Consider the following 142,079-nt stretch of genomic DNA (forward strand, 5'->3'; position numbering starts at 1 on the left):
AGCATTGGAAATTCCCTGGGCTTGATCCCCCAGCAAATACCCACACGCACTTAAAAAATCCCCCCACCCACCCTTAAAAACAAAACAAAACAATGACAGGGAGTGGGGGGAATAGTTAAAATATCTCAGGGAAGTAGTTATTAGGAATAGATTAAACCATAAAGCACGTTCACTTTTGCCACTTACTATTCCCACACACCGGTAATAACACGAGCAGAGATCATAAAACAAAACTTCGAACATCCAATACGGTTTCACAGAGCACTCAGCTGTTGTAGAACAGGAAAACATTAACAGGAAGCAGCGGTTGACGGTCTCGCTGGTTTTTCAACTCAAAAGGGACTCCTAGGGGTCTCGTGCGCGGGGTCTCTGGACCGCTCAGGGAAACTGTAAGTTGAGACACGTCCAGGGCAAGCCCAGGCTACCGCAGTGGGAGGGCAGGGAAGCGCTACGCCCTATAATCGCCGGCTCCACGTCAGTTTCTAGGCCTTCACGCCGTCAGTGCCTTCCGGTGTCTAGGTGAGTGAAGGCCCAGGGGTCGGAGCGGAGGAAAGCCCGGGCGGGAGCAGGACGGTACGTATCGGTGCTCCCCAGCTGCTCCTGCGCAGGGCCGCAGGCAAGTAGCGCGAGACCGCAGCACTCGGGGTCGGAGCACACCGGGTTTGCGCGTCAGTGCGCAGCCCGCCAGGGGGCTGCTGGCGGACTGCAGCTTCTGACACTCACCCCTGTAGGGGGCTCAGCAGAAGCCAGGAGCGGGGTGGGCCTTATGCAGGTGATTTAATTCTATGGACTCTTTCCGGTTTGCCCCTTGGGCACTGGCTGGGCGGAGCGCCCCCGCCTCCTCGGCCCCGCTCCCTCTACCCTGCGCTGAAGGTCGCCGGGGTCCCTGATGAGGTCGGGTTTCCTCCGACCGCCTGGACCCACTAAAGAGTGGGACTGCTGGGCCGTCGCAGACCACTCCATATCAGCCTCCAGAGGTGCAAACTGGCCTCAAGCTTTGGTGGCAAGTCCCCAGAGGCTGTAAACTTTGGTTACAATGATCTGGAGAGTTGCTTCTGGGGAGAACTGTCGAAAACATGCGCAGTTCTCCTTTTGAAACTTTGACAAAGGGGACTTTTCCTTTACTCAACCGGAAAGTCTGGCCCAGCGGGAAGTTTTAGTCTTTTTTGCAATAGCGAGGTAAAATGGGTCAGGGTTGTTTTCCAAAGCGGTTTAATGTATGTTTTGGCAACTTACAAGCTTGCCTTGGGAAAGTTGGGAGTGCTAGACTGATAAGAATTTCTTTAAGTCACCCTCCTCCCAAAAAGAAGCTCGTTTCTACCGCTTACTTCCAGACACCTTCAAAACGATAGAGAAATGTAACATCATTTCTAAAAGTTTTCACTTGACTGTGTCGAGATTTGGACGGAGGGCATATTCTTTTAATATTAACAACCCAAACTGGTAAAAACAAAGGCCATTGAAAAAGAGTAAATGATTCTAGGAAGCAGGAAGTGAATTCAAAGAGCTGACGCCCTCTAGATTAGTTGACTTTTGAAATTTGTTATTCCACAACAGAAGGTGGAACCAATAGGGGGTAACATACGTAAAGCATTTAGGACGTTGATAAACCGGAATAATCTAAAACTAAGAACAAGATCTGGCGGGATTGACCTGCTTTATGTAAGAGATTTCAGATAAAGAGGGACTGAAGTTTTGTGTCGTCCCCCCCCGCCCCCCCCCCCCGTTCAACTCCAGAATATAATTTTTTCAAGACTGTTGTTTGGAAGAGAACTTTGAATGTATTTATCATACAGGAATTCATATCCTCTCCCTCTCCTCCCTCTCCCTCTCCTCCCTCTCCCTCTCCTCCCTCTCCCTCTCCTCCCTCTCCCTCTCCTCCCTCTCCCTCTCTCTCTCCCACACTTGTTTTTCTGGTACCTTTTGGGTCGAATGTCCTGGTGAAATTGTTGTACATTCCGTCTCTAACTGGCCTTTACATTTTAACACCATTACTTGCTAACTTACACCCTTTTCCAAGGTGAATCCAGTTGCTGGTCTGCAGGGACACTTGGTGTCCCCCTTCCCTGGGAGTGTTGCGCAACAGGCATAGGAAGGTCGTGGGCAGTTTTTTGAGCGTTGGCCGGGGGCCCTCAAGGAAGCTGAAACGGATGTAGGTTTGGTCCCCAGGCTGTCCCTGGTTCCACCGCCGTTCCCAGTTGGGTGACATGGCGCCCCAGCAGCTCCCCTTCAGTCTTGGTGACCTTCGGGCATCAGGCAACTTCCCGGAGCTCGGTTTTCGCCCTTTGACCATACTCGGGGAATTTTACAATCTGGGGAGACGTGGGGGATTCCGCAGCCTACATTGGGCGGCGCCTCACATGGCAGGCAGCTTAGAGGAAACTCTCTGGGGCTCTGCGGGCAGTTCCCAAGAAGGCGGCCACTTCTTGATGCATGCAATGCTGGCGTGCAGTTTCTCGTCTGATCGGGAGCATTTCTTAATTTGGTTTTCCCGAGAGTGTCCGAAGATAGGCCTCTGTGTAGTGGGAAGAGCCGGTGGGTGCCCGGCGTGAGTAAACCAAGAACCCTACCACCCCCTACCGACCCTTTCCCTAGGCTGGAGGCGCTGTGGTCTACGGGGAAGTCAGGGCTCTGTCCCTGGACCCAGCAGAAAAGAATTGAGTCTCTTGCTTTCTACCCTTGATCCCTCCCTTGAGACTTCTTGGGGACTTACAGCACTGACTGATGTAGCCCTTTTAAATCCCAGGAGTGGACTCTAAGAATGGGGGCTTGTACAGCCTCAAGAGCTAATTAAACTCGTGCTATGGATGCAACTGCCTCTTTGCCTTTGATTCAGTATCATTCTACCAAAGTGTATGGAGCTCCTCTAGACCAGGCAGAATTCTAGATATCTAAATTTGTTTCTTGTCTCCATAACCTCACCAGGTGTTGGAGAGACCAAGTTACTTACGTAGACAATCTGGACAAGACCTACTACCATACAACAAAGGAGGAAACTTGTGGGTAGGTGATCAGACACTGAAGGCAATTGTGCTCAGGTGCATTCTTGTTTTACTTAGTATAAACCTGTGAGGCAAGAGGCACTGTTATTGTAATATCCTCTTTCTCCTTTGCATTTCACTCCTGTCTTGTTTGGAAGTCTTCACACCCTACCTTCATGAATGTCCTATGTTCTCCTTTCACAAGCTTGGTGGCTACCTTTGCACTTACCACAGCATTGCATTTAACACTTTGCATTGTAATACTTTAAAAACTTTTCAGTCAAATTGTGGTAGAATTACCTTGGTTAAATACCTGTAAAGTAACTAGACTAAGCCCCCCAGGAGTCCATTCCTACAGGTAAGTAGAGGTTGTACTTGAGTGTCTTTTTCAGAAACTTATACACTCAAATACAGTCTTTGAAGTGCTTAATGTGTGTGTGTGTGTGTGTATATATATATATATATATATATATATATATATATATACTTATATATATTCAAATATACATATATGGTACTTATATATTTATACAGTACTTATATACTTATATATATTCAGTATTTATTTATGTTATGTATATAAATAAATGTACATGTATATTATATAAAATATAATAATTATATATGTATAAGTACTTATAGATTTAAATATGCATATTCTATATATATATATATATATAAAATTTTTTGAAATCCCTTATTTTGTATGGTGCTGCTTCTCCAAACTGAATTTCCAAACTGGTGCCTGTTCTACTAATATTTCTGCTTTTTCCACATGTAAATTTCCTCCTTCTGTCATCAATGAAAGATTTCTTTTTCTAATTACTACTTTTCTTGGTTTTAAGAATGTGTGTATCTGCAATTCATGTTTGAATTCATTTGCCTGTTTAAATCCCCTGAATCATGGTTTTACTCCCTCTTCAATTCTTGGCTTAGGGGTATAGTTTCTTCTCTGACCATGCACATTTGAAAGAAAAATGACTTTATGCATGTATATACACATTACATGTATGTGTATAAATATGTATATGTGTTCTTAAATCTTCACAGATAAAATTGCTTCCTTTTCTACCCATTATACCTTGTCCTGTATTTATGTTCCTTCAATATCTCCATTTCTACCCATTTTGTCTTTATTTAGTCATTAAAATTTTGACTAAAATGAACAGCTTCTTCGTTATTTTCTTATTATTATTGATATTGGGTTGTCATCTTTGGTAATTCAGTACCTATTACAAGAGACCTAATTCCTACCAATTTATTACCATATTCATCTGAATATTCAAGATTGTGTCTTCTACAGTGAACTCTTCAATTGAATAAAGCAATTCATCATCATTTTAAAATTTTTCAATGTAATTGAAAACTGCTGTTGTACTTACTTGCTCCATGCTGTTTTCCAGGGTAATGATTTATTTTGATCATTTTACTTTACAAATGGGAACCATAGTTTCCTTATCTACTACTTGTGAAATTTTTGAGGTTTTGTTTTTATTTTGTTTTTCTTAAAACGTCCTTTAGCTCTTTTTTGGGCTTATATATCCATTTGTTTCTTTTTTAATTGAAGATTTCAAAGGTAACTTTTAAAGATAGACCTTTGCTTTAAAGAACAGGCACTTGACAGATCTTTTGCTTGAATACCATCTGGTGAGTAGACCAGATTCCTTGCAACAATGACCAAAACTTGACTTGAAGTTGAATAAAAAAAAAAAAAATCAATCTGTTCAGCAGTTACTGAGTATTTGCTAGTACTAGGGAATGGAAATACATAAATCTCCCTCTGTTGATTGCAACTCTTTTTCTAGTTGGCAAAGACAAGATGCATCAGCAAAAGTTATGCTGAAAACCGTGGCTGTGGAACAGCATTGAAGCTGAGTTTGACTTTACACTTGACTTGAGTTCTACTCTAATCCATGACTGTGTTATTTTAATTTGGCAGAAAAGTCTGTGTCCTAAGTGCCCTGGTGGACCTATTAGTGAAATGTAGTAGCACAGGGCGGTTATATATAGCACAAAGCTATACCTCCTGAGAATCAGAATTGAAGCCAGTTGCTATCTGCCTAGGCTTTCTGTAAACAGGTTGGCTATCATTCAGCCAGCTTGTAGAATGAATCTGTTCCTTTAACCTGTGTAATCACCAGAAATGTCAAGGAACTTAGAAGAAAAGATCAACTTAGGGATCAGAACCTAGGGAACAGGTTGTGTACCAGGGATGTACCAGGGATGATGGGATGATGAGACTGAAGCAACTGGAGAATTTTTCTTTTCCACTTGTCTCCATTTTTTTGAGCCATTTTTTATTCCTCAACACCTTGAGGAGGTACACATGGTTGCCTGTAATCCCAGTGACTGGGAAGGATGAGTCAAGAGGATCACAAATTCAAGGTCAGCCTGGGCAACTTAGCAAGATTATATCAAAATAAAAAGTAAAAAGGACTGAGGATGGAGCTCAGTGGTAGAGTCCCCCTGTTGCAATCTTCAGTACTGGAAAAAAAAAAAATCACCTAACAAAAAAACCTTGAGAAAGAACGTGGTTTCTGAGTGTGATCTCATGAGGATATATATCTAGCTCCTCTAAAGGTGACATCAGATGGTGTGGATACCTCAAAAGTGAAGCTTAGCCACAACCCTCCTTTGTACTACTTGGAACTCAGATCTGGTCTCTGACCCAGGCTTTACCAAAGCATTACAATTTGAAATCTTAAATAAACTCCGCCATCTTGGTCTATTGCTATTTTTTTTTTTTCTGCCAAGGAAAAGGAAAACTGGTAACGAATGGATAAATGTAGCAAATCACACATTGTCCTGTTTTTTTTTTCCCTCAATAAAGTGAGTGAATAGAACAACAGTTTATTAAAAATTAGATTTGTATTAAACTTATAACATCTGGGTGGGGCTGTAGTTCAGGACAGTGCTTGCCTATTATGCTGGAAGCCCCATGTTCAGTCCTGAGTACTGCAAAACTAGGTAAGTAAATAAATAAATGAAAAATTAAAATATTACCATCTCATATGAGATATTTTTGTTTGTTTGTTTTGGGTGCTGGGGATTGAACTCAAGACCTTGTGGAGGTATTAGTTTTGAGAATGTTAAAGGGCTGTCCTGTTAGAGGAAAATACTTTAAATTTTAGGAACTTTTGAATTTCTTATTGAACTGTCCTACACAGGGAACTGTGGTTGAAGATTGGACAGATGAAAACTGTGACACATAAATTTTTAATTTTAGAAATGACAGCTTATCAGGATTCAGTGAAAAGGATACATTTTTATGAAAACATACTGGAATTTAAACCTTTTGCTAAAAGGCCAGTGGATGTTAGGTGAGCTTGGCTGAAGACAGTATATTCTTCCTTTCCAGGCAAGGTCCTGCCAGCTCTTGGTAAGCCTGCATGGGGTCTTACTAGGTCAGATTCATTTTCTAAGTTCCTCTGAAACAACAGTATCATTGTATCATGTGGTTACAAAAGCTTCCTTTCAAAACTCTCTCTCTCTTTGTCTTGGATCTAAAAAGCAGGTTCCAAGTGTGATATCTTATTAGATTACCAGTTTCATCTTGCCTCACTCTAGGTTGCAAAGGGTTGATTGAACATTACATCTGTGTATACCTGCTGCAATAGTGCAATGATTACCGGCCTGTTCAAGGCCTGAGAAGGCTGATCTTGGCAGGCCTGGCCAGGGCCTACCCACAGCCAACTGAAGCAAGGAGCCTATCTACCCTTAAGCACCTCCATATGACAATACTCAACTGACTCTTGCATAGAATAAGATAAATGCCAGAAAAGACTACAAACAGTGCTACAAGCAGGAGATGACCTGATTTGGAGATCAAGTCAACTATGGAAGAGACACCTTGAAAGAGGAGATAGAATTTTAACATGCCGAGACTCAAAAATGGCAAGGGCCTTTCTGAGTGGAGGCAAATGCTTGAGAAAAGATGCTGGGATGGAAAAACACTGTCCAGGGAGCACTGAGATACTTACTCATTTGGAGTTTGATTGTGGGTTTTACAGAAACGGGGTGATACTCTTATGCTTGGGCTGTATGTGAGAAGTTTGCCCAGGTGAAAACTGAACTTTGGTTAAGATGGAGGAGGGTGACTACATCAACTGGATTTAGATTTGTTTCCCCTGTGACTCTGCTCATGTTCCTGGATCTAGTGAGATGCTTCACAATATCCTTTTAGTCTAGATTCTCATGCTGTGATTCATTCTTTCATCTTGTTGTGACTCATACACCTGTTATGAACCAGGGATGTTGTTGGAAGTAACATTAGATCCAAATTTGTAAGAACTTGCCTGAGAGTCATAGGAAGTCTGCTTTGTCTCAGCCCATTTGTGCTGCTATAAGAAAATGCCACAGACTGGGTAATTTGTAAAGAAGAGATATTTATTTCTCAAAATTCTGGAGGTTTAGTCTATTTCTAAGACCAAAGTGCTGGCACCTGTTGAGGGCAGCTCTTGGCTTCTTTGAATGCTGGATCCTCTGGAGAGAGGGGAACAACGTGTCCTCACATGGCAGAAAGCCATTTTGTAAGGGCACTAATCCCATTCACGTGGGAGAAGCCCTCATGGCCTGATCACCTCCTAACGGCCCCACTTCTTAATCCTTTCACATTGGCAACCACTGAATTTTAAAGGGTACATGTTTAAGCCATAGCAGCCACATCAAATAACTTTGAAAAAGTGCCTTCTAATTTTATGTCCTTTAGTGGTCTTCTAGGGGATGTTTGAGTTTGTAGCTGCAACACTGCAAAATCATGAACCACATGGTGATGTATTATTACACATCCTCAATTTAAGTATTTTGAGGGGGCTGTGAAATGGCATTTCAGACACTATCTTAGGTTTAAAATCCCTGCAGATGGAGGAGGAAAGATAGGTTTGTTATATCAGCTGCTCCAATTGCCACATGCACAGCCCACATCCACGGGTCCCACACATAAATGGAGGGGGTAGGTGGGTTCTGTAGTGTTAGAGATGAATGCATAGAACATCTGTGTATGCCACTCAGGATCATGCAACCCCCTCCTTCTTTGTTTTTTTAGAGTCTTCTGGGTGACTCTTTCAAGTACCTCGTGTTCATATCATGCTGGGGCTTTCCGACATCTGAAAGTTCCAGGTTTGCATGCTACTTTCTGCAGCTGTCAAGATGAGCTTTGCCCCATCGCCACCCAGGGTTGCCAGGTTGCTAAGACATTTTATTTGCTTTTGTGCTGTGGTTCAGCAAACAGGCCCTTGCTTTCATGCCACCCCATGACCTTGGTTCAGGTAGAGAACAGGATAAGGAATGGAATGTTAAGTATGTCTTTGGATAGATTAACCAGTCATGCTGGTCACTATGCTGCTGATTACAGGGAACATTTTGTGCTTTGGATACCAGATGGTTTGGAAGCAATTGACATTCTGTGAGAAGGGTTGAGAAGTCTGACCAAACTTAACCACATTTTACTGTCACCTATTAGGGCAAATGCTGGGTGCCAGAGGTTTGTGCTAAGTGTTTTACTTGAAGTTTATATGTAGTATGGAGGTGGTAAGAAGAAGTTACTGACAGAATCTGTGTGAGCTTTTCACAGGAAAGTTTATACAATAGAAGGAGATGCCTCATTTGGGTCTGAAAACCCAGAGGGGTTTTGCTAGGCAGATAAGGGGAATTGGGTAAAACAGGCAAAGACACATGGGAAAGGTCTTATTGAGTGGTCAAAGCTGAATGTCCTTTAGTGGTCTTCTAGGGGATGTTTGAGTTTGTAATTGCAACATTGCAGAAATCATGAACCACATGGTGATGTGTATATACAGTGGTGTGTATATACAGTGGAATATTAGTCACCCTTCAAAAGAATGTATATTAATGTATATTAATGAGGGATGAGAGCGACAATAGTCTGTGTGACATTAGATAGAGAGAAAATTGGAACTTGCAGTGGGAGATGAGGGATCACTGTAAGGTTCGAATCAAGAAAGTGAGTGGATCTAAGCAAAAACTTCAACTTCAGAAAGTTCATTCTAATAGAAGACAGATTTGGAAAGGGTGAGGTCAGAGGCAGGGAGAACAGAAAGGCCAGGGGACAAGTTAGGGTAAGAGATGGTTATCAGAGAACTCCAGCATTTAAAAAGGAGGTACAGGTTGGGGTTGGGGCTCAGCGGTAGAGCGCTTGCCTCCCACATGTGAGTCACTGGGTTCGATCCTTAGACCACATAAAAATAAAAGTAAATGAACAAAATAAAGATATTGAGTCCATGTATAACTAAAAAATATTTTTAAAAAATAAAAAGGAGATACAGAAAGAGGGTGCTGAGGACTGGGTTAGAGAAGGCCTCGGTAGAATATGGTGTGTGAGTTCAACCCAGGGAGAAGTATTTTAAGAAAGGAATACTTATCAGCAACCAGATAAAGAGGACTAATTTTTTATGTTTGTTTATTTATTTTAAAATAAAATTTGTATATATTTAAATGATGTAACATGATGTTATAAGATGCATATATAGTAAAATGGTTGTTATAGTGGAACATATTAACATGTCAATCTCATATAGTAACCATTCCATGAACCCCTGTCCCTCACTCCCTCTAGCAAGAGCAGCTATAGTCTATTAGCAAAAATTCTGAATACATTACACTATTATTAACTATAGTCCTCATGTTATACACCAGATTTTTTACTTGTTCTTCCTACATATTTCTACTTTATATCCTTTGATCTACATCTTCCCTCTTCTACCCCAGCCTCTGGTAACCTTTTATTCTCTATCTCTACATATTTGACATTTTTTTTTAGATTTTACATATAAGTGATATCATGCAATACAACACACTTTTCTTTGTGTTTGGTTTATTTCACTTAGCATGATGTCATCTAGTTCATCCATGTTGTGGCAAATAGCAGCAACTTCTCCCTTTTGAAGGGTGACTAATATTCCACTGTATATACACACCACAGTTTATTTGTGCAATAAACACTTAGTTTGTTTCCATAACTGGAAGCTGTTGTAAACCATACTGCAGCAAACATGGGCATGCAGATATCTTTACAAGGCAGTGCTTTCATTTATTTTGGTGTATATACCAGTAGAAGAATTGCTGGGTCTGAAAGACTTCTAAGTACCCTGGACATGGCAGCTAGGAGATCACCAAGGCCTTGACTAGAGTGGCATCCTCAGGGCTGGCCTGCTAGGGTAAAAGGAATCAGATACCTGCTTTCATATAACACTCCAGGGAGTGCTCGATAATTCAGTAATCAAGACAGATAATATTTTAATGCAACATTTTAAAATACCAACATAATTGTTAAAATGTATAATGAACCAATTATCAAAATTTTAAACAAAAAGAGTAAGAGCGTTACTGATGTTTCCTTTTACCTCAGATTCCAGTCTGGCTTGACAGTAAGGGTCACTGTGTAAGGAAAATGGTGGGTAAGGCCCAGGTGCAGGCCTGCTGAGTGAAATTGAAGCTGAAGCAATTAAAGCGCTGAGTATAGACTCTGTCCTCATGATGTCCCAGCTTCAGGTGAAAGGAAATAAAATGAAAGAATGGTCAGTCTAAGGGACCTCTGACTTAAGGGCTTTGGGGTTTACTTATTGTGTAAGATAGAAAAGACTTGAACATGGGGAGTAGGCCCTGCAGTGTCTGATGAAAGCACTGGTGTAAGGGCTCAGGGGAAACAGGAGGGGACAAATGGGATTGTCCTCCCTGGACAAGCTGAAGGACAGAAGGTGCCAATTGGGGCAGTGGAAAGGTGAGAGGTCGCAGGACTCGGGCCTTATAAATGACAAGGTCATGTATAAGGGAATGCCCCTGACAAAAAGCAGCAATAGATGGAGTTAGGATGGAAGAAAGCCATGCAGGAGGGAGTTGACCCAAGAGGTATAGAGCTGATAAAGGGTCTCGTAAAAGAAATGGCTGAGCAGCAGAAGGCGCCCAGCTGAGGCTGGAACTCACAGGGTGTGGAGTATCAGTTTCTGTGTTGAGTAATCTTTTCTCCCTCCCTTCTGAGCTACTTGTTGGTCTACGTGTATGAGTGCAGGAACTCAGAACCTGAGGCTGGGGTGCAGGGTGACCAACCATCCTAGTTAGGCCAAGACAGAAAGCCTTTCTGGGATCAGGACTTTTAGTGCTAAAACTGGAAGGTTCAGGACACACCAGGCCCATTCATTTATCTAAGGTGTTATAGGATTGGAAGTCAGGAGTCAAACAGGTAAGAGAACTGAGGGTGCTGGCTGGAGGGTTTGGAGCACATGTTCCAGATTGGGTCTGGAGGAAAGGAAGTGAGGCCATTTCCCTGTAGCCGTGTTCATTATTCATTTGTTTACTCATCACATACTAAGTGAGTGCCAACTGTGAGTCAGGCCCTGGGATCTGCACAGAGGATTGAAGGGCAAAGAAGAAATAAATGCCCTCTTAAAATATCCTTCTGTAGTGGCAAAGGTCTATTGGCGCTCAGGACCCATCTCTGTTTATTTACAGGATCTCTTCTGAGGGGTACTTCTCTCTAGAAAACTCCAAACTGTATTTTCCAGACTCCTCTAAAGCTAAGATGTGACTAAGTTAAGTGCATTTTTAGGGAAACTTTGCAAAGGAAGTGGGCAGAGACCAATACTTTGCTCCTCTTAGTTTTCTCTGCCGGTGAGGAGGGTGGTAGTGATATGGGGTTTGGGGAAGAGTGTTAGCATGTAGTCATCAGCTTTTTAGGTGTTGGAGGTATGTGTGGCTGTGTCAGGTCACCTCCTGATCCCTAGATGTCTGCTCTATGGCAATCTCCTGAATGCTCACTACCCCAGTCCAGAAATGTGGTTCTGGGAGCCCCAGGAGCCTTTGCTAGAAACTCAGCCTAGAGCCCCTTCCTCTAGCCCCATGCTCCTTTTGTGAGCCAGTAACAGCTGTTTTATGTAAGCTTTGCTCAGTGTTTTATGTAAGCTTTGTTTGGGACTTTAAACAATCATTGGCAATAGCCTCATGATTTCTAGCAGAGAAATGAAAACTGAAACTGGACTTAGGGGTTAGCTGGTCTGGTTGTGAAGGTTACAGACAGTTTGTACTAACCTGGAGACTTTGTGTGGGAGTGGAAAAGAAGGAGAAACAGTCACTGAATTTGAATGTGCCTGAAGAAAAGCTACACTTAAAAATTCTAGAAATCACCCAGGTGCCAGTTTTGTTTGGCAAGAGAAGGCTAAATGGTCTGAAACACTGGTAAAATGAAACAAATGGATATATTGACCATGCAGGATTGTGTATCTGAAAGCAGGGAAGAAAAAGAATTGGACTTGGACAGGTCCTTAACCTCTCCAGGCAGGATGGGGTTGGTAACTGATGGGTACAAGTCCTTGTATAGAGCTTTCTACACACTCCTTATCCTTGGAACCATGTTAAATAAAACCTGTCCTGTTGTTTTTGAAGATAACTTTGAGAAAACTGAAGGCTTTCTTGTTCTAAGGTACATTCACATCAAGGAAGCTCTAAGAGCTATTTAGATGCTATGAGATAGTTTCTGTATGACTTTTTTTTTCAAAACTGTATTCTTTTATATGATAATTATTAATCAAACTGGTAAAGGCTGAGTGCAGAAGAAACGGGAACTAATTTTTCAGTTTCTAAAACTATAAGATTTCCTTTTGACTTATTATTATACTGTGGTATGAGTTATATTAGTCCTTGCTTATCTGAGGTTTTTCTTTCTGTGTTTTCAGTTACCCACAGTAATCTAAGAATAATAAATGAAAAATTTCAGAAATAAGTTTTAAATTGTGAACCAATTGAGTAGTGCGGTGAAATCTTACAGCATCCTGCTTAGTCCTGCCTGAGGTGTAAATTATCCCTTTGTCCAGAGTTTTCACACTGTATGTAATACCCTCCCATTAGTCGAGTAGTAGCTGTCTTGTGTGTATGCTGAAGTAACACTTATTTTACTTAAAATGTCCCCAAAGCACAAAGTAGTGATGCTGGCAATTTTATTACAGTATATTATTTTAATTGGGCTATTTTATATTAGTTATCATTGTTAATCTCTTAAGGTATATACTATATAAATTAAAGTTTATCATAGTTATGTGTATTTAGGAAAAATCTTAGTACATGTATGGTTTGGTACTATCCATGATTTTGGGCATCCACTGGAGCTTATGAAATTTATCTCCTGCAGATAATGGGGGACTACTACATATTTATTTTAGTATCTGTATACCTGTCACACTAAACTTATGAAGAAAAATATTACAAATTTAGCCATTTCTCCTTTGTATTCTTTTCTAGTCACATTCCCTTCTTCACAAAATGGAAGTCACTTTACTGAATTCAGAATTTATTATTATAATGTAAATTTCAATATTTTCACTATATATATCCCTAAATAATATATGGTATTAGTGGTTTCTTGATATTTAGAATCTTATGTAAATTAATCATATCATATATATATTTTAGCATCTTCCATTTTGCCTCAACAAAAATTTTTGGGTCTTGTGAGATTCATATATTCCATAGTTCATTCATTTTCAGTGCTGCATAACATTTCATTAAAGAAATATAATATTTTTTTCAATCTCTCTCTCTCTCTCTCTTTTTTTTTTTTTTTTTTTTTTTGGTACTAGGGATTGAACCCAGGGTCACTTAACCACCCAGCCACTTTCCTAGTCCTTTTTTATGTTTTATTAGAGACAGGGTCTTTCTGGGTTGCTTAGGGCCTCCCCACGTTGTGGAGGCTGGCTTTGAACTCATGATCCTCGTGCCTTAGCCTCTTGAGTGACTAGGATTACAGACATTTGCCACTGTACCCAGCTTCATCTCTTCTTGATGGACTTTTGGGTGGTTTCCTTTTTTTTTTTTTTCTTTTTGCTGTAATATCCACTGCTACGAGAAACATTTTGGACATTTCTTGATATACCTGTCTGCAAGTTTTTAAAGGGTATTTATTTAGGAATGAAATTTTCATGTCATGGAGTAGTATGTGTTTTCAGTTTTACCAGATGATGCTAAATTGTTCTTCAAAGTAGCTGTATCAATTTTTAAAAAATTTATTTTACTTATTCTAATTTCTTATATATGACAGCAGAATTTAATTCAATTCATATTACACAAATAGAGAACAATTTTTCATGTCTCTGGTTGTACACAAAGTAGAGTCACACCATTGTGTTTTCATGCATGCACTTAGGGTACTAGTGTCCATCTCATTCCACTATCTTTCCTACCCCCATCCCCCTCCCTTCTCCTTCCTCTCCTTTACCCTATCTAAAGTTCGTCTATTCCTCACATGCTGTCCCCACATCCCTATTATGAATCAGCATCTTTACATCAGAGAAAACATTCAGCATTTGGTTTTTGGGGTTTGGCTTACTTCACTTAGTATTATATTCTCCAACTCCATCCATTTACCTGTAAATACCATGATTTTATTCTCTTTTAATACTGAGTAATATTCCATTGTGTATATATACCACGTTTTCTTTATCCATTAATCTACTGAAGGGTACCTAGGGTGGTTCCACAATTTAGCTATTGTGTATTGTGCTGCTAATTCCTCCAGTAATACATACAATTTCATATTTCTCTGACATTTAGCAGTAGATATTAACATTTGACTAATGTGAAATAATATCTCATTATAGTTTAAGTCTGCGCTTGTCTGACTACTATTGAGGTTTGAATTTTTTTAAGTGTTTTAGTTGCTTTTCTCTTTTCCTGTGTCATATAAACTTAAAATAAGCTTGCCAAGGTCCATGGAAAATTTGTTTTTGGCTTTTTGATTGGACTTATATTGAGTTTACAAATGTGTTTGAAATTCAGTATCTTTGTGATATTGAGCTTTCTGTCCATGATTAAGGTATAATGAAGATATTGATTTCTTCAGTTATCTCCATCTTCAATGAAGTCTTCAATAAAATAATTTGTTCTTTAAATGTCTTACTAACAAACATTAGATTTATTCTATGTGACTTATAGATGTTATTTTAAGTACTGTCTTTTTGAAATCTACCTCTTATTCCTATTTTTGCTAATTATTGAAATGTAACTGACTTTTATTTATTGATCATGTATCTCAAAAACTTCAATCTGTTATTAATTCTAACATTTTGCTTATTAATATACTTGAGTTTTCTGTGTAGAAAGTGAATAATGATAGTCATTTCTTCCATCCAAGTGCTGATATTCTATCTTTTCTTCTTTCTCATTTTATTGTGCTGGCTCTGTCCTTCAGTATGATATTGAATAAAAGGGATAATCATGCACATCTTTGTCTCAGTCCTGATTTTAAGGAAATGTTTCTAACGTGATGCCATTAAGTACCATATTTGCTGTGGGTTCTCCTTTTTTGTAATTACTCTTTAACTGTTTTTAGGCTGCTGTCTAATAAGATAAATTCCTTGCTTTTAATCCATACATCAGTTTTTTAGGGAACTTACATCTTTATTATATTGGATCTCTCTACTCATGAACAAAGTATGGCTCTCCATTTATCTAGTTCTTTATTTATGTCTTTTCAATAATATATAGGTTTTTCTCCATTGAGGTCTTGCCTATCTTTTGTTGGAATCATTTCTATGTTATGTTTGATGCTATTATATACAATATCACTGTAGTGTTCTTAGCTCTTTTTTCTGTTTGATTTCCTACAGTTTTACTTATTTTCTTAACATCTCAACAGTGTATTTGAGCAAATGTTTTTATGTCTTATCCCACATCGCTACATACATTATAGCCACAGGTTTTTTTTTTCTCCTAGATTATTTAGCACAAGATTTCTCAGCCTCAGTGCTGTGAGCTTTTTGCCTGGATAATTCCTTGTTGTGGGGGAATGCGTATAGTGGGATGTTTAATAGCATCCCTGGCCTCTGTACACCAGATCCTAGTAGCACCATCTGGAGATGGTGACCAGAAATGTCTCTAGACATCATCAAATTAACCCTGAGGTCCAAAACTGCCATGGATAAGAACCATTGATCTGGCACCTATAATATTGCAGAAATTTCCCTTATGTCTTTAAATTTATTTTAAGATAACTTATTTTAAATTCTTTCAGATGTAGTTTCCTAGGATGCGAATTCTGTTTGTTTTGTCTACTGTCATGGTGATTTTTATTTTTGTGCATAGTGGTTTTTAAACATGCATTTACCTTCTGCAAGAAGTTCTTCACCTGGAATCTCTCATGCTCTGGGTTGGGAAGGTGGTCCTATGAGTAGGTTTTGTGTTTGATTCTGAAGACACTAAGGGCTTCCCTAGTCTTAGAGTAATGTTTATGTTCATTTCTTGCCTATAGTTTAAAGAAACCCCAACCAAGTCATGATTACTTGGATCCTAGCCTGACCTCTCCCTTATATGGTTTTCTTTCTCAATCGTGACATCTCTAGCCACAGTTAACTGCCCCCATCATGGTCCCAGCATGCCTATACTGCATCTAGGTGGCCTGGTTCCATGTAGGGATCTGTATTTTTCTTTTGGTATTTTCTCTCAGTGTGCCAGATGCTACCACTGAGTAATTTGGATTTTGCTGCCAAACTATACCCTCGTTAGCACAGAGGGAAGATAGCATGCCAGGGCTCTTGTTGAGTGTGCGTGACTGGCAGAAAGCAGTCGTGGGTATAACTGTTGGAGAGGAACTGAGCGGATAATTTTTTAAAGAATTATCTAATTTTGTTAACTCTTGATGGCATCATTATATCACTGATAATGACGAATTATATAGAGGACTACTTTTAAAAATAGAGACTTAAACATTTCATTTCTGGTAATTCTGTTTGGTTCATTTTCAAATGTGTCTAGTGAACTTGGATAATATTTCTTACTCTTGTGTTTAATGACCTTGTATTTATTTTATTTTATTTTTCCCTCTTATTTTATTTCTTCTAGTGTATACAAATATTTTAGATAGTAGTTTATAATAACATCTACTCACGAGATTGTGGCTTTTAGTGAGTACAGTATAAAAAGAACTTGGTGTTTTTTTTTTCTTTTTAATATATTTTTAAGTTGTAGATGGACACAGCACCTTTATTTATTTATTTTTATGTGGTGCTGAGGATCGAACCCAGTGCCTCACACATGATAGGTGAGCGTTCCACCGCTGAGCCACAGCCCTAGTCCAAACTTGGTGTTCTTTTCATGGAAACTGGCATATTAGGTTAAAGTACTATTAGTCTGTGAGTGTAGATTTTACTCTTTCTGAAACACTAAAATTAGTGTTCAAATTTCAGACAAAAAAATAAAGTCATTTTGAGTACCAATTTTTGACTTTGAGTAGTCATTTTAGTAAATTTCATTTTTCCCTTTACTCACACACAACCATACTTCGATGAAGTTTGGCTGAATGGACACAGGATCCACACAGCCATTCCCAAACTAGACAAATATACTTGTACGCAGAGAGTCGGGATGTGTTTTCATTTATTTTTTGCTAAGATTGTCTTAACCTGAACACTGTCTTATAGGAATAGGTAAGGAACTTGCCCAGAACAAAAGAGCTGATTTAGCATAAATTAAAACTATGAAACTTAAAAGTAGAATAGATAGTGATCACCATTTGCAACTTAAAATTTGAAAAAAAAATGTTGAATTTTAATGGAAGAAGTTAAGAACACACCCCAAGAATGAACTTCCCAACTCCCACTCAGACCGCATCCCCAGGATGAGATCTTTCCCTGGGTCTCCTGCACCAATTCCTTGCTTCCACTGATGCCATCAGGGGTGGGCTAATTGCAATTGCAGTCACGTAGCAGTCTACTGAGAGTTTGGGGCATCTGGCATATCCATGGGGCTCAGGGTCTGAACGCCCGATCAAAACCTCGCAAGGTCTTTTCTCAGCCCAGTGCCAAGTCCCATGTGCATCCAGATGAAGTTGGGAAAGGGCTTGGGCTTTAGAGGCTGAGCTACAGGTGTGAGTGCAGGTTTTAAAGAGCAACTGAAGACAATGGGTGGGCAGGGACAGAAGGCTATTTCCCTCTTGTTCTTGGTACCCCACAGAGAGAGTAGGGCGTCTTACAAGACCTGCATTGGCCCAAGTCCACGTGGGTGGGGAATCACTGCATGTAGAAGCTAACCCCTGTGACACCAGTTTCTGTATTCAGTTCCTTAGTCATTGAGCTTTTTCCTCTTCCTCCCACTGAGGGCACTCGTGAACTTAGTCATTAATTCCCTACTTGTGATTTTCCCTTACCCTGCTTTACATTCTGATAAGTCTGACAAAGCATGTGGGATTTTTTGGAGAAAATTTTGTCTTAGGTTTCATTTCCTTTACCATGTAGATCTTTTTCTCTGGTTGTCTTGGGTTTTAGATTAGTCTTGGGTTTTGGCTTCGTCTACTGAGGATCTCTCTCTCTCTCTCTGTAGACTTAAAACATATGAATTCAATCTATCAGGTTAGGGAGACCAGCAAGAAAGGGAAAAACTATGAATCTAAACCATAAGTTACTTTGATAAAAGGATTTAAAAAATCTACTCTTACCACAGAACCTCTGCACTGGGAAGAACTCTGAAAGAAATGAAGAAAGCCCTCAGAAATGAAGTTGGTGACCTCGCGGCTCTCTGTTGAGCACTGTACTACTGTTCCTTAGGATGGCACTGTGCCAGACGTCTGCCGAGGTCATTCTTCAGGTGGAAGAGGCACTTGATGAAGAAGAAAAGGAGATGCTGTGCTTTTTGTGTCTGGATATTACTGCAGATGTAGTTCCACCTACAGTCAGGGACCTTCTGGATATTTTATGTGAGAGAGGGAAGCTGTCTGTGGTGCAGTTGGCAGAGCTGCTCTACAGAGTGAGGCGGTTTGACCTGCTCAAGCGAATTTTGAAGATGGACAGAACAGCCGTGGAGGCTCACCTGCGCAGCCATCCTCACCTTGTTTCGGACTATAGGTAAATCATCAGCTCCTCTGCAGGCTTGACCGGTGGGAGGGCGTGAGGTGGCCTAGGCTCTACTGAATGACAAAAATAAGGACAGTAACAAGAGCAGCCACATCACTTTCTTTTCCCTCTCATCCAAGTGCTACCTGATATCACTCCATTGCTTTGAACTCTTTGAATTCTTAAAATGCGCTTGCTTGAAGGAATTGGGTAGAAGAGCATAATGACAGTGGAAGGGACAGATGGTACATGTTTGCCTGAAGGACAGAATGACAAGAAAGGAAGAAAGATGGGAACCACTGAGAGCTAGTAATTCTTGCCAGCTCCTGGCAGTGTGAGAGCCGCAGTGGTGTTGCTAGCTGATTTTCTGTGATGTCATTTTTTTTGACAATTTCCGGAACTGAGAAAGGAAATAACAAGTCTATAATAATCTTCCTATCTTTGTGGAACTCCATGACACCCTGACTTTCTGTCAGTTGTTGCCCTGCAGAGGAAGTTTAGCGGGGTGAGTTTCCTTCTGGTGGTCCTGCCCTGGGAGACCCTGGGGAACTCTTCAGTTGACCGCCTCCTAAGCCCCCTTCAGGTCAAAAGGGAGAACAGCAGCTGAGGTCCTCTTAAGTTCAGGCGCCTCTTCCTCCTGCTCACAGGGTATGTCTTAAAGGTTCAAAAGGGGCACAGAAGTCATTGGAAAGAATGAGTTTTCTGGTGGGGGAGGAAGAGAACTTGTTCCTAAGCTGCTGTTTCTTCTTTCTCCAGGCCACCAGCCTTTTGTTCAATCGATAATGTTTATTTGGAAATGATATATATTATCAAGAACTGTACTAAAGAGAGCTGAAAGCAGTGTGGGCTTTGGAAAGTGTAACAGAGTTGAGGCTGCAAGGCCTGTTTCAAGTCTCACATCTACAATTATATGCCCTGCAGGGTGGCCAGTCACTAACCTGGGTTGAACCTTTGTTTCCTGGCTGTAAACTGAAGAAGAATAATATCCAACTTCAGAAGGCTATTGTGAGCACCAATTGATCATGTGCTTCTTTGTTTTTATTTATTTATTTAGATACTTGGGATTGAACCCAGGGGTGCTTTGCCACTGAACTAAATACCAAGCCCTTTTTATTTTTTATTTTGAGGCTGGCCTCAAACTTGCGATCCTCTTGTCTCAGCCTCCAAATCACCCTGATTACAGGAATGTGCCTCTGTGGCTTCAGCAAATTATTATTATTTTTAATTATGAAGCATTCTGCAGGAAGCAAAGGATTACTGTTGTTATTATTCTTGATCTTTTTCCATGTGTCCAACCATTATATAATGTCATGCACCTTCTTCACACTGGGAGGCTCTGACTGGGTTTCAGAGACTAGTAGTGTGCTCTCTCCGTTCTGCATCTCTTGGAGTGGAAATAGTGCATCAGGCTCTCTGGAAGAGAGGCTGGAGCTCTGGGTTCTTCATCCATCTGTTGAGCAGGCTTCAATGTGTAGCAGTGTGTGCCTGGTGTTTGTTGAGCTCTGGGGAAAAATGAATGAAGAATCTCCCATTCCTAAGAATCTGGGAGTCTAACTGGGAAAACGACCTTCTAAGCAGTGATGACAATATGCTGGCAGTCATGTTAACCACAAGACATCCTAGGAGCTCTAACTGGAGCAGAGGTGATTGTCAGCAGGACTTTGTAGACCAAGACATCTCAGGTCAGAATCCCCATGATGTAGACACCTTTTGCCTTTTGCATTCAAACATGGGCCAGGATATCCCAGGCATTTCTTTGCTTTAGAATCTTGTGATGATGGCCCCTGAATCAATACCACCTGGAAGCTTGTCAGGGGAAGAAGATGGCCAATTCAAATTCTATTTCTGCCTTACATGGTAGTCATTTGGGTTCTTAATTCATTTCACTGTAACTTGTGGGGAAGCTAGGGGATTCTTCAGGGAAGTTTTTATTCTCTGAGTTGTTTTCAGAATTGTTAGTTGAAAGGGAGGTACCGTGCCCTGTTGAAAATAGGAAAGGATGAGTTTCACCTTAAGATCTCTTTCTTGGGTGATCTAAGCTTTCTGTTTTATGGGGCCGGGGGGGGGGCATGTTCACATGGGGGCAAGAGTTAGTCTTTCAACCAGTTAGTTAGTCTTTCAACCAGCATGGGGGAGGCATGGGCTCTTGGAGTTTTCATGAGGACTCATTTGAGTTTACTAAAGCAACTTCTCTGGTTTATAGGGTGCTGATGGTGGAGATTGGTGAGAATTTGGATAAAAAAGATGTATCAGCATTGATTTTCCTCATGAGGGATTACACAGGCCGAGGCAAGGTCTCCAAGGACAAGGTGAGTTTTCTCTTTTTGGGTCATGTTCTCCAGAGCCTGTCAGCAGGGGAGACTGTACCTTGCAGTACAGAAGGGAGGGCAGCAGGCAGTCTGTCGCCACCGCGTTAGTGGGAGTCAGACACCTGATGTGACTTTCTCCTGACACCAATGGCAAAAGGATTGGTTTCTAAAATGAGAAGAAATAGAAGGATACTGACTTCTGATGTAGCTTTGGGTGTTTCATCCTTGATGAAAGATTCATCTGTAAACTTCACAGACCTGGCATGTATTATCAGTTTTCCTCCCTGATTTGACAGATTGTCTGGCAGGGTTAGGAAGTCCCATTTGCTTGTGCTGAGTAGAGCCAGGTGGGAAGGGCCAGTCTACTCCCATCTTGCTCCCCTGCTGCCGTCTATTTCTCTTCAGCTAGTTCAGGGTCAGTATGGGGTCATGAGGCTACATGTGGAGGCCATGAGGGGGCAGGTCCTTGTGCCTGATATTATCTGGGAAATGGCTAAAGGAGAGATTTAGGGTTGAAGCCAGATGGGGTGAAGATCTTAGTGATGTCATGATTGCTGGAAGAGTATTTAAATTCTAGCTGACCCCACTTGGCATTGCTGAGTTCAGGACAGGCCAATAAGTCTGCATTTCTAGTACATGACAATAGGTCCTCCACGTGGCCAGACTGCATCTAAGGACTCTGGTTAGTCATTACTTAAGAAATTTCTCATGTTTCTTAATGATCTTAGTTCTATTTCTGAAATCTGAAAAAAAACAGGATGACTGCATTTCTCTGTCAAATGCAAAATGAGAAGAAAAGTAAAAACAGAAGTTCTTTTTTTTTTATTTCCCCTAATCAACTTCTCCCTTGTCATTTACATATATTAAATTATGTTTACTATTTTTAAAAATAAAAATAGCACTTTGGTAAACAAATGATGAACACAAAAGGAATAAAATACAAAGCAGTTTCTTTTTCTGACAGTGTCTGTTGCTCAAGGCAAACCAACAGCAAAATAGCTAAACTTAGTTCTGATTTTACCTCTCCACAATACCCTGAGTCAGAATGAGTTGGAATGTCTGATTAAAATAATTTAAGAACTTTAAAGTTGTGTTACGAGGATTTTTTCTCCTAAAATCTTTCTCCCAGCTTCCCTCTTGTTCTCTCTTTTCAGAGAAGTCCTTAAAGTTTTCAGTATGACTCCAACCTGGCCTTCTGAAAGAGAAGGATCTCAGGAGGGTTTTATTTTTAGGCCTGCATTTTCATAATATACCCTGATGACACAAAATGGCCCATGTGTCTATCATCAACTTAGAGATACATTGGTGACTGAAGGACAAGTTACCACCTCTTTTTTTTTTAAATTTAAAATTCAAGAGGGTAATTTGCTTAGGACAGAGGTATCCAGATTAGAATCACTGAAGGTCACAGAGAGGGCTCATCTTTTCATGTTTTCTTGCTATTATAAATCACTTGAGCTGGGGTTTGCTTTGGGATCTTATCAATCAGCTCCACTGATGCTTGTTCCTTGTTGGTGGCTCTCTTAGAGTTTCTTGGATCTGGTGGTTGATTTGGAGAAACTGAATTTGATTGCTCCAGATCAATTGGATTTATTAGAAGAATGTCTAAAGAACATCCACAGAATAGACCTGAAGACAAAAATCCAGAAGTACAAGCAGTCTGGTAAGAAGAATTTTGGCCTCTTAGTCATCTAAAGCAAATATTCTGAGTCTAGTAGTTATGATTGGTAAAGACTGATTTGTCAGATGGGTAGATAGAATGGAACCTGAAAGTCCACAGCCAGCTCTAGCCTGTGGCTACAGATCGCATCCATTTCCATCCTCATATCCCGGATCTGTCAGCTCCATTGCCCATATTTACCACCACAGGGTCTCAGCCCTCTGTCAAATGTCACCAAGCAGTTCTTAACATTCTGGCCCTTAAGAAAGAGTCTGTACCCTAATTTTCACAGGCTGGTGAAGCTATGGACATTTAGGGATGCTACCCTACTGCTTGTCTCCAGTATTCAGCCTGATGACCACCATCCAAGTCTGGGTGTGTCACTGAGGTCCCAGAGCTGTCCTGGATATGTTCCAAGTTTCAGCCCTCCTCATGGAAAAGAGCAATTTCTTCCTTGATAAAGGGGGATCAGAGTCACATTGCCTTTCTCCCTCATACTCCCACCCCCATTGTCTTTTAGCATCAGCCTGAATGTGGGCTGCATTAGCAGTTGACTACCACCGTGGGGCTTGGCTGAGACCCACTGATCTATATAGTACTCTCCTACCCTCACATTTTCAAATGATGGACAGTCAAGAATAGGAGAAGCAGTTTTAATCCATCCTTACTGATGCTTGGTAGAAGAGTCATCTAAGATGATATTTTGAATTTAGTTATGTGGTTGAAAATTTAGGGTAGTTGAAAGATGAGGATTGACCTTGAGCTGAACCATTGTTGAAGATTCATTTGATATGATATATATAATAATAAAATTCATTTGATATAATATATATATATATAATAATAATTTATATATCTTAACTAGAACTCTCTTTTGTATTTATAGCTCAAGGAGCTATGAAAGGAGCAGGAACAAGTTGTGTGAATTCTCTCCACACCTCTCTCCCAAACTTGAGTCTCAAAGATCCTTCATATAGCATAAGGGTGAGTCTGGAGCAAATATATGGACTTCCAGCATGAAACAGTTACAGAGTTTTAATCAAAGTATACGTATTCTCCTAGTATATATTTAATATCTGAACAAATTGTTATAGAAATGTATATATGTTTTAAATTTATGTATAACTTTTTTATGATTACAAAGCTAAAAAGTGTTCATTGAGCTATCTGGAAAATAGAGAGAAACATACCAGGATGAAACTAAATCACCTACCTCCTACTACTCAAAGACAACTACTGTTATTATTTTGAAATATTTTCTTCTAGTCTATTTTTCATGGATGATAGCCTGTGTGTCTATATGTGTAGTTGAACTTGATTTTCATTATTCATTTGAAAATTTAATTTTTCAAATAAAAATAGATAGGATGTGCCTATGGACAAAAATTTCAAAGTATACTAAAATAAATTTTAAAAGTAAGTTTCCCTCCTCCCACATAATACTGACCCCCAGTTCTTTCCCTAGAAGCAGCTATTGTTAAATCAGTTTCTTCTGTAATCGTACAGAGGCTAGTACGTGCATATATATTCCATTTTTTCTTTTGTACAATTGGTATCATATCATGACCATTGTCCTGATCCAAAAATTCTTGAGCATTGTTCCATATGATCCAGGTGGGACCGCTTCTATTTAATCATTATTTTGAATGATTTTAATTTTCTAGGTGTATCATAATGTGTTTATTCCTTATGGATGTATATCAATATTGCTTATTGTTATTTATATTGTTTTCAATTGTTGTTACTATAACAATGCTGAAAAATAAATATCCCTATGGCTTACCTCTCTGTGCATTTGCTTTTTTACTGAGGTTGTTCTAATAATTTTTGCAAAAGTGTTTTGTTATTGAATAATAAAATAGAAGATTTTTTTTTTTTTTTGGTTCACAAACACAAGTATGACATAGTCACTTATGGTGGTTATTGTGTTAGTAGTAAGTTTTACAGGACTCATCAGAATTGTTTTTGGTTAATCTTTTATCTTGAGAAGAACATTGGTGTAATCTTTTTTGCGGGGGTGGTCCTGAGGATTGAACCCAGGGCCTCACACATGCAAGGCAAACACTCTACTACTGTGCTACAACCCCAGCCCAGCATTGGTGTAATCTTGTCTTTGTCCATATAAAGTTATATGGAATTTGTAATGAGGTCATAGGCCAGAATGCATTTTCATGATTAAATTATAAAGAATTTCATTAAAAAGTATATGATGAAAACATTAACTACTGTAATGTAAATAGTTTCTTGAAGAATATGAGCTGTCAGGATAACCACTGAGCAATAGAATTTCAGAGCTAAAGTGGATGTCCCAGTGCTCATCGAACAAAATAAGGAAACAGTGAGTGATTATTCACCTTTAACTGCTGGCAGGATGGGCCTGCTCCATGATCCTCCTACTACCTTGTGATATAGGTAATAAATTATAGGCATGCCATAGCTTAGATATAGTTTTCATTTTTGTCCTGAATTTCTCTGTTACCAAGTCGTGAGACGAAGCACACTTAGAATTCAGACCAGATTTTCTGAGCTTAGTCTTCTATTGTCTATCTAATCATTGTTAGTTAAAATCCTACCATGTTTTTACTGTTGTGTTTCTATTTTTCACTTGCAGGTAAGTATATTCATTGTATATGTAATCTGTTGGGAAGCCATATGCTTTCTGCTCCAATTTCTTCTTAAACTCGCTATATTTAATATGTGGCCCTGATGGTTTGTTCATTTAGTAAGCAGATACTATGACCTATGAACTTGGTAACTTTCTCACAAGATTTAGGAACTGAATACCTAGATGTTAGATTAGGTGACACTGTAAAAGTGCTTCAAAAAATTACAATGACATTAATTTACACAGGATGCCAAGATATTTTTTTTTACAATATCTTTATTTTATTTTTATATGGTGCTGAATATCGAACCCAGTGCCTCACGCATGCCAGGTGAGCGTGCTACCACTTGAGCCACATCCTGAGCCCCCAAGATATTATAGAATAAAAAAGTTGTATGACTTTACATTATAATACTTTTAAAGTATAGCTTTGATTTTGTTTTCTCTCTTTTATAGTATGTAAAAGTGAATGCACGTTCAAGTGGGGGACCAAATTCTATCTAATATGATCAGCCTTTGGCTAAGTCATGGATTCTTTCTGAAAAAAACAATTTACATGTTTTTTTAAAATTTGGATACACAGACTTAGTTATAGATACAGCTTAACAGATAGTGTACTTCTTTTTTTTGGCTAGGATACTTTCAGAGAATTATTGTTTGCGAGCTGAGCATATCACATGGTTGACAGTATGTGGTATGTACCTTACACAGGACCTGTCATCTGAAAAGAGAAAGGTTCAATCTTTCATTCTCTGATTAATCCCACTCTAGCCCTTAGAAGTGATTATCAAGAATTCTTTTTTTAAAAATATTTTTTTAATTTTTGATGGACCTTTATTTTATTTATTTGTATGTGGTGCTGAGAATCGAACCCAGTGCCTCACACATGCTAGGCAAGTGCTCTACCACTGAGCCACAACCCCAGTCCAAGAATTCTTGATAATTAAGAATCAGTCCCATAAATTAACAAAATAAAGGTATTGTATCCATCTACAACTTAAAAAATTAAAAATAAAAGAATCAGGCCCACATTTTTCTTATGTGTAGCTAACCAATTATAGAAAATCAATAATTGTGCATTTATGAAGTACTTTTGTGCACTTAACACTGTACTGAGTGCTTATGTCTTTTAATTGTGACCAAAAAAATCTATATTATTATTGTTATCCTCACTTTGCAGACATAGAATCATAGACCCAGTTAAATGACTTGTTCAATGTTACATAGCCATTAAGTGACAGAATCAGGATGTGTAGCCAGGTATGTCTGGCCTAGAACTTGTACTCTAAGCCAAGCTGTACTTTGACCCTATGTTAAAAGAATAGGCTAAATGCCAACCTTATGTTCCAGTAGCTTATTCTAACTTGGAGTTAGTATAACAACTATACTATACTATAACATGTGGTTTTGAAACATTCTAATATGCTAATTTAGCATATTTACAGTTTCATTGTATTTTTGTCTTTTGAAAGAGTTGCCTTGGTCGTTAGCAATATATAACATGGGATTTATGGAGTTAACAGTTCTTGCTATTCTTTAGATAACTGTGAAGGGGATATTTTTATTTTTTTCCTGGGAGGATCTTATTGAGATATTTATAGAGATGTAATATAGTGTGCCTCTGAAAAAACTAACAGAGTGACCTTATTCTTTATATTTGAAGCTCCAGAATGGGAGAAGTAAAGGACAAAGACATTGGCCACTCCTTCAAAGTAAGACCAACTTTTCTTTATATTAATTTTTTATAAATGCTTGATAATTCAAGTAAAATATTGCGTTTTTAGAGTTGACTTTTTATCTACTCCTTCTAATTAAGCTCTCAAAAGGAGTTAAATCCTTAAAATGTATTCACTGGCACTTACTTCTTGAATTAGTTCATTTAAATTTGAATACCATCTTACTCCATCGGGTGCATCATCTTGGTTATATTTTTAAGAGATGTGACATCAATCAACCTGAAATGAAGCTATGACCAGACCATATTAATATTAATAATCTAGCTATGATAATAAGCTATGTTAAACCAAATACCTAGCAGCAGGAAGAAGAAAGGTTGACAGGTTCTTGCTTTATAGACCATTTAATAAAATCTGGATGCCCTATAAAAGATATTCCCCTTTCCTAAGAGGAAAGAAAAAAAGTAAAGTTAAAAAATTGGTTATTTCAACCCATGCAGTCTTTCTTCTCTTAAGACATCAGCACTTGATCAAATGACATCATGCTAGGCAGAGTGTTCTACCACTGAGCAACATCCACAGTCCTTTTCTAAATTTTATTTTTTGAGACAGAGTTACTAAGCTGCTCAGGCTGGCATTGAATTTGCCATCCCCCTGCCTCAGTCTCCCAGGTAGCTGGAATTACAGACTGTGCCTGAGTCCACAACATAATTTTTAAAATGTTTCTTCTTTTGCTTGTCTAGAGGATTCCCTGAAGTGAGGGCTGAGACTCACTTTTACTCTGATAAAGCAGCCAGTTGTGCTAGAGGACATCAGGAATCAGGGACTGATGGGCAGTGATGGAGGGCTGCAGTTTTATGCAAGTAGCTTGGAATTTGTCCTCTGATTAGTAGGGGATCATGAACGTTTAAGTAGGGCCGTGGCCTGATGGGAGCCTTGTGTGGCAGGCCTCTTGCCAATGCCTTATGACCCAGCCTACTGCTGTCAGTGTGCACCTGGAAACTTAGAAGCATTTTGGCAAAATTAGCCAGATGGTGTGGTTCATGCCTATCACTCTCTACCTAGTATTCTGCTCTCCAGCAAAGGCTGGTGAAAAGCTAATTAATTCCTGAATCAACACCCTATTTCTTAAAACATTGGTGAGATGGTTCAAATTAGCTTTTTATTTTATGATCTCCTAGTGTCAATATGAACTCAATGTCAATATGAAAACACTGGCTCCCTGTTCTATGATTATCAAACACATGTAAGCATTCCCTTTTCTACACTTTCTAAGCTGTTTGCTTTAGGTTTTGTCCAGTTTAAGAACATATAGGAAAATACAATATTGTGTGATGAGAATACTGAATTCTCCTTATCAGGTTAAAACTTTCTGACCACCTGGTCTTCACCTGGAGATAGGTAAGGGAGAGGTTTCTTTCACTTGCCATTAAGTATTTTTTCTGCATAGCCATAGTATAGCATGGATGCTTTTTATTTTTTAAGCAACCAGTTTCTTCAGTACAAGATTGGAACCTCAGGGCTGAGTATAGGCAGAGAAAGGGAGAGGGTTGAAGAAAATAGGCAAAAAGAACAGTTGTGATATAAAGAAACTCAACCTGCATTGATGTGGACTTTTTTCTAATGCTTTGTAAAAATTATTTCTCTCTCATCCCCCAGGAGAACCAGTAAAGACATCCATTCAGGAATCAGGAGCTTTTTTCCTTCAGGTACAGAATAAATTATCTGATGTGGTATTGTATTGTATGCACAGTGTCTGCAGAGAACACTGACTTCTTTAAAAATAACTACCCATAAAAAATTCTCTGTGACATTGGGACACCCTGCATGTTATTCTCCTGAGAACTCATTTGCCAAGGAAACTTCAGTCTAACAAAGAGAAAAATACTAAAGTGGATTCTGTTAGTGAACTTTGGAATTCAGGGAGACTCCAAAGTGACACCTCTTGTTTCAGCTGAGTGATTACTGAATGCACAGGAAGGCAGGGACAACACACTGAACTTTGATGTGTTCTGGCTTTTTCTTGGGTTGATACCTCTTCTCTTAGGAAGAGGCAACAGTACAACCATTTGTACTGGTTTGGAAAACTATCATTTATTTCTACTTTAGGTTACTGTGGAGACATATGATCCATTTTTTTCTCCCTGTTTCAAATGATCTTTATTCTGTAAAGCTAAGACATGCAAAAAGACTATAATTTTCATTTAACTTAAGTAAAAACTGAAATAACTTGTTTGTCTTAAGCACTACACTAATAGAGAAAAATTTTGGTATTAACAGAAAATGTCAGCTATGATAACTTCAGGCTGTATCTGCTGAGTGATTCAGCCAACAAAGAGATGTTTAAGGAACTTCAAAAGAAGAGATGGAATATAAGTGTGACCTTTTGGAAACAGAACAGTATCTAGAATCTTTAACAATCTCTGTCTTTCTTTCCAGCACATCTCTGAAGAGATATACAAGATGCAGAGCAAGCCCCTTGGAATTTGCTTGATAATTGATTGCATCGGCAATGACACAGGTAGGTGTGGAAGCTGCAGATTGATTGATGCTTCCCAGTGTGATCATGGCACAGATGAGTTGTATTCAATAGGGTTATCAACATTAGCTTCTGTGACAAAACACCCTAGACTGTGACATTTGTTTTTCACTTATATCATAGTGTGGTGTGGATTGGAATGGGGGAGCTTTGCTCAGCGTGGCCACTCAGTGGCTCCATCACCTTCCAAGGCTGTGGAGTCTTCTTCAGGGTCCTCTCCATCTGGCTGGTAATTGAGAAAAGAGAGAATGTGTGGAGGATCTCATAACAGATTTAGAGACTGGATCTGAAAGTGATATGCATCATTTTCCCCCACATTCTCTTGGTTAGAACTCATTTGTGGGGCTCCAGCTAACTGGTGGACATGGATAAATTGGTCTAGCTATGTGTTGGGAGGAAAATGAAATGAATTTGGGGACCCCAAATGAAATGAATTTGGGGACCCCTAAAGCACCAATGAAGGCTGGTGCTTTGGTCTTGCCTTTCCATCCTGGATACTATGGCAGGGAGGAGTCCTGGGATTCAAGGAACATTTATAATGGAAGGCATTCTGGCTTCCAATATTATCAGATAATCTTCACTTTCCTTGGGGACATGAAATATATGATAAATGTGTGTGTTGTTTAGAGGACTTTGAATATTGTGTGAGCCATGAGTCACTTAGGTATGCATCCTTTACTTGGTTGTTGATGTACCTGGGTGTCACTGGCCTTTGGGTCTGAATAGATTCTTTTGCTTGGCTCTTGGACGTCTGCTGGCCTTTGGTCTGAACAGATTCTTTTGCTTGGCTGTTGGAGGTCTGACTCAAACTGAAACACTGATGATGCATCAAAAGAGAACGACAAGAGCCCAGATTCGTGGAAGAACATTCTGTTTAATTATTTATCTCTTCCTTGTGGGGATGATCATCATAGTTCCACATTTTCCAGCTTCTCAACATTCTCTTAGAATGAGTCAGAACTATCTTTTAGTTTTACTTAAAATGTTACCATGGGCAGTTTTATGAAAAGGAGTCTAAGAGAAGGTCAAATTAGCAGACACAAGACTGAATTTCCCAGGATTTCAGCTATGATCCTGCTTTCTCATGTCCTATTTTTGGTCAGATGTGAGAAATGCTGTCTCCTCTGCTATAGATAAATGTCCTTTCTTTTTTAGCTATTAGTGCCCATATAAGAACGAGGAAATAACTTTCCAGTGAGTCACTTTCTGTTTTAAAGGAGATTGTGTAATTGTCCTTTACTTGTAGTTGTTATCATTCTTGTTTGATTCACCAGCAGAAAACTTCCTAACTGGATGTGATTTTCTTTGTTTTATGAATATCTATTGTATTGAAAGAGTCATAGAGATAAAGCCATGTCCTGTTTTGAATTGAAAAACTCAGTTATTTGTGGCTAAAGTCCAAAGTCTGTGCTTGCTTTCCTTTCTGAGTTGTGGGTCTTTTGTGGACAGAGACTAAATGCATATTTGTGTTTTTCTGCATTGTAGGAGTGTGGTCAGAGCTGGGTCCTAGAATATAATTGGCATAAGCTTAAACTATGGATCTGTAGTGCCCTAGGTTGTGGCCTTGGGCAACTTTTCTAGTATCTTAAGGCTTAGTTTCTCTATTGTAAATTGGATTAATAATAGGACCTATCTCATAGAGTGGTTGGGCAGAGTGAGTTCATACTTATAAAAAGCTTGGAACAGTGAGCGGCATATTGTAACCATGTACTAATGCCAGCTAACACTATTTTCTCATTTTGTTTCATTTTAGTTACAAAATACTAACCAAACATTCACCATGGCTTTATGCTTGGCATATGAAATCTGATTTCAGACAAGTGAGGGATCAGGATACTGAGGACCTGAGCCCTGCACTGAGCTCAAGTGTTAGTGGGGCAAGTTCCCACAGGTGTGGCATCCTGAAATGCAGGCAGTTACCTGAGAGGGGGTGAATGCTTGAGGGAAAACCCAGGTGGAGCACTTCTGTCAGTCATCAGTCTCAATGGGCTTGGCAGAGAAAGAAAATCTAAGTATAAAAGCTAGAAAGTAGGGGAGCAGAGACTGAGAAGGGAGAAAGATGGAAAAGGAAGGTAGAATTGGAGGTAGAGCTTGAGGAATACCTTTGGCCTGAGATGTGAGCAGGTACTGGCTTCGGGTGCATTGAGATGTCCCTTTCCTGCTCCTTGGCTACTGATGAGTCTGTATGTGAACCTCAGGAGTCAAAATGGTAGCTCCAGGCAGCAAGTCCTTCCTGGTCAGTAGACTCCTTTCAAGTTCAATATCTCAATGGTAGAATTCTGGGCTAGATTGGGCTTGGGTCAGTAAAGGGTATTCCAGATGCTCATCACTGCCCTTCCCCTGAGGATCAGCATTCTTTTGACTCAAGCCCTTCTTGCCCCTCGGAACAAAACAGATAATTTGGCTTGAGGCACAGGTGGCTGATTAACGGATAGGAAACAGGACAACACACTTCTACTCAAATGGGGGTGTGCCCTGAACCCACTTATTCACTTAGCTGAGGCTTAGAGCAGCAGGGGTGTGTTAATTATCATGAAGTGGAAGGACACAATCTCCCCTTCTCATACACTCTCTCTAGGCCTCCAGTTCTTTGTTTCCACACCCTCGCCTTCTGGGGACTTTTCACTGAGAACTCTGGACCTGGAATCCTGCTTTGGTAGAAAGTCGTCCCAATCAGGTGCAGCACACTTTATTTCCACCGTATTGGTAGTTGGTTGTCTTCATCTAGAGCGATTATGTGGGGTTTTTTTCTGATTATTTTTTTTTCTGATTATTTTTCTTATCCAATAAATGTTTATTGAGCACCTACTGTGTACAAAGTACCACTCTTGGCCCAGTGCAAAGCCATTGTGGAGGCAATGAGGTGGAGTCTGCTTTCGAAGCCAGGCTGTGAGTAAAGACAGGGTTATTCTATGTGATCTGTTTTTGAGAAGAATCCTCGTAGGGGTCAGTAACCTCTTCTTGAGGCAGACATTAATGCTTAGGGATTTGGGACTAATTACGTCAGTTTGGTAGAATTAAAAAACAAGTCTATCGTGCCTTGTGGCCTGTGTCAGTGACCTAGCAAAGGCTGGCCTATGCTGGGCCCTGATTGGCCATTTGAGTACCAGACTCTTGATCTTGTTAGGAATGTGGAAACAAATATATCACATTGCTGATAGGTGGACTTTGGGAGTTGGGCGGAGGCAAGCAATGTTTTCCAGGCTTCTGAGTAAAAGATGGTGTTTGCAGATTTTAAGAAGTTTTTTTTTCCCCTTTCTTTTTTTTCTTCTCTGCTATTTCTGGAAAGCTTGATTTTTTTTCCCCTGTGCTTTAAAACTGGCTAACTCTTCAGTTTTCTAGCAGACACTGCAGGTTTCCTCTTCTAACAGGGCAACAGGAGTATAGTGGAGACCCTTTGCTGGTGCTGCTGACTTGAACTTGAACTCTTGGCTTCCTTTTCCTCTTTTTATTTTAATGGAATAGGTGGAATCCTGACCAGTAGCATTTTCTTGTAGTAACACTTATAGGAAAATCTCTGCGAGGGGATCAGAACAACCACTGTGGCCTCTGCTTGTGAGCTACAAAGACAAGTGGCAAGTGACATGCCAGATAGTAGATGGAGGCTTTGTTCAGATGGAGCAGTCACTGCATGCTTCTGGCCACCTGGAAAGCCAAGGCAGTGGAGCCTCCTTGTTTTTCGCTCCTGGTGTTACTATACCATTATGGAAGGCTTCCTCCTGCAGGCAAGGACCAGGAGTCTGTGATTGGGCTTTTTTTTTTTTTTTTTCCTGGGCATTCTTATCCTCTGGGACTAAGCAGCTATTTACTTGAAAGGCTACCATCATTAATGGAACTTCCCTTTAAAGCAGAGTCACTTGGAGGCTGTCCTACTTAGCAATCCCTTATTTCACAGCATCCATAAATTTAGGTGTTTCTAGAGTTTAGGAAGATGACACGCTACATATACTGTAATTTATAGAACACTTTAGTGCGGCCCAGGATAGCACCCCATAGTCAAATATGTTAATATTTTGGTAGCAAAATGAATGAATATTCACCACTAAATGGGATAGATCTCATGAGTTCAGAAAAGGTTTTGCCACCAAATGATTTTGGGGAAAGAACTTAAGATTTTCTGAGCTTTTCAGATGCTACAATTGTGGATAAAGGACTGTAGATATGTGGAAGAACAAAGTATTTTTAGGTTGTCTGGGGTACTCTGAAAACCTCTCTTGACATGCAGCTGACATATTTATTATTGATATGATTTTCTCCAAATATAAGTTGGTCTGGAAGGAATCACTAGTAATCATCTGTGCTTTATGAAGAAGACATTTAAAAAGTAGTTTATAATTTTGAGTGTATGTAGAAGTGAGCCCTCTGTGGCTTGGCTGAACAAGTGCAAGTTGATATATGCTAGGCAAATCTGCTCCTACCTTCTCAGTCAGTCTTCTATCTTTGCTTTCATTCATCATCAAATCTACTTGGTGATGGAGGGGGTGGTCCTTGGCCCTGTTTTTTCAGGTCCCAGCTTAAATTATACCTTTTCCATGGTGCCCTCTCCAGTGTTTTAGATCACACTGATCTTGCTTCTCTAACCACCTACTTTTCCTAGATTGAACCATGAATCTTGTGACATTTCAGTCATTTTTTATGTACATTTATAGGCTTTATTTTCCCTGAATTAAAAGCTCCTCTAAGGACAAGAATGATTTTGTGTACTTGATCTGTATCCCAGTGTTTCTATAAGGTAAAAAGAGTGGAAACTTAGTAAAAGCTGAGTACTGCAGTCAAGTCAATATGAGAAATGCTCTGTAATTGTTCCCCTTTTAGAGATTCAAAAAGTATATCCACCTGGTAAGGTCTTTGGGAAGTCCTGCATAGAACTATTTTAACCTTGTCAATCTTGCATTTTCCACACAATTGGACCTCAGAACACCCTTTCCCACTCAGAAAATCCTGCCCATCATGTATTCTGCTCATGTGCTTTATGTTTATTGAACCCAACTTAGTAAGGATGTTTGATAAATTATTGTAAATTCTCTTATTTATTCTATTAATGGAGCCCTTTTCAGGGTAATTGTGAAGATAAGTTGCCCTCATTTAGATAAAAATGAATTTTAAATTAATGAGGTCATGGCATTTCACTGGATTAAATTCCTCAGGCTTAATTATGATTGCCCAAACCTGTGAGTAGTGCCAATGATGGCCCCTCTACCAGAAACCCTGTACTAACTGCAAAGCCAGAAGAAGAAAACCCATTATTTTAGAAGGTCTTTTCAAAGTTGAAATTTACCAAGCTAGGTCTAGGGTGGGAGTGGGGTGTCCAGGATATGTAGAAAGAGAAGTGGATTTCTGCTTTTTGTTGAAGTTTTTTATTTTTTCCAAACTCAGCACCCAAGTTTTTCTTCCCCTATTTGTTGGTGAAGACATGATAGTGAAGTGGTATATGGGACACAGAATCTATCTGCCCTGAGCCCATTTTAATGAGAATGTAGAGACCTCCTCTGGTCTCAAGAGACAGCTTCCATGAAGAGGCTCACAGGCTCCCTGGCTTGGAGTTTGAAATGGCTTCGTTAATCTTTTGATTTGTCTCTTATATTTGAGTAAATATTCAGTTTGCAAGCATCTTTACAGAAATCTCATTGGCTCCTTACAGATACCTTTTGAAGAACAAGGTTTAGTGTATATCCCAGTTACTTGGGAGTCTAAGGGAGGAGGATCACAAGTTTGAAGCTGCCTGGGTTACTCAGAGATACACTGTCTCAAAAATAAGATTTAAAAGGGCTGTGGGTGTGATTCAGTGGTAGAGTACCTGCCTAGCATGGGTGAGGCCCTGGGTTTGATCCCCACCACCACAGGACATAAAACAAACAAAACCTAAACATGGTTTAGGTATATTAGTATCAATCCCATTTTACAGATGAATAAACAGAAGCTGTAATTTACTCAGTCACTCTGTCACAGCCCCCTTCATTCTATAAATTAGGTTGGGCTGTCTGCTCTTGCTGGCGCAGAAGGAAAACAACAAATGCCAGCCTACATCCCTGCCCACCCTACCTCACCATCTAACAGAGGAAAATATACTAACGAGGAACGTTAGCTGTGGTGACTTTGGGCTGTGTCTGTTGGGTGACTCCCTCTTGACAGAGGGATATTGGAAAGCCACTCTGTCTTGTTGAGGCCCATCCAGATTTGGTGTTTTTCTTGGCTTAGTTGTGGCATCTGGGACTAGCATGGCTTTTGGTTTCATCTCTGCCTTTAGCGTTCCCCCCCCCCCCATTCTCTTAAGTAAGGTTTTCCTGCCCCAGACCTCAGATTCCCATTCCCTTCTTAGTTCGCCTGCTAGTATAGATGGGTTCTCTTCTAAGATCAGGCTAGGTGGAGGCTCCAGGAAGAGGATCGGGAGGAGGGGCATGAGCTGGAATTTACAATCTGATCTTGTGGTTCCAAGACTGGTTCCTCTTTTGCCAGCTGCCTACAGGTTGCCACATGACAGGGACTACACCAGGGAACCCAGATAAAGGAAAAAGCTAGAAGGCACCAGGACAACATTTCAGTCCCATTCCCACATAGAAACGTGTGAGAGACTGTGGTGAGCTCTCTTTCAAGGACTGTAATAAGGAAGGGCATTTATCAGTGAGGAGAGAGGGTTTTGAAGGAAGGGAACCAGCTGGAAATAACAAGTAAACAAAAGAGCTCTGAATCTGGTGTTTCCCTGTTCGCTTCTGCCCCCTAGAGGAGAGATCACTCCATGAAGAGAAATGTGTGTCATGACAGGAAGTGTTTGGAAAGAAGGGCTGCTCTCTTAGACTATATTATCTTGTTGTCCTGTGCTGTGTCCAGCCTAGGTATGGTACTGGGCACTGAACCCTTGGGCACAGCCTAGGGAGATGGCTAGGGTCACTGCAGCCAGGCCTTTCCACCATTCAGCATTCTTACCAGGGCAAGTGTGTTAACAGGCTATCAGAAACCTGAGAATCATGTGCTGATTCGTTAGAGGTTTATTAGCCTTCTTTGTATCTCTTCATTATTATAGGATATAATAATTCATTTTTTCCTACTTAACTGTGACCCTAACAAGCAAAAGAAAAAAGTAACTACAGTCTTAAGTCAGGGTGACTGTCATTCCCTTTTCCTGATGGAAATCAAAGAACTCTTCTCATGAATTATTTATCTAACAATGTATACAAATAACTTCAAAATTTAGTAGCTTAAAACAACAATACTTATTTAATTATATTTATCACAATTCCAGTAGATCAGGAATTTAGGATCAGCTTAGCTGGGCTGTTTGGGCCCATTTTTCTGGTGATTAGTTGTCAGAAAGGGCCCCTGAAAACTTGGTTGGGATTGGAGGATCTGTTGCTAAGGAGATCCATTGCCATGGCCGGGAAGCTGGTACTGATTATTGGTGTGAGGCCTCAGTTATTCTGCGTTTGAGTCTTTCCAAGGTGCTAGGTGCCTGCGTGTTCTCAAGAAGCAGCATTGGTTTCCCCACAGGGCGATGCATTCAAAAGAGAGAAAAAGTCAAGTGGAAATTGTATCCTTTTGATGTTCTAGCTTCGTCAGTCCCATGCTATCACTTCTGCCACAAAATTAGAGATGTGTAATGGGTGGGTCAAAAGGACATGGATTTTTGAATGGAGAAGAAAAAAAGTTTCTACTTTCTATTAGAAAATATATAAATTGATTTATGAGGGTATGTTTATTCCTCCACTAAGGGTAGACTGAGCAGATGAGAAAAATGAACTTAGTTGCATCTGTAGGGCCATCCAAACTTCTAGAAGACAAACAAAAAGATTCTAAACAAGAGAATAGGAGGTAATATTTACTGAGCACCAAGAGTTTATTTGTACTGTTTTATCCTCACAACAGTCTTGTAAGGTGGTTGTCATTCCAACTAAAGCCAGAGAATCCCACTTTCTTAAAGTCATATAGCCTAAGGTGGTGGTAAGGTCAGGGCTGTCTGGATTAATGTCTGCTCTTGCTACTACCTTACACTGGCCCTCAGGATGCCTGGGAGAAGACTCTTTGGGGGTATTTTAGAGAATCTTGGCTAAGTCTCAGTTGCTCAGGCAGAGGTTGGTCACACTGGGAAGCAGATTGTGATAGGAACTGGGAAGTCCAGAAATGGTCTTGACTTAAACCAAAGGGCTTCTGAATCAGTCCATGGCAGGTTGAAGGAACTCATGACCTGTGCTGCTATTTCTACAGCTATTTGGATCTAGGCTTGGATTTGTACTCCACAAACACTTCCATTCCAGTATGTGTGGGTTATTGTTAAGACTTGTTATTTTAAGAAAGAGCCTTTTTAAAAATCCCCAACTTTGTTTCAGTTGAAAAGAAAAAGATTTTGTTCTTCTTGTTTGATTGGACTGGAGTGGGCTGTCTGTGCCTATGGTCACATATGCTGGTGGTGTCAGTGGAGAACAGACAAGCCTTGTCAACCTGGGGCATGAAAGTCACATATTTCATATTTTGGATTTCTTCTTCCTGTCCAGTTTTCAGGCCCCTTAAAATACTGTCACACAGAAACAAAGAAGAAAAGGAGACTAGACTAGATAGCCAGTTCCTAGCATTCCAGTTTCTTGGGCTTTTCTGACTCCAGTGTTGTTTTCCATGTTTGTTTATTTTCTCCAGAAGTTCTTCGACACACCTTCACTTCCCTGGGCTATGAAGTCCAAAATTTTTTGCATCTTCATGTGAAAGACATAAGCCATATCCTTCACCAAGTTGCCAATCTGCCCCGACACCGACACCATGACAGCTTTGTGTGTGTCCTGGTGAGCCGAGGAGGCTCCCAAAGTGTGTTTGGCGTGGATGAGACTCACTCAGAGTTATCCTTGCATCATATCAGGAGGATATTCATGGGGGACAAATGTCCTTCCCTCATAGGGAAACCAAAGCTCTTTTTTATTCAGAACTATGTGGTGTCTGAGGGCCAGAAGGAAGACAGCAGCCTGCTGGAGGTCGATAGTCCAGCGATGACCAATGTGGAATCCAAGGAACCAAAGCCTGGGCCAAGCACGGTTCACCGAGAAGCTGACTTCTTCTGGAGCTTGTGCACTGCTAGTGTGTCCCTGCTGGAGCAGTCCTCTAGCTCACCCTCCTTGTACCTGCAGAGCCTCTCTCAGAAGCTGCAGCGAGAAAGGTGAGCTACCGAGGAGACCAATCCTGACCTCATTTATTGTCCTGCTACCAAATGTTTGATGTCATGTTTGATGCCTTCCTGGAGGAAAGGGATTTTTCTTTCCCCATTAGGCTTGTCTTAGGGGTATAATATAGACCAGTTCAACTTACGAACACTTTATGTTAGCCAGCTTGTAGTTTGGATATTTTTGTTTAAAGCTCAGAAATTTTAAAATTTCTTACTACAAGAACAATACATAAAATCATAAATATAGATGCTGAAAACAGAATGTAACAAGCATTTGTAATCCTCCTAACTAGAACCATCCTCTGTTAACCAAATGTTAGTGTACCGCCTTCCAGGCATTTTTTTTTTTTTGGGGGGGGGGATTCCCACACAATCCTAGATACAACCCATATGGAATCATCATTAACTATTACTTTACAACTTACTTTTAGTTTGCTTAATGGTAGATCACAAACATTTTTGCATGTTAATAGTCACATTGGGACAACATCATTTTTAATTTTTGCAAAGCAGGTACCAATATGGCTATTGCTTATTTTACTCAACTGACCCTTAGTCATCAGATACTGTTTTACTTTTACACAAAGAAAGGGTTAAAAGCATCTTTACAGCTTGACATCTTGCTTATAAGAATTGTTTCCATGGAGTGAATTCCCAGACATGGAACCACTGTGTCAAAGGGCATGCAAGCTTTGGATACCTCTGACCTAATTGTCTTCTAGGACACTTATGCCAGTCTCATATGAGAGTTTCTATGTCCCTGAACTCTCACTGATAACTGCATGCTCTTTTTTTTTTTCCGTGTTTTGACAGTTTGATGGGTGAAAAAATGGCATCTGACTGTTCAGGTCTGCAGATTGTTGTTACATACAGTAATCACCCTTATCTGATGCTTTGCTTCAGTCACCGTCAACTACAGTCTAGAAATATTAGGTAGAAAATTACAGAAATAACTTACTCATAACTTTTAAACAACTTTTATACAGAATATTGTTGTAATTGTTCTATTTTTATTATTGTTGTTGTTAATCTCTTTCTGTGCCTAATATGAAAATTAAGCTTAATCATAGGTATGTAGTTTTGGGAAAAGCATAGTATATGCAATGTAGATATATGGTGCTAGCTGTGGTTTCATGCACCCACTGAAGCTCTTAGAATGTCTCTTCTGTGGATAAGGGGCTGCTGTAAACATTTTTGATGTTTATTGTCAAGAATGCTTTCCTAAAGGAAACACTGGCATCCTGGTTTCTAGATAGGCTGAGGGAAGCCACAGTATACCTTAAGTGGCCTTTGTAGTGCCTCTTAATTATAATTGAGAAAGATATTTTCGAGCCACCTGTTGAATGCATTCTGGGTTGTAGCTCTGAAGACCCAGGAACAAATCTCACAGCTTTCTTTCCCCAGCCCCCTCCATGGTGGTGCAGCAGGAAGGGAAGGGCCTTAGCAGGAACAAGTCGGACTTCAAAGGTTGATGCTCTATGGGCCAGTGGTATTATTGACCCTTTACACCCATCCTGCATTTGCATAGTTGACCCAGGTGGGTTATGGTCCAGCCAGTGTGTTCTCAGAATAAAATTCTGCTCTCTACAGAGAGGGAACTGTGGCTGTTGGACCAGTGCCACCAACTGGTTTGGATCATTCTTGAAGCAGCTTGTGGAATGTCTAGAAAGGAACAATTTCAAAGAACTTTCACATCTGTTGGCTTATTTTACCCTAATGACAATATGTCTTCTCTTTGATATTTGCTTGACATTAAATTTTGCCTTTCTCATTTCCTCCAGAAAACGCCCACTTCTGGATCTCCACCTTGACCTCAACCGCAAAGTGTATGATTGGAACAGCAGAGTTTCTGCCAAGGAAAAGTACTGCCTCTTTTTGCAACACACCCTGAGAAAGAAACTCATCCTGTCTCCCACATGAAAACCCCAAACCTTTCTTCACCTGGAGGTCTCCATCTCTAGAGAGAGAGTGGTTTTCAAGCATGCATGCATGTGAATGGTATGTGGAATAAGATCCTATACAATGCTGAAATTATCTTCTATGAGGAGTGCTTGACTGGAAGTGGGGTTTGAACTGTCTGAGAAGAAAGTATCGGCATCTGTTGCTGAAAGAGCTGGCCAGGTCAGCCTTGGGAGGGAAAAGCTTCAAAACAACAGTTGAGCACTGTTGAATTGGGCAAGTACCAATCAAGTGAACCCAGGATACAGAGATCAGCTTTTAGAATGTATCCAATTAACCTGTGTGTGTCCATACTCCATCTTAAAAAGTAAAATGCAAATGCAGATTGAGGAAATCAGAACACCACAAACACGGTCTTGCCTTCTAGAAACAACCACAGTTAACCAAAACTTTGTGTATCACCTGGCAAATTTTTTTCCTGCTCCCAAGATTTAAGTGTAAGAGAGAGGTTATCTTAGTCCATTTGGGCAGCTACACCAAATGATCATAGACTTGGTAGCTTAAACAGCACACATTTATTTCTTACAGTTCTAGAGGCTAGCAAATCCAAGGTGCTGTCAGATCCTGTGTCTGGTGAGGGCCTTCTTGGTTTTCAGAGAGCTATCTTCTGTTCTCAAATGGCAGAAAGAGAGGGAGGGGTTGGGGAGGGAGAGAGACAGAGAGAGAAACTTGCAATACACCTTCCTGTCTGATTTTGAAACAATTAATCTATTATGCCTTCCTGCCTGAAAGGAGACTATGCTTTCAAAGGCAAGTTTAAATGTGAAATTTAAAAAAATAATTCTTACCCCGTAAATAGAAATAGCATGTCAATTAAAAATCAACTTTTAAGATTCAGTGCTAGTTGAACTGAAAAATTCCACTAAAACTTTGATCCTTAAATTAAAAAGTGAGAATTAGAGTGTTACATTATTTCAGTAAATACTTCAACTACTACATAAATTGCTAAAGTTCCAAATAAAACTTTAGTAACCAATTAATTTGTGATGTGAACAACAGTCATTGGAAACACATGCCTTTTGGTGGAAAAGTGATTCCAAAGAAAAACAATAGTTGGTACAAACATTTCCATGAAGCAACAGGCTGGGAAGATGCAAATTCAGCTACTGAATTGACCTTATCTATAAAAAATATTTAACCTTTGCTCAGTGTTAAAGTAACTGAGAGACAGCATTAGCCAATCCATTATCAAGGAAGTATTCTTCTGCATGAGGGAGATTAGAGAATATTGACAGACTAAAACTTAATATAGACAACACTGGTCACTAAAGCCAAAAGAACTTGACTTCATCCTGGAGCACAAAACACAATTTGTCTTTGGTGCCACCTACAACATGTTTTGTTATCATGTTGAGACTTTTCATTCAACATTGTATTGGCAGATTTAGATAATGTTTGAACAGGAAAGAGGTAGTATAGTAAGCAGTTATTTTAAGGGTATAATATATTTTAATGTATTTAGAACTGTAAAGATTTGAAAACACCACTTGAAATGTTCAATTATACTGCTGCATTTTATGGACATAAAATGTATGCAAAGGAAACATCTTTAAATATGGGTGATTTGCTGAAAGAGTAGGATCTTGATGTCTTTACTAATTTTAATGACAAGACATACATATGTGTGTTCATGTAATTATATGATAATTAAATAACTTTAATATTAAGAAATAAGTTGCTTAGAGCCTTGCTAAATTGCTGAGGCTGACCAAGAACTTGTGATTTCCTGTCTCAGCTCCCAAGTTGCTGGGATTACAGGCATGCACTACTACAGCTGGCTATTATTTCAAGTAATCTTGCTGTTATTGTTTAGTGAGTGGGGGACTCCTGCAGTTATCTTTATATTTAATCTTTGCTTAGGGGCATCAGGAGGAAATACTGTGTCTGTGTGGCCCTGTGAACCAGCACCCCATGTTAATTATTATAGAGAGAATGTAAGAGGAATCTTAATACAGCTTTGGTTGCCTTCTGCAGTTCCATCTAGACCAAGTGACAAGCATTTTCCATTTATTCTTTTTATTATCATAAACAATTACAGCACCTTGTTCTTTTTTTGAGGCAGTAATTTACCGCAAAATGCCATGTATAGGGGCTGGGGTTATGGCTCAGTGGTAGAGGGCTTGCCTAACGTGTGAGGAACTGAATTCAATTCTCAGCACTGCATATGAATGAGTAAAATAAAGGTCCATTGACAACTAAAAACTATTTTTAAAAATGCCACGTATAGCATCTTCTTTGCTTCATTCCAATATTGTAAATACTCAAAAGAAACATAGTACTTATTTATATAATTTTTTAGTTTTGTAGATGTTCATATGTTACTAAGATAATATACATAAAGCTATAAATTTAGCAAATTAATTTTTTTTCTGTACTGGGGATCAAAACAAGGGCCTCATGCATGCTAGGCAAGCACTCTACCACTGAGCTACATCTTCAACCCACTATCAAATTAAATTTCTATATGTAAATATTGATGAGTTTACTTAGACACTTTATTCATTTACCTGAAATCACAGATCTAATACCAAGCATCAGTCAATCCCTTAATCTCAATGAAAAGAGTGATGAGTGTTTTCTTTGTGAGTCTTGCTTACTAACAAGGGGTGTTTTGCATGGAAGGAAGAGGGATTGTGATTACAGACCCAAAATGCATGGGAGGAATGAGGCCTTGCCTTCCCTTCCCTACATCAGAATTGTTTTGAGGATGAAATGAAGCTTGCTTATGAGCATATTTGGTTATGCCATTGAATGTAAGCTATTAGGCAGGTTGTACCACATCTTGAAGAATCCATAGTATTTGAACAGGTTGAGGTGAAGAAGAGGAAGTGTTGCAGGAGAAGACATGAATCAAGTGAGGGAGTACTTGTGACAGAGCCCTGTGAGACAGTGTGAGTAGTGGTGAGTGGTAAGCTAGGAGATAGCTGTGGTGTATGTGTGGGGAACTTTGAAGACCACTGTATTTGTCTTTTATCCAGTTGTCCTATAAGTTATTTTCCTTATTTTAAAGTGGAATCTTTGATTCCTTCTTTTATGCTTGTATATAAGCATTGGATTTTCAAGTGCTTTTCTTTTTATTTTTCACTGTCTATAATTTTTAATGAAATATTTTCAACATAGTAAGAAACAATTCTGAGTGAAGGATCATGCTGATAAATTCATAAATGAATAAAGTGTCTGTTTTATTTATTAAACTTATTTATTACCTGTTTAAATAAAATGTTCTAAAATATACATGGAGACTTATATTTCTTTAAGGCAATATAAGAGATAAGAAAGAACAAAATTGGTGGTTTAGAGGAAGTCTGTACTTTCCAGTTACTCCACAGCTTGGGATTTGAGCAATGGGAATACTGCTCAGTGGATGGGTGACTGAGGGAATTCACCAAAATTCAATAGAGGATGGTCAGACATAGAGAAACTCAGAAATTCTGGTGTTTCAAACAGGACTAAAAAGAGCTCATCAGTGTCAACAGAGGGTGGCAGCACCTCCAGGTCACTGCAGAGAGGAAGGACAACACAAAGGGAGAGAGAAACACAGCAGACAAATTTGGCACTGGAACACCTGTAGAATAAAAAGGCAGCTGGAACTTAGCTGATCCAGAGGCTGCACAGAAAGCTGATGCCCTGGATCTCTCAACATGGGAGTGAAGAGCTGAGGCAGTGAGACAACTGGTAGAGGTCATGAAGGAACTTGTTGCTGCAGGAACCCAAGAGAGCATTGTGAATACTGTCATACTGTCCCAGCCAGTGTCTACTGAGGCATAGGGTGCACCTAGCAATTGAAACAGGCATAGAGAAGATTGTAATCATGGAGATTTAGGTCAGAGATACAATAGGGAGTACAGCTCTTTCCCTTCAAGTCTGTTGGCTTGGACCACCAGCTGAAGAGGGTCAGGAAACCTGAGATGCAGCTCAGGAAGGCCATATTCACAGGTAGTAGAGTGTCTGAGACCCGCTGTGCCCACTTCATCCAGGGTGGTTGGTTACCCAGACCTACAAATAGAATTCTGGGAAGGCTCCTGAGATCCACATGCCCAGAAGAGATCAGCAACTACCTGATCTAGTTTCTCTGGAGTAGATACCATCTGACAAAGTTCCAAAATTCTGATCAGAGCTAGACTTCAGCCAATGGAACTTCCCATTTAGAATTCTGCAGAAGCTCCACCCTGGGAGCACATCTGTCTAGTCTGTCCAGACAAAACTCCAACAGACACTGCTTCCCATTCCATTCTACTTAGTACTGGTGAGTAGGGAAGTCGAGAAGCATTTCAATCTGTTTTGATTTCAGGCCACTCCAGTCAGCAGCTTGGTGAGCAACACAAAAACGAGAAAGGGTTTAATAACCCTCAGCCCTTGCTTTCTCTAAGGGGTGCATAACCCAAGAAGAAATGGAAAGAAGGACAGTCTGGAAGTCTGGTATAGTCAATGAACGTCTATCCTTGTCAGTAGTTTCAACCACCTTTCTTCAATTTTTCTTTAAGATTTTTTCTTGTATTTGCTGATACACACACACACATATCTTTTTATCATTTTTTTCTTTTTTATTATCTTTTTGTTAATATTATTTTTTTTTGGTACTGGGGATTGAACCCAGGGGCACTCAACCACTAAGCCACATCCCCAGCCCTTTCTATATTTTATTTAGAGACAAGTTCTTGCTAAGTTGCTTAGGGCCTTGTTAAGTTGCCCAGGCTGGCTCTTGAACTCTCTATCTTCCTGCCTCAACCTCCCCAGCTGCTGGGATTATAGGCATGCACCACCACACCTGGCTTGTTTTGTTTTTTGAAGGTATTTTTAAGTTTTAGTTTTTATCTCTTGTTAATTTCTCCACTTTCTTCTCTCTATAATAACCAAATTATCTTGTTCTTTCTCTATTTCAGTCTGTATTTTGTTTATTTTATTTTTTCCTCTCTCCTTCTTTATGTCTTCACATGCTACTTCTCTTCTCTCCTTTCACCTTTTGAATATTCCTTTTTCTTTAAATATTTATTTTTTTAATTGTAGTTGGACACAATGCATTTATTTTATTTATTTATATGTGGTGCTGAGGATAGAACCCAGGGCCTCACATGTGCTAGGTGAGTGCTCTACTGCTGAGCCACAACCCCAGTCCACCCCTTTTAAATGTTCTTAACTTCCTTTTGCCTTCCTACTCCATTTTCTTTTCTCTGAATTATCTGTATTTTTATTATATTTAAAAACCATTTAGTTTATATAACTCCTGCCTCATCATTTATGTTGCAGTGGCCGTTGGTGTTGTGGATGTTGTAGTGGACACCTGGTGTTTACTTTAATGACATGTCTAGTTCATGCCTGTAGTTTGTTTTTGCTATTGTTAATTTCCAACCCCACCATTCTTGTTTGTGTGGTTATTTAGAGTTATAGATATCATGGTAGGTTCCTAGTATTTACTTTAATGCTGTATATTGTTTTCTGCCTTTGTTGCTGGTTTTTATATCCCCCTTTTCTGTGAGGTATTGGAAATCTAGTTATACTGCTGAGCTACACCCCAAACCCAGCTAAAAGACAGCACACTTGGTCCCAAACCCACTCAAACTTCAGCAATACTTTAACACACACATACACACACACACAAAATAGAGGAGCAAAAAACTTCCACAGAGGCCCTCTATAGAAACAGCTAGGGAGGGGCCTCAGGTCCTATTTGTGAACATTTGCTCCTATGGCAGATGTAGATATCACACCTATGTAGAGACTCAACCTAGAGCACTCCTAAATTACAGACATACAGACTTGTCAAGTTTAGAAGAGCTACCACAGAGGGCATACCTTATATGTCCTGCTGTATAAAACACAACTGCCTGATCTGCTAGAAGGATCACACTCTTGTGTGTCCTACAGAAAAAGTGGGATCTTAAGCTCCAGCACATTACAGTGCTATATCAAAGTGTACTATCATCCCCCCAAATGATCAGGGAAACTATACTAATAACATCCACTTGGAAATATATTTAACAACTTACAACACTCTGATGTCCCAGAACACATTACCAAGAGAAGGTTGTACCTTAAAAAAATCCCTCCCATCAAAGTACAAGAGAACTCTGTCCCAACAGATGAAAAAATCATAACACAAAATAGAAACATAAGAAATATAAAACAAGGTAACATGACATCTCCCAAGGTTTATAATTCACCAACAACTGACTCAAAAGATATTGAAGTAGATTGAAATACTGGATTAAGAATTTAAAAGAATACCAGGTGTGGTGGTGCATGCCTATAATCCCAACAACTCAAGAGGCTGAGGCAAGAGGATCAAGCCAGTCTCAGCAACTTAGCAAGGCCCTATGCAACTTAGAGAGATCCTGTCTCAAAATAAAACATAAAATGGGCTGGGGATGTGGCTCAGTGGTAAAGCCATCACTACGATAAATTCCTAGTACCCCCCAAAAAAAATTTCAAAAGAATAATTATAAAAAGAGCAGCAAATTCCAAGAGAACACAGAAAAACAATGAATTAAGGCAGTCAGTACAGAATATGAGTGACAAATTTAAGAGATAGAGATACAATAGAAATCATGAAGTTGAAAGGTATAATGAATCAAACAAAAATTCAGTTGAAAGTCTCTCCTTTAGAGTAGAACAAGTAGAAAACAGAATCTCAGAGCTGGAAGAGAAAGTGTTCAGCCTTTAATATTTAGATGGTAATAAAGAAAATAAATAACAATGATCAGAATATACAAGAACTCTGGGGCATTAGGAGACCGAATTTAAGGATCACTGGAATTGAAGAGGGATCTGAGATACAGACATAGCATAGATAACATGGCATAGATAACCCTTTCAGGGAAATAATAACAAAACTTTTCAAACCTTGGAAATAAGATGGACATCCAGATATAGGAGGCATGCAGATTAAAACATTATGATTAAAATGCCTAACACAGAGAACAAGGATAGAATTTTAAAAGCTTCAAGAGAAAAACATAGTATCACATGTAAAAAGGCAAGCCAACTAGAATTACTTTTGATTTCTCAAAATAAGCTCTAAAACTCAGGAGGGCATTGTTCCAAGCTCTTAAGGAAAATAACTGTCAACCAAAATTTCTATATCCAGAAAACTATCCTTTGGAATATAAGGGAAAGAAAAACCTTCCAAAATAAACAGAAATTAAAATAATATATAGGAAAAAAGAATGTATGCCTACAAAGCCAGCATGACAGAAAATACTTAAAGAAATGCTATATATGGAAGAAATTAAAAACAAACTCCAGAGCTCATAAATGGATGAATCTCATTAGAAGAATAGCTAAGCAAATGAGAAACAAGACTGAATTATACATTAGAAATAAATCAAAATTGCAAGAATTAATAAACATTTCTCATAATAACACTGTAAATGGTCTCAACTCTTCAAAAAAGACAAAGACTCAGACTGGATTAAAAAACAAGATCCAACTATATGTTGTTTGTAATCATCTCATAGGCAGAGACAGCCACAAGTTGGAAATGATAGGAAGGAAAATGACATTACATGTAAGTGGAGCCTCAAAACAGGCAGAAGAAGCTATTCTCATATCTGACAAAGCAGATTTCAAGCCAGAATTATTCAGAAGAGACATTCACTATATACTGTTAAAGAGAACAATCCAACATGAAGACACATTGATACTATTTATGCCCCAAACATCAGTATGCCCAATGACATAAAAGAAACACTACTCAACATAAAGACTCAGACAGATCCCAATGCAATAATCCTACCTCTCTCCAATTGATAGGTCATCCATACATAAAAGCAGTAAAAACTCTTCATACCTAAAGTATATTATATATTAAATGGACCTAACAGACAAATACACTTTCTTCTCAGCCCCTCATGGAAGCCTCTTCAAAATACCATGCTTTAGAACACAAAGTAAGTCTTAGCAAATATTTTAAAAACTGCTAAAGTTTCTTGCATGCACCTTACTAAATCATAGTGAAAAGAAACTAGAAATCAATAGCAATAAAAACAACAGAATTTATGTAAAAATATGGAGTGATTAAATAACACATTTTTGAACAATGAATGGGTCATCTAAGGATCAGGGAAGAAATTTAAAAGTCTAGAAACAAATGAGAACATAGTTAAAAACGTATCAGAATGTCTAGATCACTAGAAGGCTAGACAAGAGGAAAGTTTATAGTTATGAGTGCCTACATTTCAAAAAACAAGAAAGATTCCAGACAAACTAATGATGCATCTCAAGATCTTCAAAAAACAAGTCAATTCCAAAACCGGGACAAGAAGATCAAAGACAAAAATCAACGAGATAGAGAGTAGTAAAGCAATACAAAATATCAACATAATGAATAATTGTTTATTTGAGGTGATAAACAGATTTGCTAAGCCCTTAGCCAAACTAACCAAAATAAAGAAAAAGAGCCCCCAAATTATAAAAATTTGAGTTAAAAAAGGAGCTATGGCCACAGACCTCACTGGAATCCAGAGGTTCATTAGGGACTACTTTGAAAACTTGTGTTCCAATAAATTAGATAGAAATAGATAAATTTCTAGACATATACAACCTACAAAAATTGAGCCAAGAGGCTATACAAAACTTAAACTGACCAATAATAAACAATGATATTGAAGCAATGATAAAAAGCCTTCCAACAAAGCAAGCCCCAAGATCAGATGAATTCTTATATGAATTCATATTTAGAGAAGGACTAATGCCAATAAGTTCCTTAAATTATTCCATGAAATATAAAAGGTTGAAATACTTTCAAATTCATTCTATGATGCCAGGATCATCCTGATACCTAAACATATAAAAGAAGGAGAACTACAGATCAACATCCTTGATGCACATAGATGCCAAAATCCTTAATAAATATTGTCAAATCCTATTTAATATCACATTAAAATAATGTTCATCATTATCAAATTGGTTTCATTCCAGGGATGCAAGGATGGTTCAACATTCTTGCAACAAGTGAAATCAATAAATGTAATTCACCACATAAATATAATTAAAGATGAAAACCACAGTCATCTTAATAGATGCTGAAAAAGCTTTTGTCAAAATTCAGCACCTATCATAATATAAACAGTAAAGTAACTAAGGATAGAAAGAACTTACTTAAATATCATGGAGGTGGGGCTGGCATTGTGGCTCAGCAGTAGAGCACTTGCCTAGCACGTGCAAGGCCCTGGGTTCGATCCTCAGCACCACATAAAAATAAAGATATTGTGTTCAACTACAACTAAAAAAAATAATAATAAATATTTAAAAAATATCATGGAGGTGATATATGACAAACCCAAAGCCAACATCATAGTAAATGGGGGAGGGACAACGGAAAATATTTCCTCTAAAATGAGGAACAAGACACGGAAGTTCACTCTCACCACACTTATTTAATAGTACTTTGAAATTTAGGTAGAGCAATTACAGGAGAGAAGGAAATAAAAGGAATACAAACAGGAAAGAAAAAATAAAATTATCACTGTTGGAAGATGATATGATCCTATACTTAGGATATTCATAAAGCTCAACAAGAAGATTTCTATAGTTGATAAAAAATAAACATAGTGGAATATAAGATCAACATATAAAAATCAACAGCTTTCCTGTATGCCAATAATAAAGCTGCTAAGAAAGAAGACAGGAAAACAGTTCCATTCACAACAGCCACAAATAAGCAAATGAGTTGGTTGTGGTGGCGCACATCTGTAATCCCAGCGGCTCGGAAAGCTGAGTCAGGAGGATTGTGAGTTCAAAGCCAGCTTTAGCAACAGCGATGCACTTAGCAACTCAGTGAGACCCTGTCTCTAAATAAAATACAAAATAGGACTGGGGATGTGGCTCAGTGGTTGAGTGTTTTTGAGTTCAATCCCCAGTACCAAAAAACAAACAAATGAACAAACAAACAAAAACCTAGGGATAAATCTAACCAAGGAGGAAAAAGACCTCTACAATGAAAATTATAGAACACAGAATAAAGAAATTAAGAAGACTTTAGAACATAGAAAGACCTCCCTGTTCTTTGATATGCAGAATGAATATTGTTAAAATGGCCATAATACCGAAAGCAATCTACAGATTCATTGCAATCCCCATCAAAATACCAATGACATTTATTAAAGAACTAGAAATAATAGTCTAAAATTCATTAGGAAGAATAAAAGATGCAAAATAGTAAAAACAATTAGAGCAATTCAGGAAGCATCACAAAACTTAATTTCAAATTATAGTACAGAGCTATAGTAACAAAAATTTCATGGTATTGGCATAAAAACAGACATATACACCAATGGAATAGAATAGGAGAAATGGAAACAAACCCACACAGATATAGTCATCTGATTCTTGATGCACCAAAACATATATTGGGGCCTTTTTAACAGCTAATGCTGGGAATCTAGATATCCATGTACAGAGGAATGAGAGTAATTCCCTATCTCTCACTCTGCACAAAAGTCAATTCAAAATGGATGAATGACATAGGATTTAGACTAGAAACTTTGCAACTCCTAGAAGAAAACATAAGGTCAACCCTCCCAACAAGTAGGCACAAGCGATGACTTCCTCAATAGAACTCCTAAAGCTCAGGAAATAATACTTAGAATTAATAAATGGGACAGCATCAAATTAAAACACTTCTTTACAGAAAGGGAAACAATTGATAGGGTGAAGAGAGAGTCTCCAAAATGGGAGAAAATCTTTGCCAGCTGGTCTTCTGACAGAGGATTAATATCCATAATATATAAAGAACTCCAAAACAAAAACAAAAACAAAACAACAAAATAACTCAATCAATAAATGGGCAAATTAACTAAATAGATACTTCTCAAAAAAAGAAATAAAAATAGCCAACAAATTAATGAAAAAATGTTCAAGAGCTTTAGTAATCAAGGAAATGCAAATCAAAACTATACTGAGATTTCATCTCAGTTGGAATGGTCATTATCAAGAATACAAATATTAGGGCTGGGGTTGTGGCTCAGTGGTAAGAGTGTTCATCTACCGTGCACAAGGCACCGGTTCGATCCTCAGCACCACATAAATGTAAAATAAAGATATTGTATCCACCTAAAGCTTAAGAATAAATATTTTTAAAAAGAATACAAATACTAATAAATGTTGGAGAAGATGTGGGATTGTACTCAACCACTATGAAAATCAGTATGGAGGTTCTTCAACAGAGTAGGAATAGAACCCCTACATGACCAACTATACTACTCTTTGGTATTTATTCTAAAGAATTAAAGTCATATTAAAATGACATATGCATATCCATGTATATAGCAGCACAATTCATGATAGCCAAGCTATCAGCCTAGGCTTTGGTTCACAGATGGACAAAGAAAGTGTAGTGTGTGTATATATATATATATATATATAAAATGAAGTTTTATCCAGCCATAAAACAAAATTGTCATTTATAGGAAAATGTATGGAACTTGAGAACATTATGTTAAGCAAAATAAGCCAAACTCAGAAACTGTCAAGAGTCAGTCATATGTTTTCTCTCATATGTGGAAGACAGAGAACAAAGGGCAAAAAATTTAAAAGGAGAGGGTGGGGCATCTCATGAAATTAGAAGTGAAACCAGCAGAGTAGAAGAAGGGGACCAGGGTATGGAGGAGGGAAGGAAAAGTGAAGGTACAAGGGAATGAGATTGATCAAATTATGTGCATGTATGAATGTGTCACTATTATGTATAATTATGCTGCACCAATTAAAAATTAATTTAAATAAAAATATGTATAAAAGAGAAAAGTGCACTAAAATATTTCAAATTTTTGATAGCCCCAAACTGATAATCAGCCAACTGTTCAGTAATAGGATGGAATTTTATGTAGGTAGTAAAATTAGGTAAAAATAGGAAGAGCTTTCGTTAATTGAGTTGTTATTAGCTCATTTGAAATAAATTATTTTATTTGATCCTCATAACAGCTCTATGAGGTAGGTGTTATTATCATATTATTTCTTCTCACTCATAGATGAGGAAAATGAGGCAAAGTTGTGTTAAGTCAGTTACCTGTGGTCCCCCCAAGCTGGGATATGAACTCAAGCTGTGAAGAGTCACTTCAGGGCCCATATCCTTAACCAGTTCTTTGTTTTTACAAAGAACGTTATCACACGAAAAATTTTTATTTAAAATTGTTCATATATTAATGTTACCTGAAAAACACAGGGTAGAAAATATGGTTTTATTATATTTATAGTATCTATGTTTAAAGTAAAAGCAAAGTGAAGAAATACCTCTCATTGGAAAACAAAAGGCCATAAATATTCCTAATGCGGTATTTATTAGATATGGAAGATGACAAACTCCAAAAATAGTGAGAACTGGGAAAAGGGGAGTGAGAAAGCCATACATTGAGAGCATTGAATCTTTCCCAATACATTCTTTGCTGGTGATAAAACAAACCCTGGGGAGGAGGTGTCCATCAACCTAGAAAGGCAGTCTCCAGGAAGAGGCCAAAGCATTGATCCTTTCCTAAGTGAATCCTTTCCAGATACTACAGTGACCCCAAACCTTTCATTGGGCCCAGTAAGATAAATCCCAGAGACTGACTGCTGACCCCAGAACCCCTCCCATTTTGCCCAGTAAGACAGACCCAAAATTCCTGAGTGCCCAAGCTGACATGCTCATTATTTAAGGCACCTCTCAGTATAATCTATATAAGCCCAGTGTCCTCCTTTGTTCAGAGGCTCATTTTCCACCAGAAGAGTGGGTCCATTCCCATGGACCCACTGAATAAAAGGCTGAAATGATCTGTGAAGTTTATATCTGGCTGGGTCATTTTGTGGTAACAGTGTAGGGATGACAGAATTATGACTGTTATATATATTATAATTATATATTTTTTCTCTTTTCCAAATTATCATCTAATATTGGTTTATATATTAAAGCTAAGATGTTTCTTCCAACTTTTTTCTCATTGGTTCTTTTTTTTGGAGGGGGCAGGGATTGAATTCAGGGGCACTCGACCACTGAGCCACATCTACCACCCTATTCTGTATTTTATTTATAGACAGGGTCTCACTGAGTTGCTTAGTACTGTGCTGTTGCTGAGGCTGGTTTTGAACTTGTGATCCTCCTGCCTCAGCCGCCGGAGCCGCTGGGATTATAGGCATGCATCACTAGGCCTGGCAGCCCATTGTTTTTCATTGTTAATGAAATTTTCCTCTTCTTTTTAGTTTGGTCTTCACACCTGTCTCCTTTCTACCCCCTGTTTCAGTGTCAGGGAAACTTGCAACCCACAGACTCTTCTCTCAGGAGCTGGTTGTGAGGACTGATTCCCCAACCCTGGTTCCATTCTGGCTCCCCACTCTTTCCTCCTCCGGTAAGTCATCTTTCTGTTACTGTACAAATGCCGAGATAATCAGCTTCAAAACACAAAAGGTCTATTTTGGCTTATGGTTTCAGACATTTCAGTCCACAGTCACTTAGCCCTGTTGTTTAAGGCTGTGGTGAGTGGTACAAGGTAGAGGAAGCACAAGGCAGAGGAAGCCGTTCAAGCTGACAGTTTGGAAGCAGAGAAAAGGAGAGGAGGGACCTGGTTCCAATGTCCTCTTCTAAGGCACTCCCTCCCCAGTGAACTAACTCCTCCCACTAGGCCTCACCTCCCAAAGGTTTCCACCACCTCCAGTAGTGCCACCTGCTGGGACCAAGCCTTCAACACACTGGCCTTTGAGGGTCATTTAAGTTCCAAACTATTGCACTTCTCTTCCATGAATAGATTGTGGTAAGTGGTATTGAACACCTTCTCCTGTCTGCAGCAGGAATCTGGGAATCTCTTCACCCATATTCTAGGAGTAAATTTTCAGGATTAAGCTTGTTTCTTATGCCACCAGGAAGTCAGAATTTGAGGTCAATCTTGTCAAATTGGCTGCGATTTATAATTGGTAAAGTAGCCTTAAAGAATATGGTTGTCCAAACATCAACTAAGTCTGGCCAATGAGAGGTAAGCAGAAGTAACTATGGCAGCTGCAAAAAAAAAAAAAAAACTTTCCTTGAAAGATATCTATGTTTTGCCCTTGCCCCCTATTTGTCTCTTCTTCCATCCTGTTGATTAGATAGTGGATTTGATGGCTGGATCTCTAACTTCCGTGTTGAACTATGGAGGGCCATATTACAGGAATAGCTGCATGGTGAAGAATAGCTGAACACTGAATGAGGATGTTAAGGAGCAAACGCACCATACCAGCCTAAACCACCTACCTCTGGACTTTTATGTGAATGAAAAAAATCAGAATTTATATTTCTCTCAAACTGATTAGCCCAACTGATGTTTTGTTCTTTGATTAAAATATCTGGAATGTTTGTTCCTATTATAAGCTTGAAAGAAATTTGTATAGATGATTATTTTTATTTTCTAATTATTATTTAAAATGTATACACTTAAATCTGAGCTGGCCTAAATGTTTAATATGGATGATCTTGTTTTTCTTGTTTCATCTTTTGTGCTTTTTTTGAGGAGGATGGAGATGCTTAATTAAGATGGTACAGTTTGAACAGAATCGTCCTGAGAGGTGTGACTCACATGGAAAAGTCATTCTGAGTCACTCAAATTACAGACACAGCTTTTGTATTGAGTTCATGGTGAATAAGAATTCACAGTAAGAGTTTGAAAGCTACATATATAAAGCCAAATGTGAAGGAGAGAGATTCATTTTGAAAGGTTAAAGATAATCAAGATCATGACTCAAAAAGAGCCACGTCTTAAAAATCTACAATTCCTTGTTTTCCTTGCTGGGTCCTCTCTTGCAATGTAATAACCCCAAAGGTGGAAATGTAGAACTTTAATCAAGGCCACTGAATGGAATGACTGATCTTCCCAGGGAGCCACAAGAACCTCCCTATTCCGAGAATCACTTTCTACCCCCAACCTCTTTTTTTATTAACAGAGGATTGAACTCAGGGGTGCTCTACCACAAGCTACATCCAAAGCTCTTTTTACTTTTTATTTTGAGTCAGAGTTTTGGTAAGATGCCCAGACTTGCAATCCTCCTATCTTAACTGCCTGAATCACTGGAATTACAGGTGTGCACCACTATGCCCAGCTTGTTTTCTTCCTTTTCTTGTGTTACCCCAAAGCTGCAGGGCTCCAGAGCCAAGGTTTTCTACATTGGCTTCATTACATATTTAATAAGCAAACACAAGAAAATCAGTTCTCTTCAACAAATCCCTATGCAATGTCAGCTGATATCTACTAAGTACCACAAATAAACTTAACTCCCTAGGCGAAAACCAGGAGGACCACCTTAATGGCAGATTTGAATCAAGAATTCAAACACGCATGTCTTGGGGCTGGGGATGTGGCTCAAGCGGTACCGTGCTCGCCTGGCATGCTTGCGGCCCGGGTTCGATCCTGAGCACCACATACAAAACAAAGAAGTTGTGTCCGCCGATAAACTAAAAAATAAATATTAAAATTCTCTCTCTCTCTCTCTCTCAAAAAAAAAAAATTCAAACACGCGTGTCTTAAGCAGCACAGTACCAGAGCCAAAAGGTAGAAACAATCCAATGTCCACCAACAGATGGGCAAACAAAATATACCCACGTTTTATATGTTTACTTATATAAATGAAATGTATCCATACAATAAAATATTATTCATCTGTAAAAAGGAAGAAAGTACATGGATGAGTCTCAAAAACATGCTAAGTGAAACAAGTCAGACATGAAAGATTACATATTTTGTGATGCTGTTTATAGGAAATATTCAGAATAGCTAAAACTGTGTTACCAGAAGGTATATCACATGTTGCTAGGGACTTTCCCAGAAGGAATGGGGAGAGAATGCTTACTGGGTATGCAGCTTCCTTTGGGGTGATAAAAACGTTTTATAACTAGATAGAAGTGATGGTTGCACAACACTACAAATTTACTAAAGTCACAGATCTGTGTACTTTAAAACAGTTAATTCTATCTCATGTGAATTTCACCTCAATAAGAAAAAGAGAGATTAGAATTGATTGATTGATTCACACATGCATTATTCTAAAAACATTTCCCCCCTTTCCCTGTCTCTCTCTCTCTCTCTGTCTTTTTCTTTTTCTGCACTGAGGATTGAACTTAGGGGATTCTACCACTTCTTCCCCAGCTCTTTTATTTTTTATTTTTATTTTGAGACAGGGTCTCACTAAGTTGCCCAGGTGGGCCTTGAACTTGCAATCCTCCTCCTTTATCAGATTTGTGTCTTACAAATACTTTCTCCCAGGCCGTGTTAGTCCTTTCATCTTTTCTTTCTCTTAATAATGCCTTTCACGGAGCTGAAGATTTTAATTTTAGTGAAGTCCAGCTTATTAGTTATTTCTTTTGTGAATTGTGCTTTTGGCATTTTATCTAAGAAACCATTGTCAAATGCAAGGTCATCTAGGTTTTCTCCTAGAAGTTGTAGTCTTGTATTTCACACTTAGGTCTACAATCAATTTTGAGTCAATTTTTTTTTGTGAAACATGTAAGACCCGTGTCTGGATTCACTTTTTACACTTGTCCTAGCACCATTTGTTGAAAAGACCATCTTCTCTACTGAATAACCTTTGTTTCTTTCTCGAAGGTCATTTGGTTGTATTTGTATGGGTCTGTTTCTGTTTCTCTGTCAGTCAGTTACCCCACCTTCTGGATCACTGAAGCTTTACCTTACATCTTGACAGTATACAATGTTGGGGAAATGTGGAGAATTTTGACTGAATTGTTTGTTTCATTTTAAACAATATGTTATTATACTTAAAAAAATAAAATAAAAACTAAAAAAAGTCTAGTGGTTTTATTAAACATGATGAATGTATTTATTTTAAACACAAGTGGCATAATATTATATTTAATACTTTCTCTCTTTTTTTCCTCTTGTGATATGGGGGACCAAACCCAGAGTCTCAGGCATGCTAAACATGTGCTCTACCACTGAGCTACACCTTCAGCCTCTTCTCTTTCTTTTCATTCATGGGGTCATGTTGATACGTCTTTTACAATTTTTCCATATTTAAACAATGGTACAAAAACCATCTTTTCTTTCTTATTTGGTAAGGACTTCCTGCCTCATATCTAGGGTTCCCAATCCCCTTTTTAGTCCTTCTTCCAAGATAGGGTATGATTTCAACTATTTTATATCTTTAGTCTCTTCCTCTCTCTTCAATCCTTTAATCTAAAAGCAAACTCTGCCTCCCTTGTTGAATAAATTCCCTCTCTTTTGGGCCCTGTCCTAGGGAAACATTAAGACTAGTTTATACTGTCTCCCTTCCTCTTTGCCCATTTACTTCAACTTTCCTGCCATCTGCATTTCACCTTAACCATTCTAACAAGTCTTCAGCGTTCAAGGGTGGCATTCATCTTGGTTGCCTCCTCCCTGTTTCTCCAAGGATCCACTAAAGAAGTTCTATCTAGGACTTCTTGCTATCCTTCACTTCCTGATCTTTAAATGTGAATATTCCTGAGGATCACTCTTTTTTTCCTCTATTTATATTTTGTCTTTTGACAACTTTGTGGCTTTAAGTAGTATTTCAATACAAGTGACTCTAAGATGGATTTTTATACTCTACATTCCTTTCTTCAAGTCTTTTCAATTTCTGGAAGATTTTCCCACTTGATTTTTCCCTCTGGTACCTCAAACTTAATATACACCCAACATTTAAAAAGCCTTATTCCAAATCTCCTGTCCATGTCTCCAATTTCGGCTAACAGCACTACCAGAACATCATTTTCACCCTAGTCCCCCTTCTTCTATCTTCCTGTAGCCAACTAGTTTCTAATTGGGTGAGTTCTGTATCTACTATGGTTTTTGCTCCTTGTAATGAGGACTTGTTTAAATTAAATATACCAAACTATTTTTCCCCTATTTTATTTCCTGGTAACCTGTATTTCTCCATCTCAATTTCCTCAAGCCAAGAATGGAAACTGAGATGCTCCAACCCTTGGCTCGAGCAGATGCCAGTGAAACCAAAATGGAAACATCTCTGGGCAGCACAGCCTGGCTAAGTCTACATATGTACATCTCTCGCTTTTGTTCCTATAAATTGTAATGTTTGTGTTTGACACACAGGCATATTAACTGCTTTCCCAGTTTGGGTCAAACTGCAATTAAATTCCTTTTTCCTGTTTATTATCATTTCTCTTATTTCTGACATTGGTGGGCAATCGAATTCAGTCTGCCTGAACCCAGCAGGGTCTCTGGCTTGGGGCACTGGTAACTCTGTGGGTCATCCAATTTGTCTGAGACAACAATGTTTGGAGGAAAATCTTGAAGAAGCTGAAAATGAAGAAACAATTTCGACAGATGAAGGTTTTAGATAGTTGACTGAGCTGCAATTCTATTATCTCTGCACTGGAGAATCTTGAATCTTGACCAAGCTGAGTTTAAGGAGATCCTTCAGGTTGCAAAAAAGATGGTGGTTGAGTGGCAGGTACAAACCCAAGGTGAAGGCTATGGTCCTAGTTGAGTGGAGAGGTCATAAAGGCAGAGAAACTGTAAAGGTGAGGCAGGTGGCTACTGGAACTCCAGGTCAGACACTCTGTTGGGTTTCAGAGGGCTGGATTCAGTCACCTGCCTACATCAGAAATAAGAGAAATAATATAAAAAGGAAAAAAATGTATTTAATTACTGTCTGACTCGAACTGGGAAGGCAGCCAAATCTGCCTCCATTGATCCTTCAGAAACATTACAATGTAAATGAACAAAAGGCAGAAAATATACATAAATAGATTTATTCAGGCTTTGCTAGCCAGAGAGATGTTACAATTCAGCTTTCCCTGGTACCTGTCTGAGGGTGCTGGGGGAGCAGCTTCTCAGTGTCCATTTTCATCATGAGGAAGCTGGGGTGGAAAATGCAGGTTATTAGGAAATTAAAGGAAAAAAGTTGGGGAATTTTAATTCAAAGGAACACTGCTATGGCAGCTTCTGAGTCTGGGTCTTTAGTTCTGGTCATTGTATCTTTCTGGACTCTAACCTGCCACCTTACCCAACATCTCCAAAACATAACTGTAGTGCAAGGTCTGTTTCTAATACTGCCTTCTTCCATTGTCCACGGTCCAATATCTCTTCATTTGGAATTTTTGCTTCCTCCCCTGAATAGAATAAAATTTCATATGAATCTCTTCCATGTCTTCTTTCTATTTTGTATCTCAGGCTGTAATTTATTTATATTTTGTGATATGGGGATTGAACCCAGAGTCTTGGACATGCTAGACTAGCACTTACTGCTGAGCTACTCACAGCCCCTTCTGCATGATTTACTGATGAGCATGATATAGTTGAATTCAGTTTTATCTTTATAGCTTTTTCAAGCACTGAAGCGGATGCAGAGCCTGGCATACAGTAAGCCCTCCATAAATGCACATTCAATGAATTCATGATTGATAAAGAAGAAATGATTGACTCTGGAATGTTAAGTTTCATAAAATATTATGATACATTCATGATCTTGCTTTAGCAAGTAATGTACTGGACATAATTTAGATTATTATTCATGTAGTTTTATATTATAAAGTATAAGTAGTTTGTGACATGGAATTGTGACATACCCTATGTCTCCCTTTCGTCTTTTTATTGAGATATAGTTCACATTCCAAAACATTCACCTTTTTCAAGTACACAGTTCAGTGGTTTTTATTATAGTCAGAGAATTAAGTAATCATTAATTTCAGAGAATTTCCTTCCACCTAAAGAGAAAACCCTCTACCAATTATCCATCACTCTATTTCTCTTCTTTCCCCACCCTCTGATAACAAGTAATTCATTTTCTGTCTCTTTGGATTGCCTGTTCTGGGTATTTTACGTAAACAGATCATACAAATCATAGTCCTTTGTGCCTGACTTCTTTCACTTCTTTCATAGTGTTCTGCTATGCTGTGGAGTGTTAGCACTTCATTCCAATGAAGGCTGAAATATTCTGTTGCATGGATATGCCACACTTATTTATTCATCAATCAATGAAAGTTTGCATTGCTTCACTGGTTGGCTGTTGTAAATATTGCTGCTGTGCATGTTCATGTACAAGGTTTGTGTGGACATATATTTTCATTTCTCTTGGGCATCTACTTAGAAGTAGAATTGCTAAGAATTACAGAAACTTTATGTTCAGTTTTTGAGAATCTGCCAAACTGTTTTCCCAAGTCGGGGTACCATTTTACAGTCCCACAAGCAAAGTACTAGGGTTCAAATTTCTCATACCCTTGCCAACACTTGCTATTGTCCCCCTCCTCCTTAAATTATAAGCTTACCCTATTGGACATGATGTGGTGTCTCACTGGTTCTGGTTTGCATTTCCTTGATAACTATTCATGTCAAACAGGCATCTTTTCGGGTGCATATTGGCCATTTGCTTATCTTTTTTGGAAAAATAGCTGTTCAAATTCTTTCTCATTTTTTAAATTGGGTTTGTTTTTTTGTGGGTTTGGGTGTAGATTTTGTTGTGGTGATTGTTGAGTTGTTAAGTATTCTTTTCTTTTAATTCTGGATATTAGTCTCTTATCAGAATAAAGGTTTGCAAATATTTTCTCCCATTCTTTGGATTATCATCTCACTTTCTTAGTGATGTCCTTTACAGAAGTTTAAAATTGTGGTCAAGTTCAACTGCTTATGCTTATGTTCTTGGTGTCATATCTAAGAAGCCATTACCCTATCCAAGGTAATGAGGTGTTAACAACAGTGTTTTCTTCTGTGAGTTTTATGATTTCAGTTCTTTGATACATTGTGACTTAAAAATATGTGGTGTGAGGTAAGGGTTCAACCTCATTCTTTTGCATATAAATACTCATTTGTCTCAACTCCACTTATTTTATTAATTTATTTGTTCTAATTTTTTATATATGACAGCAGAATGCATTTCAATTCATAGTACAAGTATAAAGCACAATTTTTCATGTCTCTGGTTGTACACAAAGTAGAGTCACACCATTCATGTCTTCATACATGTACTTAAGGTAATGATGTCCATCTCATTTCACCATCTTTTCTATTCCCCCAGCCCCCTCCCTTCCTCTACCTCACTGTTGCCCTATCTAAAGTTCCTCCATTCCTCCTATGCTCCCCCCACTCTCCATCCCCGTTATGAATCAGCATATCAGAGAAAACATTTGGCATTTGTTTTTTTGTGATTGGCTTACTTTAATTAGCATAATATTTTCCAACTCCATCCATTTGCCTGCAATATTCCATTGTGTATATATACCACAATTTCTTTACCTATTCATCTACTGAAAGGACATCTAGGTTGGTTCCACAATTTAGCTATTGTATATTGTATATTGTGCTGCTATAAACACTGATGTGCCTGTGTCCCTGTAGTCTGCTGTTTTTTAGTTCTTTGGGTATAAATCAAGAAGTGGGATAGCTGGGTCAAATGGTGGTTCCATTCCAAGTTTTCCAAGGAATCTGCATAATACTTTCCAGATTGGTTGCACCAATTTGCAGTCTCACCAGTAATGTATGAGTGTGCCTTTCTCCCCACATCTTCACCAACACTTATTGTTGTTTGTATTCTTAATAGCTGCCATTCTGACTGGAGTGAGATGAAATCTTAGTTTTGATTTGCATTTCTCTAATTGCTAGAGATATTGAACATTATTTCATATATTTGTTAAGTGATTGTATATCATCTTCTGAGAAGTGTCTGTTCATTTCCTTGGCTCATTTATTGATTGGGTTATTTGGTTTTTTGGTGTTAAGTATTTTGAGTTCTTTATATATCCTAGAGATTAGTGCTCTATCTGATGTGCATGTGGTAAAAATTTGTTCCCATTCTGTAGGCTATCTATGCACATCACTGATTGTTTCTTTTGCTGAGAAGGAGCTTTTTAGTTTGAATCTTTCCCATTTATTGATTGTCAATTTTATTTCTTGTGCTATAGGAGTCTTATTACGAAATTCGGGGCCTAATCTGATATGATGAAGATTTGGGCCTATTTTTTCTTCTATTAGGTGCAGGGTCTCTGGTTTAATTCCTAGGTCCTTGATCCACTTTGAGTTGAGTTTTGTGCATGGTGAGATATAAGGGCTTAATTTCATTTTGTTGCATATGGATTTCCAGTTTTCCTAGCACCATTTGTTGAAGAGTCTATCCTTTCTCTAATATATGTTTTTGGCACCTTTGTTTAATATGAGATAACTGTATTTATGTGGGTCGTCTCTGTGTCCTCTATACTGTACCATTGATCTACATGTCTATTTTGGTGCCAGTATTATGCTGTTTTGTTACTATTGCTTTGCAGTACAGCTTAAGGTCTGGTATAGTGATGCCACCTGCTTTGCTGTTCTTGCTAAGGATTGCTTTGGCTATTCTGGGTCTCTTGTTTTTCCAGATTAATTTAATGACTGCTTTTGCTATTTCTATAAGGAATGTCATTGGTATTTTGATTGGAATTGCATTAAATAATGTATAGTGTTTTTGGTAGTATGGTCATTTTGACAGCATTAATTCTGCCTATCCAAGAACAAGAGAGATATCTCCATCTTCTAAGGTCTTCTACAATTTCTTTCTTTAGCATTCTGTAATTTTCATTGTAGTGGTCTTTGCCTCTTTTGTTGATTCCTAAGTAATTTTTTTTGAGGCTATTGTAAATGGGGTAGTTTTCCTGGTTTCTCTTTCAGAGGATTTCTCACTGATGTACAGAAATGCCTTTGATTTATGGGTGTTGATTTTATATCCTGCTACTTTGCTGAATTCATGTATTAGTTCTAGAAGTTTTCATGGAAGTTTTTGAATCTTCTAAGTGTAGAATCATATCATCAGCAAATAGTGATAATTTGAGTTTTTCTTTTCCTATGTGTATCCCTTTAATTTCTTTTGTCGGTCTTATTGCTCTGGCTAGAATTTCAAGAACTATGCTAAATAGAATTGGTGAAAGAGGGTATCCCTGTCTTGTTCCAGATTTTAGAGGGAATGCTTTCAATTTTTCTCCAATTAGAATGATGTTGGCCTGGGACTTAGCATAGATAGCTTTTATAATGTTGAGATATGTTCCTATTATCCCTAGTTTTTCTAGTGTTTTGAACATGAAGGGTTGCTATATTTTGTTGAATGCTTTTTCTGCATCTATTGAGATGATCATATGATTCTTATCTTTAAGTCTATTGATGTAATAAATTACATTTATTGATTTTTGTATTTTGAACCAACCTTGCATCCCTGGGATGAACCCCACTTGATTATGGTGTACTATCTTTTTGATATGTTTTTGTATTCAATTTGCCAGAATTTTTATTGAGAATTTTTGCATCTATGTTCATTACAGATATTGGTCTGAAGTTTTCTTTCTTTGATGTGTCTTTTCCTGGTTTTGGAATCAGAGTGATATTTGCCTCATAGAATGAATTTGGAAGTGTTCCCTCTTTTTCTATTTCATGAAATAATTTGAGGAGTATTGGTATTAGTTCTTCTTTGAAGGTCTTGTAGAACTCACCTGTATTTCCATCCAGTCCTGTGCTTTTCTTGGTTTGTAGTCTTCTAAATTCTTGGATTGCATCTTCTATTTCATTGCTTGAAATTGATCTGTTTAACTTGTGTATATCATCCTGATTCAGTTTGGGAAAATCATATGACTCTAAAATTTGTCAATGCCTTTGATATTTTCTATTTTATTGGAGTACAAATTTTCAAAATAATTTCTAATTATCTTCTGTATTTCTGTAGTGTCCATCATGATATTTCTTTTTTTCACCATGGGTGTTAGTAATTTGAATTTTCTCTCACCTACTCTTCATTAGCATGGCTAAGGGTTTATCAATTTTATTTATTTTTTTCAAAGACCAACTTTTTGTTTTGTCAATTTTTTCAATTGTTTCTTTTGTTTCAATTTCAGTGATTTCAGCTCTGATTTTAATTATTCCCTGTCTTCTACTGCTTTTGGTGTTGATTTGTTCTTTTTCTAGGGCTTTGAGATATAATGTTAGGTCATTTATTTGTTGACTTTTTCTTCTTTTAAGGGATGAACTCCATGCAATGAACTTTCCTCTTGGTACTGCTTTCATAGTGTCCTAGAGATTTCAATATATTGTATCAATATTCTCATTTACCTCTAAGAATTTTTTAAATGAAATTATCTATTTATTCTAATTTGTTTTACATGATGGCAAAATGCAATTCATTTCATATTACACATACAAAGCACAAACCTCTAAGAATTTTTAAATCTCCTCTTTGCTGTCTTTTGCAACCCAGTGTTCATTCAGTAGCATATTATTTAGTCTCCAGGTGTTGGAGTAGCTTCTATTTTTTATTTTATCATTGATTTCTAATTTCATTCCATTATGATCTGATAGAATGCAGGGTAGTATCTCTACTGTTTGTATTTGCTAAGAGTTGCTTTGTGGCATAATATATGGTCTGTTTTGGAAAAGAATCCATGTGCTGCTGAGAAGAAAGTTTATTCACTCATTGAGAGATGAAATATTCTATATATGTCTGTTAAGTCTAAGTTATTAATTGTAGTATTGAGTTCTATCATTTCTTTCTTTAGCTTTGTTTGGAAAATCTATCCAGTGGTGAAAGAGGTGTGTTAAAGTCACCCAGAATTATTGTGTTGTGCTATTTGACTCTTGAACTTGAGAAGAGTTTGTTTGATGAATGTAATGCTCCATTGTTTGGGGATATATATTTATAATTGTTATATCTTGTTGATGTGTGGTTCTCTTAAGCAGTATGAAATGTCCTTCTTTATCCCTTTTGATTAACTTTGGCTTAAAGTCTACTTTATTTGATAAGAGGTTGAAATCCCTGCTTGTTTCTGCAGTACATGTGAGTGGTATATTTTTTCCCAACCTTTCACCTTCAGTCTGTGGATGTCTTTTCCTATGAGATGAGTCTTTTGAAGGCAACATATTTTTGGCTCTTTTTTTTCCAATCCAATCTGCCAGTCTATGTCTTTTGATTGGTGAGTTTAGGCCATTAACATTCAGGGTTATTATTGAGATATGATTTATCATATTTGTTTATTTTTGGTATTTAACTTGACTTGTTTTCTCCTTTGATTAGTATTTCCTTTAGTGTAATATCTCCCTTTGCTGACTTTCATTGTTGTTTTTCATTTCCTCCTCATGGAATATTTTGCTGAGGATGTTTTGTAGTGTAGGCTTTCTAGTTGTAAATTCTTTTTAACTTTTGTTTACCATGGAAGGTTTTTATTTCATCATCAAACTAAAGCTTAGTTTTGCTGGATATAAGATTCTTGGTTGGCATCCATTTTCTTTCAGAGCTTGGTATATGTTGTTCCAGGATCTTCTAGCTTTTAGGGTCTGGGTTGAAAAATCTGTAGAGATCCTAATTGGTTTCCTCCTATATGTAATCCGATTCCTTTCTCTTGTGGCTTTTAAATTCTCTCCTTATTCTGTATGCTAGGCATTTTCATTATAATGTGTGTTGGTGTAGCTCTGTTGTGATTTTGTAAATTTGGTGTCCTGTAAGACTCTTATATTTGATTTTCCAATTCATTCTTCATGTTTGGAAAAATTTCTGATATTATTTTATTGAATAGATTATTCATTACTTTGGTTTGGAATTCTATGCCTTCTTCTATTCCAGTAATTCTTATATTTGGTCTTTTTATGTTATCCCATAATACTTGAATGTTCTGCTCATGTTTTCTCACCATCTTCACTGTGTGGTGAACATTCTTTTCAAGATTATATTTTTTCTTCATTGTCTGAGGTCCTGTCTTCCAAGTGATCTAATCTGTTGTTGATACTTTTAATTTGGTTTATTTTTTCATTTCAAGGATTTCTTTTTTTTTTCAGAACCTCTATCTCCTTATTGAAGTAACCTTTTGTTTCCTGTATTTGCTTATGTAGTTCTTTATCAAAATTATTTTTGCTGCCTGTATTTTCTCTCTTATATCATCCTTTAATTCACAGAACATTTTAATTATGTACATCCTGAACTCCTTCTTTGTCATTAAACTTCTGTTGTGCTGGCCATGGATTCTAATAATGTAATATCTTGGTTTGTTTGGGGGAACTTTCTTCCCTTGTTTTTTCATGTTGTTCATGTGTCTTCCCTTCTAGAACTGCAGATCTGTGCTATAAGGTTTTTACCCTATAGGCTTATAGTGTCTCTGCAGGTTTCCAATACCTCTCCTTTAAGGAGGAGATCAATGTGAACAGATTCCAGTACAAACAATATACAATCTTAAACCAAATATCTGCTATTAAGACATTTATGGTTTTGTCAGAATATTCAGAAATTATTATCTACAATATTTGCTCAATTATTATCTACAATATAAACAGTAGGTTTGCAAAAGAGTGTACAGTTTCTGATGATGGACAAAGAACTGGGGGTGAGGTGTAGGATGAGATATTGAAGGGAGTAGGAGGTAAGGATATAGAGTTATCAGAACTTAGAAAGTGTGAAAGAGGAAACTAAAGTTGCTTAGTAGCAGGAGAAGAGAGAGAAAGTAATTTGGGGGAGACAGTAAGTGGAAAGACAGTAGAGTACAAAAAAAAACCAAACATAAATATTAAGGAAAGTAAAAATGTAAAAACGGGAGATAAAAGAATATACAACACCACTATAATATACTATTCAGACATCCCAGTCCTCAACAGCCTAATTCATTAAAAGTACTTGGTTTCACAAATGAAGGAGAGCGAAAGAGAGAGAGAGAGAGAGAGAGAGAGAGAGAGAGAGAGAGAGAGAGAGAGAGAGAGAGAGAAATCTTGAAGGAAGATACAAGGATAATTTTTATTGGAGATCAGTATCTTTCCAAGCTTCCCTTCTCATCCAATAGGTCAGGTTGTCTGTTGTTCACTGGTATCCCCACCCTCAGGATGGTGAAGTTTATTAGGGTGGAAGGGTTGGTCCAAGGATCTACTTTGGGGCCTGCTTGTGTGATGTGGGCACTTGGTCTTATCTCCTAATATCACCTATAGACCTCACAACTCCTGGTCTCTAATTTAGTCTCTAAACTGTATCTTACTCATCCCCTCCCTTTCTACTTCCCAATCAAGAACCTTTCTCTCTGGAGGTCTTGTGGGCTGCACCCTAGGAGCTATGCACCTGTCATGGAGACCTGTTTTACACTAGGCAGTTCAGGACCCAGTTTTGTGAGCTACAGACCTCGCTTAGCTGCAGGCACTGTGCCTGTCAGGTTCGTGGCTGCCCGGGAATGGGGACAGTTGGGGACTTTTGGTACCTTGATATTGCTCCTAAGCCCCAACTGGTGTTCCAAGCTGGGAGTTGCCTCAACTAAAGATGGTGATGAAGGTGTCCCAAGATGAAGGTGGCTGCTTTCAGCGATGGGGTTCTGGGTTGAGTGGAGGCGGGTGGCGGCGTTGAGTGGCATGTTCTGAGATGTGGCTCTGAGGTATGCAGTATTGTGGCTGGTGGCTCTCTCCAGACTCAGTGCAGCATCCCCAGATGCAGGCCACCACATGTAGGGGACTGTGGCAGTGGTTGCAGTGCTCCAAGATGGAGGCGACCTGAGGAGCCCCATGTTGGTAGATGAGGGTCCACACAGGAAAGGCTGCCAGAGTTCCTGCATGTGGGCAGTGTCTGAGTGTCCTGCGTGGGAGCAGTGGCTGGGATTCCTGCACAGGTAGCCAGCCAAGAGTCCTGCTCCGGTGCTAATGCCCGTGGTCCTACTCGGGTACTGGAGGACCAGCAAGAAGGAGGTCCTGCACAGGAGTCCTATGCAGTGCAGAGGCTGTGATTCCTGCACAGGAGCAGCTGCCAGGGGTCCTCTAATCACTTATAGAGAAACAGTATTCCCACTGCTTGAATTCCAGGTCCTGGAGACACAGGATGCAGCCTCCCTTTAGCCTGCCATCTTGGATCCCTCAACTCCACTTATTGAAAAGAATATCATTGTATTATCTTGTCATCTTCATCAAAAATTGCCTGACTATAAATGTAAAAGTTTATTTTTGAGTTTATTTCTCAATTCTATTCCATTGCTCTACCTGCCATCCTTTGCTAGGACCACACTGTCTTGATGATTCTAATTCTTTCAAATGTACAAAATTATGTACATATATATTTATATTTAATAACATATCTATGATGTTTAGAATTTTCCCTTTCCCATATGGACTTTAGATTAAGGATGAGAGCTTGTGGAAATGGAGTAAAGAAATAGAAAAATTATATATATAATTACAAGTGACATTCAAGGCTTTTGAGGGCCAAGAAATCCAGGGATCCTGCTCTCTCCATTCCTTCCTCACCAACCTTTTCCTATCCAATCTGAATTACAGCCAGAAAACTGAACAGTCAGTCAGTAGAGAAGTATAGACACACCCATTCCTCCCACCATCCCTCCACCCCTGCCCTGCCACCACATTAGCAAATTCACCAGTCATTCTCAATGGGCTAAATGTTTGACACATGAGAATGTTGAAAGTGAAAGGGCACGAGAGGATGACAGAATCTTGCTCTCTTGAACAGTCATTCTCAGCGTGGCCCTCTTTGTCTTAGCTAGTAGGTTACATTTTATAAGATTCAGGCCAAGATGGTAATAACCAGATTGAATATTACTGGTCAACACTATGTTTCAGCCTGTTGGCGAATCAGGATTGTGACCTCTCCTTATTGCATAAGAGGTGAGATACCATGCTCTAACAGGGAAAATTTCAGTTTTCCTGACTCCACCACTTTCCCTGATTTCTCCAAAGGTGAATCATCTCCTAAGTAGCTGCTGCTTCAGTGCTTCCCAACTTTAAGCCCTGGGGGCTAGCTCAGTTTATCTCTTTCACTCTCCCTAATAATGCACCTGACATCTAATTATGTCTAAAACATGGGTTTCCACATAGGCAGGACTGAGAATGTTCCCTCAGATCCATCAGCTCTGCTGCCAGGGCAGCATTTCAGCAGCTAAGGCCCAGATGTAGGCAGAGAAAGTAGGCGGAATTTCCATGGTTAACTTCTTAGAAGTTTTTTATTTTCCTGGACCTCAAGACCATGATATCTACGAAGTTCTGTTGCCTGAATTTAAAGCCCTCCATTCTCAAATTTCCTTTCTCTTTATGTAGTCTGCAATAGTTCCCCTCTGTAGTATATTTTCAGTGTACAATGCAAAGACTCATCCATGGGCTTTTCTCACTTTTAGTTTTTCTGCTGGAAGATAGAGAAATTTAGAATCAGAATTAATTTTACACATATTTAACTCTATTTTACAGATGAGGAAACAGAGAAGCAGAGAGGTTAAATGACTTGGACAAGTTATCCAATGGCATGGCCAAGACTGAGTGGAACTATAACCCAAATATCTTTGACTCCTAAACCAGTGCTCTTAGATCCATATCCCACAAACCTTTCAGAAATGGTGTGCTGAAAGACAGAAAGTAGGTGCACATTTTCCATGAATAATGTTCATTAATTTTTACATTATTTGCAAACCAGGGCAAACTATAAGAGATACTAAATAAAGGAGGGTAAATGGACACCGTAGTTTTAAGTGAGCAAATTGGTTTTCCTTTTTGAGGGTTCTCTAAACTTCCTTTAATAGTTAACATGATTTATCTCCCAAAATCTCATGTGTGAGACAATGCAAGAAAGTTTAGAGTGAAATGATTGGGTTAAGAGAGCTTGAGTTAACCAGTGCATTGATTCACTTGATAGATTAACTGGGAGGTAAATGTAGGCAGGTAGGGGTATGGCTGGTGGGGGTAGGTCACTGAAGATGTGTCTTTGGGGTATATATTTTGTTCCTGGTGAGAGGAGCTCCTCTCTCTGCTTGCTGATTGCCATGTCCTGAGTTACTTTCCTCCTCCACACCCTTCTGCCATGATGTTCTGCCTCATCTCAGGAAGAGATAAAGGAATGCAGTTGGCCATCTGTGGACTAAGGCCTCTAAAACTGTGTGAGCCAAAATAAACTTGTCTTCTTCTAAAATTGTTCTTGTTAGGTCTTTTGATTATGGTGGCAAGAAAACTGACTAAAACACCTCTCATGACGGAAACATGAAGCAGTAGCAGCTTAAGTGATAAAACACTTAGAAGCACAGAAAACACATCTCATTCAATCTACCTTTCTCAACTATGTCAGGTTAGTCTTGGGATGTTAAACCTGCCATGTTAATTCAGCTTAACCAATTTGGGGACATTCTCTTTCAAAAAGGAGGAATCAGATCTTCCCAGTTTCTCACAATAAAAAGTTTTCAGCATGATCCAATCCCGTCTTTTCCTCTTTCTGGGTCTCTACCTGGGCTACAGTGAAGGTGTGGAAGTCCCAACCAAAGAAATGATCTCAGCGCCCCTCTTCCACTCCCCTTGCCTTCTCAGCAGCCCCTAGCAGAATCTCAGTCTTTCCTGGCTGGAAGCTGAGATCTGAGGAGGTGCCCAGTGGGTGAGGATGGGGGAGGGGCCCAAGTTACCCAGGAGGATTGCTGGTGACCAGCAAGGACTTTGGGGTGAATCCTGTGAGGTGAGGATGTGGTCACCCATCACCAGATTCTTATCTGGTCTGCACTTGGTACCTGCTTCTTCTTCTTGGCTTTGGTCATGTTTAATCTCCTGATTCAAGGTACTTTGGCCCTTTTAGGTATCTCTATGAGGAAGTTGGAGCCTTGGGCTTTTGTCCTGGATATTTGGCCTTTAGCTTTTTCTCCTCATCTTTCTTTCTTTCTTTTTTTTTTTTTTTTAGAGAGCATACAAGCATGGCTTTTATTTGGGCTTCGCCTAAGAGAAAGGAGTAACACTGACCAGATTGTCAGTCTGGTTCTTCAAACAAAGAGGAAGAGTTAGCTTTGTTCATGGACTTTTTCATTTTATTTTATTTTATTTTTTATTTAATTTTTTATTGTGGGTTGTTCAAAACATTACAAATTTCTTGACATATTCCTCACTTTGATTCAAGTGGGTTATGAACTCCCACCTTCACCCCATACACAGATTGCAGAATCACATCAGTTACACATCCATTGATTTACATATTGCCATACTAGTGTCTGTTGTGCTCCGCTGCCTTTCCCATCCTCCACCATCCCCCTTCCCCATCTCTCCCCTCCCCTCCCCTCCTCTCTCTCTACCCCCTCCACTGTATAACCCTGAGGGTCTCCTTCCATTTCCATGCAATTTCCCTTCTCTCTCCCTTTCCCTCCCACCTCTCATCCCTGTTAAATGTTAATCTTCTTCTCCTGCTCTTCATCCCTACTCTGATCTTAGTTACTCTCCTTATATCAAAGAAGACATTTGGCATTTGTTTTTTAGGGATTGGCTAGCTTCACTTAGCATAATCTGCTCTAATGCCATCCATTTCCCTGCAAATTCTATGATTTTGTCATTTTTTAATGCAGAGTAATACTCCATTGTGTATAAATGCCACATTTTTTTTATCCATTCGTCTATTGAAGGGCATCTAGGTTGGTTCCACAGTCTTGCTATTGTGAATTGTGCTGCTATGAACATCGATGTAGCAGTGTCCCTGTAGCATGCTCTTTTTAGGTCTTTAGGGAATAGACCAAGAAGGGGAATAGCTGGGTCAAATGGTGGCTCCATTCCCAGCTTTCCAAGAAATCTCCATACTGCTTTCCAAATTGGCTGCACCAATCTGCAGTCCCACCAGCAATGTACAAGTGTACCCTTTTCCCCACATCCTCGCCAGCACTTGTTGTTGTTTGACTTCATAATGGCTGCCCATCTTACTGGAGTGAGATGGTATCTTAGGGTGGTTTTGATTTGCATTTCTCTGACAGCTAGAGATGGTGAGCATTTTTTCATGTACTTGTTGATTGACTGTATGTCCTCCTCTGAGAAGTGTCTGTTCAGGTCCTTGGCCCATTTGTTGATTGGGTTGTTTGTTCTCTTATTGTCTAATTTTTTGAGTTCTTTGTATACTCTGGATATTAGGGCTCTATCTGAAGTGTGAGGAGTAAAGATTTGTTCCCAGGGTGTAGGCTCCCTATTTACCTCTCTTATTGTTTCTTTTGCTGAGAAAAAACTTTTTAGTTTGAGTAAGTCCCATTTGTTGATTCTAGTTATTAACTTTTGTGCTATGGGTGTCCTATTGAGGAATTTGGAGCCCGACCCCACCGAATGTAGATCGTAGCCAACTTTTTCTTCTATCAGACGGGGTGTCTCTGATTTGATATCAAGCTCCTTGATCCATTTTGAATTCACTTTTGTGCATGGCGAGAGAAAGGGATTCAGTTTCATTTTGTTGCATATGGATTTCCAGTTTTCCCAGCACCATTTGTTGAAGATGCTATCCTTCCTCCATTGCATGCTTTTAGCCCCTTTATCAAATATAAGATAGTTGTAGTTTTGTGGATTGGTTTCTGTGTCCTCTATTCTGTACCATTGGTCCACCTGCCTGTTTTGGTACCAGTACCATGCTGTTTTTGTTACTATTGCTCTGTAGTATAGTTTGAAGTCTGGTATCCCTATACCGCCTGATTCACACTTCCTGCTTAGCATTGTTTTTGCTATTCTGGGTCTTTTATTTTTCCATATGAATTTCATGATTGCTTTCTCTATTTCTACAAGAAATGCCGTTGGGATTTTGATTGGCATTGCATTAAACCTATAGAGAACTTTTGGTAATATCGCCATTTTGATGATGTTAGTTCTGCCTATCCATGAACAGGGTATATTTTTCCATCTTCTAAGATCTTCTATTTCTCTCTTTAGGGTTCTGTAGTTTTCATTGTATAAGTCTTTCACCTCTTTTGTTAGGTTGATTCCCAAGTATTTTATTTTTTTTGAAGATATTGTGAATGGAGTGGTTGTCCTCATTTCTATTTCAGAGGATTTGTCGCTGATATACAGGAATGCCTTTGATTTATGCGTGTTGATTTTATATCCTGCCACTTTGCTGAATTCATTTATTAGCTCTAATAGTTTCTTTGTAGACCCTTTTGGGTCTGCTAGGTATAGAATCATATCATCTGCAAATAGTGATAATTTAAGTTCTTCTTTTCCTATTTTTATGCCTTTAATTTCTTTCATCTGTCTAATTGCTCTGGCCAGTGTTTCAAGAACTATGTTGAAGAGAAGTGGAGAGAGAGGGCATCCCTGTCTTGTTCCAGATTTTAGAGGGAATGCCTTCAGTTTTTCTCCATTCAGAATGATGCTAGCCTGAGGCTTAGCATAGATTGCTTTTACAATATTGAGGTATGTTCCTGTTATCCCTAGTTTTTCTAGAGTTTTGAACATAAAGGGATGCTGTACTTTGTCGAATGCTTTTTCCGCATCTATCGAGATGATCATATGGTTCTTATTTTTAAGTCTATTGATGTGGTGAATAACATTTATTGATTTCCGTATATTGAACCAGCCTTGCATCCCAGGGATGAATCCTACTTGATCATGGTGTACAATTTTTTTGATATGTTTTTGTATCCGATTCACCAGAATTTTATTGAGGAATTTTGGCATCTAGGTTCATTAGAGATATTGGTCTGTAGTTTTCTTTCTTTGAAGTGTCTTTGTCTGGTTTAGGTATCAGGGTGATGTTGGCCTCATAGAATGAATTTGGAAGTTCTCCCTCCTTTTCTATTTCCTGAAGTAGCTTGAAAAGTATTGGTATTAGTTCTTCTTTAAAGGTTTTGTAAAATTCTGCTGTATACTCATCCGGACCTGGGCTTTTCTTAGTTGGTAGTCTTTTTATGGTTTCTTCTATTTCCTCAATTGATATTGGTCTGTTTAGGTTTTCTATATCCTCCTGACTCAATCTGGGCAGATCATATGACTTAAGAAATTTATCTATGCCTTCACTATCTTCTAATTTATTGGAGTATAAGGATTCAAAATAGTTTTTGATTATCTTCTGTATTTCTGAAGTGTCTGTTGTGATATTGCCTTTTTCATCCCGTATGCTAGTAATTTGAGTTCTCTCTCTTCTTCTCTTCGCTAGCATCGCTAAGGGTCTGTCGATTTTGTTTATTTTTTCAAAGAACCAACTTTTAGTTTTGTCAATTTTTTCAATTGTTTCTTTTGTTTCGATTTCATTAATTTCAGCTCTGATTTTAATTATTTCTTGCCTTCTACTTCTTTTGCTGTTGTTTTGCTCTTCTTTTTCAAGGATTTTGAGATGAAGTATGAGATCATTTATTTGTTGTTTTTTTCTTTTTTTAAGGAATGAACTCCAAGCAATGAATTTTCCTCTTAGAACTGCTTTCAATGTGTCCCATAGATTCCGATATGTTGTGTCTGTGTTTTCATTTATCTCTAAGAATTTTTTAATTTCCTTCTTGATGTCTTCTATAACCCATTGATCATTCAGTAACCTATTGTTCATTCTCCAAGTGATGTATGCTTTTTCCTTCCTTCTTTTATCGTTGATTTTCAGTTTCATTCCATTATGATCAGATAAGATGCATGGTATTATCTCTACTCCTTTATATTGTCTAAGAGTTGCCCTGTGACATAATATATGATCTATTTTTGATAAGGATCCATGTGCTGCTGAGAAAAAAGTGTAACTGCTTGATGTTGGGTGGTATACTCTATATATGTCAATTAGGTCTAGGTTATTAATAGTGTTATTGAGTTCTATAGTTTCCTTATTCAACTTTTGTTTGGAAGATCTGTCCAGTGGCGAGAGAGGTGTGTTGAAGTCTCCCATGATTATGGTGAGGTGGTCTATTAGACTCTTGAACTTGAGAAGAGTTTGTTTGACGAACATAGCTGCACCATTGTTTGGGGCATAAATATTTACGATTGTTATGTCTTGTTGGTGTATGGTTCCCTTAAGCAGTATGTAGTGTCCCTCTTTATCTCTTTTGATTAACTTTGGCTTGAAATCTATTTTATTTGATATGAGTATGGACACGCCTGCTTGTTTCCGAAGTCCATATGAGTGATATGATTTTTCCCAACCTTTCACCTTCAGCCTATGTATGTCTTTTCCTATCAAATGCGTCTCCTGTAGGCAGCATATTGTTGGGTCTTGTTTTGTGATCCATTCTACTAGCCTGTGTCTCTTAATTGGTGAGTTTAAGCCATTAACATTTAGGGTTATTATTGAGATATGGGTTGTTCTTCCAGCCATATTTGTTTATTTCTGTTACTAAACATGGTTTGTTTTCCTCTTTGATTATCCCCCCCCCCTTTACTGTCCTACCTCCCACTGTTGGTTTTCATTGTTATTTTCCATTTCCTCTTCCTGTAATGCTTTGGCGAGAATGTTTTGAAGAGATGGTTTTCTAGCTGCAAATTCTTTAAACTTTTGTTTATCGTGGAAGGTTTTAATTTCATCCTCCATCCTGAAGCTTAATTTCGCTGGATACACAATTCTTGGTTGGAACCCATTTTCTTTCAGTGTTTGAAATATGTTATTCCAGGATCTTCTAGCTTTCAGAGTCTGTGTTGAAAGATCAGCTGTTATCCTGATTGGCTTACCCCTAAATGTAATCTGCTTCCTTTCTCTTGTAGCTTTTAAAATTCTCTCCTTATTCTGTATGTTGGGCATCTTCATTATAATGTGTCTAGGTGTGGATCTCTTATGATTTTGCACATTCGGCGTCCTGTAGGCTTCTAGGATTTGGGATTCTGTCTCACTCTTCAAGTCTGGGAAGTTTTCTCGTATTATTTCATTGAATAGACTGCTCATTCCTTTGGTTTGGAGCTCTGTACCTTCCTGTATCCCAATGACTCTTAAGTTTGGTCTCTTAATGTTATCCCATATTTCTTGGATGTTCTGCTCATGGTTTCTTAACAGTCTTGCTGAGCTGTCTATGTTCTTTTCCAGTTGAAATACTTTGTCTTCATTGTCTGATGTTCTATCTTCTAAGTGTTCTACTCTGCTGGTAGTATTCTCCATTGAGTTTTTAAGTTGGTTTATTGCTTCCTGCATTTCTAGGATTTCTGTTTGTTTGTTTTTTATAACCTCTATCTCCCTGTATAGTTGATCCTTTGCTTCCTGGATTTGTTTGCGTAATTCATTGTCAAAGTGATCTTTCATTGTCTGATTTTGCTGTCTAATGTCTTCCTTGATACTCCAGATCATCTGAAGCATGTATATCCTGAATTCTTTATCTGACATTCCATCTGCTGCAGCTGTTACCTCTTCTAAAGTTGCATTGACCTGCATTGCTTGTGGTCCTTTCTTTCCTTGTCTTTTCATACTGCTTGCGTATCTTTCCTGCAGGCGCGGGCGGCGGCTCTGCTCTCTCCTTATTCCAATTGGGGTGTCGTGACTACCATGCCGGCAGGTCACTGGGCCTGTTCTGGGCGCTGGCGGCGGCTCTGTTCTGCCCCTACTCCAATTGGGGTGACGAGTGTACCACGGTGGCAGGCCACCGGGCCTGATCCGCCGGTCGGTTGCAGGTTTGCCTACCCTGCAGGCGCGGGCGGCGGCTCTACTCTGCCCCTACTCCAAATGGGGTGACGTGTCTGTCGTACCGGCCGGCCACTGGGCCTGTCCCGCTGGTCGGTCGCAGATCTGCCCACCTTTCGGGCACGGGTGGTGGCTCTGCTCTGCCCCTACTCCAATTGGGGTGTCGTGACTACCCCGCCGGCAGGTCGCTGGGCCTGTTCCTGGCACGGGCGGCGACTCTGCTCTGCCCCTACTCCAATTAGGGTGATGTGTGTACCATGCCGGCAGGCTCCTGGGCCTGATCTTCAGGTTGGTCACAGGTCTGCTCACCCTGCGGGCACGGGTGGCGGTTCCGCTCCGCCCCCACTCCAATTGGGGTCACGTGACCACCACACCGGCAGGGCCTGATCCGGGCGTGGGCGAAGGATCTGCTCTGCCCCTACTCCAGTTGGGGTGACGTGTGTACCACTCTGGCAGGCCGCTGGGCCTGACCCGCCAGTCTGTCACAGGTCTGCTTGCCTTGCAAGCGCGGGCGGCGGCTCTTCCCTGCCCCTCCTACCACGCTCGTGTACCACTGGGTCGCGGGTCTGCCCACCTTGCGGGCACGGGTGGCGGCTCCGCTCCGCCCCCTCTCCAATTGGGTTCACGCGGTCACCACGCCGGCGAGCCGCTGGGCCTGCTCCGGGCGCTGGCGGCGGCCCGGCTCCTCCCCTCTGGCTCGAGGACAAATCGAGAGAGACTCGGGTGTCTGTGCCTCACCCCCCCTACCAGGAGACCAACTGTTTCTGTCGCCGCTGGTATTGATGAAGTTCTCTCCTCTGCCGCTTTCTGATGACATCAGATCTCTGCCATGTTGGTGTCCTATGCGAATGGCAGCATTTCGTTCCCCTGTTCTATGGCTGAATGAGCTGCGGTCAGTCGAAAAGAGGGATGGTGATGTCAGCTTTCCAACATGGTGGCCGCTGGCCTCCTCTGTGGTCTGACCGGTGTGGAGAACCGAGATGGACCGCTTCCTTCCCCCGTCTCGAACCCAGAATTCAGCCCTGAGTACGGTGCTTGCACGGCTGGCAGAAACTGCAGCACTGTATCCCTGCGTCGCTATCTCCCTCATCTTTCTCTTGTGTCCCCAGCACTGTGTTTTCATCACAGAATCACAGGTGGACAAAGCCCCATTGCCTAGGGGTATACAGATTTCTCATCTTGGCTCTGTTGGTGTCTTTTCCAGGTTTGCCTTCATTATTATGTGTGAGGATGGCCTTAGGCTTGAGCCTAAGCAACTTCGTTTTTAAAACTCCAGTTTGAAACCTGCAGTCTCACCAGGCATGCCTAACGGAGGAGCCCTCCTCTCCCATATGGCCCTCAGACACAAACAAGTCACTTACTCTGACCCTGGTAAACTCAGAGTGAAGCCGCTGGTAGGCTGTCTTCACAGATCAGGGTAAATGATGTCCCTGAGAAATCCAGTAGCAGCTGATAAGGATTGAAAGGGAGGTCAAAAGCCCCCAAATTTAGTATAAATAATAGAGCAAACGAATAGACATTCAGCCAGCTGGAGAGCCTGATGAGGACCTGGATTGACATCCCAACTCTTCTCATCTGCCTGACCCTCTGTATCTTCCTCAACACTCTCAAACTCTACAGCCACATCTTGACCCTGGTGAGAGCCGCAACTTCTCCTTAGGTCTACCTCCTCAACTGGCCCGTCAGGTTCACCCCAGGAGAAGCCTGTCTTGTTTCCTGATCTGATCACTGTGGTCTGAGTGAGTGTGCATCTATCTGCCGGATTAGAGCCTAAGGCTTGAGACTTTTGATCTGACACTTGAACTTAGCACGCAGAGGGAATGTCTGTCATGAGCCTATCATGATTAAGTGTGTTTGCAGTGCTTAGAAATAATGTATCTAGAATTGTTTGCTGTGAATTAATTAATCTAGGATTATTTGGAGTGCTTAGAATTAATTAATCTAGAATTGTTTACTGTGAATTGATTATGTCTATTGCAGTGCCTCGAATTAAGGATTGTCATTCCTTTGATAAGGAATCCTATAGAGTGAAATTATTTGAGTGAACAAAGCATTGAAAGGGGCAGAAGCTCGTGGACATTCTTTATTTCTCCCCTTCGACTGCATAAGTTGCACCTTTTGCCCATTGTGACAGCATGTTAGTAACTCTAGTCATCTCCAGTCTTACTTAATCCTCATTGCTTCTCCTCACTAGTCTCCTCCACAGGGTTCTTTTCTTGTATCTGGGACATGGCAAGGCCTGGATCTTGAGTTCAGGGGGCACAGGAAGTCAACCTGAGAAGGGAAGGGGGAGGGGAAACAGGGACAAGCTGTGATGTCTGTGGCCTCAGCTCCTGACACTGTGGGATTCTTGCAGTTTTGTTGTAGGAGTTGAAATTGAGAAGTGTGAGTCATCCGTGCTCTTTTTTTTATAAATTGTGTGTGTGTGTGTGTGTGTGTGTGTGTCTGTGTGGTGCTGGGGATTGAACCCAGGGTCTTGTGCATGTGAAGCAAGTACTCTACCAACTCAGCTATATCCCCAGCCCATAAAAATGGTTTTGGCCATACTGGTTTACATGTTCTTACATTTCCATATAATATTTAGGTTCAGTTTGCCAATTTACACAGAAGGGGCTCCTGAGATTTTGAAGGTAATCAATTTGAGGTGTATGGCCACCTTAATGGAACTCCTCTTTTGCATACATTGCTATTAGTGACATTTCTTATTGTCTTATTGTAGCTTTTAACAGATATGGCTAAGTTATATGCTGCCCTTTTGAAAAAAATTATTAAATAAAATATTAAAGCTGGTTTGTCCTTGTGTTTTGTTCTAGAAACAACAAACTAATCTGGAAGACTTTTCTGCTTTATCTTTTTTTTCTTTTAAGCAGCATGAAAAATATTGTACTCAAATGTAACCACTTCCTCCTAGTTGCTTAGCCAATCCACTGCCAATATAACTCTTCCAGGAAATATTGTCTCTTGTGAAACTTCAAGGTTTTGTCACTTTTGAATCACCTAGCTTCTAGTGTCCTTTAGTCCTATAGTGGACACAAGATGGATCACATTTAACCTGTCAAGCTACAGCCTCCTCTCAGTTCATTTGGAAATTTCTGCAGGTGTAACACAGAACATGGTGTTGGGTTCTTTGTCTTGTGAATTTGAAGAATGAAATCCATGGACAGAAGGTCAGAATAGAGTAACAGGATTTATTAGACTAATAGAAAGAAAACAGAGCTCCCAAAGAGGGGAGGAATCCCTGGGAGTTGAGGGATGCGCACGAATGGATATTGTTTAGAGGTTTATATGGATAGACAGGTGGTTTTTGTTGTTGTTGTTGTTGTTTTTGGATACTGTGGATTTAATTCAGAAGAACTTAACCACTGAGCTACATTCCTAGCCCTCTTTGTTTTAATTTTTTTTTTTTTTTAAATTTTTGAGGCAGAGTTTCACTAAGTTGCTTATAGCCTTGCTAAGTTGCTCAGGGCCTCACCATGTTGCTCAGGGCCTTGATAAATTGCCGACACTAGCCTTGAACTTGAATTCCTCCTGGCTCAGGCTCCCAAATTGCTGGGATTACAGTTGTACAACACTGCGCCTGGTAAGTAGTAGCACCGGTTATCAGGGACGAGTTCTGCTCCCTCACATGTTGAAGTATAACATTAGAGAAGCACGCCGAGGCAAGCATATAAAGCAGGGTTTATTTAAAAAGGGGTAACATAGACTTCTCCTGGGAGGGAGAAGGGGGCATAGCTGGTATCCTGGTATCCCCAGAAGTGAGGTGTTCTGCCTTTTTATATGTCTTAGGCTTTCTTTGCTCTTCTGCCCTCTTCCCCTTATCTTTCTCCTTCTTGCATAAGTGATTAGGCCCAGGATGACCAAAAGGTGGGAAACAGGTGGGCTGAAGAGGGAAGGGCAGGATGGTGCAGCCCAAGACACAGTAATTAACAACTTTATAGCTCCCTGTAGGGGCAGGGGCAGGTTCTTGTTAAGGGTGAAGGAAGGGCTCTGAAAGAAGTAAGGTTTCAGGGTTGGGGATATAGCTCAGTTGGGAGAGCGCTTGCCTCACATGCACAAAGCCCTTTGTTTAATCCCCAGTACCACAAAATAATTAATATGTCAATCCCAGACTTCTCTGGAGTTACTTAAAATTGGCCTGACTCAATCTGACCTGATGTGATTTACCTGTCTATACTGACTGCCTGTTAATTCTGGCTTCACAAGGATGGATGGGTTTAAGGAAGTCTGTCCCCTGCCCAAACCTAGTTAAGGCACTCAGTGTCTATGAGGTATTCATGCAGGCTTTAGTCCAATCAAAATATTGATCAGACATTTTTCCTTCTATGGAGAGGCCGTGGACTTCAGGTCACCTATGTCCTGAATTTCTATTGCATAAGTCCTGATTTTAAAAACAGTCTTTATGTAAGTTTCTCAGCAAAAATCTGCAGCTGCTGTTTGTGCTGTGCTGTCCAAGAAGTTACCCAGCCTCATCTCTTGCTCCTGATGCCTAGGAGAGAAATGTATTTGATTTAGGCCTGGAAGGAAGGTAACTTAACAGAAAAAGGTAACCTAACAGAAAAAGTCTCTTCCTCCGGAACTTAGTTTCACTTAACTCCCATATGCCATCTAAGGCTGGTTCTGGGAAGGTCTCTGAGTCAGTGCGTAAAGGTATGGCGTGATATGGAGGAGGAGGGAGTCTTGGAAGTTGGAAGGTGTCAAATCAAAAGCTCCTGCTACCCCAGGCCCTTTTGAGGACTCTCAAGAACTGGGATGGACCTTTCAGCACACTGAGCTATTCTCTAGCTGGAGCACCCACCCCCTCTATCCTGGGTGTCAATCCTTCATTCATATATAAAGTCTCTCTGAGGTTGGGGAACTTGGACCAGAGCTTGGAGGTAAAGGAAAACCAATCAGGTCTACTATTCCTGCTTCCCAAAGCGGAACTAAAGAGAAACAGGTGTTTCCCCTTAGTCACCAGAGCAGTAGCTGACACCCATCACCATTAAAGGATATAAAGGTTTTGACTGTCCTTCAGGCAGAGGCTGAGAATTGTTCATGTTACTGTCAGCTCAGCATCAGTGTGCCCTAGGGGGTTTTGTTCTAAAGGGGAGAAGTTTGAAATACTGAGTACAAATACCCACGGGGCCTGCTATCTCCCCTTGGTAACTCGGCTTAAGTCTTTCCCTTGACTACCAGGATTACTAAGAGAAAAGCTTAAGTTTTACCTTCCTTCCAGGCCTAAATCAAATACCTCTCTCTCCTGGGCATCCTTGTCTAGACTTGTCCCTGACTTCTTTGAGTCTGTGTGACACTGAGGAGAAGCCCCATTTTTAGCACCACCACACCCTGCCCACTTCTTACAGATCCTGTGTGGTGACATAGGGAGTGACAGCCAGCAGTAGCCTGAAGATCAAGAACTCAGGATTTGGAATCAGAGAGACCTGGGTTTGGGCCTGAATTACCAGCTCTTCCCAGTTTGGGGATGGTGGCAAGAGAGTCTGCCTTTCTGAACCTCTGTCTCCTCATCTATTGAATGTAGATAATAAGCTAACAAAAGCAGAAAGTAGCTAATAAAAGTTTATTAGAGATGGGATAAAAAAGTGGTAGTGTCATAGTTATTAAGGAAGGCCAGCACTGTGTCTTATTCCCTTTTGCTTTCCAATGGAATTCCATGCTTTAGATTTAGGAAATGCTTGCTAAATAGTTAACATTATTGAATAAAAGCTGAAAGAGTTAATGTGAGAAAGAAATGATAGTTTTATAAAATTGCCTCCCCAAATGGCCTAAGGAACAAAATATTTCTAATCAAATCAGAGGACTAAGATTTAGGGTTTATCTGTCTTTATCTTTTTAAAAAAAGATTAGGGTAAGCCAGGTGTGGTGGAAAATGCCCCTAATCCCAGCAACTCAGGAGGCTAAGGCAGGAGAATCTCAAGTATGAGGTCAGCCTCAGCAACATAGGGAGACACTGTCTCAAAATTTAAAAATAATAAAAAGGGCTGGGGATATACCCCTGAGTTCACTCCCCAGTACCCCCCACCAAGTGGTAAAATACACATAACATAAAATTTCTCATTTAAATAATTTTAAATGTACAATTCAGTGGCATTATGTAGATTGATGTTGTCATACAATTCTCACTACAGTACTTGTCTTTGTCAAATACTGAAACTCTCTGGGTGAGGTCTAGAGTATGGAATGGCACTTTAGCACATTTGCTGGAAAAAGCATCCTACATCTTGCTTTTTTCCAGAGATAAACATCTTCCTAAGCTTCTGTACCTCTTTCAATAGTTCTGCACATTTGAGTTAATTTCAGTGTAGGGACTTGGAGTCAAACTTGCCCATTTAAATATTGCTTTCTGGCTCACTGCGTGACCTTGGGCAAATTACTTTTTACCTTTCTGTGCCTTAATCTTCACATTTTTAAAGCAGGGGCCATAGTAATAGTTTTAATTTTAGAGTGTTGTTGGGATGATTAATTAAGTAAATATTTGTCAATACTCTATGAGTGGCACATGGTAGGTACAATGCAAATATTTCCTATTATTTTATTATGAGAAATACTTCTTCAAAATCTCTTTTTCCTGCTGGATCGAAAACGTTGAGAATGCAGATACTATCAGTGTCGTCTACTATTAATTAATTCACTTGCAAGAAACTCCAAATAGGTTTATAGTCTCCCGTTTTCACTTATTTTTTGGTCTTTTAAAATATTTTATTTATGTGCACATGGGCTTACTTAAAATTTTTATTTATTTGCACATGGACATACTCAAGGAAAGATTAAGATAACTACTGTTTCATGAGCTTTCTGGTTTTATTTTAAAGGAGAAGTGAGTTTGGGAAGGAGATGGGTAGGGAAATGGACTTGTTTCCTTTTGGGGGAATTGTGATCTAAAGGAATGGCTGGAGTACCTCCTGGATCCCAGAGCCATTTGCCTTTTCCCACTTGGGGAATTCCCGAGCTCTGTGATGAGTAACCAATGTACATTGGCCTTTAGGAGGTGCTGTTAGTCAAGATTATTTTAGTCAGGGACAGGGAGGGAAAAAAACCTAGGAGCAATGACAAAAGCAGGAAGTTAAGAGTCACCGTTCTCCAGACCAATTGGGACAGCACGTTTTGGGTTCTCTCTTGCTACACAAATGGACCTCAGAGCACATAAAGGATTCTAGTTTCTTTGAAACTTCATTTTAAGGGAATTCTTCAGAGAAACTTTTCCTTCCAGAGGCTTGGTGGAACTTAGAGCGGAAGACATGTGAGTAACCCCCCGCACCACCCCGCTTCCAGGTTCAGGCTCGACCTTCTCCTTTGTTCAGGCCATAGAAATTTGCAAAAATCCTTATTGTCAGCAACGACATTATTTCTGCCTCGATGTCTTTGCTGTACCAGGGAAAATGAAAGTTAGTTGAAAACCAGGAAGTCTTCAACATAGCCTTTTACCGGCAGATGTACCCTAGTCCAGACAGGTTTGTCAGACTCACTGAGGCGAAGGGTCAGAATCTTAGGAAAACACAAGGCAGATGATGTGGGAGACCCCAAAAGGTTCTCTAAGCAACCAGTTGGTGAAGACCCCAACTCATGTTACATTAAAATAGAAGCTTTTCTTTTCCTTTTTCTTCTCCTTCTTCTTCTCCTCTTTCTTTTGAGGTGGGGCTGTGCCATGTTGCCAAGACAAGTAGTTGGGACAACAGGCACACACCACAATGCCATCTATTTTCTTTTTTTCCTGACAACAAAAGTAATATCTATTCAAATTAAAGAAACTCAGATGGAAGCCCAGAAGAAAATTTATAATATCTAAGTGATATAAACACTCTTTGTTATTGAAACTTTGTTCCTACCTTTAGAAAGTATTTTCCTGCTTCTAAAATAGCTGAAATCCTGCAAAATGAATTCATACCTCAGTCTTTATAGAATGAATAAGATTCTAGTGAAGATCTTTATCAATGCGTTTCTCCTTTGAGTAGAATGAAATTCAGTGTAGGGAATCCTAGAGTTTATAAATAGATCAGGTAGATAAGTACTTTTTTGTAACGTCCAACACTAATTTGAGCATTTCTTATTTAAAACAAAAAACAGCCCCACCCTTTTCTTCCCGGTAGATGGGAAGAAAAGGGTGATGGCTTCCTTGTTGTGAGATAAAGGCTGGTTAGCGTTAGCAACCTGCAGTTAAGGATGAACTCTCGTCCCTCAGGGTACCTGATGGTCTTAGGTTGTTCTTTCTGAAATGTTCACCAAGCCAAGATTGCTTTGTTTCTACAACTTAAAAAATAGACCTAAGTGCTGTTTCTGCCAATTGGGAAGCTTACAAGTTCCAACCAGGTTACCAGGCCTGAGAGAAAATGTGCTGTATCTTCCCCACTCTTAACTCTCTCCCGCTGGAGACATTTTTTATTTGGGAGAAAACAGAGTAAATGGAATTCCAATAAAACTCCCTCCAAATCTCCTAGAAGGTAACTTGTAATGTTGGGGTAGAGTTTTCTGGGTTAGTTTTTTTTTTTTCCTGTGGTGCTGGGGATTGAACCCAGATGCTCACATATGTTACACAAATGGTCTACCCCTGAGCTACATCCCAGTACTTTTTAATTTTTATTTTGTGCCAAGGATTTAACTCGTGATCCTACACGATTAGCCTCCCGCGTCACTGGGATTACAGGTGTGCATTCATACGGCAGGCTGGGCTGTGGGGTTTTGAAGTAGCCCCGCGTAATTTTAATTTTTGGCACTTCCAAGAATTCTAATGCCCCATTCTCTATGGGAATCATAGAGAGCCTGGCAAATGCCCAGAACAAAGCAGGCCAGAACTGAGGGCGGATCCAGAACCCAACGTGCCCCGTGTCTCACTCAGTTCTGAGGCCTCCTTCCCCATTTTCTTTTTCAGGATGGCCACATCTCAAGATCAAAGTCTGGGTTCCAGTTCAGATGAAAACTGTCAATTGAGATTTCGAGAGAAGCTTCTAGCTATCGATTTGGAACTGAAGTTTCAAGATGTAGAAAGCCTAAAGTTTCTCTGCATAGGTTTCATCCCCCAGAATAAGATGGAAAAGTGCAGGTCTGCCTTGCATCTTTTTGATTATCTCATGACAGGGGAGATGATAAGTGTAAAAGACCCCTTCTTCCTGGCAGAACTCCTCTATACCATCAAGCAGAATTATCTGCTGCGGCACCTCGGCTACACCAAAAAGCAGGTGGAATGTTTACTTCCCATCAGAGGGAAGCTGTCTCCATTCAGGTGAGGAGGTGTCTGGGAGAAAGACTGGAGGGTTTTTCTGTGGAGGGTGCATTCTGGCCTTTGCGCTTTGAAAGAAAGCTGGAATTAAGATCTTTCTCTTATCTACCCCCTAAAAGGATAAACCAGGAGATTCTATTTGGGGAGACTTCTCAGTTTCAGATGGTTGGGAGATTTATGAAGTTTCCAGATCCCAGCCCTGGGCTTGAACATGGCTTTCCTTTGTTGAGTTGCTCACTATCATGAAGCCACACCAGGTGGCGAGTCCTGAGCTTTTCTGGGTTCCCAGACTCTGTGCCGGCAGGCAGCTCTTCCTCCTGGGATGCTCTGGTGTGTCTGCTTATATCCCAGAATCTTAAGCAAAGAAATAATGAATGCTTGGAGTCAAATAAGCAAAATGAAAAAGGAAATATGTCTCTGGGGGACATCACACATGTCATGTCTGGTTATAGATTTTTATACGTTTTTGGCAGAAACCCAGAAAGATAAAATATCATACAGACATTTTGCCAAGAAGGTAAAATACCAGCATTGGGCCCACCATGGCCACACCTTTGACAACAGTGTTTTAAACTATCTATAGATATTGTAGCATCCACTTAGGAGAACCTGACGAGAAGCCACCTTCAAAGGATGTTTTGTGGAGATTACAGCCCTTTAGGCCTTGGCCTTGAAGCTGATCCCAGAACGTGACCTACCCTAGGGTCAGTGGAAGGATGATGAATTCCAGAACTCCATGCTGCCCCTCTGCCAGCTAAACATCTGAGGGATGCTCCTGGCATCTGTTAGTGTGTGAATGTGTTTTTCTGTTTGTGGATGATAGGACTATCCAGAACTTAAAGTCACTTCTTTCCTTTTTAAATATGTAGTGGGCTGTATATTGGCCAACATCAGGTCCTCTCTAACAAGGGCCTGTAAATGAAGCCTGAATTTCTAGAATGGAGTCAGATGGGAAAGCATACTGAATCTGGGTTTATACTTTCCTAGTACGGAAACAGCACTGCACCAGGAATCAGCCAGCCTGCCTCTACTTCTCAGTGTGTTATCTTAATTTAAATAGGTCACTTAGAGGCTCAGAGTTTTTGTTTTTGAATGTATCAAAGGAGAGTCATAATTGTTCACTCCCAGTGTTGATCATTCAAATGACAGGTAACATTTGTGAAAGCCCTGGATTTACCATGGTATCCTCTGCAAGTGTAAGGCTTCATTTGTCCTTTTGGATGTGTTTCGTAGAAAACTGCTCTATGAACTGTCAGAAGGCATTGATGAAGAGAATTTGAAAGACATCATCTTTCTGCTGGCAGATAAGATTCCCAAAGTCTCGATGGTGAGTGAATCCTACAGCTGGGGATTTAGGCAAGCACTGCTTTCACCTGTGATTGACACAGGAAGATTTTTCTTTTGAAAAAGGGAGGCAGTACCATATGTGGTTAGGAACATTGACTTTGGTCCGTGTTTGGACCTGGATCATTGTTAGGAACACTGTCTTTGGCATTGGATGGGCCTGGATTCTAGTCCTGATTTTGCTACTAACCCTGTGTTGTAGCCAAGTGATTGAACATTTCTGACTTTGTATTTCCTTATGTGTCAAATTGTATCTAATCTTACCACTTCCTTCTAGTATTGAGGAATTAGATGAAATAATGTGCAAAAAGCACTAGCAGGAGTGTTTGGCATTTTAACTGTGCAGTAAATACTGACTATTTTTGACAGTCATGTGTTTTATGGTATAAAAGTCATGTGTTTTATGGTATAAAAGTCATTTGGAGCACAAGAAGGGAATGAAGAGGTGGTAAGCAATAGCAGAGTGGGAGCTCTGTGTTCATCACCTACTTTAGGTGAGGGTTTTGAGGGAGCCTAGGTACGGTTTTTGTGAAAATCAAGTGAAACAAATGTTTGATGATGTTTTGTAAAGGGCTGCACAGGTGTGTTGAATTACTAGGAATGGTTTTAAGATTAACAGAATTGTTTTCTCTGTATTGATCATATTTAAAGGCAGCACAATTGTTGCATGTGTATCTCTCAAGCCTCAAATTAAATTTTAAAATTTTGACTTGAGGGCTGGGATTGTGGCTCAGTGGTAGAGCACTCGCCTAGCACATGCAAGGCCCTGGGTTCGATCCTCAGCACCACATAAAAATAAATAAAATAAAGGTATTGTGTCCAGCTACAACTAAAAAAGTAAGTATTAAAATTTTTTTGCCTTGAATAACATGACAAACAAGTTAGCTAGTTTGAGAAGGGGAGATTTTCAAATTTTACCCTATAACATTGTGTTATTTGCTGTTGTTTTTATTAGACTTTAAGTTATGTAAGTACATAAGAATACAACAGTATTCAGTAGGACAAAAGAATACATGTAACATGGGTAGAAGTGTTGAAACGTAGTCATGAAGTGAACAGTCATGGACCCACCATCCAGATTCTAAATGGAAGCCTCAACCTGGGTCAACTGATGTTATTGACAAATAACATGAGAAAGTCACTGGGGAGTGGGAAGTAGTTTTATGTGATGGGTCAAATGAGCACTATGTTTGTAATTCATTAGACAAATTTCCTGGAATCGGGTCTGAGACTGAACGGGTTCAGTCTCTTCTGACCATAACCTTTGAGTCATTTTATTCCCTTTCTAGAGTCCTCAGGGATTTCAGCCTCTTGAGTTCTTCTGTTGGTCATTCTCTACTCTCCCTTTTGTGTTTCTTGCTTCCAAGGATTGGCTGTGCGTTCCTTAGGGGTGGGGACTGAGTCTAATTCATATTTTAGCTCTGACTTGTGGAATCTGTTACAAAATGGAGTAATAATGAGGCCATCCTCTATCTTCTCTTTCTGTTTGAGAAAGCTGCCTGAACCCTTTTTTAAAATTTTTGTAGTGCTGGGGATCAAACCCAGGACCTTGCATGTGCTAGGCGAGTGCTGTCCTACTGAGCTACATGCCCAATCCTTGAACCTTTTCCTTTTATGTGATTTTTGCAGTAATAACTAGGAGAGGTAACAGGAGAAACTAAAGAACTGGGAGGGTGATGTGCAAAGATGTAACATTTTCATAGTTGTTGCTCCTTGTCAGAATCTACTAGTTTTCTCCCTTAGATGGTCCTTGGAAGTTCTGTGTTTTTCATCTTATACATTTCTGGTTTTGTTTTTTACACTTTTTTTTTTCTTTTGCCATTTTATTGTAAAAAAAATAACCAAACAACCAACAGAACACAGGTATAGAAAATGACACAAAACATGCGGAGTAATGCACTATTATAAGGCTAATACCCTTGAAACCACCACCTAGGTCAAGAAACCACATTTTGCATTTTAGCAAAATCATATTGTACAATGTGTCATCTGAACTTGCTGTATGTGCTCCTGATCTGAGTGCTTTCAAAATAAATGAATAGACAAGAATTTAAAAAAAGAAATGCAGGGAAAAAAATATTAAAAATTCCCATCTATTCTGAAAATTGCTCCATTTGCCCTGTCCCAGTCAGGTTCCTTCTTGGCCCTTAGAGGTAACCATTGTCCTGACTTTTTAGAACTGCATCGTTATGTTTTTTGATGACTTTTTCACTTAACTGGGAGTCCCTAGATCTCTTGTTTAGTCTTGTTCGGTTTTTCTTCTTTCAAGAGTTTTTGAATCTGTAGGTTAAGTTCCATTCCCCCAGTTGCTTTCTTTTCTTTCCAGTACCTGGGATTGAACCCAGGACCTTGCCCATGCCAGGCAAGTGCCCCGCCACGGAGCTGTATGGCCCTCCCCTCCTCTCTTTATTTTTCTCAGCCCTTTCCTGTTGAAGAGCCATAGGGCAGTATCTGAGCTTTTCTGATGCTGCTCAACCTGGTGTAGGTCAGCTTGTTCCTCTGTCCTCTGCATTTCTCACAACCTGGCAGCTGCATTCTGAGGCTCCATCAGACTTTTGGAAAGACTGTAGGTGGTTTTATGATCTTTCATAGAAAACCATTTCTGTTTTTTTTTTTTCTCTTTTAAATATATAGCAACTGTTGGGTTTCAACAGTTTTATAGATTGATTCTTTGGAGGCTGCAAAATAGAAACATTAAAATTCTATTATTTTGTTTTCTCCTCATTTATTACTTGGTTACCCAGTGACACAGTTTACATATAAATCTTTGATTATTTTTTTACTTCTGTAGTTTTCTAGATAATTAATAGGTTTCCTGAAGTTTTTGAAGATGGCCCATTATAAAAATATATATAAAGGTGAACTCGTGGATTTATGTATATTTGAGGTATTTCAATCCATTGCGATAATTATCCTTATTGAGGTTCAAATTGTTTCTCTTTTGATCACTGGGAGACTCTTCGAATTGGTTCTTCTGTCATAGTATTTAAAGACTTCTTTGTTACCTGGCAAAGATGTCCCAGGTTCACTTTGTAAACATTCTGCTCAGTCCTAGAATCCATCCCTTCTTTTTATTATAAAGCAATGTTTTCTTATAATGAGAAGTGTTATTTCAAGACTGCAAATTAGGTATTGGGGATGTTCATTGATTCTGGGATGATAATTATTCCTAATTGTTTTTCCCAAAGGATAGAGCTAGGAAATTGTGTGTGTGTGTGTGTGTGTGTGTGTGTGTGTGAGAGAGAGAGAGAGAAAGAGAGAGAGAGAGAGAGAAATTTTTTTAATACAAAATATCTCATAACTTCCACTTATATTTTCAGTTCAAACTAATATCCACTAGATTTTTATTTAATCATTTCTATATTATACCTGCCTCTCCTGTTCTTCACACTGAGAATCCTGGTTCTTATTTCAAGGGGATGATAGAATTAGAATGTTAGATAATCTTTGTTTTTGTTTTATTTCATATGACACATACCACAGTCTCAGAATATATATTCCTACCTCTTTTACCAATATGATTGTTCACATAGTTGGAAAATTATTTGCTCCTGTTATATCCATCCTCTCCCTATGTCAGAGCATAAAGCCATTCTATGCTATACTCCCCTTCCCCCTTTTAGTCCTAATTTAGACCTTGTTCTATAAACATTGTGTGTGTGTGTGTGTGTGTGTGTATGTGCACATAGAGAAGGGGGGGGTGAGCTCTTAGACAAATAAAAAAAATCAAGCATTTAATTTCAGATAATTTTTATAAAGCACCAAGGTGTTCTCTGCTTCTGCCTAGTGTTTCAGTGCTCATGTTTGCAGTGATGCAACCTGACTGCCTGCTGAACTGACAGCATTTTTCTTTAAATGCTGAAATTCTCAACATTGGAGAGATACCTGCAGTTTAAAAAGCTCTCCCTGTGCTTCTAATAACATTCTCTCCCAACCTGGGGCATCCTCCTACAATTTTTCCAGTATCTGGATTTATAAATAAAATGAGACCTCTTTTCATTGTTCCAGCCCTCCCTCCATCCTGGACGGAAGTCCTTGCAACCTGAGGTGGGGAGTGAGAGGTGGGGGGAAAAGCACTTGTTGAAGGAGTCTCTGCAATGCTCCACACTGCAGAGCTTTTCCACCCAGAACTGGGGAGAGTTTCTTTCTCTTTTGGTTGCACAGGTCCTAGATCTCTGTTTGTGTTTTGAGTGTACACAGGATCATTTTTGTGAGCAAGCCTTCCAAACATTCCTCCTCCTGCTAAATTAGCTTGTCAATCAACAAAGCCCATGCTCAAGCAGCCAGATGATTTGTTTTTGCTTTTGATATGTTTTTCTCAGTCCAACAGTAAAAGGAAGTCAAATTCTTCATGATATAATCATGGCTGAGTCATGATTCGATAATTGGGTTTGTCTCTCTTGGACTTTGCAATCAGGCCAGGCTCTGAAGTATGTGGAGGACAATTTCTAAGTATCTCAGAGGAGTTTCTTACCAGGGATTAAAGAGGCTGCATTATCTACTATTGCAACTGCAAAAGAATTATCACAGAAGAAATAACTTACTTATAGTCATTGGAGGAGGACCTGGATACCCCTCAACCAAAAGGAAAAGGTTCTAAATTCTTACGGCCTTTCCATGGGGACAAAAGTGACTTTTTATTATTGTTGTTTCTTTGAGACACTGTCTTTCTGTTGCCCAGGCTGGGTTCAAACTCAGTCTTCCTGCCTCAGCCTCTCAAGGAGCTGGGATTACAGATGAGTACCACTGGGCTCAGTCAAAAGGGTAAATGACCTTGGGCTGGGGATGTGGCTCAAGCGGTGGCGAGCCCGCCTGGCATGTGTGCAGCCCAGATTCGATCCTCAGCACCACATACAAACAAAGATGTTGTGTCCGCAGAAAACTAAAAAATAAATATTAAAAATTTCTCTATCTCTCTCTCTCTCTAAAAAAAAAAAGTATATGACCTCTATAGGGTATTCTGGGATTCCTCTTTGATAGCTCTCTTACACAATTAGGCAGAATAGTTGCCTGCACACTTCCTGTGAGACCTGAACAACTGTCTAGAACTCCAACCTCAGCACAGCTTTCAGCATAGATGGCTGATGCAGAGGAAACTACACCCAAACCTACTGGCTCTTTAGTGAAGAAACAAAATAAAGAACTTTTGGAATGTCCTGCTAGTATTTGCCAGGGTGGTGTTTTTAAACCCATGTATGGGCTCCATTTCAATTGTGTGTTTTTGTGTGTGTCTTCTTATACAATATAAGATTTCCATCGTTATTTTGGGGGATCATGTCTTAATTCCTTTTTTTTTTTCCTCCTGGTAGGCTGTTGTCAAGACATGGAGTTTGGTTTCAAGGTTCCCAGAAAGCTCACCTGTGTATTATTTGCTGCGGGACATGGTGCAAGGGTGGTGGGGGAGTTCCTTCTGACCTTTGTGCCCGGCTGATTAACTCAGGAAGATTCTTCCTCCACACCTCTCTTCTACTTTGCCCCTTGACCAGCTGGTATGTTGGGGCTGCTGTGGAGTGACACATCTTTGCCTTTCCACAACAGGTCATCCTGCTTCTGGAATTTCTCGAAAATTCATTTTTTTTTTTTTTTTAACCAGATGCAGACAGAAACCAGTTAAGACTTTGAAACTCTGGCCTTTTGCCTGGATTGTTTGTGATTTGAGTGCCATGTTGGAAAACACACACACACACACACACACACACACGACTTATTAACCCTGTCTCTTTACATGTTGCTGCTACAGCTTCCTCTTTACCTTTACTGCTAACCTTCTTGAAAAAGTAGTCTACACATACTCTTCTCTCCACTAACTCAACTCTTAGGCACTTTCCAATGTATTCCAGAATGGCTTCCACCTGTATCGTGCCAATGAAACTTTTCTTGCTGAAACTACCAAGTACCTCCTAATAACCAATTTCCAGTTTCTCCTCACGTCCCCACTTGGTTGTATTTGCATGGCATATCCTTTTCCATCTTGTCAGTAGGGCTTTGTCATCCTTCATGCAGTTCAAGCCTCGATGCCCATGTGCAACTTATATGGAGGCTGGTATGCGGGATGGATGAATGAGGAATAAATGAATATTGTCACCACTGGAAGACATCTTGGACTCTTTCCTCATTTCTTCACCCAGTTCCAAGTGATCCCTAAAACCCACCAAATTATGCTTCAGAGATGTCCAGTGTCTCCTCTGCTTTTCCATCACTAGTCCTAGACCAGGTCTTGATCATCTTCACCAGGTTATTTAATCTTCCAGCCAATATTTTCTCAATCCATTTCTGTCTTCAATCTACTTCCAAGATTTCCATTTGAAGACAAATCTGATCATGTCCCTGTTCTCTTTAATGATCACTGTTGGCAGCCCTTGACCCAAGGGACTCCTGCCCCAGTTCCTCCTGTGGTGTGTGTGTTCCTCATGGCCTGACCCAGCCTGCGGTGTCAGCCATGGCCTAAGGCTCATTGGGGTTTGTACTTTAGCCTCTTTCCAAGGTTCCCGAGGACATAGCCATTTTTCAAACTTTAAACTGTTTAACAGAGACTGGACTCTCCCTTACCTGTTCCCACTTGGCCAATGGATATGTGTGCACTTAGATGGTGTTCAGATGTTCTCTTTCTGATTGCTCTTTTCTGTGGGCTCTGATATAATTTTGTTCATATTTGTAATAACCCGATCAATACATTAAGTTCTAATCTCTGAAAGGTCTATGGTACCTTCCACCACATATGTAAATCTATATTAAAATCATATTAGCCAATTTGTGATTCCACCCCCCCCACACACACACAGGATAACATCATAGATATTTTCTTCTAAAATACCAAATATGATGTTCTTCCCATTTCCCCCCTCATTTCTTTGGTGTCCTTGTTTTTCTGGTTCCCCAATCAATGATATCGTTTATGGCTGTGAGTTAGAGGCAGTATAGCTCATTGGCCAATAAAACAGACTTTGATATCAGATTGCACCAGATCTGCCACTTGTTGGCTTTGTGACCTTGAGCCAATTACTAAACCTCTCTGTACTTCAGTTATTTCATCTTTAAAATAGAGATTATAACAGTATCTACTTCATTGGGCTGTTTTTAGGCTAATCTATAACAAGCACCAAGCACTATTCCTATCATACAGTGAGTTATGTGTCTTTGGTGTCTGTTATTAACATGGCTTGTGTAGAGATTTGCTTGGTAAATTGAGCCCCTTGGAGGCAGATGCTATACCATATTCATCACTGCAAAACCTGGTGCTTAGTGTCCATGCAGGTAGTGTTTAAGTGAATGATAATCAGAAGGTAAGTAAATGTGACTCTACTGATTCTCTTGCAGAGTCCTCTAAGTTTATTGGCCTACCTAGAAAAAAACACTGAAATAGATGAAGATAATGTGATATTACTGGAGAAGGTTTTTAAAAAGGTTGCACCTTTCCTTCTAAGGAAGATAGAGAACTATAAAAGAGAGAAAGGTAAGCAGCTTATTTTTGCTTACTTGCCCCATATTTATATGTAGGAGGTTTTCTTATCATTTTGGTAATATTTTCTTGGGAAAGCCAGAAATCTCCTCATTTGTTCATTCAGTACATATTTATTGAATGCATACTTTAGCCCAGGCATTATTTTATAAATTGGAGGTATATTGCAAAGCTCCTGCCCTTTTGGAGCTTATGTTCTAGTGGGGGAAAGTAGTTTTAGGCAAATGAATATAATGCAGAGATAGCTAGCTCATTCTTTTTTTTTTTTTTCCTTTGACTGTGCTTAGGCTTGAACTCAGGGCATTGTACACACTAGACAAGAGCTTTGGTATGTCTTACAAAGATAGTTTTTCTTTGATATTATGTAAAGGTGGAAACACAGGGCAGGAATCATACATGACAAATGTCAATATGCTAAATAGTAAATATTTATCATAAACATAAATTTCTCTGGGTCTATTTCCACTGTTAAGAACAATATATAATAATTCATGACTATGTTTGGGAAGTTTCTCTGCTACACCCATATTTTGTTCAGTGAGTTAATCTAGCATGCAAAATTCTTTCTTTAAAAATGAAATTAGCCAAGAGGAAGCTTCCTTCTAAGAATTCAGTGAAGACAAAATAAGTTGAGAAACAAAATATATTCTTGTGAAATTGATAAAATCTCAAACAATAACTAAAACAATAAATAAATGTAAATTTAATTAAAAATTATTATGACAAATAAAAACAGTTCTTTCAGTCACATTATCAAATAGGAAATGAAAAGCAGGAAGTTGATACTGAAAGAGTATTTGGAATCCTCATGTGAACTCCAAATGATATGTGTCTTTTTTCTACTCACCCATTTTTTCCCACACAAAGAAACACAGGGCAGGGGAGCAGGTTATTGTAGATATAGGGGAGCAGGTTATTGTAGATATTTGAACTCTGGAGGAGACTCACTGGTTTCTGTGTGGTCAGCATTTACATCTGCCTCACAGAGTCTTGAGTATATCAGAAGAGTTCTGATTTTCCTCTTTCTTTTTTTTTAAAAATATATTTATTTTATTCATTTTAGTTGTTGATGGACCTTTATTTTTTATTTATATGTGTTGCTGAGAATCGAACCCAGTGCCTCACACATTTGAGGCAAGCGCTCTACCACTGAGCCACAACTCCAGCCCTCCTGTTTCTTTTTTAAACCTATCTGTGTGGTCTGCTCGGATGGCAAGTATTATTACTCTTTTAATGTTGGCTTTCTACAATCCTGAGTTTGGGCCTAATTCTGCTTTTAGGATGAAAAACTGTTAAAGACTGAACGGAAAGGGTGTGAAGAGCTCAGACTCTTCTATGTGATCTAAAGTCCAAGTCCCTTTTGTTTGATTAAGACCTGACTTTATTTAAGGTCATCTGGCTCACTTTCTGAGTTTACTTGAACTTTGTTGTTTGCTTTAATATTTTAAATGTATTATTAAAAATAATATATGTAATTATAATGAAATTAAATAAAAATTCAAATAATGAAAATAATACAGAGTGTGGAAGATAAAAATCTTTCTCTTCTTCCTTTCATTGCCAACCCATTCTGCAGAGATAACCACTGTTTAGAATATATTCTTGTGGGCTGGGGTTGTGACTCAGCAGTAGAGCGCTCGCCTCGCACGTGCAAGACTCTGGGTTCGATCCTCAGAACCACATACAAAAATAAACAAGTGAAATAAAGGTGTTGTGTTCAACTACAACTAAAAAAATAACTTTAAAAAAAGAATATATTCTTGTAGATTTTCTTCTGTATAGAAACAACTGTGAGTGTGTGTGTGATGTATGTGTAAACAGGACCATGCTAATTATATTTTGTAACTTGCTTTTTCCCCACCCAATATGCCTGACATTTTCCATGAATACAATACAGATATAGCTAGCTTATTCTTATTAATAATTTCAAATAAATCCTTTTTATGAATATGATACATTTAACTACCACTTCTGAATGTTTTTTCTTTTGTCTTCTTTCTTTCTTTCTTTTTATTCTTGTAGCCTGACTTCTGGTACTATTTTTTGAGGAAATCCTTTTGGAATCTTTTCAACTATCTGAAACATTAAGTACCATAAATTATGAAATATTATTTGGTAAAATATATGGTAGTTTTAAGGAGTTAATAAAATTATAAAAATAATAGAAACAATAAGAAAGAATATATGAAATACAAAGAATAAAAATATAACAACAATAAAAATAATTATAAATTCACATTTTTTTCCTGAGTATTTATGTAGACTTCCATAAGAAATGCCATTGCAAATTTAAAAATTTCTTTAAAATAGTAACTTTTGATGATTGATTGTCTTGGATTGGTATTAGTTAGACGGTGAATTGTTTTTTGTTTTTTGTTTTCTGCCTGTGGTTTTATTTACAGCTGCCCAGGAAGTGACACCTCCTGTGGACAAAGAAACTGAATCATTGCCTCAAGGACAGGAAGAAATATTTACTCCATCAGACATTAAGCAGTTCCATGGAGCCTTAACAGTAAGTTGAGTGCTGTTCAGGCCTGTTTACCAGCTGTCTACTTCCACCTCCAGTCTCCAGGGAGAGAGAGAAGGGAGGGATGGATCCTGATAGGTAGCATTTGTAAATATTCCCACCATGGCTGATTTCAAATGATCAACATGACATCGACCAGGTTGCAGATTTCCTGAAAATTTGACAATTAGCTCTCAGTAGTTGGCCTGAGCTACCACAGCACTCCCTTGGGTTGCTTTAAAATGGTGCCTCTGCTCTTATCTGTAGGATAAGATCAGTCTGGCTTCATGGGTATACAAGCCATAGGGTTTCACAGGACCCTCTTCCTTGGTTTAAATAGTCTTCTGTCACTGTTGTGACATTATTAATAATGTATGAACAAAGGACTCTACAAATTATGAAGCTGTCCCCCCCAGAAGGTTAAGAACTGGGTTCCTGGTTTCTGTAGTACTCAACAGTCGAAGACTGTGTAGAGCAACCTTGGGAGAATCTTCAATGTTGCTCACAATGTGACAGTGAACCTTGGGAATGCTGAGTCTTTCCTAAGTTCCTTTCTTTCCAACATGCTCCGGTAGTTCTACTTTATCAATATCTGTCAAAATTAGTGAAATGATCTTGGCCTTGTAAATTTTTTTTTTCATTTTTTTCAATTGTGGTAAAATATAACCATAAATTTTACCATTAAACATTAATTATCATAAGATACACATTACATAAAACTTACCACCTTAACTGCTTTTAAATATACAGCTGTGTTAAGTGCTTTGTGTCACTACCATTCATTTCCAGAACTTTTTCAATCCTAACTGAAACTTTGGATCCATTAAATAGTAATTTCACATTTCATTCTTCTCCTGTCCCATGAAACCACTGTTCTACTTTGTGTCTATAATTTGATTATTCTAGATACCTCATATAAAAAGACTTTTTCCCCTTTGCATACTGGGGATTAAGTCCAGAGGCCTTATGCATGGTAAGCATGTTGTCTATCACTGAGCTATACCCCAGCCCCAACATATACTCTTTTTTGATTGGCTTCAAGTTTCATCCACATTGTAGTATATCTAGGAATTAATGAATGTGTTATGCTTTGTTCATCCACCAGTGGGATCTTGGATAACTTCTACCTTTTGGCAACTATGAATAATGCTGCTATGATCATTGGTATAAAAATATCTCTTTTAATTATTTTGGTAATTCACATAGGTGAAAATGCTGGATCATATAGTAATTCTATCATCCACTTTTTAAGGACCTGCCATACAGTTTTCCACAGTGGAAGTACCATTTTATATTTCCAGCAGCCATGCATAAGTGTTCTAATTTCTCCACATCTTCATCAACACTTGTTATTTTCTCTTTCTTTCTTTCACAATAGTCCTCCTCATAAATGTGAGTCTCAATGTGGCTTTGATTTGTATTTCCTCAACAAGTAATGATGTTGAGCTAATTTGCATATGCTTATTGGCCATATGTATACCTTTTTTGTCTATTTGGATTTTCTGCCCATTTCCTAATTGGGTCATTTGTGGGAGTTTTATTTTTTATTCTTAAAATTTCCTTTCATGGGGGGCTGTATGTATAGCTCAGTGGTAGAGTGCTTGCCCTGGGTTCAATCCCTAGTCCTGAAAAAAAATTTTTTATGGCTTCTTTACTACTTTCATGATCTTGTATTTTGATAGGTACAACATTAAAATTTAGAAATATATTCAATCTTACAGAAATGTAGCAAGAATGTAAATAACCCAGAGAATACGTGTATGCTGCTTGCTTTATCATTTTTGTGTTCTCTCTCCATGCTTACATAATTTTTTCTGAGCTTTTTGAAAGCAAGCTGTATATATCAAGACCCTTGATCCCTAATTGCTTCAGTATGTATTGCCTAAGAATAAGAATATTCTTTTGTAGAACTATAGTACAGTTATCAGTGCCAAAATGTTAAATTAATACAATATTGTTGTCACATTAATGGTTCATATTTCAATTTTGGCTGTTGACCCAATAGTGTCCTTGATAGTTTTTTACTCTGCCAGTGCAAAATTAAATCTAGGGGACTTGCAGAGGAACCTGTTTTTTGAAACTGTCACTGGAGTGCAGTGAAGGAAATTGGGCAGCCCAGAAATCTAGGCATGAACACTGATCCTGTGAGAGAAAGGGGTTCATCATGGTGGATGACCTAAAGTGATTCATGTAGAGGAACTTGCCCAGTATCAAAAGATGTTTTGGGTACATAATAGTGACTTTTTTTTTTTAAATAATGTTTTGTTTCTTTGCATTGAGTGGGAGAAAGACAAAAATGGCTTAGAAAAAAATAATAAAATCAGTACAATCACTACCTTTCCTTTGGATATATTATGTTGCAGTACAGATGAGTATTGCTAATTGACTTGATTATTCTCACAGGGTGCTGGTCTTTAATGAAAAGGAAAATCATAGCTTTGGGCTGGGGATGTGGCTCAAGCGGTAGCGCGCTCGCCTGGCATGCGTGCGGCACTGGGTTTGATCCTTAGCACCACATACAAAAAAAAGATGTTGTGTCTGCCGAAAACTAAAAAATAAATATAAAATTCTCTCTCTCTTTAAAAAAGAATCATACCTTATAGTTTTTCATCCTATTCTGTTTTCTGTAACCAGTGTTTTAATGTTTGTGTGTTTCTTATAAAATTTAAATGTGACTTGTTATTGAATTGTTTCTAGTATCAATATATATATGCATGATATAAAAATTTCAATCTAAGATCATATAAATATAATACAGTATTGTATTTAGTTGTCATGTCCCTGTACTTTCCTTTAATCTTGAACATCTCCACAACTTTCCTTTCTCTTTTATGACATGGAGACTTTTGAACTATGTAGTCATCCCTCCCACCTTTTATAAAAATTAATAGAGTTTTTCTATTTTTGGTGCATGTGGTTTTTCCTCTTGATTAGATTCAAGTTATATATTCTGGTCACAACATCATATAAGTGATATGGTGTCTTTCTCAGGGCATCCTATCTAGAGGTACATGATATTCATCCTGCCCTCCATCGGTGATGCTGATTTTGATTACTTGGTCAAGATGTCTGATTTCTATAGTATGTAGTTTACTTTTTGTATAGTTGTCCCTCATTATCCATGGGGAATTTGTTCCCAAACTCCCCAAAGATACCCAAATCTGTGGATGCTCAATTCCCTTATATAAAATGGCTTAGTATTTGCATATAACCTATGCATATCCTCCCCTGTACTTTATATCATCTAGATTACTTGCAATAACTTATATAACATAAATGCTGTATAAATAGGTTTTTGTTTTTGCCAACACTGGGGATTGAAGCCAGGGGCACTCTACTACTGAGGGTCTCAAACATTCAGTGGCCTATGGCTGCAAAGGCTGGGCAAAGACAACCTATAATCTTCACAGGCAGACAGAGCTTGACCCAGAGCCTGGCTGGAGGTCTGAGGTCCTGCTCTGAACCACCACGTTGCAGGTGGGGGTAGTTAAGCATTTGAAGGAATCTTCTGTGTTGGGAGGGCACTTTGAAAGTGATTCATTTTTTATTTGTTAATCTAGGTTCCCTCTCTCCTCTCCCAAATGGGACAAAATTGCAATTATTCTAAAACCCTAAACTGACTTCTTTTTTCTAGGAAAACAACCCTTGATTCAATGAATTCTTATCCTAGAAAAGCAGTTAGACATCTAATTGGAAGAGGAATTGAGGAAGAGTGGCTCCCTTTTATTTTTTTTTTATACCTTTATTTTGTTTGTTTCTATTTTTATGTGGTTCCGGGAATTGAACCCAGTGCCTCATGCATGCTAGGCAAGTGCTCTACCACTGAGCCACAACCACAGCACCCACCTCTAATCAAATTAGACCAACACTTATCAAGTGCCTACCATAGCTTTGAGCAGGGAATTGCAGACCACCCTCACCACCCTACATACATATAGAAGTTTTTTAAAAATGTAATTTCCCAGCACTGACATTTTAGGATTCCCTAATTCTAAGATAAATTGCCTGCTAAACTTAATTCCCCTCACCTACTTTTTCAACCAGTGTTGTACACGAAGGCTTCACATGCATGTAGGTGATACACAGATGTGCACACACACAGGATTTTACTCTTTACCTTTTAGAATTCATTGTTCTCTAAAGGGGTATGGCTTGGCATTGGTCTCTGAAGCAGATGTGGGATGATTCTGGTCATGGCCACATGAGGGTGGGGTCGTTGTGGTGGTATTGGGAGTGCATAGGGCTGAGTGGGTGGGGCAAAACCTCACATTACATATATTGTCAGACTCTCAGAGCAGGAAGGTGTCTTAAAAGTTATGTAGGAAATCCTGCCTTTTTCCATGGAAAATCATTTCATGTTTCATATGCACCTGAAGGTTATCTTGTTAAAAGAACACTGCTAAAAATTAAATTTAAGAGGAAAAAGGCCTTTGCATTTCAAGCTACGTCCCCTAATTTGTTTTAAAACTAAGTCTTGGGGCTGGGGCTGCGGCTCAGTGTCAAAGCACTTGCCTAGTATGTGTGAGGCACTGGGTTTGATCCTCAGCACCACATAAAAATAAATTAATAAATAAAGTAAAGGCCCATCAACAATTAAAAAAAAAACCTAAGTCTTTTTGATTGTGAGATTTTCTGAAAGAGAGGCATACCTTTCTATTGAGATGTGACAACTGCTTCTTTCTGAGAGGTTACTAGACTCCTCTTGAAAACAGTCGAAAGAAGGCTGAATGTGGCCAGATGTTGGTCATTGACTCACTCTTTGACACAAAGATGTGGGTGGTGTTAACAGAGGATGTGATATTCTCAGGCAAAGAAGTAGATAGACATAAAGATTTGACCTAGTCCCTCTTCTGCCTGAAGAGACAAATCAAGGAAAGCCCAGTCTGGAGCTGCTGGACAGAGCCAGCCACTGCTTCTGCCATTCCCTTAATCCCAGAAGATTTGCTCAGTTTCTGGACAAAACCAGAAAGCAGCCTGGCCTGGCTTTGGATGCCACCAAGAAGAAATCCAGGATACTTCAGGCAGGAAAATGTGGGGTGTGAAGAGAAAGGCAGGAAGTCTTTTGAAAAGTGAAACTGGAACTCCTTTGTATTTGATCCCCCAAAGACGGGAAATTCCAGTATTGTGCAGCCATGGGACTGAGGTCCAGCAGCATGGGTCTGGCTTAAACAAAAGTCACTTCCCTGTGGCTTTCAGCAGGGATGCATATCTTTGACCTAGGGTGACTTGCTGGTTGTCACCCCTGTGATGGGCAGCACCAGTAAGTCCTGTTGCTGCCCATTACAGGGTCACTCCTTTCCCAACACCTTGGTGAAGTCCTCTTTGGAGCTTTCTCCTGGAGACTGAGGATGGGGGTAGGTAGTGGGTGAGGAGGAGGATGCAGAAAAGATGGGCCCTCCAGTTTGTTTTAAGTTTGTATTTTACATATGGAACATTAAGCCAGGCATGGTGACACTTACCTGTAATCCCAGCTACTTGAGAGGTTGAGGCTGGAGGATTGCGAGTTCTAGGCCAGCCTAGGCAATTTAGTGAGACCCTGTTTCAAAATTTTAAAAAATTGTAAAAGGACTGTGGATGTAGCTCAGTGGCAGAGCACTCTGGGTTCAATGCCTAGTGCTGGCCCGAACAAAACAAAACAGTATCAATGTAGATCCAAAGTAAAACCTGTAGAGCACACTCAGAAGTCTACACTGCTTCCCTGCCTCTCTTCCCTTTCCATTCAATTACCATTTTTATTAATATTTATTTGTTTATTCGTCCTACTATTACTTTTGGGGGGAAATACCCTGTGTCTTCTCTAAATTAAAGAAGAGATAGTATACTAAAATATGATTCTTCACTTCCTTCATGTGACGATGTCTTCAGCATCATCCTGTGTGAACTTCCTACATTTCATACATCTCTTGTTTCCTCAATAGGAGGGATTGTGGCAAAATGAGCACTCCATGAATCATGGTAGGTGTAATGTACTTATGTATTTTCTACAACTTGGATCAGTATGGCAGGAGTAGATATATTTGATGTATACCAAATAGTTGAAGATAACTTAGTGGTGAATTCATTTCCTATTGCAATTTGAGGCATGCCACAGTGTATGGTTTGTACCAAGTTTTTCTGTGGGGGATGGAGATGACAGGGTGGTTCCTGCTGAAAGCCTAGCATAGCAGATGCTACAGAATTCTGGCAGCTACTGTCCTTTCCTCCCAGCCTTCAGAATTAGGTCACTTTCTGTAGGGAGGGAAGGAACCCCTGGTGGGGCTGAGGCCTGCAGCCCAGCAGCAACAGAGCATATGCAGTCTGAGGAAATGTGGTTTACAGAGCGGCTCTAGATGCTTCTTCTATTTTTCAGAGGCACAGAAACAAGAGGGAAGGACAATAGTAATGGTGTGTTTGAGTGCCCTGAATTTCTGCCCAGAAACCATGACCTTAGGAAAATATTCCAGAATCTGCAAGTGGCCTGAAATCTGTTGTATTAGTTGTTTTTTCTTACTATAATGAAATATCTGACACATGCTATCTATAAAAATGAAGATAATTATTTATTTCTTAGTTTTGGATGTTCCAGGGCATGGCACTGACTCAGTTCTTGCCTAAGTCACATCATGGCAGACAGCAAGTGATTACATCTTGAACCAGGAACAGAGGGAGGACAGGGTAGGACTAAACTTGGGTTTTCATAACAATTGAACTGCCTTCTAAGGGCCATGCTCCCATTAGGACCCAAGGACCTCCCATCAGGCCCCACCTTCTGAAAGTTCCACAGCGCTTCCCATTCCAACTAGAAAGTGCTTCCCATTCCAACTCTTTAGTTGGAATGGGAAGCCTTCACTCATAGTGGAGCCTTGGGGGACTTGAGCCATATTCAAACATAGCATCTATGATATGTAAAGTTTATCAGAGTCTATTCCTCATTTTTTTCCCCAGGAAATTTAGCCTTTAGAATTCATGACATGCCACCTTTTGGCTAACCTGATATGATGTTGACAGTGCTGGTGGGAGTTACTCTTGCACTTGGCATAGGCCAAGCATTGTCCTAAGAGTCTTTCCAGGGAGCATCTCATTTAATCTTTCCATAGCTTGGAGATAGATACTAATGTTTTCCCACTTAATACCCATTTAAAACTGAGACCCATGAAGCCTATCCCTTTGCTAACTGTCCCACTGCTAAAAAGGAGTGACTCGGGGATTCGACCCCAGCAGTGTGAGAGCAGAGTTCTCCCTCCAAGAGCTGGCTCTGCATCCGGACACTGTATGAGCTTAGACAGCCAAGTCATTTTTCTGAAGAACAAGGCCCATTTTTTTCAGTTTTATAACTCTGCAGTTCCAAGGTTTAGATGTGCCTTCTCCTGGAGTGTTATCTTCTCCCAGAGTGAGGAAGATGTATAGGTGTACAGGGGCACTGCACCTTGGGTCCTTTTGGTGTGTTCTCTGGTCTTTGGAATACTGGACTCATACAGCTTGAGCTGAGCTCCAAAGACTGACCTTTAGCTGATTTACCAGCTGTTCCCCAGAGATGAGGATAGAGCTTGGTGGTTCTACCACAAACTTGCTGAGAGAGGGAGAAGAAAACAGGTGCATGTTACATTTTCCTATAAATTACCTATCATGAACTTCCACCCCATGATAGATTATTACCCAGAGGAAACGGAGCTTGCAGAAACCCTTCAAGGCATTGTGAGCTTCAGCCAGTGACAAAGGCACCAGTTGATTCCATTGCTGTGGACCTTCCCCTCGTTCCCTTTTTTCTTCTTGATGTCCACCAGGCTTCTCTATACCCAGAGACAGAGATATGCTGACAACCCAGCTGTGCTTTCTACCAGGAACCCTTGAGCCGATCCACATGTTCTTAATTCCCCAATTCATCCTCTGCCAGCAGCGCAGTTTTCAACCCAAACAGAGCAAATAGCAATATGAGGACATTTGTCTTTCCTATCAGCAAGGGCATGCAGGCCAAATTTATATCTTGGGAGTTTCTTGAAACTAAAACAATTCTCCAGAATTTAATGCTATGTCAGAAATTTATTAGCAAGGAAATCTAAATGCTTAGAGAAAGATATTTGAGGAGTCTGGGTACTTTTCTTTCTAGGCAATGAAGCCACAAATGGTGCACTAATTCCTGTGTCCATGGAGACCGTAGGAGCACCTGCTAACACCCTGGGTTCTGAAATCTGGACAAAGGTCTGGAGAGTTTATTCAGGGCTCTCACCTGAGCTGAGAGGGCTCAGAGGAATTTTTGCCTTGGTTCTTCCTTCCTCTTTGATCTTCCCATCTATTCCTGTGACCTTTGCCTGTGAAGGCCTTGATATTGCTTTGCACTTTGAGGAATGTATACTCTTTGGGTTATTTCCAGAGGGAGGACATTTCTTTTTTCTTTTCTTTTCTTTATTTTTTTTTTCTTTTCTTTCTTTTTTTTTTTTTTTTTTGAAATCAAGTAAAGCCACTTTTTTTCTGGTTGGATCAAAAATATACCAGGTTTTCAAATCATTTTAGTTCCACAGAGACCCAGCCAAAGTCAAAGTTTAATCTGTAATTGCAAAATGTTTACATTAGCCTTCAAAAATAATTGCACGAATTTTAAAATTCCTACTGTGACTTATATTGAGAAATAAAGTTAAAAAAGAGATTCCTCAGCTTTCAGAGGTATCAATCACTCCAGAAACTGACCTTTCAAAAAATATATATACATCACTTGATATTTTTGTTGCCTTGTTAAATCCTTGCTTATTCTTTCTTCACATTTCTAATCTGAAAAGGAAGATTATATATATATATATATATTATATATATATATATATATATATATATATATATATATATATATATATATATATATATATATATATATATATCCATCTCCTGGGTTTGCCAGTGTTAAAATACATGTTTTGTTTTTTAACCCTGGAAATTGAGATTCTAGTGGGAATCTTGAGTTTTAGTTAAGACCTGGCATTTAACTGTAGAATTAATTGGTTAATTTCAAACTAGGGTCAGGACCTTGAGAAAGCTCAGCTTCTGGTACTAGAAGTGGGATCCTGAAAGAAAGGAGGTGGCTGATCTTTAATGCAAATGACAGTATCCTTTATCCTGGGCTGTGGGACTTTAAAAGAACATTTGAAATTGTATTCAAATCATAACTCAGCAGCAAAATTAAGTGCAGAGTGGTCAGAATCTCTGGTCTTTCTGTGTGTAACTTTAGTAATTATCTGGCATATTCCATACTACAAGTTTTTTGTTGTTGCTGCTGCTGTTGTTGTTTGTTTGTTTTTTGCAGTGCTGGGGATTAGTGCTGACTCGACTGAGCTACATCCCCAGCCCCATTTTACATACTTTTTTTTTTTTTGGGCTGGGGACTGAACCTAGGGCCTTGTGTATGCTAAACAAGTCCTTTACCACTGAGATACACCACCAGCCTAAGGAGTTTAGACTTAAGTGTAAAAAAATGGTTTTAAAAAAACTGGCATTAAGAGATACATCCTGCTTTTCCTCATATGGATCTGCTGAAGTAGCTCATTAGAAATATTAAGCCTCCTAACATGATGGTCCCAAATAAGGGGTTCTATCTCTTCTTCCTTAAGGAGACAATTATGTACAGGATGGATCGGAAACACAGAGGCCACTGTATCATTATCAACAATCACAGCTTTACCTCCCTGAAAGATAGACCAGGAACCCATAGAGATGCTGGTAAGCATGGAATAGTGTATCAAATGCTAGTTGGGAATCTTAAAATTCTTTTTCATTTTCATATTTTCTTTCATTAAACTTTGTCTTCCACAGAAATTTAAAGATGATATCTAAATGTTTCTGAAGCTCTTGTGCATCCCAAGTAGCAGAAGTACCTGACTATTTGTAGTTTGGGGGAAGGCCAGGTGCACCCAAAAATCTGGGGTTTGAGCTCTGGCTCACCTCTCATTAGGTTTGTGACCCTGGAAGAGTCATAGGGCCTTAGCCTCAGCTTCTAGACTGTGAAATTGAATAAAACACTGGTCACTGCTGACCCTCAGGACTATTGTGACACTGTGGGTCCTTTGAGAAGGCAAGGTAATTTTAAGATGTTATTGTTACAAAAGTTAAAAAAAAATCAGGGCTTTAGACTTTTTGATGTATGTGCTTTTATTTTATTTTATTTTTTAATGTTAAAGGCTGGGGTTTCAACTCAGGGCCTTGTGTATGCTAGGCAGAGCTATGTGATTTTTAAAAACTATTATTATTGTTTCACTCTATTTCATTTTGCTTTACTTCATTTCAGTATTTCCTCTTTCTCTCCTTTTTTTTTTCTTTTTCTTTTTGGTCCCAGAGTGTCTAAAGCTTGTGTTTGAGTGGCTTGGGTTCACAGCACACAAATATGATGATGTGACTAAAGGAGTCATGGACAAGATTCTGCAGGAGTATAAGAGTCATCCAGGCCATGCTGATGGGGACTGCTTTGTGTTCTGCATTCTGACCCATGGGGAATTTGGAGCAGTCTACTCTTCAGATGGAGTCCTAATTCCTATTCGGAGTATCATGCGTCACTTCACAGCCCAGCAGTGCCCTGGGCTGGCTCACAAACCAAAACTCTTTTTCATTCAGGCCTGTCAAGGGCCAGAGGTACAAACTTCTGTGTTAACTGAAGCAGATGCTCAGAATTCTAAGCATCTTTCCCTTATGGATAGTGTTCCCACTGAGGCTGACTTCTTGCTTGGTCTGGCCACTGTCCCAGGCTATATGTCCTTTCGGCATATAAGAGATGGCAGCTGGTATATTCAGTCTCTGTGTAATCATCTGAAGAAGTTGGTACCAAGGTGAGTGTTCTGTATCTACCTCCCTGTTTATCTATTATCCATTTATCCACCCATTCACTCACTCACCATTCATCTTTCTACCTGTTTATGTACCTATCCGACCACCATCTACTCACCCATCTATTCATGCATCCATCAATGTATCCATGCATCCATCCACCCATCTAACAAACTTGTATTGAGCATCAGCACAGACCTGGAAAGAAGAGGAAGATACAGAATTTAAAAAAAAAAAAAAAAAAAAAAGACATAATCCCTATACTCAATTTGCTTCCAAGCTAATGGGATAGACAAACAGGTAGGGAAGAGCATCCCAGTGGTCAGTACACTTTGTGAAGCATAGGTGTTATAAAATCATGTAAGACAAGTACTTCACTCAGATTTGGAGGATTAGAGGAGGCTTCTGGAGATGACAAATAGATGCTATGCAAAGAATCTGGGTGAAGGATGTGCTGGACAAAGGCAACAGCACCAACAAAGATATGGGGACTTTTTATTTGTCCCTTCATTTATTAGTTTACTAGTCGCTCATATTTACTGAGTGCCTTTGTGCTGTCTTTGGCCTTCTATTTGCCACTGCTCTGACAAGTTCCCTTCTGTCTCTGCCATAATGCTTCTTATCTGAACCCTGGAAATGGGCCTTCACCAGGTTCTTTTCTGGACCTCTTTTTTCTCTCTCTCCCCTTCCCTCCCTCCCTTCTTCTTCTTCTTCTCTCTTCTCTCTTCTCTCTTCTCCACTGGCAGCTTTAGCAGTACCCAGAGACCACTGGTGCCTCCTGAAAATGTCTCCCAAACTGTATCTGCGGCCCACTCATTTCTGAATTCTTGCAGTGCAGAGACCCTGTTTAATTCAATTTTGTATCTTCAGAACTTGATATAGTATCATATTGATGAGGTTGATAAGTATTTGCTGGGCTGATGAATGACTTATTGCCTGAGTCACCTTCATTCACAACCTGCCACACATCCCACCCCTGTATTGCCCTTGGATCTCACATTCAGCTTGCATCTTTCTGAATTCATCTTCCTAGCCCTTCTCCAGGAGCTCCTGCTCTTGAATCCCCATTTCTAGGAATGGCCCATGCTCTACTGGGAATTCCAAATTGGTGCCTTGAGTCAACTCTGCTCTTCTTTTTTTTTTTTTTTTAAACCAACTCTTCCATGCCTACCATAGTCATCAAATGCCAATGGCTATAGCTTTAGGAACAAAACAATATTTATTGATGGCCTACTATGTGCCTCCTGTACTGCATACTGAGTTAGGGGGTGAGGGTGCAGTTGTGAACAAAAGAGACAAAAATCTCTGCTCCATGGAACATACAGTCTGGTGAGGGAAAGACAGGAAATAAAAATATAAGCAAGTGAATATTTAAATTAATAATTTAAATTTCAGGAAGGGATAACTTCTATGAACTAAGGAAAACAGGATAATGAAATGAAGAATGGTAGGTTGGGGGAATGTGGCTTAGTGGCAGGGGACTTGTCTGGCATGCATGATCCCTTAAAAAAAAAAAAAAACATTGAGAATGGGGCCGGAGCTACTTGAAAGGCTTCTTGGCTGAAGGTAATAGTTCAGGTGAGCTAATGATGAGAAAGATTAACTCAGAAAAAGATTTGAGGACAGAGAATAGTTGGTACCAAGAAGGATATAGGGACTGAAAACCAATCGGGGCCCACATCCTCCACCTGAAAAATAGTGATGAAGATGAGTAAGAGGAGGAAGGGGATAGTAGTATGAAGATAGGAAGAGGATAGTAGTATGATGACACTAAAGATGATAGTAGAATAGTGTAATTGGCTTTCTTAGTGCTTAGTTTGAATTACATCATTTCATTCTCATGGCAATCTCTAAGATGGGGACTATCATGTCTCCCATTTTAGGGCTGGGAGAACTGAAGTACAGAGAAGTAAATAACCTGCCTAAGACCACACAGTGAGTGAGTGATGAATCCACAATTCAAAATTGAGTGCTGTCTCCTATATTTGCTTCCAGTGATATGTAGATGCCCACCACCAGAAGATTCTGGTAAATACTATAGGTCCTGCAATCCCAGGCTCAACTGCTGCCTCCTCCATGGAGCCTTTGCTCTTCCTCTTAGCCAGAAGTATTTTCTCCTCTCAACATGCAGTGGAACTTTGACCTCCTTGTCATATGGTGTTGATCACATTCTGTCTTGTATTTTGAATAGCATATATAAATTGTCCTTCAAAAAATTTTCATGTCTGAATCCTGTTGAAGTTCAGGAGCTGTGCCATGTTTATCCTTTTAACCCTCTCTGAAGATAGACTAGAGAGGGCATTATTAATATAATATGTATCCGTGACACAGTCACCTACTTGACCTAAGAGGCATCTTTCTAAGACCTGGTGTGTGGTTTCTTCTTGCAGACAGGAAGACATCTTATCTATTCTCACTGCAGTCAACAATGATGTGAGTCAACAGGTGAACAGCGACGGAACACTGAGACAGATGCCCCAGCCTGCTTTCACACTAAGGAGAAAACTCGTGTTCCCTGTGCCACAGAATGCACTTTTATTATTGTAGAGAGTCTTCACTGGCTCCTAGATTTGAAAGGAAACTTTGATTATGTCCTCCGGCCTCCCTCCCAGCATGGGAATTGGTGATAGGTGATGAGTTGGTCTCCACCTGTCATTCTAGCAATGGAAATACCTTGTTTTATGATAGTCAATTCTACTTTTTTTTTCTTTTGACAAGTCTACATATTAGAAAACTTCATTGATTAAAGACTTGGGTTATAGCCTTGGCTTTGGGTAGGTACCCTGAAGAACAAACAACTGACCTTGGTTTGTGCGTCTGTGAAATGCAAGGTGGGAACAGATGTATTTTTCAGGTTCCTTCAGTTCTAAGAACCACTGGCTTAGACTGAGCTTGGCTTTCCTCTCTAGATGTATACCCCTTGGTTATAATTCTTTGTCCCCTCTGCATGGCCCTGGACATGGGATGATGGCATCATGATGCACACTCCATCTGCTGTCCCCCTTCCTAAACTTCTCTTCCTGCACATGTAGTGAGGGGAATCTGGTCTGTGCCACAGCCAATCTCCTGCTTTAGGGTAGGGAAGGTACTCATGTTTTTCTTGGGCTGGGCAGAGGTGTGGTTCTAGGAAGAAGACAGCTCACTGAGAAGACAGACATATTCAGCTGCTCCAGAAACAGAAACTTCATAGCCTGATGTCACACTCTCTCTTGTTCAAAACTTTTCAGGTGCTGGTGGCAGAACACCCAGCTCAAACTGACTAAAACAAAGCAGGGAATTTATTGCCACCCTTTTTTCCTTGGAAATCGATGAGTCAGTAGCACTTACTTCAGGCAACACTTGAATCAGGACTCAATCTACAAGGCAGCACCTGTCTCTTCACTGGATCTTCTCAGGTTGCCAACTGCACTGTGTGGACTGCAGTCAACAGCCCTACCTTGTCACTAGTACACAGTGACTCCTCTGGTCCAAATGTGGAGGAAAGAGGCCACCTCAAAGATGGGTGCTGTTCATAGGGATCGTTGGACTTTCCCTGACCAGAGAGATGTCTGGCAGTGTTTGTATAGAAGCCATGATAATTTTTACATGAAGGTTTTGAACATGTCCTTGAACATTTTTTCTCAATTCCAAGAGGATTTTTTTTTTCTTTTTAATGTCTAGAAACATATTTTGAATCCTTGAAGTTTTGACCTAAGAAGAAGATGGAAAATCTTGTGATCAAAGCCTCATTTATAGATGAAGATGCTGAGGCAACTAGCTCACTGTCCTTCAGCAGGTTATTGCTTACAGGATTCCATTTCCCACTCTAGTGGACTGGAATATCATGGGGCATGACAAGGCATTAGGTTTCTTTGAATATGTAGATGCTCATAAAAGATACCAAGGAATGAAGAAAAATGACTCTCATAGGTGCTTGACTTTAGAATTTATATGAAAATCAGATTCATAGTGAATTTGCTGTAAGAAGTATTCCCACACACCCTGTTTTAATGTAACTGACCATTGCAGGGACTTGAATGTGGCTTGATTAAGGAAATAAGTCCAATATATGTCAGAATGTTCTTTCAAAACCTTCATTCAAACAGAGCAAAGCTAAAAGCTGGTCATCATAGTATTTATCCAGTTGGATACGCATAGCCTTTGGCTATTTAACAGTTTTCTGCAATGAAGGTTGGTGTAGTATAAAGAAAAGACCAGAGGATCTGTAGATTGAGGCCTCAGATTTCCATTTCACCCTGCAAAACTCCCATGCTCTGAAATAGTCACTGATTCAAGCTTTTTTTTTTTTTTTTTTTGAACCTTCTCTGGAGTAGAAAAATACTAGCTATTGGGAAGATAAAGGAGAATGTATATCTATATACACACTTAAATCTAATTGTGACATGTACATGCAAGACCTTTAGGTAGTGGAGTCCTCTGGTAGTGTTCTAAGTGGAGATATAGGACTTGAGTTCTTTTGATCCTTATTCCAGTTGACTTCATTAGCAGCAACACTAGCAATAGGCCCTGACATCCTCTGAGGAGCCAGGTCTCCCTTCATTGGATCATGATGTCCCCAGCAGCAGAAGGCCAACTTGGTGGAGTCCAGTTTTTTTTAATGTTAATAAAATCTTCAGCAGCAATTGAGGGCTGATGTTTAAGTCTAGGGCCTGAGGTTTATTTCACATTTTGATATGTTGGAACCTAGTGCATATACATGTTTAAATTCTAATCAGCAAAGTTTCCATGAATTTTGTAGAGGCTTCCACCAAGCACTTTAGGAGTTCCTGGATTGAGTCATGAATATATACAGACCACAGGGATGCAATCATCCTTGACTCATTTCTCCTGATCAGGGCCTGTGCACACATGTTAGAGAGCAACCTCAAATATGGTGAAAACATATTTGTCTGTGTTTAAGAGTGTGTACACATCTGTGTGAATTTAAAGTCCAGGAATAACAGGTTTTTTTAGTGACAGCTATTTGAGAGTGGCTACAGTCAGTGTTGGCTCAGATATTTATGAAAGAAATGGGAAAATTGAGTGAAGGTCTTACATATTTTGTACAGTTGTGCTCAACCTACAAGAGTTTTAATAATTATTATTATTTTTTCCCTTTCTGTTCTCTCATTCTTTCACAAAAGTTTGGGTACTGTCACACAAAATGAAAAGACATGAAAACTGTCAACAAGATATTATGCAATGTTATAGTTATTTAATACTAATTCTACTGATTTAATACTAATTAAATTCTAATTTAATTCTAATTAAATTATACTATTTAATACTAATTCTACTAATAACTGATTATTATTATTATTATTATTATTAGAGTTACTGGTAGCACATCCTACTGGCCTCACTTCAGGGGGCCAACAGGGGTGGGTGGGTTTGATATCCTGCAGATTACACTTAACAAACACTGTATTTCACTAGTGCTTAGGCAATGTTACACAATTGAACAAATGGTGTATTATGAGTACTGACCAATTAATACAGGCAGTAACAGGTGTAACACAATGGTTCATGTTGCTGATTTGCATCCCTTTTTTCATGATTAAGTCTCAATGGAGGTAAACCATCTTCAAAGTTTACCTCATTTCATGGGCAATTTTTGTGCCATACATTCACTCAGTTAACGTTCTAAGCCATCTAGGCAAATTGTTCTTAACCTAGAATTCTTAGGCCCTTGGAATGTTTGTAAATTTATTCTTAGGGTCTCTGAGCTCTCCTTTTTCTCTTTCAGATGCTTCTCCTTTTTCTCTTTCAGATGCTTTAATTATTTTTCCAATAATCTTTAAAAATTAATAGATAGGTATCTTGGCTTTTCTGACTGTTTCAGATTTGAGTACTGACATATAATTTTTGTGCGGACATTCTGGTATCCACAGAAAATAATAAAATTTACTTTGAACTGTTAATGTAGATAGATGGGCATCAAATTATTGTCAGAAGCCAGTGGTTAATCCATTTGGCACCTGCTCCAATCCATCCTCTCTTTCCATGATCAACTTCTACTTTATAGTTCTTCATCTCTGCTTAAGTCTTCCAGCAAGGGAACTCATACCACAAGTGGGGTCATGGAGCTGGGAGTTTGGAAGGACCCCAGTGACCTCATGATTCAGGTCTCAGAGTGTTAAACAGTTTGCCAAAGTATCATAACCATTAGTGGAGGATTTGCTCTGTTGTATATCTCTGGATTTGCAATCTTATGCCTCTAAGTCAATTGGTTTCACTTTTGGTAGCTTTAATTGTTCCCTTTCTTCTGTTGAACAGGAACCAATTTAAAAAACACTTGTTCTCATTCTAAACTTGAACTGTACAAAATAAGTGTAACTGTCCTCTGGTGAAGTATATGTATGTGAAAAATCATTGATCTTTTTCTGTTAGGGTGTGTGTCTTATAGAAAGTCTAGAGATTGCCCTTAAGGATGTGGTACGAATATACTATACAGTAATAGCTTTGAATAGGAACTAAAATTTTAAATTTAGGGTTTTTTTAAAAAATGGAACTCTACAAAAAAATTTAAAAATGGAACCCTCTTAAAAATGCTAGAGGAAGGCTGGGATTCTGGCTCAGTGGTAGAGTGCTCGCCTATCAGGTGTAAGACCCTGGGTTCAATTCTCAGCACCATATAAAAATAAAATAAAGATATTGTGTCCAACTACAACTAAAAAATAAATATTTTTAAAAAACGCTAGAAGAGGTCTCTGCTTCCTGATAATCATGTGAACTGCTTCCCTCTGCCATACTCTTCTGCCATGATGTTCTGCTTCATCTTGATACCCAAGGAATGAAACTGGCCTTCTATGGACTAAAACCTCTGAAACTGTGAGCCCTCAAATAAATTTTTCCCCCTCTACACATGTTCTGGTTGGATCCTTTAGTCACAGCAGTGAAAAAGCTGACTAAAACAGAAATTGTTGCTGAGAAGTGGGATCATTGTTGTGACGAACCTGACCATGTAGTTCAGAATCTTTCTGAGCTTTTTGGAATTGGTGGGAGGATTTTGAGATGTTTAGCAATGCAAACTGGAAATGCTTTAGGTTGTTGTAAGTGGAGCTTAATGGCTGATTTTGGTGGGAGCTCAGAAGAGCAGAATGCTAATAGGACTGTGGACAGTTAAGACAGAGCTCAAGATTGTTTAGAGGAAAAAGAGGACACTATGGTAATTGGACTAGAGGCCATTCCTATTATATTCTGACTGAGAAGTTATCTGCATTTTGCCCATACCCTGAGACTTTCTGTTAGGCTGATTTTAAAAGTGATGGACTTCTTAATCTAGTAGAAGAAATTTCTAGGCAGCATAGCATTCAGAAAGTGGCATGGATATGCTGGCAGCCTTTAGCCAAACTTATTGTTATAGCCAGGAGCAGAAAGCAGAGCAGAAAGATTTAGAAAATGCAGACTTAAAGGTGGAAGTAAACTAGGGCTAAGGAAGTTGCAGTTATTAAAGATATTACTTCCACTAAAGAAATGCCAAAGACTTTGCCCAGAGACAATGAGAAAGATGGCTTGAGGACATCTCAGGAATTTGCAAGACCAGACCCTCCTCAGACTCAAGGAAAGAAAAGTAAAAATTCTCTTGAGATGAAATCAGTGGGGAATCCTTCTTGTACAAAGGGGCCTAGAAAGTTTTTTCAACATGCTCAACCACTCAGACACTCAGAGGCTGCTGCAGCAAGTGTCCCCGGAGGCTAAGCTACTGCTTGAGATGGCAGTAGACCTTGGTGTTAATCACATAGTGCTGGTTCTGCAGGAATGCAGGAGGCTGGAGTGAGGGGGTATGGAGGCTTCAATCAAGATTTCAAAGGAAGTTCTGGGAGGCGAGGCAAGGTGCTGCAGGGTTGGAGTCCCTGTGGGCTGCACCTGAAAGGACAAAGAGGGGAGATGTGTGGAGGAAGCTGAAGCTGCAGTGAAGACCCCCAAGATGAAGAAATGACAGTAACGTGGGACATTGTCCTAGGAAAGCTGCAGGAATTAAGCAGAGACAAGCCAACAGAAAGGCCACTTGGTCTGCACCCAACAAGGCCACAGGGACAGAGCTACATAAGCCCTTTGGAGAAGACATTATACCATATGATCCAGATGTTGGACAAAGAACTACAGGGCTTGTTTGCGCACCTGGTTGGTCTTGCTTTGGTCCCATCCCTTCTTTCTATGCCCCTATTTTTGTGAGTGGAAATGTTTACTCTGTACCTGTATATAGTGTATACTTGTAAATTGCTTTGGATACTTGTAAATTGCTTTTAATTTTACATGATCTCACAATGCAAGATTGTTTTGAGCCTCAGAGAAAACTTTGGACTTGAGCTTTGAGAAGTCTCAGAACTATCGAGAATATGGGGACTCTTGGGAATGGACTAAATGTATTTTGCATTGTCAGATGAGTGTGAACTTTTGGGGGTCAGGGACAGAATATAATGGTTTGGATGTGAAGTGTCTCCCAAAAGCTCACATGTGAGACAATGCAAGAGGGTTCAGAATGGAAATGATTGGGTTGTGAGAGCCTTAACCCAGTCAGTGAATTAATCACCTGATGGGGTTAATCCAGTGGTAACTGATGCAGGTGGAGTATTGAGGGCGTGGCTTTGGGATATATATTTATATCTGTCAAGTGGAGATCTCTGATTCCTGATTATCATGTGAGTTGCTTCTCTCTGCCACATCATTCCTCCATGATGTTCTGCCTCACCTTGAGCCATGAGGAATGGAGCCAGCCTTCCATAGACTATGACCTCTGAAACTGTGAACCCTCAAATATGCTTTTCCTCCTGACACATGTTTTGGTCAGGTCCTTTAGTGACAGCAGCAAAAAAGATGACTAAAACACCCTTATACCTAAACCTAACTTTATGTAAAAGCGTATGTAATATATTTTGACATATATTCAATTATTAATGATATATTCATATATATTATTATATATTCATATATATAATTTATCCATGCATCCCAAGTTAGGGTTTGGGCTGTGGCTCAGAGGTAGAGTGCTCGCCTTCCATGTGTGAGGCACTGGGTTCGATCCTCAGCACCACATACAAATAAAGATATTGTGCCTACCTATAACTAAAAAATAAACATAAAAAAATTTGTACTCATTTAAAAAATGCTAGAAGAAATCTTTGTTTAAACAATGACTCATTTGGCAATGCAAACAATCATTTCCTACCATAACTTTTGCAGATTAGTTTTAAAAGTTTTTCTATTAAAAAATTTAAAGTATATTGATTTTTACTTCTTACATTTAATTTTGGGTAGATAATATCTTTACGTTGTATCATGATAAGAAAATGAGAATAGGTGTTCAAAAAAGTCTTGAATTTTTCTGTCTACCATGTGCCCAGTCCTTTCCATGTCCTCAACCCATAGATCACTCCAGACAAGTATGTATGTATTTGTTGTGCAAATTCAACAAATACAAACATATATTTGTTTAAAATAGGTATTATTGAGAGAGAAAACATATACTGTGAAATTCATATCTCTCATTTGATCTCATTTTTTTTAAAGGTGAAAGAAGAATCCTTTTATAGAAGTTGTTATAGTCAACAGCTGTAGAAAATATTTCCCCCATTTTGGACTCTTTCGTGAGCACTGTGTTTCTCAAATTTCAGGCATTCACATTCACCTTTCCCCAAAATGTGTCATAGGTTTATAACACCTGTTAGGTTACCTATCAAATAGTGTGCTTTAAATTGATTTTTTTTTTTGAGGGGATGCTGGGGATTAAAGCTCATACATGCTAAGCAAGTGCTCTATTTATTATTTTTTTTTTTTAATTTTGAGACAAGGTCTCACTAAGGTGCTTAGACTGGTTTCAAACTTGGCGATCCTCCTGTCTCAGCCTCCTGAGTCGCTGGGATTATAGGAGTGCAATACCGCACCAGGCTTCCCTCCTCCTTTCTTTCCTGTGGTGGTAGTGTCAAAATCAGGACTTTGAGCTTAGTAAGATAGTACTCTACCACTGGGTTACATTCCCATGCATATATAGTGAGTTTCAGAAACATAGTTAGGCAGCCACTGTCACCACCTCAGGGTGAGGTCACAGAAAGCTGCCATGAGATGATGGATGTGAAAGGTCATTTACTACCTTGCACTCATTCATTCAGTCGAAATTTACTGGGCACTCACTGCGTGCCCCATCCTGTGTTAAGCGCTGGGGCCAGGGCGGGACCAAGACTCAGGGCTGTTCTTAAAAGGCTCCCCAAGCCCAGCGCAGTGGCACACACCTGTAATCCCAGTGGCTTGGGAGGCTGAGACAGGAGGATCGGGAGTTCAAAGCCAGCCTCAGCAACAGCAAGGCACTAAGCAATTCAGTGAGACCCTCTCTCTAAATAAAATTCAAAATAGGGCTGGGGGTGTGGCTCAGTGGTCGTGAGCTTGAGATCAATCCCCGGTAACAACAACAAAAGGCTCCCTAAGGTGGTCCTTTACCCTCGGTGTCATCCGCAAAAAGTTCTGTGGGTGGGAGACGACCAAGAGAATTGCTTCTTAGGCTGCAGAAGGGTCATAGGGGAGTCCAGCAAAGTTGTCCTGGTGGCTCTGACTATGTGAGGTCAGCGTCCCTGCAGGTTGTATCTGAGGTCGGGACTGGACGCCCCCGGGGATCCCTTCCCGACTCCTCCCAGTTCATTCCTTCTCAGATCTCCTTCTGAAGTGGAAGCCACTGTTCCCATTTTGCAGCTAACAGTTTAAAGAAGAGAGATGAGTCACACCTGAGCCCCAGTCCAGGAACTGTCCTACCTCCAGCTGCGGCAGAGGCCGCCAGATCGCTCAGGGAGTTTGGTGTCTCTTTGTGCCAGGCCCAGGATGTCATGAGCGGTCGGGCCTCTGGTACATTACTGGGCCCTCTACAATGTCCCTCCATCCCCGGGGACCTTCGTCGCCCCTCAGCTTGCCAGGCCTGAGGGAGCTGTGGAAACTCTAATCCTCGCCCCCGCTCCGTGACACAAACACCCTCTCATTTTAAGTAATTCTTTAGGATATATGGAAAATACTGGTACAATTTCAGAATGGAATAACTTTATGAGCTTTGTAGATTGCAACTAGATTTATTTATAAATACGGAGAAATGTCCCTTCTTATCTTTTGAGTGATGTCCTTGACTTGATCTACTAACCTTTTTATGATTATGTATAATGTATGATCATTGTGGAATAATTGGGAAATGTAAGTCCACACAAACAGGAATATATTCATTTATAATTCCATTTTTGTACAGGATATATTTTCCCATTATTTCAACTTCTGCATTTGTCCTTGATCTTACCCATCTCTTTGAAATACATTATTGTCTACACCACCAATCGTGCATCTAGAAAAATGTGTTATCAATAATAAATGTATTCCACCTGAGTCTCAGTTGCAAGCTTGCCTCTCTGACAGGCACCTCCAAGCACTTCACATCACTTCCCCTTGGACCCCCCCCCCCCTCCAAATGCCTTCATTGCAAGGAGGACTCAGGTTGGTTGGTTGACCCTGCCTACCACCTGTCCATGTCAGCACCACCCCTCAGTCTCTCTTTACCCTGCCTAGTGTTGATACTGCTGGTTATCAGTCACGAGTTCTGCTCCCCCACATGTTGAAGTTTGAATATTAGAGAAGCACTCGGAGGCAAGCATATAAAGCAGGGTTTATTTAAAAAGAGGTAACATAGACTTCTCCTGGGAGGGAGAAGGAGGCCATAGCTGGTATCCTGGTATCCCAAGAAGTCAGGTGTTCTGCCCTTTTTGTAAGTTCTAGGCTTACTTTGTTCTCCTGCTGTCTTTGGGATGCCCAAAAGGTGGGAAACAGGTGGGCTGAAGGGGGTAGGGCAGGATGGAGCAGCCCAGGACACATTAATTAATAAACTTTATGGCTCCCTGTAGGGAGGGGCAATTCCTGGGACAGGTTACCTTAGCAACAGGTTGGAGCAGGGGCAGGTTCTTGATAAGGGTGGAGGAAGGGCTCTGAAGGAATTAACATTTTCAATCCAGGGGACAATCTCCAACTTCCCAGACTCTCTCAAAATTGGCCTCCTTGATTCGACCTGACTTGATTTACCTATCTATACTGACAGCCTGTCTAATTCTGCCTTCATTGTGCCCCGTCATAACTAAACTCACCCCTGAACCCACTGTCCATACCCTTGCCTTCCTCTTAGTTCTACACAGATGGCACAATCCCAACTCTAGTTAATCCTTCATTGGCTCACACCTGATTTGTACCAAAATTTCTGGATGTGGCTGTGTGAAACCAGGAGACATTGCAGACTGGTCTCATTTAAAACCAATGACCACAAACCTCAAATAGGCTTTCAGTGAGGTCAGCAATCTTGTGGCATTTCCCTAGGCACCTTGTGTCTCCTCAGACCTCTGTCATTGTCTACTCTCTTTCTTTCCATTCTATTTTTCCCACCTTCCCCCACCATGCCCAGCAATATGCCTCCACGTTGAACCTGGTTGGTTGCTTCCAACCAGGTGAGCTGCCTGTGCTAAGATTAGGTGACGGCCCCTCTCTTGTGCATAACTGTCTCCTCTACTTATTTGTGAATGTCACTCCTGTGGCCCCCTCCTCTGCTGCTTTGTCAGTATACCCCTCCCTCCCAGGGCACTCCCCTTGGCATCCAAAACTTCTTTCTTCAAAACAAAGCAAAACCCCAAATTTCATGTGTGTGATTTGTTTCTAGCTGTAGAGCACTTGTACCTCAGCCTGGCCTGGTGGGAGTGCTCTGGAGTAAAGGGTTGCCTCCACTCAATGGGAGGCAAGGAAGAGGCCTTCCCACTACCCTGTACCTCAGTGCCTGGCTGAGAGTTGTCCCAGCTGAGGGACTTAAACTTCCAGGCACGCTCTGTGATCTGGGGCAATGCTTTGTATTTAAAAGGCCAGGATAGAATCGGTCATTTTTATGCATGGAGATTGCCTGCCCCCCTGGCCCACAACCAGCCCCTTCCTCTTCCTACCCCAGCTCCTTCTGGATTACCTGAAGCCCTAACGTGTGCATAAGAACATAAATAATGTCATACTTACATCTATGAGTCCTCAAGCCTGGAATTCTGTGGAAAAATTCTCTATGATCCCAACCTGATATCTCTTTTAAGATATTTCCTGAAAGGTCCCACTTTAGCCTACTATGGTGCTTTCATTTTCTAATTTATTTACATAGAAATACTTTCTCTTCTTGTCTAGTTTAAAACATGAAAAATTGGGGCTGGGGATGTGGCTCAAGCGGTGGCGAGCTCGCCTGGCGTGCGTGCGGCGAGGGTTCGATCCTCAGCACCACATACAAACAAAGATGTTGTGCCCACCGAGAACTAAAAAATAAATATTAAAAAAAATTCTCTCTCTCTTAAAAAATAAAAATAAAATAAAACATGAAAAACAATTTAAAAAAATTGAAAGGATGAGCCACAAACTGGAAATGGTATTTATTACATTATAAAGCTGACAAAGGAGATCGGCATATAGAAAGGGGAGATATACATAGGTCTACCAATCCATGAAAAATTAAACAATCAAGTTAGGTGGACGAAACATGATTAAAATGAGCAAAAAACGATGAACCATTATTAAAAGAGAAGGATGCTAAGTGCCATGGCACGTGCTGTGATCCCAGGAACCTGAGACAAGAGGATCCCAAATCTGAAGCCAGCTTCATCACCTCAGCAACTTAGTGAGGCCCTATCTCAAAAATAATAACAAACAAACAAAAAATTAGAGAGAGCTGAATATGTAACTCAGGGTTTGTGAAACACCTCCAAGTTCAATCCCCAGTACTGAAAGAAAACAAACAAACAAAACCCAAGGTAGGGGGAGGGATACAAATGAACAATGAACACATGAAAACATAATCAATCTCCTTAGTAAGAGAGAATTGCAAAAATCAAGCCACAGTGAGATACTATTTTATTCTCATCATTTTGATATTCAAAATCTGTCATCACCAAGCATAGGTGAGGATATGGTGTGAAGGGAATTCTATTATGCTGCTTAAAGAAATGTAACTTGAGCTATTGCTTTTGAGAACATTTTGCACTATCTATAGTAATCGTTGGATGTTTGCACACGGATTGTTCTAGCAATCCAAATTTCAGTTTTAGATCTATGTCCCAAAAGAAACTCTTGTACACATATCAGGAGACATGGAGGAGAATTCTCAAACCAGCATTGTTTGAAGAAAGAAAAAAAAAGCAATATTAGCTAAATTGTGGTATAGTCATATAAAGGAATACTACCAAGTAGTGAAATATAATAAATTACAATTATTTGATTGGACCATATAAAATTGCCATTCTTCTAGCTCTTCTACATATTCTAAATACCAGCTATTTCATATGGTTCAGAAACATAATTCTAAGCAAATAAAAAATATCATCAATTTTTTGATATGATCTATGAAATGTTAAAAAACACACATAAGTGTCCTACATGTAGCTTATGAATTCATTAGGCATATTATACAAATATAAAGCAGCATAGTGAACAAAAAGTTCAGAATAGTTGTCCTGGGATGGGTTTGGGGTCTGGGGAAACAGAGGAAGATGCTCTTCAGAGGAATTACAGGGATGTCAAATGCATTGGTCATGTTTTATTTCTTCAACTGAGTGGGGATGTGTGGGGATTCTCCTTAAATCTTCACATGTTGCAGTTGATGAATGGGATCCGGTCACCAGATCAGGTAACTTCTTGCCTTGCTGTGTTTTTGAGTTCTTGGCCAGGTAGGTAGGGTATACAGGGTGGTTTTTCTCTCTTGTTTGAGGCAGACTACATTTCTTCACTTCAGTGCTCCACCATGCTTTTGGTGGTGATTATTTCTGTGATAATAGGATTAGCATTGCCAGGGCAGTGATAAGGCTTATGGACTCACTTTTTATTGCCCTGATCATCCTTGTTATAAAAATCATCCTGTCATCTACTCTGGAACATGAAGCAAACCTGCAGACAGGGCACTCCCTGCAATGCCTAAACCTGTTTCTAATAAATCAGTCAGTCAAGATTTTGAAGTGCAGATTTTGCCTTTTCATCTGTGATTCCCTCTTTTAGGCCACTGCTATTGACATTGCCTGGCTTCCCGGGAGAAAAAAGAAGACTTCAAGATGATTCTCATACTAGGACTGTGGGATATCACTCATGCCCTCCTGTGTCCCCAGTCTGGTCACACTGTGAGGAAACAGTGAGGCAGGTTTGACTTGGGACTTCTTCCAAATTGGCTTGGGGCTGCTGCCAAATTAGCAACTCCAGTCTTTGAGTCCTGCCACCTGTTGGGGTTGAAAATAATGACCCATGAGGGTGCCAGAGAGGTGTTACTGTTCTCATTGTATAGACAAGAAAAATCAAGGCTTAGAGAAGCTTAGCAATAAATAAGGTCACACTGCTGGAAACTTAGAGGAACAAGATTTAAATTCTTATTTGGCTGACCTCTAAGCCCTGGAGCCTGTTTTTACCATGTTTCTCTTATCAAAATGTTTCCTGAAGGACAGAGAGCAGATCTGTGTAAAGTAATTCACACCCCAGCCCTAGTCCTGGAAATGGGAGCCAACACCTTCTCCATTTGAGTTACAACCCTGAAACATCAAGGACGAGGCAATTTGCCAATAGTGTCAGGCCTGTAAGATAAGGGCTTGATTTAGGCTGAAGACTGTGATCAAAGATATCACTGATGAGAAAGGTGAGTCATTTTGCAGTAATTGCAAGCACAGCTGTCTGTACAAGACTTAGACTGCTCTGGCCTCCCCAGGTCCTCCTCTTTGGTCTGGAAGTTCCGGTTTTATTGTTCTTCCACTAAGAGGTTATAGCTTCTGGGAAGGAAAATCAAACTAATTCAGAGGCAGGATGAGACTGTATGCAGGACACTGAACACTCTCAGATCTGCACAATCTCCCTTCCTGTGGCCACCATTGCTCAGATGCCCCACCCCTTGCACAGGCGGAGCAGTTTCACAGTCTTTGCTCCTCTGTCCGCCCACCAGCAGTACGACCTGAGATTGACAGCACCATGGAAAGCCAGCCCCTTTACAAAATCATTCTTCTATTTTGGAGCTAGAGAACTGTGACTTAGCACTCTTCTACTCTCTACTGCTGGTTACACTTTCATGTGCAAGTGGGTGTGTGTGTGTATCTCACTTCGTTGTAAACATACTTTTATTTTTGTTATTATTATTACTGTAATTATTTGCATACTGTAGAATGAGCTCAGGGGTACTTTTACCACCAAGCTACATACACTGCCCCTTTTAATTCTTTATTTTGAGATAGGGCCTTGCTCAATTGCTGAGACTGGCCCTGAACTTGCGATTCTTCTGTCTCAGTCTTCTAAGGAACTGGGATTACAGGCATGTATCACCATGCCTGGAATAAGCATACTTTAAAAATTCCCATTTTCTTTATTTGGAAATGTAAGCAACAGTGAAATAATTCAAAAGGATTCAAAGGGAAAAGCAAAATTCATGCCGTCCTCCAAAGCTCTCGACAGAGGTAATTATTGTTCCCAGTGTTTTGAATACCCTTTCTGAGACAGTTTATTCTTATAGCATATGTGTACCTCCGTCCTTTCCTACTCTCCCCTTCCCCCATGAATGCTGGCAGACTGTTCTGCACCTTGGTTATCTCATTAATGTATCTTGGAGGTGGTTCTATAACAGAACATATGTATCTCCTTGATCCTTTTCATGACTGATAGAGCTCCATGATAAGTAGGAGTCATCTACCTAGCCCCCACTGCTGGATATTTAGGGATCGCAAACAGCATAAGGACAGAAACTATATCTTACCTATCTTGTGTTCTCCACAAGCCAAATTTAAAGTGCTTTGCACAAAAGGGTAAGCCAGATTGCTCAAAACTTAAAACACAAACCAATATCACCCACACATCCGTTCATGAATTGAGGGAAAGTTTCATTATTCTGAGTTCTAACACCTCCTGCTTTGTTTCACCAAAGCAAAGTTCCAGGTCTCTTTTGCTTCCTATCAGTCACACCACCAACCCACATGTCCTAAGTTCTATATGTGCAGGGAAGCAGGAAGCTTATAATACACGAAATGTCCCTCTCCTCTAGGAAATGATAATCTGATTGAGGAGAAAAATCAGATTTTGTTTATTTGTTTGTTTTTGGAGAAGGTAACATAATAAAATAATTAAGAAAGGATGGATTTTTAAAAAGGTGTTAGGACAACCGGCTCCCGACTTGCAAGAAAGTAAAGTTAGATGCTTACCTCAAACCATGCACACATGAGCAAAAATTCCAAAAGGTTTAAAGACATAAATGTTAAAACGAGAAAAGTATTAAAAGGAAATATAATAAAGGACCACAGAAAGTTTCCCTAAGCAAGACATAAAACTTAAAACTCATAAAGAAAAAGATTGATAAATTCAACTACATAAAAATATAAAACCTCTGTATAGTCCAAGACACAAAGCATATGTTAATGCAATGAACTGGGGGCAAGGGTACACACCTATAATCCCAGCTACTCAAGGCTGAGGCAAAAGGATCACAGCCTGGGCAACTTAGTGAGAACTTGTCTCAATATAAACTTTTAAAAAAATTAATAAAAGGGCTAAGTATGTTGTTCAGTGAGAATGTTTGCCTAGCATGTGCAAGTTCCCAGATTCAATCCCCAGTACTGCAACAAATAAACAAACAAAAACATGCAATTAAGCTTAGGAAGATGAAAAAGTTCAGAGCTGGAAGGTGGTGGTGGATGCATAATAATGTTAATGTAATTAATGCTGCTGTATTTCATGTACACTTAAAAATGCTAAATGTTGGTCTAGGGATGTGGCTCAGTGGGTAGAGTGCTTTCCAGGCAGACATGAGGCCCTGGGTTTACTCCCTAGAACCTGAAAAAGAAAAAAAAAGATATAAAAATGCTAAATGTTATGTTATATATATTTTAGGACAATTTTAAAAAGACATGTAATGAATAAGATGAAAGTATTTACTACATGAGTAACTGAGGGTGAAGACCTGTAATAAAATTTGTAAAATTAAACATAGTTTTAGGAATGAACCAACAATAATTCTTGGTTCATTATTCAGATGGATTTTTTCCCCCCTGAGTGTTCATTAATCAGGGAAAAACAAATCCATCTGAATAATGCATCAAGAATTTAAATGCATATTTTACAGAAGAAATAAAAATGGGCAATTAAGTTATTAAGAGATTTTCAATATCCTTAATCATCAGCGGCTACCCCTAACATAAGCAAATATTAAAGACACACACACACAAAAATGAGTCAAGGTTCCAGAAACTGGGCACTTTTATCTACTTTTTAGGAAATATAAAGTAGAGCAGCTTATTAGGGAGAAAATTTTCACAGTTCTTACATAGCTTTAATTTCACAACCCGGGAAAAAGCAATTCACTTTTATAGGAATTTTTCCTTCAGAAATAGTAACATGAACAAAAGCACATGTTTACGACTGCACAGGGTATGACAGCCAAAAAATGGAAACCACCCATGTTTTCTTAATTATGGGAATGGCTAAATAAATTTCATAAGCTATTCAATGATACAGTAGGCACGAATTAAAATAATGAATTAGAGCTATATATTGTCTCAGGATCCACTTAGAGATGGAAGCCGCAAGTTTGAAGGGAAAATTTAACAGGAAGAATTTTGAACTTGTAAAAGAAGTCTGTCAAAGGAGGGAACAGACTGGGAAGACTTCTCCCACCACCTCACCAAGGCAGGGAGTCAGAACTGGAGGAAGAAGATGTGGCTATGGAGCAATGATGGTGAGAAGCTGCAGGGAGTCTGCAGTCAGCACGTCAGGGCTGGTGAACAGAAGGATGTCTATTGGGCTGCTCTCAAATTTTCTGAGGGTAAGCATCACTGGGTCTTGTGAAGGCCCCTGGCCAGAAAATCACAGGAGCTGGGAGAAATATACCAGAACTAGAAAGCAAACTCCTTGCTCCGCCAGGCCTTGCACTGACCCTTCAGCGCCCCCTACTGACATTAAGTAAAATTGTGCCTGCGGGCAAAGAAAATTTTCACCCAGTAGAGCTGTTGTCACCAAATAGGAATAAGAGTGGATTTGCAGGGCATACTACAGTGACACAGTCACATCAACATTTATAGCAGCTCTATTCACAATAGCGAAGCTATGGAGCCAACCTAGGTTCTCTTCAATGGAGAATGGATAAAGAAGACATGTCACATATGCACAATAGAGTGCACACATAAAAAGGACTTAATGCCATTTTCCAGTACATGGGTGGATCTGGAGACTATCATGCTAAGCAAAATAAGACAATCCCCCCAAACCAAAGGTCGAATGTTTTTGCTGATATGTGGAAGCTAACCCACAATACGAAGGACAGGGGGGTAGGAGTTCAGTAGATTAGACAAAGGAGATAAAGGGAAGGAGAATAGAAAAAGGAAAGACAATGGAATAAATCTGACATAATTTTTCTATGTACATATATGAATACACCACAGTGAATCTCACCATTGTGTACGTCCATAAGAATGGGGTCCTAATATCAAAATGGATTCTACAGTCATGCATAACTAAAAAGAACCAATTAAAAAAAAGTGGATTTGCAATAGATTGATTGGTACTGGTAAAATATACTGACCCTGCATATATATATAATGTGTGATATGTGTGTGTGTATGTGTGTGTGTGTGTGTGTGTGTATAATTTTGACAATATTTGTTCATATTTATGCATTTGCTTTGCATGCCAGGAGCCCTTTTTAAGTATTTTGTATGCATTAACTCATTTGATTGTCATAATAACCCTATGAATGAGGACACAAAAGCACTGAGACGTTAAGTAACTTGCTTAAGGTCACACAACTAGTAAGTAGCAGAGTGAGAATTATTAGTTCCTGATAAGCCTAGAAAAAAGGCTGAAAGAATCAAAATGTTTACTGTTGTCACTTCCAGGAAGCACTGAAGAGGCTGCGGCAGAATTTTTCACTTAAAAAAAAAATTAGTACATCACACAGTGCCCAGCAGTGAAAAACCACTCCCTGGAAAGTGATGGAGATTATGAACACTCTCAGGGGACACAGCAGGAGAGGGGGCTCTGTGGGGCAAAGTTTGGAGGAAGCTGAGTCACATGCCTGAGCTCTTGGATTCTGGCTCACATTGTGTCTGGGCTGGTCTGAAGGCTGGTTATCTTCCTTCCTTCCTTCCTTCCTTCCTTCCTTCCTTCCTTCCTTCCCTCCCTCCCTCCCTCCCTCCCTCCCTCCCTCCTTCCTTCCTTCCTTCCTTCCTTCCTTCCTTCCTTCCTTCCTTCCCTCCCTCCCTCCCTCCCTCCCTCCCTGACTCGAAAGCTTCAGGAAGAAAGTGACCAGTGGCTGCCTGAGGGAGGCTGGGGGAGCCAGGGAATTAGCACTTGCTCTCTGTAAGATTATACAGGAAGCACCACATACACTGTTTTTCTTACTCTCTGTAGCAAAATTATCAAGTAGTCATTTCCACATGCAAAGACTCTCTCCGTGAAGCAAAAGAAGACATCCAGTTCCATATCAAGTGAGAAGCAGAAGCAGGATTTAAATCCAGATCTGTCTGATACTCAAGACCAGTTTCAGGTTCATCTGACCATGTCAAGTTGCTTTCTAGATAGTAAGTGTCCAGATCAATCATTTCCCATCTCTGGGAGGCTGGTCCTGGTAGCTGACCAGCACCCTTAGTTACTTTCTCAGAGACCGTGGGCTGTGGGTCAATATGTGGGTAGAGGATGGGCCAAGCCAGAGTTATTGACTCTGGCTTCCCATCACTACCATCTCTCCTTCCTTCTGGGAGCAGCCCCTGGGGTCATCCACTTTCTGGCTGTGTGGGATTGGGCCTCTGCAGCCTGATCACTGAACCTGGCCACTGACAGTTCATGAATATTGAGGTGAACCTGGAATTTCCAGAGGAGGTTTGGGGAGAAGTGCTGGACACTACTATTGTGATCTGTCCTAGCACCAGTGGATGATACAGCTATGGAGGTCCAGATTGTTTCCAGAAAGTTCTAGAATGAACCTTGGTCAGAGATCAATGATTTTAAAAAAGTATTAAGAAGCTCTTTTATATCTGAGTGAACAGAATACAATTTCAGTGAACACATACAATTTCAATCTGGGAAAATTAGGAAGAGATAAATAGAGCAGACTGAGAACCATTGGCAGGAAGTCATTTTTTTCTTCTTGGCCAGAAGGAGTGGTATTATCAGATTCTCTGGGCTGCGAAAGAGGGAAGGCAGAAACATTCATTCACCATTAAAGTCCACCTCCCAGTCCTCGCTGAGGTATAATTTTGAAAGTTTAAAGCTGTCTTTACTGATATATATCCCACATTTTACATAGCATGCTTATACTTCTCTTGATTAATTTCATGTCATTTAGGTTAATATCATTAACTGTGTTATTCAAATCTTCACTGCTTTTCTGTCTATCTGAGAAGTGTCTGGGAGAGGCACACAAATGTCTCACAGCAGGATTGTCAATAGTCTATTTCTCACGTTAGTTCTAATCATTATTGCTTTATGTCTGCTTTGTTTACTATTAGTTTAATAGCAGTTATCACACCCTTTTCCATTCTTATACTTTCAGTCCTTTGCTTGAACTGTGCCTGTTAAAGGCACTGTGTTGCTCATTAAAAAAAAAGTCTAGTATCTTCCTTAAAATTATATTTATTTAATTTTAATTAATTTATTTATTGCCATAATTAGGCTTAAATCTACTACATTTCTGGTTGTTTTCTATTTGTAGCATCAATTCACTCTTCTCTACTTTTTCTAGATGAATTAATGAATGTTTAAAAGTCCAAACAGATTGAACCTCCCTAATCTGAAAATATGAAATGCAAAATGCTCAGAAATCTGACACTTTTTGAGCACTGACATAGATGCCACACGTGGAAGATTTCACCCCTGACCTCACGTGATGGGCTGCAGCAAAATGAAGATGCACTAAAATATTGTAGATAATTACCTTAAGGCTACATGCATCTGAGACATGAATGAACTTTGTGTTTAGAGACTTGATCCCTTCCCCAGGATATCTCACTACAAATATGCAAATATTCCAAAAATCCAAGAATATCCCAAATCTGAAATACCTCTAGTCCCAAGCATGTAGGATGAGGGAAACTCAACATATATTACGTCATTATTAACTTGTTAATTGTGTATTCTGATAATGCATTCTTTTAATGGTTGCATTTCAGTTATACTGTCTAACTGTGTGGCCAACTCCCACATGTCTGTTTAAAACAACTTTACTGAGGCACAACTGATATACAACAAATGGCACATACTGCAAGTATATAATTTGATAGTACACACATGCGTGTGCACACACTCACACACACACACACTCACACACATACCTGTGAAACTGTTATCATAGCAAAGATGTTATTTTTACACCCTTTGGAATCCCGTCCTCCTGTTCCCACCCCTACCCTTTTTATGCATTTAGTGATATAAATTTCCCACCAGCCTCTGCTTTGCTGGAATTCCATACATGGTGATATTTTTTTTTCTTTATAACTCAATTAAAAATTACTACCTAATTTCCTCTTTGTTTCTTATTGATACCTGGGTTATTTACAAGTGTGTCATTTGCTTTCTGAGTACTTTGGGGGATTTTCTGTACATTTTTCTGATGTCCAGGCCACTAAAAAATTCCTGTCCCCATAGATATTCTATTAGCCAGAACCACAGGCAATTTATGTCAGGGTCATTGCCAGGATGAATTTCATACCGTTTATGATAAATTTCTTAATAATCCCACCAGAGGGCAGCAAATAAACAAAAAATTCTATTTAAAAAGCTCTGATCCAATCATGTATAGCTCCAGGCAGGTGAAGAAGGAGGGAACTAGAAGAGTGGAGGGGGACTTAGGGTTAGTCTTTACAGGAAGGGCAGGGAAAGAAGACTGGGATGAATATCAAGAGGAAGTGTACACAGAACTGTACTATGATCTAATAGTTCACACACACACACACACACACACAATACCTATGGGTAGCTATAGAATTTTATATTATTATGGTTTTGCATTTCAAATTTATTTATGATTACTACATAATACTTTAAAAATTGAAAAAAATTAGAAGGATCACATTTTGAGCATGGTCCTTAGGACTATCTGTTGTGGGTAGGAGAAGGGCAGGTTCCCTGAGTCTGATCTAACTGAAATGTCCTATATTAGGGAAGGCAGATAATTGGGGAGCTGAGGCCCAAGAGGGGTGAGGGAGATGCCTCCTACTTGGTAAGAGGGGCAGAGAAAATGTATATATCCTAGCCAAAAGGCTGCAGGCCTAAATGGCAGTTTTCTTTATTTCAAATTAACAGAGGTCATTTTTAATTATACAGAGATCTGGTACATTTGATTAATAAGTGCAAGCAAATTGGAGAAGAATGAATACACCTGTGATTAAAGAAACTGAGTTTTAATTACTTGACAACATAAAGGGATTTATGAAGAGAGAAATGCCTGTTTACAAATAGTCCAAATAGTTTCACTAAAAGTAGTGAAGCATGACTTTTTGAACAACTTCCAAACTTTTTTTCATGTTGCCAAGCTACTAAAAATAGCTACTAACCTTCTGTTCTATAAGGTTTTTCCACCAAAAGGAAATGATTAAATGAAGGAGTAAAGGTGACTAATATAGAAAATAAATAATTCCTGAAGGCTCCCCTAGACTTTTCTTAGAGCACATTCTTCCTTCTGATTAAAATACAAAAGCAAAGTAAAACATGCAAGTGAACAAAAGAGCCATGTGGCATTGTTTTCCAAATGAAGAATGAGTTTAGCTGAAGAACAGTGTCAGGTATTTCTACCCCTTCCGTGTCTTACATCTTCAGAGTCTTTGACTTTCTTCATTATGATCTTGACCATTTGGGTTCTTTTCAATGTGTGTGATCCTTTTCTCTATTTTTATAACAACATCTAGCAAGTAGCTTAGATGTCAGGCATGACAGGAGTTAGAATGGGAAACATTGGAAGATCCATTTTTCAATCTCATCAAACTCTTGATAGAAACTCTGGGAATGTTGAGGAGCAGCCATTTCTGACAGATTGGGCAAGAAGAACATAAGAGAATTCTAGGCTGGGCCAGTCGGGGTGGGCTTCTTGGGGGATGTGGACTCTAGAGGGATCAAAGGGGAGGGAGAATTCCAAGCTGGGCAAAACAGGGACAAAGAAGAAAAGGGTAAGAGACCAGCATGATATCATCAGAGACCTAAAGATGAACTGAAATTGAAATGACCCAGTAGAGACCCTTGAGAAAGCTTAGGGTCTTTGGGGACAAGTGAAGAAATATGCCCTGAATATGTGGACTGTCGCTCACATTTTCTAAAGGTCATTTTTTTTTAAAAATATTTCATTTGTTTACTTTTTATGTGGTGCTGAGGATTGAACCCAGTGCCTCATGCGCATTAGGCAAGTACTGTACCACTGAGCTACTGCCCCAGCCCCTAAAGGTTATTTATGAGATAATTTTGGAGAATACCCCAGCACAGGAGATGCTAAAGCATTTATTCTCTACTCTTCTGAAATGCATTTCTCCTCAACTGTTAAGCATCTTCATCTAATTTTGATACCGGTCTTGGAAATCAGGATTGGGTCCTTCTTCTCAAGTGTTGAGAATTAAACACTGAGACAAGCATAGAAAGCAGGTTTTATTTAAGAAAGAGAACAGAGATAACAGGCTTCTCCAGAGAGAAGTGGGGGCCCAGAGCTAGGTGCACATGGGAGAGTAAGTGTCTTACCCGTTTATAGATTGCAGACTTTCTCTCCCCTTCCCCACCTCCTCCATCTACCCTGGTAGGTGGTGAAAGGCAGGAAAGAGCAGCCCCAGGGGGTAACTGCCCATGTGGGAATGGTTGAGTAGTGGAGAGGGAAAGTGTCCTGTCGGTGTTAGCAACTCACTTCCTTTTCTTTGATAATTGACCCAATATTATCTATGCTGACTACCCTCAATTTCAGTCTGTTTTCCTGATTTGATTTTTACTTTTTGGTTAATAACACACCTTTTTAGGAGTTATATAGATACTTACTAGCTTCCTTTTTCTAATATGATTTATCTTCAGTTCCCCGGTATTTTGGATGGGTTGTGCTTTGCGTTCATTGGTTTTTCTTGGTGGTCACATCTTTTAGTTTCCTTCCCTTCTGGCTTGATAATTTTCACCCTTTTCAAGCAAGAACGTCGTTCCTGATGGGGCAACCCTCGAGGTGGAATCTTTACCCCGATCTTGTGATAATTTGCTCTTGGGAAGCTGGTACTGCAGCAGTATTGGGAGTCTTCTGATGCTGTCTCTGGTAGCTTCTAAGGCAATCTGAAACAGTGTTCATTGATAAATGAAACCAAGTGCTTTGCCCGTTTTTTTCCCAGTGCATCTTGGGGATTTACGATCTAGTTACCTATTCATTGTCCCCCTTACCCTCACTGACAGGTGAGTCTCTCAATAAATGATCTCAAATTAGCTCACAGATATTCCTGAAGAATTCCTGTTACTAAAAACAGGCCCATTCTTAGCATGGAATGGGATGGGGCTAGACCCAAGTGAGATTTGAGCCATAAACACTCTTTTCCCTTGGGGCTCATTGACTTCAAGGACAGAATTTAAATGTAAAGTAAACAGGAGAGGGGAAAGCCAGAAAGAGCCTGGAGCTCCTGCTGCTCTGGGAGAAGCTGCAGTTTAAACACTGCAGCAGGAGCTTTCCCACAGCTGCCAGCTCTTTCAGAACTCCTCAAATTGAAGGGGCTCCAAACAGCTCTGCAGGTGATGGATGTAGGATTGAGAAAGAGCTTGAAGAGCAAGGAGAAACTGTTTGTGAAGAAAATAGGTAGTCTTTTTGCATTCAAAGTGAAAGATGGTTCTGGGGTAGAGAAGTCACCAGGTGGTAGATGTGAAGGGTCAGGGTGTTTTCCCAGCTCAGTGGAGGGCTGGTTGCCTGTCACAATGGCAGACTTGATGTACTGACATCTATGACTGGCAAAATGAACCTCAGTCAGCCTTCCTTCAAGGTAAATTGAAAATTGTGGCAACATTGTGGCTATACAGTTATATAATATTCAGCCATATGTGTGTGTTGTGTGTGTGTGTGTGTGTATCTTTATATATTTCCAATTGACCTAATAGAACTTTACAGAACATTCTATATAAGAGCATCAGAATGCACATTCTTCTCAAGTGCACTCAGATCCTTCTCTTGGATAGACTGCCATATTAAGTTACAAAATAATCCTTAACAAATTTAAGGCATTGAATTCGTCCAAGTATCTTTTCTAGCTACAGGGGTTAGGAACTAGAAATCAACAACAGAAAGAAAACTAGGAAGTTCACCAATATGTGGAAATTAAAGTACACACTCTGAGACCTGGAGTTGTGACTCAGTGGTAGAATGCTTGCCTGGCATGCATGAGGCACTAGGTTTGATCCTTAGATCAAAGAGGACCTTTGACAAATGAAAATGAAAATACAACATGCCCAAATCTATGGAATGCAGTAACAGTAGTACTAAGAGACAGGTTTATGATAAAACTACATTCACAATGTTAGGGGACAGATAGATGAGGATGGTGGTGATGCCTCCAGTTATCGGTGACGAGCTCTGCTCCCTCACATGTAGAGAAACACGCCAAGGCAAGCATATAAAGCAGGGTTTATTTAAAAAGGGGTAACATAGACTTCTCCCAGGAGGGAGAAGGGGGCATAGCTGGTATCCCAAGAAGTGAGGTGTTTTTCCTTTTTATGTATCTTAGGCTTCCTTTGTTCTCCTGCCCTCTTCCCCTTATCTTTCTCCTTCTTGCCTATGTGACTAGGCCCAGGAATGCTTGGTGGGATGGCCAAAACATGGGAAACAGGTGGGCTGAAGGGGGTAGGGCAGGCTGGAGCAGCCCAGGACACATTAATTAACAAACTTTTAGCTCCCTGTAGGGAGGGGCAATTCCTGGGACAGGTTACTTTAGCAACAGGTTGGAGCAGGGGCAGGTTCTTGATAAGGGTGGAGGAAGGGCTCTGAAGGAATTTCAATCCTTCAAGGGGTGATCTCCAACTTTCTGGACTCAAATTGGCCTCCTTGATCTGACCGGACTCAATTTACATATCAATACTGACTGCCTGTCTAATTCTGGCTTCAGTGGGAACACAAGATTTAGAGAATAATTCTATCAAATGGGCCCACTGTGCTGACCTTCACATGCTTTATTTGCCAAAATTCAATTTACCTGCAGTCCTGCCTGGCCTAAGTGGACAGGATATGTCATATTCCTCAGCAAACTACCTGTAATCTGCAAGGAAATGCAGACAGGAAATAACATTGATATATCAAGAGGAACCCAACTTACTTTGAAGGAAGAGACTTTTGTGACCCTTTTCACAGACCAGATTCAGAAAGATAAGGCTAATTCCTTCTAATCATAAAACCTGTAAAAATGAGTAGGAATCCAATTAGAACTGCTCAACATGGGCCAAGGGAACCTAGAATTGTCATGGCAATAGGTACTTGAAAGTCTGATATCACCCTGCTGTAAGTCAAAAGTCAAGAGGTGGACCTGACCAGGACTCTCTGGAATCTTCTCTGGGATCCCCAAGAAAATTTCAGAGCAAGAAAAGCACATTGTCCCTCTCTTCTCTGAGAGGACCCACTCTTTACCTTGAGAGTGTCCCCTTTCCCTTTTCCTATGCCTTCAATAAAACTCATGCCTGCTACTCTGAGCGACATGTCTGAAATATGTCTGACTTGATCTCAAGAATCAGGGTTTGAAGCAGGTCTTTGCATTGCCTCAGTTTCTCAGAAGGCCCCAGCTCTGTAACAACAGAAGTTGAAAGAGCTCAAATAAACAACCTAACGTTAAAACCCAAAGTGAAAAGAAAAGGAAGAGAGAGGGGAGGGAAGGTAGAAGAAAAAAAGAACAAGAACTAAGCCCAAAGTTAGTAAAGGAAGGAAATAACAAAGATTACAGTAGAAACAAATGAACTAGAGAATAGAAAAACAAAAGAAAAAAAAAAAGAAAACTAAGAGTTGTTTTTCAAAAAGATAAAACTGACACTTTTATCTAGAATAAGGGGCTGGGGATATAGCTCAGTTGGTAGAGTGCTTGCCTTGCATACACAAGGTCCTGGGTTCAATCCCCAGCACACACACACACACACACAAAAAGACACAGAAATAAAAAGGATCACAAGAGTATTGTTACCAAAAGCTTGATCCTTGTCCTCTATGCCGATCTATTAATAACAAGAACACAGTTTTGAGAAAGAGGGAAAAAAAAGATTTATTGTTTTGCTAGCAAAGGAGAAACTCAGGGGACTCCTGTCCCAGAGGCTAGGATTCTGTCCATTAGGAACAGGGGGCTTTTAAAGAAGCTATTCAAAGGCTACGTTCCAGGTGTGCCCTGACACAGGGTGTCCTGTTGGTGTGTTGAAAATCACTCCTTCATTTGATAGTCACTTCCTAGTTCTTCTAATGACATTCCCTTCCTGTGGAGAACAGATAACTCAAGGTAATCTTGTTCCCTGCCCTTAGGTTAGGGAGGGAGAGAGGGAGAAGAGGAAAATAAGCAGCAAGGCATATGTTCAACAGGTGAAGTGGACCACTCTTCCATTTCCCCTCTGTCAATTTCTACATTTCATTTCTATGGAAAACTGGGTGATGATATCTCCAACGTGCCTCCTGCTGAGAGAGGGCAAAGTTGGAGGGAACTGACCCAAAGTCCTTGTTTTCTGTCATGTGGGGCATAGACAACTAAGAGTATTCCACATCAGGGCAGTCTAGAGGTCCATGGTGGCAGTTGGCAGGTGTGTAGACAAGGCATACATAGGGCAGGGATCATGCTACAACAACAATAAAGAAGACAGCAAAGCATTACTTTTTTTGTGAACAATTAATACAAAAGCAATTAGAATTTCAGCCAGTCTCTGAAACACAGGACAAACTTGTGTCCAGCAGATGCACACTCACTGGGACCACAGTGATCAGGTCAGGAACCAAGGCAGGCTTCTCCTGGGGTGGACCTGGACGGCCGGCTGAGGAGGTAGACCTAGGAGAAGTTGCAGCTCTCACCAGGGTCAAGATGTGGCTGTAGAGTTTGAGAGTGTTGAGGAAGATGCAGAGGGTCAGACAGATGAGAAGAGTTGGGATGTCAGTCCAGGTCCTCATCAGGCTCTCCAACTTGTGTGCATCAGTATTGGCCGGCTGAATGTCTGTTCGTTTGCTCTATTATTTATACTAAATTTGGGGGCTTTTGACCCCTCTTTCAATCCTTATCAGCTGCTACTGGATTTCTCAGGGACATCATTTACCCTGGGGTTAAAACACCTGGTCTGATGGTCCCCACCCTGATCTTTTCGCCTTTCCTTGTTATCAGGCGAGGACAATCTGCCAGAACAGTCACTCTTGACTTTACCAGGGTGGGGAGAAGTGACTTGTTTGTGCCCGAGGGCCATAGGGGAGTGCTCTGTTAGGTGTGCCTGGTGAGACTTCAGGTTTCAAACTGGAGTTTTTACAATGAAGTTGCTTAGGCTCAGGCCTCAGGCCATCTTCACACTGGGGTCCATGGTGTAATCTGGGTTCATGTGCCTTTCTCATTGTCAGATCTCTCACAGATAGAAAAGTCCTATACTTCAAGTCCCACCACATATATGCCCATATGATCTTATCTAACATCCTCCTGCCCAAGGAGCGCAGGCAAATTTGGGAACAAGCTAGAAATCATGCTGATGCGGTACATCAGACCTCCCCTGCCCATCCAATTAGCTCTAAAGTGGTCCCTAATCAGGACTTCAAATGGGATTATAATTTGCCTGGAGGAGTAATTACTAGAAAAGCTCCAGGAAGTCATCCAAGATAAAAATGAAAACCCTTCAGCATTTTTAGATCACCTGACCAAGGCTTTATTTTAATTTATCTATTTTTTTAAATATTTATTTTTTAATTGCAGTTGGACACAATACCTTTATTTTATTTATTTATTTTTATGTGGTGCTGAGGATCGAACCCAAGGCCTCACACATACTAGGCAAGTGCTCTACTGCTGAGCCACAACCCCAGCCCTGACGAAGGCTTTATTACAATATACTAATATAGACTCTGAGACTCTAGATGGGAGACAACTACTAATGACCTATGTTTTCTTCCAGAGTTTCCCTAATATTAGGGTCAAACTAAGGCACCTTGAGAGGGGGTCCTTTACTCCCCAAGCTGAGGTTCTGGATCTTTAAGGTGTATAATGGGAGAGATGAGAAGGCCCAGAAGCAGAACTATCAGATGCTCACTCATGCCGTCTTTCCAGCCTCAGCATCTGTCCCTGGTTCCACTGGCCTGTGGAAGGGTCTCTCAGGACCACCTGGACTCTGTTTTAGGTGTGGTCAAGTGGGTCACTGGGCTCATACATGTCCCAAGCCTTGCAAGCCTCCAGGCCCTTGTCCTAAATGCCATCAGGAGGGACACTGGGCCATTGACTGTCCCTGAGCCCTTAGTGGCCCCCAGCCATCCGGCCCTTCTGGTTCTGATAAACTCAGTCTAATTCCATTTTAAGATTGGGAGCCATCTCATCACAAAGTCATGAAAAGTTAATTTGTGTTTTACTATAAATTACTGCAATTTTTAAACTTGTTTGAAATTCCTGCCCATGCCTTGAACTCACCCATGCCTGGCTTTCCCTGACCAGATAGCAACTCTCTCTAAAACCTTAGTGAAGTCTCATAAATCCTGGCTCCCCTTGACCAGATAACAACCCTCTCTGAAACCTCAGTGGTGCCTCATAAATTCTGATGTTGGGGTCTGAATTTACTCTCTACCTTGAGATATCATGCCATGTAGATCTTTAACCTACCATCTGCCTTTGTATTATGCCTGTCAAAATCCTGTCCTGAAGACACCCCCCTTTTCAACTTTTTGTGCTATAAAATTGTGTTCCTGGAAAGCTGGGGGACTGATCTCTAGACCGGGGATTTCGGGTGAGACAGTCACTGGCCAGCCTTTGTGTACACAAATACAAGCTTGCTTTCATTTGATTTAAAATTTGAGTTGGTGGTCTTTTCTTTGCATCAGAGTTCAACAGCTCCCCTTAGGGAACTCTTAGGACTGGTTGTAGAGGACTGATGAGGTCCAGGTCCCCATCACCAGACCACTACCATCACTCCATGGGAACCTTGAGATATCATGGGGTAACTCTGCGTATTTCAGGAAGGCCTGTCTCCTTCCTCCTAGACACTAGGGCTACATATTCAGTCCTCAAGGAGTTCTGGGGGCCTACTACTCATTCTATGAAACCTTACCAGCCCTTACAAATGTCCAGCCTTGCTTGCACCTTTGGCTCTCTAGTTTTTATCCACTCCTTTTTGGTCATTCCACAATACCCTGTTCCCTTTATGAGAAGGGACATCCCCACAAAGTTGGGAGCCACACTTTCCTTCTGCCCTCATATATGCTTCCATCTAGACTCACCTGCCACTCCCCTGATCCTCACCTTACCTTAGGACCATCCCTTATTTCGTCTGCCAGTGCCTTCCCATTACCCCTTTCCAAGGTGGACCTTACTGTCTGGGATGTTTCAAGTCCTTCTACTGCCTCACACCACAAGCCCATTCACATCTGTCTCAAAGCACCCCTCCATTTTCTGGCCCAATCACAATACTTGCTCTCTCTACAAAGACTCCTAGGCTTACAACTATCATTCAAGACCTCTTGTGAAAGGGATTCCTCAGATCTACTCATTCCCCATGCTCTCCCTTTTTCTGTATAGAGCTGCCTATCAGACTTCTGACAAATAAACCCACTTCTTATCCCAGGTATGTGTGTGATTACTCCTGCACCACATTTATCCAGGCCCAGGCCCTCCCATCAGTCTTGTTCTCCCCTCTAGGGATTTAAGCAGCTTTGGGACCCTTGCCTGAGAGCCCAGGATAATCACCACATACTTTCTACCATTCACTGAATGCTCTTATTTGGGAGTTGTTCCTGATGAGACCTCTCAGTCTTGGGTTCTAAGGCTTCTGCTGCTCCCAGCCAGGTGTCCAAGTGGCTCTATGGGCCCTGCCCCTGACGTCTCAGCACAGGTGGCTCCTCATCCATCCTTTCCCCTTGCTGAGTTACTCTCAGGTCTTGGTTCTCAGCTCCTCAGCAGAGCTCACAAAAGCCCTGGCCAGGCAACCAAGATTCTCTATGGGCATAACTTGGGACTAGTTATCACTAGTGGATGACAATGTCCTTCTCTCAGTCCCTGCAAGGCTTCATCCCCAGGGCCAGTAAATCATATGGTGATGACCCCTTTTCACTATTGTACCCTGTAGGCTTCTGCTCCTACTCTGGTTTAGCCTAGAGCTGGGAACACCTGCCTCTAGCCACTCCAGCACTCTAACTCACCATGGGGATCTCCCAATCCAAAATCCCACCTCCAATCTCTGCCCATCTGCCTTCCCTTTTATTCAGCCTCCTCTCCTCACTCCAGTCTGATAATGGTCCTGAATCTACTTCCCATGTTTCAAGGTCTGTAGTTAAGGCACTCAACTTCTCCTATCCCTTACCATCCCCAGTCCTCGGAAAACTGCAACCAACTGGACCTTGAAGAACATTCTCACTAAAATATCTCTTGAATTACATTTACATTGGGCTAAACTTCTTCTCTTGGCTCTTCTTAGACTACGGGCCCTCCCAAAGAAACCACTCAACATCTCCCCTTTTGAGCTTCTATATGGGCAGCATATCTCCCTGCTCAGCTCGCCACCTTCTGAATCTCCACTACCCCTTGCTCCTCATCTTTTATGGCCCCTTCTTACATACATTAGAAACCTTCTTTGGCAATACATTGTTGCTGTTTGGCAAAGCCTAGTTCTGCCTCTTCCCCTTCTCCCACTCTGTCTCCTGGCGACCTGGTGCTTTCCGCAAAATGGACTGGACCCTATTGGGTCATTCTTACCACCCCCTTGGTAGACCATCTTGAGGGCATCCTATATTGGGTTCATAATTCCCATTTAAAATATTTTTCTCTGCCCTTTGTACAATGACACCTACAGGCCCTCTCAAGCTGTGTTTCTCAAGGCCCGGACCCCCAATTTTTCTTCAATCTCTGAGAACCATGAGGACACTGCCTTCCCTTTTTTGTTTTTGCCCTCCTCCCTCATTCTACCCCATACAAACCCAGCTTGATTCTTTAGCTTCTGCAGAATCAAAGGGGCCTTGATCTTCTTATGGCTGAAAAAGGCTAACTTTGTCTGGAATGCTATTTTAATGTCAATTAATTTGGTATAATAAAGGACAAGATAAAACCACTCCAACAGGACCTTGAATGTTGGAAACAACAGCTCTTCTCTGCTGAAGGATGCTAGCTAATCCCCTTCTCCAGTGGGCACTTCCTTTCCTGACATCTCTCCTTGTCATAAGCCCTTTGCTAATGCTTTCCCCCTGCATCATTAGATTTATTCAAGACCAGGTTCAAATGATCTCTAACCAAACCATGAACTAGCTTCTGTTACAGGACTTCCAACCCCTCACCAAAATTGAGCCACCCATAGTCAGTATCGTCTGGCACCTCCTGTCCATCACCATTGCTTCCATGACACCCTGTGCCCCTAACAAGAGTCCAGACGCTGCCCCTTCCCAGCAGGAAGAAGCTACAGAAGATTGATCTATGCCCCTGTTTCTTAAGGGGCCCAATAACAAACAAAAAAAGGGGGGAGGATGTAAGGACCTTGCTTAGCATCTGGGTGGCCATCTTAATTGACAGCTGCTATTTTAAGTATTTTGCTTTCCCACCCAAGGGTCCTTCTGAGAAAGGCTCACCCACTCCCTCATACCAATCTTAACTGCTCACTGTAGGACCTGCCCGCCTCTAATCCCTTAGCCTGCCCCATAAAAGTTCCAGAACTCAAGCCTGTGTTGCCTCTCTCCACTATAGAGGGATGTACCTTTATTTGATAAACTGTCTTGTGTATCTCTGTCTGGTCTCTGTCTTTCATTTCTCGCTCACCCATCTCCCTCTTTCTTACTT

General features: G+C 39.8%; 2 protein-coding genes and 1 non-coding gene across 25 annotated transcripts; 2 read left to right on the forward strand and 1 right to left on the reverse strand.

Annotated features, from left to right (window-relative positions):
- Positions 1-253: 253 nt before the first annotated feature.
- On the forward strand, positions 254-67,156 carry Cflar (CASP8 and FADD like apoptosis regulator). Of its 21 annotated transcripts, none has more exons than XR_009226467.1 (12): positions 266-389; positions 2,926-3,003; positions 18,417-18,817; positions 21,009-21,114; positions 22,642-22,777; positions 23,661-23,758; positions 27,043-27,091; positions 28,715-28,764; positions 29,495-29,576; positions 38,220-38,730; positions 40,518-40,734; positions 53,904-67,156. XR_009226467.1 is itself a non-coding variant. In XM_058578251.1 (10 exons), the coding sequence occupies exons 1-10, from the start codon at positions 2,208-2,210 to the stop codon at positions 40,654-40,656; spliced, it is 1,590 nt and encodes a 529-aa protein (XP_058434234.1). In that variant the 5' UTR covers positions 1,750-2,207; the 3' UTR covers positions 40,657-43,929. The 21 variants fall into 21 exon arrangements, 1 of the variants encoding a protein (XP_058434234.1); XR_009226465.1 differs by having other exon boundaries at positions 379-519; XR_009226466.1 differs by lacking the exon at positions 266-389 and adding an exon at positions 456-573.
- Positions 67,157-76,488: 9,332 nt separating this feature from the next.
- On the forward strand, positions 76,489-119,511 carry Casp10 (caspase 10). Of its 3 annotated transcripts, XR_006855860.2 has the most exons (11): positions 76,489-84,109; positions 85,736-86,086; positions 87,317-87,410; positions 94,745-94,880; positions 97,289-97,398; positions 103,311-103,347; positions 105,479-105,570; positions 106,968-107,076; positions 107,690-108,176; positions 110,058-110,202; positions 110,565-110,696. XR_006855860.2 is itself a non-coding variant. In XM_046463101.2 (10 exons), coding segments are annotated over exons 1-10 (1,575 nt in total). In that variant the 5' UTR covers positions 76,489-84,107; the 3' UTR covers positions 110,722-119,511. The 3 variants fall into 3 exon arrangements, 2 of the variants coding, with proteins under 2 accessions (XP_046319057.1, XP_046319058.1); XM_046463101.2 differs by lacking the exon at positions 110,058-110,202 and having other exon boundaries at positions 110,565-119,511; XM_046463102.2 differs by lacking the exons at positions 103,311-103,347; positions 105,479-105,570; positions 110,058-110,202 and having other exon boundaries at positions 110,565-119,511.
- Positions 101,158-101,230, reverse strand: Trnaa-agc (transfer RNA alanine (anticodon AGC)). Its single transcript has one exon. It is a non-coding gene; the product is annotated as a tRNA-Ala (tRNA).
- Positions 119,512-142,079: the final 22,568 nt, after the last annotated feature.

Source organism: Marmota monax, unplaced genomic scaffold (genome assembly GCF_021218885.2).
Source record: "Marmota monax isolate L192 unplaced genomic scaffold, Marmota_monax_Labrador192_F-V1.1 WCK01_AAM20220418_F8-fsc00095, whole genome shotgun sequence".
NCBI classification, from domain to species: Eukaryota; Metazoa; Chordata; class Mammalia; order Rodentia; family Sciuridae; genus Marmota; species Marmota monax.

What these genes read in the sequence shown, in the direction of transcription:
- Cflar (XM_058578251.1), top strand. Translation starts at nt 2,208, where the DNA reads ATGGCGCCCCAGCAGCTCCCCTTCAGTCTTGGTGACCTTCGGGCATCA. An exon ending in CAGGAGCTTTTTTCCTTCAG is followed by an intron (nt 28,765 to 29,494) that starts GTACAGAATAAA and finishes CTTTCTTTCCAG; the next exon opens with CACATCTCTGAAGAGATATA. An exon ending in TTGCATCGGCAATGACACAG is followed by an intron (nt 29,577 to 38,219) that starts GTAGGTGTGGAA and finishes TATTTTCTCCAG; the next exon opens with AAGTTCTTCGACACACCTTC.
- Casp10 (XM_046463101.2), top strand. An exon ending in AGTTCCATGGAGCCTTAACA is followed by an intron (nt 97,399 to 103,310) that starts GTAAGTTGAGTG and finishes TTTCCTCAATAG; the next exon opens with GAGGGATTGTGGCAAAATGA. An exon ending in AGGAACCCATAGAGATGCTG is followed by an intron (nt 107,077 to 107,689) that starts GTAAGCATGGAA and finishes TTTTGGTCCCAG; the next exon opens with AGTGTCTAAAGCTTGTGTTT.